The sequence below is a fragment of the Eucalyptus grandis genome, chromosome 6, assembly GCF_016545825.1.
Source record: "Eucalyptus grandis isolate ANBG69807.140 chromosome 6, ASM1654582v1, whole genome shotgun sequence".
NCBI lineage: Eukaryota > Viridiplantae > Streptophyta > Magnoliopsida > Myrtales > Myrtaceae > Eucalyptus > Eucalyptus grandis.
In genome coordinates, this window is record NC_052617.1 from 39,436,907 (window position 1) to 39,558,802 (window position 121,896).

At 40.2% G+C, this 121,896-nt stretch overlaps 10 protein-coding genes, 1 long non-coding RNA gene and 1 pseudogene across 11 annotated transcripts; 7 read left to right on the forward strand and 5 right to left on the reverse strand.

Moving 5' to 3' along the window:
• The first annotated feature begins 8,007 nt into the window (after positions 1–8,007).
• On the forward strand, positions 8,008–10,469 carry LOC120294470 (receptor-like protein 53). Its single transcript, XM_039314559.1, has 2 exons — positions 8,008–10,388; positions 10,436–10,469. Exons 1-2 carry the CDS (start codon positions 8,008–8,010, stop codon positions 10,467–10,469), a joined length of 2,415 nt encoding a protein of 804 aa, XP_039170493.1.
• Positions 10,470–12,340: 1,871 nt separating this feature from the next.
• On the reverse strand, positions 12,341–16,168 carry LOC104449663. The gene is made up of 4 exons (XR_005552113.1): positions 15,700–16,168; positions 13,613–13,864; positions 13,408–13,522; positions 12,341–12,960 (listed from the first exon to the last, which is right to left on the reverse strand). It is a non-coding gene; the product is annotated as an uncharacterized LOC104449663 (long non-coding RNA).
• Positions 16,169–22,815: 6,647 nt separating this feature from the next.
• LOC120294471 (receptor-like protein 49) lies at positions 22,816–25,566 on the forward strand. The gene has a single exon (XM_039314560.1). It carries the CDS (start codon positions 22,816–22,818, stop codon positions 25,564–25,566), a length of 2,751 nt encoding a protein of 916 aa, XP_039170494.1.
• Positions 25,567–42,425: 16,859 nt separating this feature from the next.
• LOC104449668 (putative glutamine amidotransferase GAT1_2.1) lies at positions 42,426–44,668 on the reverse strand. Its single transcript, XM_010063902.2, has 5 exons — positions 44,514–44,668; positions 43,999–44,318; positions 43,472–43,888; positions 43,102–43,308; positions 42,426–42,701 (listed from the first exon to the last, which is right to left on the reverse strand). Exons 1-5 carry the CDS (start codon positions 44,602–44,604, stop codon positions 42,450–42,452), a joined length of 1,287 nt encoding a protein of 428 aa, XP_010062204.1. The 5' UTR covers positions 44,605–44,668; the 3' UTR covers positions 42,426–42,449.
• Positions 44,669–63,910: 19,242 nt separating this feature from the next.
• LOC104449669 (non-specific lipid-transfer protein 2) lies at positions 63,911–64,547 on the reverse strand. Its single transcript, XM_010063903.3, is given in 2 exon segments — positions 63,911–64,288; positions 64,291–64,547. Coding segments are annotated over 2 exon segments (309 nt in total). The 5' UTR covers positions 64,457–64,547; the 3' UTR covers positions 63,911–64,145.
• Positions 64,548–75,326: 10,779 nt separating this feature from the next.
• On the reverse strand, positions 75,327–85,943 carry LOC104449671 (RAB11-binding protein RELCH homolog). Its single transcript, XM_039315704.1, is given in 21 exon segments — positions 75,327–75,901; positions 76,579–76,683; positions 76,835–76,970; positions 77,051–77,191; positions 77,270–77,375; positions 77,461–77,659; positions 78,445–78,577; positions 78,686–78,803; positions 78,894–78,990; positions 78,993–79,107; positions 79,197–79,349; positions 79,552–79,761; positions 79,866–79,940; positions 80,030–80,158; positions 80,251–80,325; positions 80,597–81,163; positions 81,250–81,420; positions 82,087–82,194; positions 83,735–83,898; positions 84,329–84,481; positions 85,318–85,943. Coding segments are annotated over 21 exon segments (3,537 nt in total). The 5' UTR covers positions 85,517–85,943; the 3' UTR covers positions 75,327–75,518.
• A 5,560-nt stretch (positions 85,944–91,503) lies between these two features.
• On the forward strand, positions 91,504–94,384 carry LOC104449673 (protein PLASTID MOVEMENT IMPAIRED 2). Its single transcript, XM_010063907.3, is given in 4 exon segments — positions 91,504–91,740; positions 91,874–92,054; positions 92,187–93,583; positions 93,585–94,384. Coding segments are annotated over 3 exon segments (1,923 nt in total). The 5' UTR covers positions 91,504–91,740; positions 91,874–91,925; the 3' UTR covers positions 93,982–94,384.
• A 1,202-nt stretch (positions 94,385–95,586) lies between these two features.
• On the reverse strand, positions 95,587–97,750 carry LOC108960370 (annotated as a pseudogene).
• A 2,828-nt stretch (positions 97,751–100,578) lies between these two features.
• On the forward strand, positions 100,579–101,142 carry LOC104451979 (agamous-like MADS-box protein AGL82). Its single transcript, XM_010066522.2, has one exon. It carries the CDS (start codon positions 100,579–100,581, stop codon positions 101,140–101,142), a length of 564 nt encoding a protein of 187 aa, XP_010064824.2.
• Positions 101,143–108,610: 7,468 nt separating this feature from the next.
• On the forward strand, positions 108,611–109,351 carry LOC104451981 (agamous-like MADS-box protein AGL103). The gene has a single exon (XM_010066523.3). The coding sequence runs from the start codon at positions 108,611–108,613 to the stop codon at positions 109,349–109,351; it is 741 nt and encodes a 246-aa protein (XP_010064825.3).
• Positions 109,352–113,111: 3,760 nt separating this feature from the next.
• LOC104449676 lies at positions 113,112–113,839 on the forward strand. The gene has a single exon (XM_018876434.2). The coding sequence runs from the start codon at positions 113,138–113,140 to the stop codon at positions 113,549–113,551; it is 414 nt and encodes a 137-aa protein (XP_018731979.1). The 5' UTR covers positions 113,112–113,137; the 3' UTR covers positions 113,552–113,839.
• A 3,113-nt stretch (positions 113,840–116,952) lies between these two features.
• On the forward strand, positions 116,953–120,082 carry LOC104449675 (zinc finger CCCH domain-containing protein 14). Its single transcript, XM_010063911.3, has 3 exons — positions 116,953–117,450; positions 117,857–118,620; positions 119,206–120,082. The coding sequence occupies exons 2-3, from the start codon at positions 117,871–117,873 to the stop codon at positions 119,509–119,511; spliced, it is 1,056 nt and encodes a 351-aa protein (XP_010062213.2). The 5' UTR covers positions 116,953–117,450; positions 117,857–117,870; the 3' UTR covers positions 119,512–120,082.
• The last annotated feature ends 1,814 nt before the right edge of the window (positions 120,083–121,896 follow it).

A 121,896-nucleotide genomic window follows, 5' to 3' on the forward strand; every position in this document is an offset into this window, starting at 1 on the left:
AGTGTCATTATCTTAATATCTAGTGCCTGATGCTACACGGGATGTGAAGAAACTTTAGGTGCCGATATTTTACTGGTAAAATTCATTTTGTCATGTTCCATATTTGATGATATAGCAAACTCTGAGAACTAGAAAAGCCCTCGAGTCCCCTTTTGTGCTGCCTATGATTCAACACTAAACCCCTATTACTAATTGTATTTGATGGAGTTTAATCTGTGCACTTGACAATCGTAGCTTGATCTTCTCATGTAATCTTGTTTCTTCAGCTGTGCCATGTCTTTTTGTTCCTATTTGATATATCCGGCAACACTGTTCATTATATCTAAGATTTTACTTTTCGTTTGTAGAATCCCAAGATGAAAAAGGCTGCTCCACCCTTTTTGTACTGTTGCAAATTTGGCAGTTGCAGGGAAAAGGAGGAGGTTATTATTCCATTCTTTCCATATATATATATATATATATATATATATATATATATATATATATATATATATTTTGGCAATCCAAGAAACCCGAAAGCCGACAACCGGCGTGTAGAACCTGGTGGCAACATGGGGAAACCACCTACCCCATGCCACCGGGTAAGTCACCAAGCAACTCAGTCAGCCCCCTTGCTTCGCAAGGGCTTCGAACTCCTCCCCTCTAGGCGAAAGGATCACAGGAGCCTACCCAACTGAGCCACCACGGCCAGTGGCCCATTCTTTCCATATTTATACACTGGAAAATGCATAAACATTCGCCTTTTTTGACTTCTCTCTTTGATATATAACATATGGCTACAATGGTGATATCTGAGAAAGTTGGTCCACAGATAGTATCAATTACCCTAAAGATTGAAATCTCATTGAATGTTATACATGTCTAGATTAATGAGAGCAAGTCTTGCCATGTAAAGATCTTGTTCTGAATCCTGTGTCGAAAACTTACCCTTAATGTTGAATCATTATGGTATTTGTCATTTTTCCTTACAAATTGGTCGTTAGGCCCGCTACTGAGCTTGGTCTTCCAGAACAATGTTTGAAACAATAAAATCTTCCGCTTGTGCATTGATAAGCAAAGGAATAGATGGCTTAATTTCCATACTTGATCGATAGACATCGTAAAACTCTCTTAACTCCGTTAATAAATGGTTGGCATGGGTTCCTGCTCATCAGTGCTCCTCGTTTCCCTGATTAAGAGACTTAGGGCTCATTTGATTTTAGAAAACAATTTCAATTTCCGTTTTTGTATATGAAAACATCAATGGTATGAAGATCAAAATCAAAAGTGTCCAAAATAATAGTGAAAGAGTCTTTTCCTTTGGATTCACTATCTCCGTGTTTCATTCGGAAAAGAGAAGACTGGAGATATCAACAATATATTTTCAGTTTGTAACCTTAACTTGGAAAGCAATTGCCTTATTACCTTATTCACTTGGAAAATAATTGTACCTCATTAGTGAGATAATCATTCTCGTGGAGTGATTAAACTCTTGAACAATTTAATCTGTTGTAAGGGCATTGTCTCATCATTATTTGCTCTGTTTGGCAATTGAAGAAAAAAATCTGTGGAGTTCCTATTGTTTCTGTTCATAATGCCTGTAACCTCTCAAAATATATCAGATGGCATTTGGAGAAGGAAGGTATTTGCCAGTGAAATCGTTGGCGGTGTTATTCCTAGTTGGTGAGACTCTGATTTGCGAGGCATCTTCCTCTTTTCTTAGGTTTTCTTGTTGTTGTTTCTCACTGGATTTATCCTAATACCATTTGGGAAGCTACCTGGAAGTGGACCACTTTTTTTGTTTTCATTTTTACTCTTTAATCGCTTTATGATGTTTTTAACTATCTGTTATTTGAATCTGTAGGAGGATGCCCGTCTTTGCATCAGCGAATTTTACACTAGACTATGCCAACAATTGCCCAATACCAATATTTCCATCACTGATCCCTACCAGCGGTTCTATGAAAATTAGCGACAGCACCAGTCTCAGTGCAATCGATCCAGGTGGAGTATGATGGGTGGGCAGGCTTTGGCCTTTTCGGTGCTGGATGCACTCCGGATGGATTGGCCTCTCGCAATTGCACCACCGGTAATTGCGAAGGAAGAGACTGTACTGCAGAGGACAGTCTGGTTGCAAGAATTTACATCATTTCCAGTGAAGGTTACATCGCTATATCCACAGAATGGGGGTATAATCTCGAACTTGAGATTATGAAAATGTGTGATGGCTGCGGCCCGTCTGCAAGCTGCAAAGCCCAGTTGCAGAGCAGCCCAAATTATCTGAGGGTATGAAACAGCTTAAGAGCTGTGGTTGGATGCAAGCCAGGCAGGAGGCTACATTTCTCTGAGAGTCAATGCACTATCCCCGGTGATTACAGTATTTCCACGGTGAGAATCAGTTGTCCTTTGAAGAATGGCATTATAAAGATTAGGTTATCGTGTCAACATTAAACACACAAACATAGATTGAATGAGGATTATGCAGCATGATTGCACTTTAAACAAAGGTTTCTGGAAATGTTACTTAACACAGTCGACGCCACGGCTCCTTGTTACTTGTTATCCTGGATTCTGCTCCATGCTTTTTAAATCGAACTTCTTGGCAAACCATCCAGGTTCCGAGAGAATTGAAACATCTGTGCGACTGCATAAAATGTTTTTAACAGTACAGAACTAAGGGAGAACATTAACGATTGTCCCACCACGGTACAATGCAGTTATAGAATCAGTCATTAGGGACGCAGCCCAGTGAGCAATAGTTTTGACTGTTGGAACTAAGATCCACTCGATTTAGAGACTCTATCATTTGGGGATAGTGCAAAATCACTCAGAAAAGTCGGCTACCTACCTTTTTTCTTCCAAGGTATTTGGCCAAATTAGAAAAATCTATATTCCAAAGACACCCGTGATAATTTTGTATAAGCGGATTGAGTTGAGCAATTAAAAAGATCTCATCATTAATCCTGCATATTATCATGAGAGTAACATCATGAACTACTCAAGATGCATACTTCGATAAAAATTTCGTTACACAAAATTAAACGATTACGAACTTTTTGAGAAAATTGTCTAAAAAGTCCTAAATTTATTATATTTTTGCTAGTTCAGTCATAAATCTTTTTACCTTTTGCTAGTTAAGTCCATTTGGCCAAAATTGGCCTAAAATTGTTGACGTTGATGGCAAGTGCTGACGAAGACATTTTTCAATAACTTTTTGAATTTTCATGATTTTTTTTTTTTTTTTTTTTCCTTTTCTTTGTTTCTTTTGGGTTTTTGGAGAGAGGTCTGGCGACCCTCTAGCCAAAAGCAAGGTCTGGCCGACCCTCGTTGGCTTTCTCTCCAAAAACTTAAAAAAAAAACAAAACAAAACAAAGACAAAGGAAAAATAATTAAAAAAATTAATAATTTTATTAAAAAATATTCACGTCGGCGCCAGGTTTGTACATAAAACAGTTAGCATCCATGTCGTGAATTAGAAAAACTCAATTGGCAAAAAATGAAAAAGTTAAAGATTTAATTAACAAAATTGAAAAGTTTATAATTGAATTGACAAAAGTACAATAAATTTTGAACTTATTAGACAATTATCCCCCAACCTTTTGAAAGATAGAAATACTAGGTCTACAATCACAAGAATCAACTTTATGCATACAAAACACGTGAAAAAGGATGCGATGCAGATGTCTAAACACTAACAATTATTTTTTTGTTTTCTGAGCCTGAATTTCATTTGAGACATATCAAGCATAAAACTAAATCAGTTGCGCTTACCTAATGGGCTTCGTGCGGAAGTCATCTTTGTGTAATAGGATCAGGTCCTTTTTAGCCACCTACCTGTATGTATATCAAAAGAAGTCATTTGTTGTAAGAGAACAACAAAATTTCATTTGAGAGACGCGGACGAGGCCAAGTAAAAACTATTAGAATGTCCAATCCAAAAAGCAAAGAATTTGACTAACGGAGTGGACGCATATCACAAGCCAACAGATTTTTGCCAGAGCGCAGTCTCGCGTTGCCAGAGCGCAGTCTCATGTTGCCGCTTCTGTTCATCAGAGTCACGTTGGTCGTGCCGGAAACTGCTGCTGCTTGCCCTTCCTCCTCCAACGGTGTTCTTCCATCCCTATCGAACTTCCTTTTGATTTGCTGCTTTCCACACGATCTCGCAACCAAGATTCCATCTGAGTGTCCCACTGGCCATTATCGACCTTGCCAACAGGAAGAAGGCCTTTAACCGGTTTGATGACGTTTGGCACCTCAATGCCCGTTTATTTGTCGAATGTCCCCACTTTTTACTTTATTTTATGTCTGCCGACAATCGTGAAAAAATAGTGAACGGTAGTTGACTACCCCCCTCCGGTACAATCAAGTAGCTTTAGCCTAGGAAAACTCTCTGGTTTTTAAAAACTGTTCCCACTCTGATCTATGGGCCATAAGGAAAACCTTGTGCTGCCCACTATAGAAGCTTTTCATGTGCTGGTGATGAGAAGTTTGAAGAAGAGGGTGAAGACAGTGTGGACGAGAAAGAGAGAGGGTTTTGCTTCGCATAGTGTCTAGAATCAGGAGTACTCATTAGACATGCTGGTTCTAGATACCGGGCGAAATACATATCTAACTAGCACGAAGTAGGCTTTAGATAGGGGTTTCCAGCGGTAATTCGATAACCTGACGCCCAGCCTGGATGCGTTCCTTATCTTAATGTACCGATGCTCGCATGCCATGTTCCCACTAATTGGAGAGAGTTTTTCTTGCCTCGCCCTTGAAAATATCCCCAAATTTTACATCTCAAAATTTAGACAAAGTAGTTTTAGGACATACTCAGGTCCATGGTCCAAGAGGCCTCTCATGTGCTGGTGATGAGAAGTTTGAACAGGAGGGTGAAGACATTGAGGACGAGAACGAGGGAGGGTTTTGCTCCCTTTTGACATTCTCGGCTTCTTCAAACTCCACAAAACCTTCTCTAAGATCCACGCCCTCCTCTCTTTTTCCACAAATATTCAAATCGATCTTCAGATTTTGGATTTGAGGCAAACCAAACCATAACCCAATTCAAGAAAATGGGCGAGGGTGAGCCTTGCCAGAGGGAGGCGAGATTGGCCATTGCCTATGGCTGGTTGTTGGTCATCGGCTCATCGCTGAGGTCCGGTGATCGGTGGAATAAGAAGAAAAGAAAAAAATCAAAAAATCAAAAAAAAAATAATTGCAAAAATTGTTTTCATCAAAGTCAGTGATGCCACGTGACATGGCCGGCATCCATATTGGCAATTTCCAGCTAAAATTAACTAGATAAATTCAATTGACAAATTCTCAAAAGGTTTAAAATTAAATTGGTAAAAAAAATTATGATTAAATTAACATAATTGTAATAGGCTTATAACTTTTTTGGTAACTATCCCCTCCTTTGTTTGACCAAGTGATCGATTTTAGAATGAAATTTACAGGGAAAGGGGGACTTTTAGCAAGAGAAGAAAACTGATTTCCACTTCTTCATCTTCATTTGTCACAATTCAGAAGGTAAATTTGCCCAAAATTAAAGGAATTAGGGTTTTCTGCAATTTGGGAATAGGGCTTGAGTTTAAAAGGGGAAGTTCAAAGAGGAAAAGAGAAGCGCTCCAGGCCGAGTGCTTCCAGTGAGGAAGCATGGTATTCAACACAAAGAAGGTTTTCGTGGCTCATATTAGGGTGCGATGGGCGCACATCAACAAACCTTGGGGGCTTCAATGGCTGCTCTTCTGCTTAGCTCGAGCGTCATGCTCCTTGGTTGCTTTGCATGTTAGGGTTGTTTTAATCAATAAAGCCAAAGCGACGTGGTTTATTATGTGTATGCCGATTATATTTTTCTATTGAGTCACGTTTGCCAATTTATAATAAATTAATACAATGTCAGATTTTCTCACGATATAAATTGTCGATGGTACTTAAGTGAACAATTTTTAATAAATATGGCATTTCAGGTGAGCAAAAAAAAAAAAAATTTCATGAGTCCCGAAAGTAATAGTACTTCCGCTATTTTTATCCTTTTTTTGATCGAAGGTCTAATTTACTTTAAAAGCCACTTAACGTTAGCTTGGAAGGTAGCCCAAAAAGAAAAACATTAAAAAAAAACTCCGATAGGTCAAGTCGTTGCCCCCAAGTCGTCCGTAATTTTCTCTGTCTAAGCAAACCCGCAATATTCATTTCTTTCTCTTCCGAGTACATTAATAAAATCACGTGCCCGCAAGATTTCACGCGTGAGTGACGTTACTTCTTAGAAAGGCGGAACTCTTAATGACTAGTCATCCAAGATTCCTTTGAAATAATGTTGGGTCCGTGAATGGCCCCACCATCTGGGACCAGATAATAATTTTTCCGACAACTAATCTCGCGGAGAAATTGACGCCCGATGGTTATGACTTTTTGAAACCTTATGGACGACGGACAATTGAAAAACTGAGGTCCCATCGAAACGCTATTTACAATTCATCGAACTTGCCTCGTCTTCCGAATCCTACGGACTAAGGAGCGTACTGATGAACTCGTTGAGCGGAGTTCTGTCGAAATTCATATGATTTAATTTGCAGCAGTCATGTCTTCCATCACCCGGGTCCTTCAGGCTTCAATTCATCGAGGCCAGGCCCAAGCTCCCGATGCCACGATCTAGGTTCATAGAAGTCGAGCTTAGGACCTTGGTGCATGTCCAGATCTTGGCACTTGAGACACAGGTCCTTGCTCCCATGCCCAAGCATGAAATATTTGATTTAAGAGTCAATGTTTACTTATACTTTAGAAATTTATTTATGTTTTTAGATTATTTTTCTAAATTTAAGTTTACGTTTTTTATTGATTCATTTTCTTAAGTGATTTAAATACTGAAAAATGAGGAAGACATTTTCTCTTGAATATATTTATGCGTCAAACAAAAGGAGCTATATCTAATCTACAACTCAATCAAGGATGTTGATCTACATCACCTTCACTCAGTGCGAAGATTGGGTGAAAAGTCACTATCGGCAGTGAGCGCCCGTCAAATTCTTCCATAGCTCGTCGGCCAACAGAAGTTTCTCTTATTGCCAACCAAGTCTTCGTCAACCTTTACCCCAAGTCAATATTAATTTCCTAGAGTAGGCCCAGTTTTGGCCCTCTAAAGTCAAGTCATGGTGTGTATTCAAACTTTTCCGGACCACTTTGCCCGACTCGGTCCCTTGCATTCGAAGAAGTCGCCCAAGTCTCCACTATTTGGTTTTAGCAAATGGAATAATTTTCGTCTTATTTGGTTTAATTATGCAATCGAAAAGAGAGCATAACACCTACAAGCATAATAACCACTATTGTCAACAAAACATGGTGAGGAAGTCATAAACCTGCATATTATGGGCATAATTGCAATCAAATGTGCAGTCAGAGAAGATAGGAATACCTGTTCCAAACATTAACGACTCATCATCAGTTTGTTATCAACTTTCACTGCCGGAAAGAAATTATATATCATGCTCCTGATAAAATACAGTGCTTGAATGAGACGATTGTGCACGTGTATTGCTACGAAATGCCGACGGCAGTCTTCGGTACATTGACTAGTCTTAATTGCGGTCAGTGTTTGGCGAAGCACCTTCCTTGGGGTCCACATTGAAGCGTATCCTCAAAGGATCCTTTTTTAAAATGAAGAGAAGATGCCATTGAACACTCCTATCTTTAGGATCAACGGGAGTGCTGAGCGTTTGACGCATGGAACATGATGTGGTCCATCTTTTACGCTGTGCACGTGCTCCCTGAAAATGTGAAAAGCACGGAAAAGAGGAACTCTGAAAGGGAAACTATAGCTAGCCAGATCAGTTCTAGATGTGAAGAGTATCATGCTCATGCATATTTCTTTATTGGAACAATTATCTGTCTAGAATCTCGGCAAGTCTCCGCCATAGAGTTTTCCGCGTAATATGATTAATAACTCCATATTATTCTGCTGTCTTTTTGCGAGGGCATATATACATAGGCTAACCCCTGAAGGGCGATCCTGCAACCGAAGGTTAATGCTTTTCCATCCCTAAGTTAGAAATGGAATGCTTGTCAAAATCTCTTCGAATTGTCCTGCTTCTGTTCTCATTCCTCATCGAAGTACAAGCAACGCGCACCGTGTTGTCCCCCTCTTCCTCTCCTCTCTCCCTAGAAAGGGCTCCGTGTCTCCCTGATCACAAGTCCGACTTGCTTCACTTCCGGCATGCTTTAATATCAGATGATTCCTCATCTGTTTTCTGCCAACTGGATATTGTTTGGCTCAATAGATCAAAGATGCTCTCCTGGATTGCTAACTCGGGTTGTTGCTTGTGGGACGGAGTGACATGTGATCCGATAACAGAGCATGTGACTCGCCTTGAACTCAGCTGCTTACCTCCGAACCTGACCTGCTACTCTTCCGCAGGGTCTTCAAACAGCAGCGAACCTTCTACCCTTGGTTTACTCAATCTTCCTTCACCCCAGGAAGCTGAAAGACCATCGAGGTCAAACGAGCTGCTTCAAAACCTGACCAAGTTGAGAGTCCTTGCTCTCGACGGGTTAAACCAGTCTGGCAGAAAACGTTTAAGTAATCTCCCTCCGTCCCTGGAAGTCCTCAACCTCTGTTTGTGTAAATTACATGGTGCTTTAGCAGAAAACGTTTTCCATTTGCCTAAGCTAACATGCCTCAATTTATTCGGCAACAAGGAGCTTTCGGGTTACTTACCTGAATCGACTTTGAAAAGCTCTTTGAAGATTTTGGACTTGTCCTCCTCAAGGTTCTCTGGAGAGGTACCAGAGTCCATTGGCGACCTGCATTCTCTGCAGATACTTTGGCTGAACCGGTGTAGCTTCACAGGCTCTATTCCATCATTGCACGGTAACCTAACATGGCTTACCCATCTGGAACCTTCGTATAATGAGTTTAGTGGGCAGGTTCCTCCAACTTTGTCAAATCTTGATCAGCTCAGTTTGCTCGATCTTTCCTTGAAAAATTTCATACGAATACCCGATGTCTTTGACAATAAGACACAACTTCTTCTGGATTTCTCACATAATCTCTTCAAGGGTCCTATTCCTCCAAGCACAAAGAATCTTTCGAATCTTGCCCTACTTGATATTTCCAACAATCTCATTGGCGGGTTTATACTGTCATCACCGTTCTCTCTTCCATCCTTGACAAGCCTGAACCTCAGTAACAATGGGCTCAGTGGTCACATCGGTGAGTTCTTTGCCGCATCCGCATTAGACCATGTTGACCTGAGTAGTAATCAGTTGCGTGGCCCAGTCCCGAGCTCTATTCTTCAGCTTAGGAACCTCACTTATCTGAGCATCTCAGCAAATAACCCGATTGGTGTTTTAGACCTACAAGTGCTCTCAAGACTCGAGAGTCTAACTAATCTCGATCTTTCGGACAACATTTTGTTACTGAGCAAAAGCGAAAACACTGAGCATGTCCTGCCGAGCCTCTTGTCCGTCAGTCTTTCTGGGTGCCTAGTTACGGAAATCCCTGCATTCTTGAGAAATTCAACCAGCATAGAATGGATAGATCTGTCTAGAAACAGAATGCACGGTGATATTCCATCATGGGTGTGGGATATTGGGGCCATGTCATTGTCTTATCTCAATCTCTCCCACAACTTTCTCGCTAGCTTTGAAAAAGTTCATCGGAGAAATTTTGTAATTCTTGACCTGCATTGGAATATGATCCAAGGGCCGGTTCCGCCTCCATCACTCCCACATTCAATTATCGTCTTCTCCCTAGCTAGCAATCAATTGACTGGCTTTATCCCTGGTTCTATTTGTGAAACGAAGGGTCTACAAGTTCTTAACCTCTCTCATAATAATTTCATAGCCACGATTTCACAAAGTCTAAAGAACGTCAGCAACAGCCTCTTAGTGTTGGATATGCAAGAGAATGGACTTTCTGGCACAATTTCCCTAACGTTCAATAAAGATGCAGCCCTGAGAAGTCTTCACCTTAATGGAAATCAATTTGAAGGCCCGTTGCCATGCTCTCTAATCAATCGCAAGCAACTCGAAGCGCTGGATCTCGGGAACAACAAGTTGAATTACACTTTCCCCGAGTTGATGGGGACACTTCCCAGCTTGCAAGTTTTGGTCTTGCAATCGAACGGACTTTGTGGCCCCATAGGCAGCCTGGGAACTGAATTTTCGTTCTCAAGGTTGCGCATTCTTGACCTTTCCGTCGATGATTTCATGGGTCCTTTGCCTGGTGCCTTCTTTGCAAACCTGAAAGCAATGATAACAACTGATCAGGAACGATCAAAGTGGCGACACATGGACCAAGGTTACTACAAGGATTCCATGATTGCAACAGCAAAAGGATGCGACATGCTGATTGCTAGAATCCTAGCAATCTTGATGACCACTGATCTATCAAGCAACAAGTTCCAGGGAAAATTCCCTGATGCGATTGGAGAGTTAAGATTACTCAAGGGGCTTAACCTCTCTCATAACAATGTTGAAGGCCACATCCCTTTGCCTCTCAGGAAACTTTCTGAACTTGAATGGTTGGATCTCTCCTCAAATGAACATATCAGGACGATACAAACCATGTTGACAAATCCCACATCTTTAGAGGTCCTAAATGTCTCTTCCAATCAACTAAGAGAATCTATTCCTCATGGGCACAGATTCAATACATTTCAAGCCGAAGCCTACCATGGAAACCTGGGATTGTGTGGGTTTCCGCTGTGCAAAGCTTGTACTGATTCCAGAGCGCTGCGGAAACTCGCAGTGTTTCCTGAAGGCAGGGTCCACTCATTCCTCATGGATTTTTTCGACCCAGGGGCTGTGGAAATAGGACTAGGATGTGGCATCTTGCTCAGACTAATCATGAGTATTTTGAAAATCCTTGTTTCTGTCTGGCAGACAAACAGGAATTTCAGACAGATTGCAACACTGAAAACAATTTCAAAGGATGTAACCGTTCGGGTACAATTCTAGATTGTCGTTATTTGAATATCTAGTGCCTGATCTCTTTTACACAGGATGTAATTTAGGTGCCGATTTTCCCCACTAGTAAAATTAGTTGTCATGTTCCATATTTGATGATATTGCAAACTCTGAGGACTAGAAAATACCCCAAGTCCCCTTTTGTGTTGCCTAGACTTCAACACTAAACCCTGTTACCGATTGGATTTGTTGGAGTTTAATCTGCACACTTAATAATCGTAGCTTGATCTTCTCATGTGATCTTGTTTCTTCGGAAGTTGTGCAATGTCTCTTTGTTCTTACTTGATATATTTGGCAACACTGTATATTATATCTAAGATTTTACTTTTCGTCTGTAGGATCCAAAGATGAACAAGGCTTCTCCACCCTTTTTGTATGGTCGCGAATTTGGCAGTGGCAAGAAAACGGAAAAGGTTATTTTTCTATGCTTTCCATATTTCTACACTGGAAAATGCATGAACATTCTCCTTTTTTGACTTCTCTTTGACATGTAACACATTGATATGTTATATGATATTTGTGAAAGCTGGTTGACAAATAGCATCAATTGCCCTAAAGATTGAACTCTCATTGAATGTTGTACATGTTGAGATTAGCGAGAGTAAGTCTTGCCATGTGAAGATCTTGTTGTGAATCCTGTATGAAAAACTTACCCTAAATGTTGAATCATTATGATCTTTGTACTTCTTCCAGAACGATGTTTGAAACAATATAATCTTCCCTTTGTGCATTGATAAACAAAGGATTAGATGGATCAATTTCTATAGTTGATCAATAGACATCGTAAGACTCTTAACTCCGCCGGATGGTAAATGGTTGGCATGGGTTCCTTATCAGGACACCTCGTTCCCCTGTGGAAGAAACTTACGGTATGTGAAAACATCAATGGTATATGAAAATCAAAATCGTAGGTCTCCAAAATAATAGTGAAAGAGTCTTTTCCTTGGGTATTCACTGTCTTCGGAAAGGAGAAGACTGGAGATATCAACAATATATTTTCAGTTTGTAACGTTAACTTGGAAAATAATTAACTTATTACCTTATTAAGTTGGAAAATAATTGTACCTCATTAGTGAGATAATCATTCTCGTGGAGTGATTAAACTCATGAACAATTTAATCTGTTGTAAGGGCATTGCCTCATCATTATCTGCTCTGTTTGGCAATTGAAGAAAAAAAATCTGTGTAGTTGCTATTGTTTCTGTTCATAATGCCTGTAACCTCTCAAAATATTTCAGATGGCATTTGGAGAAGGAAGGTCTTTGGCAGTGAAGTGCCTGGCGGTGTTATTCCTACATGGTGAGACTCTGATTTGCGAGGCATCTTCCTCTTTTCTCAGGTTTTTTTTGTTATTGTTTCTCACTGGATTGATCCCAATACCATTTGGGAAGCTACCTGGAATTGAACCACTTCTTTGGTTGTCATTTTTATTCTTTAATCGCTTTATGATGTTTTTAACTATCTGTTGTTTGAATCTGTAGGAAGGATGCCCGTTTTTGCTTCAGCGAGTTTTACATTAGTCTATTACAACAATTGCCCAATACCAATATTTCCATCACTGATCCCTACCGGCAGTTCTATGAAAATTGAAAATAGCACCAGCCTCAGTGCAATTGATCCAAGTAAAGTACAGAATTACACTCTGCCAGATGGGTGGGCAGGCTTTGGCTTTTTCAGTACTGGATGCACTTTGGATGGATTGGATGCTCTCAATTGCACTACCGGTAATTGCAAAAGGAGAGATTGTACTGCAGAGGACAGTCCGGTTGCAACAACTTACATCGTTTCCGATGATGGCAACATCACCATGTCCGCGGAAAGGGGGTACAATCTCGGACTTGAGATTATGCCGATGTGTGTTGGCTGCACGTCTGCAAGCTGCAAAGCCCAGTTGGAGAGCTGCCCAAATGATCTGAGGCTATTAAACAGCTCAGGAGCTGTGGTTGGATGCAAGCCAGGTAGGGGGCTATATTTCTCTGAGAATCAATGCGCCATCCCTGGTGATTACAGTATTTCCACGGCAAGAATCACCTGTCCCCTGAAGAATTGCATTACAAAGATTACGGTATCATGTCAACACTAAACATACAAACTAGGTTGAATGAGGATTATGTGTAGCATCATTACACTTCAAATAAAGGTTTCTGGAAATGCTACTTAGACAGTTGATGCCGGGGCTCCTTGTTACTTGTTATCCTGGATTCTGCTCTATCCCTTTTAACTCAAACTTCTTGGCGAACTGTCTAGGTTCCAAGAGAATTGCAAACAACATCGGTGTGTGCATAAAATGTTTTTAACAGTACAGATGAACTGAGGGAGAACATTAACGATTGTCCCACCACGGTACAGTGCAGTCATAGAATTAGTCATTAGGGACGCAGCCCAGTGAGCAATAGTTTTGACCATTGGAATTAAGATCCGCTCGATTTAGAGACTTTATCAGTTGGGGATAGTGCAAAATCACTCAGAAAAGTCAACTACTTACCTTTTTTTTTCCAAGGTATTTGGCCAAATTGGAAAAACCTATTTTCCAACGTCACCCGTGATAATTTTGAACAAGCGAATCGAGAGGAGCAATTGAAAGGATCTCATCGTTAATCCTGCATATTATTGTGAGAGTAACATCATGAATTACTCAAGATGCATAGTTCGATAAAAAAAAATTTACACATAATGAAACGATTACTAACCTTTTTGGAAGATAGAAATACCCGGTCTGCAGTTATAAGAATCAACTCGATGCATACAAACCACGTAAAAAGGGAGGTGATGCAGATGTCTAAACACTTGACAGTTATTGTTTTGCTTTCCGTTAGAGCCCGAATTTCATTTGAGATGTGTCTTCTTATCAAGCATAAAGCAAAATCAGTTGCGGTTATCTGATGGGCTTCGTGCTGAAGTCATTTTTGTATAAAAGGATCAGGTCCTTTTTAGCCACCAACCTGTATGATGTCAAAAGTGTGAGAGAACGACAAAATTTCATTTGAGAGACGAGGATGAGGCAAGTGAAAACTGTTAGAAAGTCCAACTCATGTCACGAGCTGATAGATTTTTGGTTGAGGAGTGGCCTGTGCAGCATCTTGTGAGACAAGAACATCAAGGGCGTGTTTGGTAATCAATTTATTCCTAGAAACAATTTTTGATCAGAAATGATTCTTTTTTATTCTGTTCCTGAGAACAATTTATAAGCAAAATAAAGCGTTTAGAATCGCACAAAATTTTTAATTCTGAAATAAAAAAAATAACAAAAATGCGTTTGGTAGCTGCATAAAATTTCTATTCAATTCTTTTTCAATTACCTTTTAGATGAGTGTAAATTTGATATTGAATTCTCATGGACCACACACCAATATAATTGTCTTCTTATAAGTGAAGAAATCATATTATATTTTATTATTTTCAATTTCAAAAGAATTCGAATTTAGAATTCTATTCCATTCTAAAATTCTATCAAATCATAGAAATTCTATTGATTAATTATATTTATACTAAGTAATAAAAATATTAACTAATCAATTTTTTATTAAATAGTAAATAATAAACTATAGTATGAACTATAAATATAAATACTAAATAATATATTAAAATACAAAATTAAATATGTATTCTATATATAGCAAAATTCAATTCCTACTTCAAATCATTTTTTAAATAATTTTATTTTTTTCCTTTCTTTCTTCCCTTCTTCTTCTTCTTCAAGGTGGCCGGTCGGCGGCCTTGAGATGACCGGCGACCTCACCGGAGCATCGCCAGCCCTCGGCGAGACCGTGCCTCGTCGGCCAAGCCTCACTGGCAGCTGGATGAGGCTTGGCCGAGCCTTGGCTGGGTGAGCAGCCTCGCCATCGGCGAGGTTCGCCTTCTTTGGGGCACCGCGAGGTCGAACCCCGCCAACGGCTGGGCAAGATTAATCTCGCTTGACCAGGCAAGGCTCGCCGGTGGTCAGGGGAGGCCTGGGCAAGGCCTGCCTCACCGATGGCTGGGCGAGCCTCCGGTGAGCTCGCTAGTCTTCGTTGGACCTCACCCTAGCCTGGTGAGCTCGCCGGCGACCAGCGGCGGAGGACGGCGGGGGCGGCGGCAATAGACAGCAATGGCGGTGACGACAGCACTTGAAGAACAAGGGAGAGGGAAGAAGAACAAGAAGAAAGAAGAGAAAAAAGAAAAAATAGGTTGACTTGATTCTAGAACTGTTCTTGGAAGCAAAAAATCAACTTTTTTTTTTTATTCTCGATTTTCTTCCAAATCTACTTTCAAGAACAAAAAAATTGAAATTTGTTCCCAGGAACAAAAATTTTACCAAACGCATTTCTGTTTCAAATCTACTCTCGAATATAAAAGAACAGAAATAAGCATTGTTTGGCAAGTTGCCAAACTGCCCCAAGCCAACCTTTCTCTAAAGATTGTTTTTAGGAAGACATATAGAACATTTCGGTACAACAATTGGTTTCGGCTTATCATAGCCTCATCAGGAGAGTGATATCAACTCCCAACCAATTTGTACACAAAAGGTCAACTTAGTCTTCAAAGATCCTGTAAAATGATATTCATCAAAGATATTGGGGGCTTGAGGACAAGCCCGATGGTAGCTCTTGCCAGTGCACATGCGGCCTGGCAATGACGTGGTGGACGTCGAGTTCAAATACGAAGCTGAGATTGTCCAAGATTGAGGGGTAAAACAAGAGTACAAACATACTAATGAGGGCAAGATTGGCAGGAAAAAATTCATTGAAGCTTGAAGTAGCATTTGATTTTCTAAAAACTCAAAAGTTGGGAGAGTTACCAAAAGGCTCATGAGACTGTATTACTAAGGCCCAAAGCTGCTCGAAATGTGTCGCCCCAAACGCAGCTTTTCAATCATTCAACCTCCACGAATCTTCTCACCACTCGGCGGCCAAAAGGTAATAATTCATCAGGGCAATCAATTAAATTTTCAATGCCCTCCGACTATTCGATCCCTCGCAATTTCTTTCTTTACTGTCGGGAATTTTGGATCGCGAGCCTTGCGTTGCTGGTGCTCGGTCTCGCGTTGCCGCTTTTGCTCATCAGAGCCGAGCTTGTGGTGCCGGAAACTGCTGCTGCTTGCCCTTCCTCCTCCAACGGTATTCTTCCATCCCTATCGAGCTTCCGTTTGATTTGCTGCTCTACACATGACATCGCAAGGGAAGAGAGACGTTAAAACGAAGATTTGAAAGAGGCGAGATTTGCCGGAGGAAGAGAGGCGTCAGGAAATGAGGAAGTAAGAGCCTGCTGCGTGCTGATCCGGTTTAATTTAGTCAAGTAAAAGAAAACGTAAAAAACGTTCGAAACTGAAACAAATCTGATTGATCGATTGGAACCCAACGCACGTTGCCCTTTTCCAATTGGCTAAGTGTTTGACGAAGACTTTGCGCCCGGTCGTTTCTAACTTTAGTACCGGTTCTTCGGGGAAAAAGAGATGGAAACTGCAAGTGAACTTCCTTACGTTTTCGTGGCAACTCTTCCACACATTGCATCTGCTCTTTCACATATGGCTGGGGGACCCTTAAAGATCCTTGTATTGCTCTTCCATGAAGTAGCCATGAACAAGTAATGCGACTTGTCTCATATTCTGAACACGATGTGCTAATCTACATACTAGTAAAGTAGGCGAGCGGTGTGCTTTGAAACACATTCATTTTTAAGAGACCAGCGAATGCTTTGCCATCTTTCCATCTTCTAGCTTAGCATTTGGACAAAAGTCATAATAAGATCCTTAGCGTTCGATTCTTCTAATGCCTGTAAAAACTACAGGACGAACCCTTGCTGAGGCTATCCAATGATATTAATTATGTTTGCTTTTTTGTAAAGTTACAGAAAATAATATAACCAAAAACCAAACAAATCCTTGCATTTCCTTCTCTAACCCCTTCCCCTTCCTCCCCCCACACCAGATTCAGACGGACTGCGATTGCTCGCGATGCTGCAAGTCACGCCTCTGCGCCGCTCCTGCCATCACACCCTATTCTGCACTCCCCATGTCTCTTGCTCCTGTGGTAAGGCACGAATTGTGGCCGGCGGCGAAGGCATGGCTCAGCTACAAGATCTCAATATTATTATCTCCTTACTCTATCAAAAACTGGAAAAAGAATTAAGGTTAATATTATGGAAAATTTCAAATCAGTACATATATGACCAATTTCTTCCAAATTAATTTTTTGACCACAAAAAATCCAAAAAATGTGCACTTATGGCAATTTTACTACAAATTGTGACAAATTTATCTTCATTTAATTTCTATTAAATTGGATTTAAAACTTTAAATGGGTATATCCATCGACCATCATGTGTCATTTAATTCAACAATTTGATAATAAAATTTAATGAAAATTAAGAGTAAATTATTGCAAATGTACTAGCTTAGGAAAAATTAGTTTATGATAAATTTATCGTGGATGTATCGGTTCGAGGTTTTTTTGTAATAATATCTTCCAAAAAATAAAATAAACAATGCAAGAGAAGAGAGACGTTAAAATGAAGATTTAAATGTGACGTTTGAGAGATTATAAGAGATGCTAAAAAGGAAATGGTTAATACCCTGAAAAACTCTAAATTAGTACAATTGTAACAAATTTACTCCAAATTAATTTTTTTATCACAAAAACTCCAAACTAATATATATGATAAATTTTCCCCAAATGACCACAAAAAATCATAAATTGGTATATATGTGACAAATTTACCATCAAACTCCGTTAAATTAGATTAATATCATAAAAAAAAAAATCACGGGAAAATTTCAATGAAGGGCTTGAAGTGGAACCGTTTTCTCAAAAAAATGGCTTAAAGTGGACATTGTATTAAATAAAGGCCCAAAGTGACCAATTTAGTCTCCAATAAGGGTTTCAACTTGAAAGCCAGGTCAAATATTATTTGTAGCTAGGGGTATTTTGGTCTAAAGACTTTTTTTTTCTTTTTCCTTTTTGTTTTTCTTTTCTTTCTTTTTTCATCTTGCTCACCTCCTTCTTGACAAATGCATCAGACTCCTGACGCACGAGCTTGCACAAGTGCAAAACAATTTGAACAATTTAGGAAAAGAAGAAAACAAAAAGATATTCGAGAAGTTATGCGGTTTGCAAAGCGCAAATTGCGTGCTTCGGTTCGCAACCTCCCCATCAGCAAACTTCAAATCACATGCTCTACATTATGCAATTTTGCATCCTCACCCAAGAACTCATCGATTTCAGCATGAGCCGATTTTTAAGTTATTCGCCACCACTCACCTTCTCCGATGACGATAATGAACTTGAGAATCAAGAAATATCCATAAGTCGGTTTTGTTTTTATTCAATTTGCTTGTAAAAACTTATTATGGCAATTAAAGTAACAGTTTCATGCTCTCCCCAACCAATGAAATTGCCTATGCCACGATAACTTTCACTCGTAGCTTCTCGGGAATGTTTTATTGGGTCCGGGTTGGATTATTCATAACATTCATAAACGCAGCTTGCATTGAGGTGAAATATGTGGCTTTTTGAGAGGGTCCAATTGTGTTGTGCGTGCTGGTTATTTTGCAAAGGCTGCTGAATCATTCTGACCTGTGATTGAAGATACTCGCCTTTGGTGGCGATTCGAATCAGACAGCACTCAATCTAAAAAACGAATGACTTTGGTCTACACATGTTCAAACAAATTTGCCTCTCTGACTTTGAAATATTATTTATAGAGATTTGAGAAAGAATAACAAGATGAAAAAAAGTGCAAAATCGCTCAGAAATTCCCAAAACCACGTATTTCACTGAACAAATCAATGCACATGAGTATCACAGAGATTCCTCAAAAACCTCTAATAAATTTGGCTTAGGCACTTCAATCGGGCTTCTCCTCGCTAAGATCGATCATAGCTTGCATGAGCACCGATTTGAATTCAAGCATCGATGACAACGAGGGCAGCAAGCTAATGGCTTACATCTCATCATGCTTCGTGCTTGACCATGACCACAAGATGTGGGGATCGAATCGAGTTGAGCGTCACATCTTGGTCCACTCGTGCTCGATCTAGGGCTTGGATTGACCTCCATCTTTCAACAAAGATATTGGAATTACTGTTGAGGGCAATGACAAATGAGGTTGAGGGTGTTGATGGCTAATTCGGCAAGGAAGATAGAGATGGACTTTGGAGAACGCGATCTAAAGAGTGAAAAAGGCGAAGGCACGATGATGATGAAGAAAAGAAAGAGAAGTAGAAATTAAATTAAGAAAAGAAGGAAAAAAAAAAAAAGTCTTTAGAAGAAAATACCCCTAGATGCAAATAAGATTTTGTTGGCTTTTAAGTTGAGGCATTTATTTGAAACTAAGTTGGTCACTTCAGATTATTATTTGAGACAATGTCCATTTTAAGTCTTTTTTGAGAAAATGGTTCCACTTTAGGCCCTTAATTGAAATTTTCCCAAAAATCACAAAATCAGTACAACTATAACAAATAGAGAGTAAAATGCTAAATCGGTATGTCAGTTAACTGTTATGTGTTATTCAACTTATTAACAAAGAGTAAATTTATCACAAGTATACTTATTTGAGGTAAATTTGTAAAATTATTCTAATTTGGGTTTTTTGTGCTTAAAAAAATTAATTTTGGATAATTTTTTTATAGAAGTATTACTTTGAGATTTTTTAGAATATCAATCTTTAAGTAATTGACCCGTAGAGTGCTAACCTGGATTTTTTTTTTTTTTTTTGAACTAAAGAGTGCTAACCTGGGTTGCAAGGTAACGAAATTTGTTGATGGGATTCGTAAATGCGTGAAAAATGATTGGCGCATTTAAAACGTCTGAAACGGCTTTTTCAGTCTAATGTATTTAGAACGTCGGAAACGTAAGCTTGGAAGTTAGCCCAAAAAGAAAACATCAAACAAAGACGACAATCGTCAAGTCGTTGCCCCAAGCCGTCCGTAATTTTCTCTGTCTAAGCAAGCCCGAAATATTCATTTCTCTCTCTTCCGAGTACATTAACGAGATCACGTGCCTGCACGATTTCTTGCGTGAGTGACGTTACTTCTTAGAAACGCGGAGCTCCCGACAACTTCTCGTCCAAGATTCCTTTGAAAATAATGTTGGATCTGTGAATGGACCCACCATACGGGACCAGATTATAATGTTTCCAACAACTTTCTCGTGGAGGAAAATTGCCACGCCTCAAAATTATGACTTTTTGAAATTTTTGAAAGCTGACCAAAAAGAAAAAAAAAGAAACGTTTGAAAGACTATGGTCCCATCAAAACGCTAACAGTCAATCGAACTTGCCTCGTGCTCCGAATCCTATGGACTAAGGATCGTACTGGTGAAGCCGTTGAGCGGCGTTCTGCCAAAATTCATATGATTTAATTTGCGATGCCGTCCTGTCTCACGTTACACAAGTGTCCTTTAGGCTTCAATTTATTGTGCCCAAGCTTCCAACGCCTCGGTTTGGGTCCACATAAGCCGAGCTTGGGACCTTGGCGCCAGTGCCCAGATCCTGACACCTAAGACAAATCAGACAAAGGTCCTTACTCTCATGCTCAAGCATAGAATTTTCAATCTAAGAACAAATATTTACTTATACTTTAAAAAAATGATTTTTAAAATGATTTTTGAATTTAAATTTAGACTTTTTATTAATTCATTTTTAAGCGATCTCAATATCAAAAAATGAGGAAGACGTTTTCTCTGAATTTTTTTGCGTGAAACAACGGGAGCTATGTCTAATCTACAACTCAATCAATGATGTTGATCCACACCGCCTTCAATTAGGGCGAAGATTCAGTGAGAAGTCACCATCAACGGTGAGCGCCCGTCAATTTCTTCTATTGCTAGTCGGCCAACAAAAGTTTCTTTTATTGCCAGCCAAGTCTTCGTCAATATTCACCCCAACTCAATATTAATTTCCTAGAGTGGGGCCCACTTTTGGCCCTCTAAAGTCAATTCATGGCCTGTAATAATACTTTTCAGGACCACCTCTAGGCGAGTTCCTCGCTTTCGAATAAGTCATCTGAGGCTGCGTTTTGATAACGTTTTTGTGTTAGGAAACAACTTTTGAATAGAAATAATTTTTTTGTTTCTGTTTCTAATAATAATTTTTGAATATAAGAACGAGTTTGATAATTGTAAGAAATTTCTACTCCAAAAATAAAAATTTATTTGGTAAACTCATATAATTTTATTCTTTCTTTTAGTATTTTAATATTTTTATTATATTTTTCTTTTCTTTTTTACCTTATTTCTCTTTGTGGCCGGTCATCGACCACAGTGGCAGCTAGCAATCGGCTGAGCAGCAATCGGCTGAGCGAGCTTCGACGAGCTTGCTGAAGCCTCGCCGGAGCCTTCGCGAGGGCGGCGAGCTCGCCGAGCCTCGTTAGGCCACTACAAGGCTCGGCCTCGCCAGATCCGGGTGAGGCCAAGCCTCGCTAGTGGCCTCGATGGCCAGGTGAGCCTCGTCTTTGCCTTCGTGAGGTCGAGCCTCGCCACCGAGGCCATCGGTGAGGCTCGACCTTGCCCTGGCTGGTGAGGTGAGCCTCGTAGCCACGGGCTCGGGGCTTGGTGTCTCCGGGCGACCTCATTGTGAAGTCGCTAACCCTTGTTTTGCCGATCGCCAGTGCCACCCATAGCTAAGGCCGGTGACCGACAAAAGGAAGAAGAAGAAGAAAGAAGGAGAAGAAAAAAGATGAGAGAGAAAATTTGTTTTTGGAATTGTTTCGGAAACAAGAAACAAGTTTTTCTACTTCTTATTATTTATGTTCCAAATCTATTCTCAAGAACAAAAAAATAAATTTTTTATTCCTAGAAACAAAAGTTTTACCAGTGTTTACATTCTTTTTTGTTCATCGAAACAAAATAATATAAATTTTTGTTTCAAGGAAAATAAAAAAAAAATAAACTTGTTCATCGAAACAAAATAATATAAATTTTTGTTTCAAGGAACATAAAAATAAAATAAAAATAAACAAACAGACCCAAGTCTCCACTATTTGGTTTTAGCAAATGGAATAATTTTCGTCTTATTTGATTTAATTTTGTATTTCTGGCGGGGGCCGAGGCGGAGCGGGGCGGGGGGAGGGGAGAGAGAGAGAGATGATAAAAGTGTTCTTAAGGAATAAGACCTCCAAGCATACTATTGTCAACAAAACGAGGCGAGGAAGTCATGAACCTGCTTATATTAAGCATAATTGCAATTAAATGTGCAGCCAGTAAAGTCAGAGATGATAGGCATACCTATTCCAAACATCAACCACTCATCAGCTTGGTATATCTCATGTTACTGATAAAATACATTGTTCGAATGAGACTAGTGCGCACGTATATTACTCCGAGATATTGACGGCAGTCTTCGGTACATTAACTAGTCTTAATTGCAGCCAATGTTTGGCGAAGTGCCTTCCTTGTGATCCCCATTGAAGCGTATCCTCAAGGATCCTTTTTGAAAATGAAGAGAAAGAAGATGCCATCACACAATCCTATCTTCATGATCAACACGCATGCTGAGCTTTCGACGCACGGAACATGATATAGTTCATCTTTACGCTGTGCGCCTGCTCGCTGAAAAAGTCAAAAGCCTTGAAAAGATGAACTCTGAAAGGGAAACTATAGCTGTACCAGGGTTCAGGCCTGCATTTACCTGATCAGTTCTAGACGTATTATTGGAACAATTATGTCTCTAGACTCGGAAAAGAGCTTATGGAAAGACTTGGCAAGTCTCCTCCGAACTTGGTCAGAAATTTCCACAAGGGCTTCCTCATGATATCACTGATAACTCCATATTATTCGCACATATACAAAGGCTAACTCCGAAAGGTGATCCTGCAACCGAAGGGTAATGCTTTTGCATCCCTAATTTAAAAATGCAATGCTTGTCAAGATCTCTTCAAACTGTCCTGTTTCTGTTCTCATTCCTTATCGAAGGACAACCAATGCGCACCGTGTTGTCCCTCCCTCCCTCTTCTCTCTCCCTAGAAAGAGCTCCATGTCGCCCTGATCAAAAGTCTGATTTGCTTCACTTCCTGAATGCTTTAGTATCAGATAATTCCACGTTGGTTTTCTGCCAACTGGATATTGGTTGGCTCAGGAGACCAAAGATGCTCTCCTGGAATGTTTCATCGGATTGTTGCTCGTGGGATGGAGTCATATGCGATCCGATGACAGGTCATGTGACTCACCTTCAACTTGGATGCTCACCTCCGAACCCGACCTGCTACTCTTCCGCAGGGTCTTCAAACAGCAGTGAACCTTCTACCCTTGGTTTACTCAATCTTCCTTCGCCCCAGGAAGCTGAAAGACCATCGAGGTCAAACAAGCTGCTTCAAAACCTGACCAAGTTGAGAGTCCTTTCTCTCGACGGGTTAAACCTGTCTGGCATTGATGTGACTCGCTTTATGAATCTCTCTCCATCTCTGGAAGTCTTCAGCCTCAGTCATTGTAAATTGCGGGGCACATTAACGGCAAATATTTTCCTTTTGCCAAAGCTGACATGTCTCAATTTATCAGGCAACAAGGTGCTTTCTGGTTACTTACCTGAATCAACTTGGAACAGCTCTTTGAAGGTTTTGGACTTGTCCTCTTCAGGCTTCTCTGGAGAATTACCAGAGTCCATTGGCAACCTGCATTCTCTGCAGATACTTTGGCTGAACCGGTGCAGCTTCACAGGCTCTATTCCATCATCACTTGGTAACCTAACACGGCTCACCCATCTGGAACTTTCGTATAATGAGTTTAGTGGGCAGGTTCCTCCAACTTTGTCAAACCTTGATCAGCTTAGTTTGCTCGATCTTTCCTCAAACAATTTCATAGGTCCAATACCCAATGTCTTTGACAATAAGACACAACTTCTCCTTCTAGATTTCTCTCATAATCTCTTCACGGGTCCTATTCCTCCAAGCACAAAGAATCTTTCAAATCTTGCCCGACTTGATATTTCCAACAATCTCATTGGCGGGTTTATACCATCATCATTGTTCTCTCTTCCATCCTTAACGAGCCTAGACCTCAGTAACAATGGGCTCAGTGGTCACATCGGTGAGTTCTTTGCTGCATCCGCATTAGAACATGTTGACCTGAGTGGTAATCAGTTGCGTGGCTCAGTCCCGAGCTCAATTTTTCAGCTTAGGAACCTCACTTATCTGAGCATCTCAGCAAATAACCTGACCGGTGTCTTAGACCTACAATTGCTCTCAAGACTTGAAAGTGTAACAAATCTCGATCTTTCAGACAACATTTTATCACTGAGCAATAGCGAAAACACTGAGCATGTCCTGCCGAACCTCTCGTCCGTCAGTCTTTCTGGGTGCCAAATTACAGAAATCCCTGCATTCTTGAGAAATTCAACCAGCATAGAATGGATAGATCTGTCTAGAAACAGAATCCACGGCGATATTCCATCATGGGTGTGGGATATTGGGGCCATGTCATTGTCTTATCTCAATCTCTCCCACAACTTTCTCACTAGCTTTGAACAAGTTCCTTGGAAAAATCTTATAATTCTTGACCTGCATTCAAATTTGATCCAAGGGCCAGTTCCACCTCCATCACTCCCACATTCAATTATTGTCTTCTCACTAGCTAGCAATCGATTGACTGGCTTTATCCCTGGTTCTATTTGTGAAATGAAGGGCCTACAAGTTCTTGACCTCTCTCATAACAATTTCACAGGCATGATTCCACAATGTCTAAAGAACGTAAGTAACAGCCTCTTAGTGTTGGATATGCAAGAGAATGGACTTTCTGGCACAATTTCCTTAACGTTCACTAAAGATGCAGCCCTGAGAAGTCTTCATCTTAATGGAAATCAATTTGAAGGCCCGTTGCCACGCTCTCTAATCAACTGCAAGCAACTTGAAATGCTGGATCTCGGGGGCAACAAGTTGAATGACACTTTCCCTGATTGGTTGGAGACACTTCCCAGCTTGCAAGTCTTGGTCTTGCGATCAAACAGACTTTGTGGCCCTATAAGCAGCCCCAGAACTGAATTTTCCTTTTCAAGGTTGCGCATTCTCGACCTTTCCTTCAATGATTTCACAGGTCCTTTGCCTAGTGCCTTCTTTGCAAACCTGAAAGCAATGATATCAAATGATCAGAATGGAGCAGAGCAGCGATACATGGACCAAGGTTACTACCAGGATTCCATGGTTGCAACGATGAGAGGACAGGACATGCCGATTGCTAGAATCCTAGTGATCTTGACGACCATTGATCTATCAAGCAACAAGTTCCAGGGAAAAATTCCTGATGTGATAGGAGAGTTAAGATTACTCAAGGGGCTTAACCTCTCTCACAACAGTCTTGAAGGCCAGATCCCTTTGCCTCTCGGGAACCTTTCCAAGCTTGAATGGTTGGATCTCTCTTCAAATGAACTTAGCGGGATGATACCAACCGAGTTGACAAATCTCACGTCTCTAGAGGTCCTAAATGTCTCTTCCAATCAATTAACAGGATCGATTCCTCAAGGACACCAATTCAACACGTTTCAAGCCGAATCCTATCATGGAAACCCAGGATTGTGCGGGTTTCCACTGTCCAAAGCTTGCACTAATTACAAGGCTCCGCGGAAACTCCCCCTGCCTCCTGAAGGCACGGTCCATTCATTCCGTGTGGATTTTCTTGAGCCAAGGGTTGTGGAAATAGGATTAGGATGCGGCATCTTGCTCGGATTATTCATGAGAATTTAGAAAAACCTTATCTCTATCCGGCAGGCAAACAGGAATTTCGGGAAGATTGCAAGGAAAGACATTTCTCCGATCAGGCCTTGAAACTGTACATCAGACGAAAGCTGTGGTTGCCGATTTGTGAATCCGTACAGCTGGAAACACATTCGACATAAATAGAAAAGGTACGATTATGTTCCTCCCTCAGTACCTCTATCTCTTCCCTCACCCCTTCAGCTAACATCCCCTCACCTTCACTGGCAGCTCTGCCTCCGTCGCCCTCTCCACCACCATCCACCGGACCTCCATCGGCGGCGCCTCCTCTAGATTGTCCCGAAGTGCTCACCACCGACTTTGCCGGAGATGTGGTTCATGGTGGTTTTAGCTTTCATGGCAGTCCAGCTCTGGTTACGCCGAGATCTCGACGTGCTCGACTCTGTTTCTTTCCTCCATAAATCTCGATTCATGGATCCGTGGCTCTGTCTCACTGTTTTCAAGTTCTGTAAATGCACTGTAAATAGCGAAAGTTCAAGGACTCACCTTCCCTGGATTGGCCTCTGGGTCTCCTCTCATAGAAGTTCCATGCATGTTTCATCAATCTCTCTCTCTCTCCCCCTCATTTGTTAAATGCATCAAATGTTTGACTCGCATCAAGAATCTGAACTGGGAATTTTTCACTTTCCTGTTTTGCTGTGAACCCTTTGCTGAATCTGAAGGGGCGAAGAGAAAGGCACGCCCAAAAAAAAAGAAAAAAAAGAAAAGAAAAGACCACATCAATTTCGGCCAGATGTGGTTCAGGTCGGGATTTGGGTCTCAGCAACACTTATCCAAAAGTTTCGGTTTGGTTCCGGTATCACATCAACAACTGGTGATAGCCCTGGGACACTTACGGGTGAATTGTTCAAATTTCGTCCAAATTCCACCTAAAAAAATTATCCATCGAAATAAATTTCATAATTTTTAAAATTTAGATTCTACTTTGCATGCCCTATAACTTGCATGCCCTATAACATAAAACCTATATCGTCACAGTTTCAAGTCAGTTCTAAGGTCCATTCACGTTCCACTTATACTTTTAATTAAAGTAAATGATTATAGAAAATTATCATCACTATTATCCATTGATCAGAATATATATTTAAATACACGAAAATTGTGAAATATTAACAAAATAAAAGTCCGCTTATGGATATTGTTTGCACTAATTATTTCAAATTATACATTCATCATTAAACGCTATGATATATTTCAAGATCATACGAAAATATACAATAAAAAAAACACAAAAACTTGTTGCAAGTTTTAAATTTCTGATTCCATCTAGAATTTATCTATTAGAATAGGTTCCCAAATTTTTGAAACCTAAAGCCTACTCAGCATATTTTGGAACTCGTAATCAACTAGATTTCTGCCAGGATAATGTCTCATGGTGTTGTGCAGTGCCTCTTTATTTGTCATGCCTGTTCTTCATAATTTTAGAATTGTCACTTGTGTTACAGTCTGGGATCCAAGAATTTCCATATATCTTGGAGAGCATGTCTCTAAGCTCATTAAATTTATTTCAAGCTCTCGTAATGTTGAAAATTTAATTATGAGCCCGCCTTCCCTTTCCGATTCAGCTTTGAGTTTCAAGAAAGATGGAAATTTTAGTCTCGATTCCGCCTCACCTCCTTAATCGTAAATTCTTCTCCGGCCAACTCATCAAGTTCATCTCTGGCGGACACCCATGCAACGGAGGTTAGTCCTAAAATGCAATGAAGAGCAACCTAAAATCTACATGCCATCTGAATGCCGATGATGTAAATGATATTTTAAGTTGGGGATCAGGGTTGATTTCTAATTTTTTAATGTAATATATGATGAAATCGGGTCATCAAAAATTACATATCAACAAATAAATAAATAAAATTTATGGATATTGAATAATTTACTTTAGATTAAAACATGTATTTATTTTTTACATCAACTATGATTACACTCCAATCCCTCGTTGCAATTCATGAATATGACCGATTAAGGACAATAATTGAAGCGAGTGTTATTTAGCAGAGTGCGTCATGAGCTTAATCTATGTATATATGTCAAGTAAAAACTTAAAAATCATCCTTTGACATAATTATGACCAGAATAATTAAGTTATCGGGGAGGAACTAAAGTGATATTAACGATTTATCAATGACGAGATACTTGAGTTTAGATTATTGTTTTAAAGTTAATTTTATATATGCAATTTTTAACGTCACAACGAGTCTCTCACATAATAATTTATTTAATAAGGAAACGCCCACGCGAGGAATTGGACACAAATCTCAAATTGCTTTTCTCTCATTCTTGATCACCCTTTTGATCGCATCAAATTATGTACTTGTGTTCACACAGACCTTTAAATGAAAATATGATGTCCCTAAAAAAATTTCGGACCACTTCAAGGTTTGCCTTGATAAAACCCAAATCCCAAGTCCTTTCATAGGTTTTGGGGCATTTCGGGAAGCTCTCCCATAACAAGGAATTTATTGGGTCGCCTAATTTGCCCTCACTAACTTTTGAGAATTAATATATTGCCCTAAATGCCCTCTCCAGGGACGGAAGCTTCTCCGACCTTGGCCGTCCGCAACCTTAACCCAACCACAACCACGGCGGCACGGCCCTATAGAGAAGGTCTAGGAGACACAGCCACGTCGACGGATGTGACCTCAGGGCTAGCAACCCCCGGCCACGCGACGTGTGGTCGCACGTGAGCTCGGCTTGAGCCAATCGCCGAGATGTGACAACCCCGGGTGACATTTGTCTTGCTTGAGGGCGCCTGACCAAGGTGTTGCCTCGCCGTCCCGTGCCCCAACCTAGAACGTGTTAAATTGCTAAAAGGAGGAGAGATGAGACTAAAACTTCATCTTACGTACAAAGCGAAAACAAGTCTTTTACAAAAGACAAAATACATAACGTAAAACACACCATAACTACCCATGTTCCCCATAAAGCACTTGCCCCACTAACACCTAAAAACTAGGATAACCAACACACATGACTCCACTAACTCTAATAACTAAAAAACCAAATCAGCAACATGTGAAAAAGGAAATAACTGTTATATTAACAATCCCTCCCTTAAACTGATGTTTGCTAACATTCAGTTTAAAGCCTTGACTTTTTTCACCGTGCAAACACCTAGTAACCTTCTAAGCTTCACAAATGACTCCATCTTGAGGGCCTTGGTGAATATATCAACAACTTGATCTTCACTCCTGCAGTAGATTAGATCAATTGTTCCATCATTACTAAGATCTCTCAAGAAATAAAACTTCACAACAATGTGCTTGCTTCTTCCATGTAACACTGGATTCTTGGAGAGTTTTATTGCTGAGTTATTGTCACAAAAATTTTAGTAGGTCCCTGTTGCTTGAATTGTAACTCCTCAAGAATTCTCCTTAGCCAAATAGCTTGACAAGCACTAGCTGTTGCAGCAACAAATTCAGCTTTTGTACTTGACAATGTGACAATTGGTTGCTTCTTGGATGACCATGAAATAGCACATGTTCCAAACATAAAAGCAGAACCCGAAGTGCTCCTCCTATCATCTTGATCTCTTGCATAGTCACTATCATGAAATCCCAACAAATCAGACTTTTCACCCTTCTTGTAAAATAGCCCAAAGTCTTTAGTTCCTTGCAAGTAACGAAGAATTCTCTTGGCAGCTAACAAATGCATTTGTGTAGGATTCTCCATATATCTACTGATTAAACTCACAGAATACATTATGTCTGGTCTTGTTGCAGTTAAATACATCAAACTGCCCACAATTTGTTTATAAAGTGTGCTGTCAACCTTCCTCCCTTCATGATCTTTGTATAACTTTAGGCCAAACTCAACTGGAGTGTTTACGGGATTACGAGTCCTTCATCTCGAAACCTGTCCAAAATTTCTCCCACATATTTCTTTTGAGAAATAAAGATCTCATCATCCGATTGTACCACTTCTATGCCAAGGAAGTAATGCATCATACCAAGATCAGACATTTCAAACTCATCCATCATAAATTTCTTGAATTCTTCAAACATGCCATCACAACTTCCGGTAAATATAAGATCGTCAACATACAAGCGGACAATAAGCATTTTCCCTTTATCTCCAATCTTGACAAAAGCGTATGCTCATAAGGACATTTTGAAAAACCAACTTTAAGAAAATAAGTTTCAATACGACTATACCAAGCCCGAGGGGCTTGTTTTAGCCCATAAAGAGCTTTCTTCAATCTATAAAATTTATGCTCATTTCCAATCTTGACATAACCAGGGGGTTGCTCAACAAATACCTGTTCCTCCAAGTACCCATGCAAGAATGCCGATTTGACATCTAGTTGGAAAATAGGCCAAGAATTTTGTGCCGCCAATGCAACCACCAATCTGATCGTGTCATGTCTCGCATGGCGGAGAAAAAACCTCTGTATAGTCGATCCCATATTGCTGCTTGTATCCCTTGGCTACCAAACGTGCTTTGTATTTGTCAACTTCACCATTTTTTTTCAGTTTTGTTTTAAAGACCCACTTCACACCAATGGTTTTTTGTCCATCCAGAAGATCGGATAACTCCCAAGTATCATTTCTTTCAATGGAATTAATTTCATCATCCATCGTCTTTCGCCATTTTTCTTCTTTGACAGCACTCTCAAAAGTTGTAGGGTTATAGTATGAAACTAAGGCAAAGTGAGTTATTGAATCTCCAATTCCAGTTACCTCATAATCTTCCATCCAAGCAGGCTTTCTTCTAACGCGGCGAAGAGATTGGGCTTCTTCTTCATTGACTTGATGCCCGTTGGTGAAATTCAGTAGCTGTAGAAGTTGTATTTGATGAATTTTGGGGCATATAAGGTGCTGAAATTTGCTCCTGTTCAGCATCATTGTCATAAAGAACTTGGGTAGGCTACTGCCTATTCCAATCCCAAGTGTTCTCTTCATCGAAAACAACATCCCTGCTAGTCACAATCTTCTTTGTTAGTGGATTAAATAATTTATATGCTTTGGATGCTTCACTTACACCAAGAAAAACACATTTTTCAGCCTTGTCATCAAGTTTCTTCCTTTTCACATCCGGGACATGGGCATATGCGATGCATCCAAAAATTCTGAAGTGATCTACAGCCGGTCTTCTCCCACTCCAAGCCTCTTCAAGTGTCATATTCTGAACAGCAAAAGTTGGACTTCTGTTCAAAACATGAATACTCCAATTTACGCTTCGGCGAAAGTCTTTGGAACTCTTCCTCTTGCCAATAAACTTCTTACCATGTTGAGAATTGTTCTATTTTTCCTCTCAGATACACCATTCTCTTGTGGTGTATATGCAGCAGATAAGCTCTTTTCGAATGCCATACTCTGCACAAAAACTTCAAATTCTTTTGAGCAATATTCACCGACACGATCTGTTCGAAGAGTCTTAATGGTCTTTCCTGCTTCATTTTCAACACGAGTTTTGAAGCTTTTAAATGTGGAGAAAGTTTCTGATTTTTCCTGTAAAAAATAAACCCAAGTTTTTCTGGAAAAATCATCAATGAAGGTAATTAAGTATCTTTTACCTCCATTAGAAGATGGATTTATGGGACCGCAAATGTCCGAATGCACCAGCTGCAAAACATCATTTGCTCTCCATGACTTTTCTTTTGAAAATTGAGAACGATGTTGTTTGCTAACAACACATTCTTCACAGACTTGGGAAGGAACAGTAATTTGAGGAAGACCCGTCACCATATTTTTCTGTTGGAGGGTCTTCAATCAACCAAAACTCAAATGACCATAGCGAAAATGCCAAAGCCATGAGGGATCTTTCTTTTCAGCCATCAAACAAGACTGAATATTTTCAATCTTTAATGGAAATAATCTATTTGAACTCATAGGAACAAGCGCAATAGCACCTCTAACAGAATCATAAATTTCATAGACACCCCTCTGAATGGTGATTACATAACCATTTTCTTGTAATTGGCCAGCACTCAACAGATTACTTTTCAAGTCAGGAACATACAACACATTAGAGATCGTTTCCACAAAACCATTCTTGGTTCTTATCTTAATATCTCATTTTCCCATCACTTTCACAATAGAATGATCCCCAAAACTCACAGTGGAATGAAAATCTTCATTTAGATGAGAAAAAGAAGACTTACTTCCACTCATGTGGTTACTGCAGCTTGTATCCACATACCAAATATCTGACTTGCGCTCCTTTTCATCTTGAACAGCCATCAACAACGTTTCTGCTTCTTTTTCTTCAACAAAGTTTGAACTCTCTGCATTTTCTTTATTATTAGGCAGCCTAGTATAACATTCAGATGCATAATGACCAAATTTATGACATCTAAAACACTCTACCTTGGCTTTGTAAGGATCCCGTCCTCTGCCTTTGCCTTGAAATTGGTCATTATTGGCTTTGAAATTCCTGCCAACATCTCTATTTCCTCGATCTCCCCTTCCTCTACCTCTACCTCTACCCCTTCCTCTGAAATTGTTGGAATGAGTATTGGTAGAAGCCTTCAATGCTTGCTCCTCTACTTTGTTGAACTTCTGTTCATCTTACGTTCATGGACCAATAAGGAGCTTTGCAATTCATCAAGAGAGAGCGCATCTATGTCTTTCGACTCTTCAATTGAGCAGACAATATAATTAAACTTTGATGTTAAGGAACGCAAAATCTTCTCCACAATGGTGACGTCGTCCATCTTCTCGCCATGGAATCGCATCTTGTTGCTGATCTCCATTGTTCTGGCACAATAACTAGTGACAGATTCTCCATCTTTCATCATTAATGTTTCAAAATCTTTTCTCAAGGCTTGAAGCTGTGCACGCTTCACTCTAACAGAGCCTTGATATTTCTTCTTCATAGAATCCCATATATCCTTGGAAGTTTCTTTGCAAAGAATAGTCTCCAAGATGGAACGATCGATAGCCTGAAAAAAATAATTTTTTGCCTTCAGGTCCTTCAACTTTCGAGCTTCCAATTCTGCTTTCTAGGGATCTGTCAAAGCCATGCCTGCTGGTGGCTCTTGAATTCCAAATTCGACAACCAACCAATACTCCTTTGATCGTAAAAAATTCTCCATCAGCATACTCCAATGGTCATAGTGACCATCAAAGCGTGGAATTGCTGGTTGAACAAAATTGTCAGTGGCCATTGGAAATATTGCTGCTGCAATTTTCTCACGAAAGTTTTTTTTTTTTTAAACTCTCTCACGTTTCTTTCAGGCTCTGATACCACTGTTAAATTGCTAAAAGGAGGAGAGATGAGACTGAAACTTCATCTTACGTACAAAGCGAAAACAAGTCTTTTACAAAAGACAAAATACATAACGTAAAACACACCATAACTACCCATGTTCCCCATAAAGCACTTGCCCCACTAACACCTAAAAACTAGGATAACCAACGACTCCACTAACTCTAATAACTAAAAAACCAAATCAGCAACATGTGAAAAATGAAATAACTGTTATATTAACAGAACGAAGTCGGGGCGCCTGGAGCAGCGTCCCCCTGGCGGAGTGGGGAACAAAACTCGGAGATTTTTCAAGGAGATCTTAGTCCTGTTCGATAGGCTCCTTTTCTTTTATCTTCAACAGCAGGGTTTTGAATGGACCGCGGGCGGCGCGGGAGCTCCATCATGCATTGCCGATTTTGTCCGTCAGAGTTGCGTTTGTGGTGCTGGAATCTGCTGCTGCTGCTGCTTGCTCTTCTCCTCCAACGGTGTTCTTCCATGCCCATCGAATCTCCGATAAATTTGCTGTTTTCCTCATCGGGAGAGAGATGTTAAAAGGAAGATTTTGGGATGAAGTTTGCGAGAGGAAGGGTGATGTCAGAAAGGAAATGAGGAAGTGATTGCCTGCTGAGTGCTGACGCGGGTTTCAGGGAAATTAATTTTTTGATCGAATCGTCAACGAAGAACCCGAGTAAAGATGAATCGAATCCAATGGAAGTCAGCTAAAAAAAACATTAAACGAAGACTTCTTTTCGTCGAATTTTATTTAATTGGCACCGAGTTAAAAAGCGTAGTACGACCAACGATTTATAAATTATTGTGGTTGAATTTATTTGATGGCTACCGAATAGAAAAACATTATCTGGCCAGATGAAAAAACATTACGGTTGGAATTAAATCAAAGCTGCGGTTGCTGATCTGTATCTGCACAGCAAATTAGATCAGGAAAGAAAGAAGCCTCTTTATGTATACATTTTCCATATTGGTCGAGTTATATTTTAGGGGTGTTGAAAGCCTTGAAATGTCACGTTTAGGAATTGATGTTGCTGCCGTTGTTCCAAACGCACAGGTGAAGTACCAAGATCGATGCATTAAGGAGACTAAATGATCTAACATTCATCTAGAGATATGCTAAGTTCAAGATACAGAGTCATAAAATTCAAATTTGCTCTTGCATCTTAAAGGTTTACAGTATGAGCATCTTAAAGGTTTGGAGTATTCAATTATAGAATTTTGCTGACTTAAAGCGTCGGCCAAATTGAAGCAGATTTAAGGAAAAGGACAAGTGCTGAATGTATAGAGATCTTTACCTGCTTAATTAGACAAAACGAGAGACTGACAGGATAGTCAACTCAAAGACTACATATTGGACTATGTTTACAGAAACTTTCGTATGTTCATCTCTCTCTTAGAGAAAAACCCCAACGGAAAAGCAAGCATTTCGCATCTTGATCTGGGACCATCAACGATCCTGCAAGTCCATAAAGCATCTCTTGTTGATCCCGAGCAATGACGACAATCATCATGCCAAAATCAACTTTGGTGCTACTCGCCGCGCTGGCTGTTCTCTGCAACTGTAAATTCAGTTTGTTCTTTGACGTCCTCAAATTCTCCTCCTTTTTCTTCTTTTTCTCGTTGATCGGATTCTGATTCTCCTCAAGTGTGTTCCTGTCAGGCGGAGACGCGGATTGTTGCCCACATGGAAGGGCATGAAAATGAACTTTCTACTCTATGTATTTGTGTTTTCTGGATATGCTTGTGGTGATTAGGTTTTGATGAAACTGCCTATGCCTCGACTTGTTCAATGATCTTCCCCTAATTTGGCAAACTTCTTTTTGAAACATGTGCGCAGATGGAGGAAAGACCATCGCTTTGGCTGATCCCGTGACAGCCACAGTCGACAATGCCTCTGATAGGGAGCTTTACCCTAGATTGATTTATGTTGATGGCAGTTCCGGTAGTCCAACCGTCGATTACCCTCCACTACCTCCAAAAAGCAACAAACAAATTCTCGTTGAACGTGCCATGCTTTTTCTTTTTTGCCACTGGATGTACATTTGACACGTTTGGGCATCTCATGAATTGTAGCACCGAGGATTGCGAAGAGGGAAGGTGCGCCTTGGCGGACCAGCCAGTTGCAACTTGCAACCATAATTGTTTACGACTCCGGTACTGTGAAAACATCTACAGAGAATGGCTACAACTGCACATTGGACCGGGTTTTCCTGTGTATTGGCTGTGATTGCCCGTCTTTTAGCTGCGTAATAGCCTTGAATATATGCCCGGAGAACTTGAGGGTGCATGACAGCTCGGGATCACTTGTTGCGTGCAAGCCTGGGAGGGGCTACCCTCTGGGCAGGGCTACCCGGCGCTCGGTTCTTATTCTGGTCCTCCATCAGCTAGCGCCGCCTGCCTGTTCAAGAATGTGATTGTGAAGATCACTGCCTGTTCGCCACAGTAGACCAATGAAAGGAGGTGAGTATCCTACATCTCAGCATGTGCAATGGATTGTGATCGCCTTGCTATTTCATGATTACTATGATGGTCAAAGATTGTGATATTTTTGTTCTTACGAGATTGCATATTTTCATGACTTTATCATAGTGACTAATTTGAGGTCTGCTAGGAAATGTGCTCAAAAGTAAGTTCACTGCTCGGAACCATTGTCATATTTTGGAGTCCGGGATACTTAGAGTGTCAAAACTTAGTATAAGGAGACACTTAAGTATCAAAAGTTATGAAAGTGATATTTAAATGCCAAAATAGAAGCAAAATAGATAAGTTAAATGTCAATAATGATAAAATCCAGCAAAAATACTAACATGGCGATTTTCCAGGTGGGCCGCTGCCCCAACTAAATTTTCATTTTCATGGTTGTGCATTCTCGGCCTTTCCTTCAATGATTTCACGGGTCCTTTGCCTAGCACCTTCTATGCAAACCTGAAAGCAATGATATAAAATGACCAGAATGGATCAAAGTGGCGATACATGGACCAAATTTACTACCGGGATTCCATGATTGCAATAGTGAGAGGACGGGACATGCTGATTGCCAGAATCCTAGCAATCTTGATGACCATTGATCTATCAAGCAACAAGTTCCACGTAAAAATTCCTGATATGATAGGAGAGTTAAGATTACTCAAGGGGCTTAACCTCTCTCATAACAATCTCGAAGGCAACATCCCTTTGCCTCTTGGTAAACTTTCCGAGCTTGAATGGTTGGATTTCTCTTCAAATGAACTTAGTGGATGATACCAACTAAGTTGACAAATCTCACATCTCTAGGGGTTCTAAATGTCTCTTACAATCAACTAACGGGATCAATTCCTCAGGGGCACCAATTCAACACATTTAGTAGAATCCTATCATGGAAACCTGGGATTGTGTGGATTTCCGGTGTCCGAAAGTTGTACTAATTCCAGGGAGTTGCGGGAACTCCCCGTGCTTCCTAAAGGCAAGGCCCACTCATTCCTCACGGATCTTCTCGAGCCAAAGGGCTGTGGAATTAGGATTAGGATGCGGCATTGTGCTTGGACTAATCATGAGTAATTTGAAAAACCTTATGTCTTTCTGGCGGACAGATAGGAATTTTAGAAAGATCGCAAGGAAAAACGTTTCTCCAATCAGGCTTTGAAACTGTTTACTAAATAAAAGATAGGTGAGCTTACTAATGTATCTGTACAGAATATTAGATTAGAAAAGCAAAGCCTCTTTATGTGGCCACTGTCCATATATGTGAAGTCATAGAAACAGGGTGGTTAGAAACTTCTCCACATCATGTTTAGGAGTTGATGTCGACGTCACTATCCCAAATGGACAGGTGAAGTCGCAAGATCGATCCGTCCAAGAGAGTAACTGATCTAATAACATCCATATAGAGATCTCTGAGTCTCAGTGGCTTAGGAACAAACCGATTTCAGACCAATTAAGACCCAGCACCTACGACAACCCCTTAGGAACAAACCGATTTCAGACCAATTAAGACCCAGCACCTACGACAACCCCCCAAAAAAAAAAAAAAAAAAAAAAATTCCAGTTGTGGCGTCTAACTACGTTTGGTTTCTAAGAGAAGGTTGCATTCAAATAAAATTAAGAAAAATGATTCTTTTTAAATTTTATAACTCACAATTGCAGAAAAGTGGTTTTCGAAATTCGAGCTATGTGAACGAAAAGAAGCCTACTGATTTCAAAGAAACAGTACAACAAAAATCGTACTTATAAGATGTCTTTATTTTCCCAAATGAAATATGTTTTCAAGCATCCAAAAAACTGAAAAACGGAATAATCTTCGCTTTTCATCTTCACAAAAGCATATCCCAAAATAATTGCAAGACAAGCAAAGTGACTAATGACTTATCACGACAATGCCTCCCTCTAACATCAGGATCACAACATTTCCTCTCATACTCACTCCAAAACCAATGAATCTAGCTGTGATGGAAGTAGATGGCGGTGAAATGAGCAGGGCCACGGCGGGAAGTCCTGCCTCACAAGCTAACATGAGCACCCAAGCTACCTTCCAAACTCAGCGAGCTGGTCCATGGAGTCGTCTATACTTGGCAACAATTTAAAGAGAAAAAAAAAATGTTAAGATTGGAGTCTGAAGTCGACTATTGATCACTAAAATTATAATGCATATAAATGGGTCAATTTGAGTTAAACTTTTCAATCCAACTAGATCAATCTATTTGATAGGCCTACCTAATGGTAAAGATACCCCTGCTACACATATTGGATCTGTTTGCGTCACATCATATCAAATCCTATTGAATCCGTCCTTGTTTTATCCTTCATCTTCTATTTCTCCCATTTCACTTGTTAAGTTTCCTAGCGATAATGATGCTGCTGCTTCACATATTGGATCCGTTTATTTGACGTCTACCCTCCAGCTTCAAAAGGTTCTCTGTGTTCCATTGTTTGGCTTCAACTTATTATCTATCAGTAGATTGACATCAACTCATCCCGTTTCTATTCTTTTTTTCTTTTTTTTTTATCAAGACACTAGTACTTTTCAAGACCATTCGCAGAAGAAGACGATTGGAGCAGCAAAGCAACACAAAGGGCGTCAACAATTTACCACCTGAAACCTCATTGATCTTGACTGCAACTTCTTAGGGTTGCAATATTTTGATTTATGGCATTGAAGTTTAGGTCATTTGTTCAATTGTTGGCTACTATCGCTATCTAGAAATATTGATGAAATTTCTAGCTCCTTTGATTGTCTTTGTATGCCTATCACGTTGTTAAACAAAACTCGTTTGCCATTTCAGTCTGGTTCCATTAATACGACTACCCCCTTTTCTTTTTGCTGGCCTGAAAACTTTTATTGAATTTAAAACTAGGCTAAACGCCAGACCAGCCCAACAAGCGGACATAGGTACAAGGAAGGTCCAAAAGAACTTGGGAAGGAGAGAAAGGCCAATTCCTCTACTTTGAAGTGCTCTTATGGGCTTTAGCTAACCAAGCTGCCATCACAATAGCCTCCCTACAACAATGGGCCAGCCTGATATTAGGAAAAGAAAGCAACAAAGCACGACACTCTTGGATAAAAGCCCGGGGCTCCGAAGAAACGTGATCTGTACTGTGAAGTTTTCTTATCAAATCAAAACAACCTGACTCAAAAGAGCAGCATTAAATGGTTAGTAGGGGACAGGAATTCTATTCGTATTCGAGAAGATAGATGGCTCTCACAAGGATTTATAAGCGGTCAAGCAAACCAAACAGAGCCTTTTCTAGTGTTTGAACTAATAAATGCAGAAACTAGAGAATGGAAACAACAGACAATCAACAGTTCTACGATGCAAATATTGCTAACAAAATATTAGCAATCCCTCTAAGCCAACAATCCAAGCTCATATGAACAGGCAACAGAACAGGGCAGTACTCTGTCAAAAGTGGATACAAGAGAGCCATTTTAACAACAAGCAGCACAAATCATAACTGACCCTCCTGTTCATTTCAGCCACCACGCACCTTATGGACTCAAATATGGAGTCTTGACGCGCCACCAAAGGTTCGAACTTTTCTCTGGAGTCTCTGTCAAAATGCCCTCCCTACGAGAGAGAACCTACATAAAAGGAAAATTATTCAAGATCCATTATGCCCGTTTTGCCACTCTAGTATCGAAACTACATAGCACCTTTTTTTCTTGCGTAAATGGACAAGGAAAATATGGGATGACTCGAGATTTGATGGGATCAGACCTAGAAACAGCATAAAGCGAACAGATTAGTGGATCTTCGAAGCTTTTAGAGGAGATCAGCTCTTACCTGCACGAGAGCTCACTGGTATGCTTCTGTGGAACATCTGGAAGGCGAGAAATATCTAGATTTTTCGAGCAAAATACCCCAGACCAGCAAATCTACTGATTTCGGCACAGGAACAACATATCTCTTTCAATCAAGTCGAAACAATAATTACGACAACTCACACGAGACAAACCGATCAATGGAGACCTCGGAAGGACGAGATCGAAGGCCGAACGTTGATGCGGCATGGTGTTCGGGCGAGTTTTGTGTTCTGTGGTTGGAGTAGTGCGTGATTCGTCTGGAAGAGCTGTCGAAGGCTTCGCTTCCACGGCTAGGGTTTCTTCGTCGCACGAAGCGGAAGCTGAGGCGATTTTACACGGGATCTTATATACCAGGAACTTCAATTGCGACATGTGGGAGACTTCGGAAGTCGAAGAGTTAAGTGGACAATTGAAAGCGACTGTTCAGCGGTGGTAGAAATGGTAGTGGGTCGGGCCGACCCTTCGTGGAACCTAAATGTAATTGTGCAGCGTTGCAGGAGTGCGCTAATTCAAAGCAACAACATCACGGTGATCCATTGCCCACGCGAAGCAAATGCAGCAGCAGATTGGCTTGCACGGAATCATCGAGTACATAATCTCCCTCTAAATTGGTTGAATTCGCCCCGCTTCCTCTATGGAATATTTTATGTGCAGATGTTTATCCATCTGTGTTATGTAAGACTTTTCCTTAACTATTAATAGCACATACTATTTTGACCAAAAAATAAATAAATTCTAAGGCTTCGTGACTTCCGGTACAGAAGTGTCCTAGGGTTTGGAGAAGAACAAGGGTTTCAATCTTAGCTGTAGAGGTAGTTGCTTGAACCAATCTTGCAAATCCGTCAAGATTGTCGCTTTTGAGTTAGTATATTGTGATATTTAATGTTGTTACGACACTCCTGGCATCAATGCACGATATTTTTCTGATAATTGTGGATGATTTTACCTAGTAATTTGGAGTTAGGGAAATCCTATATTTAATGAGTTAAAACAAAAGGGTTTTTAATCAAGTGCGCATCATTAATGCTCAAAAACCCTCTTTTAAAGAAAATATTTATGATAACAAGGAGACTTTTGAAAAATCAAATGTCTATCTTCTCGGCTAATGGGCGAGCAAATCTCTTCGATCCCCAGCGTGAGGCATCTTTTGTATGGCACGCTTGCTCTATCAATCAGGCTCCGTCTCTATCATTGAAAGTAGAGCCTTTAAAGTCATAACAATCATATAAGGAATGAGATTCTCGGCAAGATGAGGATCATGCCCTTGCTTTTCTCCGAGTTCCACTAGGAGACAAGAGTAGTCCATCCGTCCCTAAGGATGTGCTTGGGTCGATTCCTTAACACCTCTTCTATACTTCTAGATCACTCGAAATAGCCAAACCTTGATTGGTTTCTCTGGTCTCTATTGTTAGTTCCGAGTGATCTTACCACCCATTTTAGTTCCTATCTTCCTTAGATTCTATGAGGGAAAAAAAATCGACAATTGTGTGAGGGGCAACCCAATTGAAATTCTCTCAATTATCACTCGTACATTCCTTGCTTCATCGGAGTCTATGAGGAAAATTACTTTTCCCATGCAAACGTGCTATTTTAGTGCGGATGACACATACATAGAAACATAACAGGGGCAAATAAACAAGAAGACTTGAAAACAGCATCAGCCTTCATGGAAGATATATATAATCATGCAAACGAGAGAAATCGAGAACGAGATTGAGAGAGAGAAAATTGGTGAAGGGCAAAATTGTGTTTAGAGAAACCTCAAGCTTAACTTTGGCCAATTAAGCTATTTGTCCTACAATTGTAGAACTCTTTTATCATGGAGAGTAATGAGAAGATGGGTTTGCTGTATATCAAGTCCTTGTTGGTTTATGAAAATGTCTCACTATGCTTGTCGTTGTCACGGCATTCTTATGAACGATGTCTTTCGATTGGTAGGTTTACGGTCTGGTTTGAATTAGCAATTCTCGGCAGGTTTACAGTTTAGTTTGGTTTGTTTTATGTTGGCTTCTTCTATTTACATGAACGAGCATCGTCCAAGGTACTGGCATTCCTCAGCAAATATCTCTAACCATTGCATGATGGCCATTTTATTGGCCAAAAGCTTATTATGACATCTTCTCTTCACTTTTACTTATGCTCCGGTTATTTTTCAATAATAGTTTCCTAGTACAAAAAAAAGAAATATCAACTCATTGACACAATAATTTGTTATCTATCTATGAAATAAACATTTTTGGGAAAACAGGAACACTAATTTTGTTCCAAATGGAGGACGAAAAGGAAAAAAACAAGAATAAGAAAAGAAGGCATGAAATAATCTTAAATTAAAAGTAGGCCCCATATTTAATCTTGACAAATCTTGTTTTTTTTTTTTTGGTCGGTCCTATTTTACGCCTATTCTAACGCTCACTCTTAAACTTTTACCTAACAAATCTTGTTTGAGAGGAGCAAAGGCAATTCATCTCTATTAAAATTGAACAAAAAAATAGTAATAATAAGTGGATGGAAATAGCGAGAGCCTAACCAGTACACTTTTATTGCAAATGTACCATCATTTATAAGTTTAAAGAAGAAAAAGAAATAACAAAGTTAGAATTATGTGATGTGGAGTGGTATCCACCCAATAGACAAAGTATTTCTTATTGATTATAAGCTATTTCTTAGAAATGAAAAGGGAAAAGAAACAATAAAGAAAAGAAAAAGGCATAGGAAGCTGAGGTGACATGTCGACTACGCCGTGTAAGGCCCTTTGCGGCGCCCCACAACACTGTATAATATTAAATATGAGAGAAGCGACAAATTAAGTTTAACTACATCAATTTACGCAGCAATTCCGCATATGCATTTTAGCATCCATGCCACCATCACTCTTCTCTTTGCTCACGCTGGCAAACTTTAGTCAATGAAATTATTTCCATCGTGTAGTACAAGTTCCTAAATTATCACAGAGAATCACCGTTTTTCTTTTGAACGCAGCAGAAAGGTAAAACAAATTGAGTGTGTCGATTGATAGCAGCTCTTTCAAAAGGAATGAGCGGAGAGGCAACAATACATGTGGAGATATGACAATGAAAAGAGCCACAGTCAAGTTCCCCGTGAGCCCTTTTATGTCTACGGTCCACCTAATAACAGCTATCGACATCAGCCAACAAATAGTAGTCCTAGAGATACGAGTACTCTACAGAAATTGATATACAAAAACGTATGTGGCTGCTTGTGCCGTATTCATGGTCTTCTTCTCTACATTTCAAGATTACATGACCCTTGACAACAAAACAACAAACGGCTTGCTGCCACATAAGCTTTCGCGTACCATCTTTTTAAAATTTTTCAGTATCTTGAGTAAATCCAGAATGATGAACCTAATACCACCCTATGTGTTTAGGTCGTTCACGATGCCCTGAAGCTTTCTCTCCAGGACTTCTGAGCATATCTGCTCCATCATTCTGTAGAAGGATATCAGATCAGATAATTGTTCGACCGACATCTTCCCAATCACATTCCTTGCCATCTTCTCTCTTTCTTCGTTCAACTTGAGCCTCTCGATGTATGACCCAGCGTTCCTCACTGTCGCACCCATCTGCTTCAACCTCTTCTCTTGTTGCAAACTCAATGCCGTGTTCGACTGCAGAAACCAATGCCCAGTTAAGATTTCAAACTCAAGATTGAACAAACCTTACACGAAGAGTAAACTAGGAAAATTTTCTATTGAGGCCCATCCTGATTTAGCAAAATTCAATGAACACCCCGTACTTTTCAAGGTATCTTATGTACTAGCCAAAATTTGATTAACCTCTTAACTCTATCTAGACAATGGTCTGACTTTTCGATAAAGGGTCTACAAAAGAGGAATACAAACATCGGCTGATGTGAGGATATGTGCTGCAACCACACCGTCCAAATTTAACAGCCCCCAAAAAGACACAGTATAGCAATTGGATAGCTTAATAGTTACGCCAAAAATGATAGAATTCAGGTTCACAAAGGAGAGCTCAAAGAAGAACAAGAACGATAATTGTTTGTACCTCAAGAAATTCTGCACCCGCTTTAAGTTCGGACTCTTTGGATGGGTTCAGCCCTTGGCCGGTCGTATACAGATTCTTGGCCAGTGAAAAACTGCGGACGATCATCCTCCTCCTCTTCTCCATTTCTTGATCAAGTTTCAGTGGCCTTGGGACCGAAGTCGAGCTAATAAGCTTCTTCTGGTACGCAATCACAGCCTTCACAAACTCCTGCAACAATACAAAGTTCAGTGATGTGTCCACCCATACTAAAGAATCGGACTGCCCAACAAAAACCCATCCCATCACTTTCTAAACTGATTTCGTGAATAGCCATTATAATTGCTGACGTCATTCGTTAACGAATGTCGACAAAAAGGCAATCTTTAAGCACCTGATAGGCGAACGGGCAACCTGGGTAATCGAACTCGTCGGAGTCGGGCTTCCGCATCCGCTCAGGGTGAAACTGGAGGCCCATGATGAACTTGCCCTCTTCAGGATTATAAGCATCCGGATCGTAGAACCCTTCGATCAAGTCATCAGGGGCAAAGGCCATGGGAACAAACCTCTGAGCCAGTCTCTTGACCCCCTGGTGGTGATAACTATTCACCATTATCTCCATCGTCTTGTCCTCCAATGAGTCCTTAAACCACTCATGCAATGGAGTCTTCTCCAACACCCTGACCGCATGTCTATGCCCATCATAATCATTGTAATTTATGTGAGCCACTCTCTTCTCTTGGGCAAAATTCCTGCTGACCTCTCTCTCAATGTCTTGATAAAGCGTGCCTCCAGATGCAACATTCAAGACCTGTATCAAGAACAGAATTTGTTAGTTTAACAATAAAAAACACATCTAATTTTGAGTTTGAAATTATATGGATTTGGAACCGTTGAATAAAAAGACTGAATTTCTCGGACCTGCGAGCCTCTGCAGATCCCCAAGTAAGGGATGTTGCGCTCGAGGCACAGCTTCGCAAGGCGGAGCTCGATCGTGTCTTTCTCACGGTCGATGGCTGTGTCGCTCGCGTGGAGCCTCCGCACCTCCTCAAGCTCCTCGGGGGAGAGTGTGATGGTGGCATCCTCGGGCTCGTAGAGTGACGGGTCGATGTCCTCGCCCTCGCAGAGGAGGACGCCATGGATCGGCTCGAAGCTGTCGAGCAGCATGTGGACCCCGTTCACGCGGGGGACTATTACGGGGACGGCGCCATATCCCACTATGAGATCAAGGTGATATTCACCTGCAAGAAAAATTCACTCCCCTTTTTGAAACAATTCAAATCTCATCGGACTTCTTCTGATTTTCCTGACGATTCTCACCACTTCAGGATAAACCCTAATCTAGTTTTCTTATAACCAAAAAAAAAAAAAAACACACAAACACGAGCGTATCGCGTCTGCTCACTATACGGATCATATAGTCGAAACGTACGTACCGACGAAATCGACAAACTTGTTCTTGCGAACGGTGCGGCGCGAGACGATGAGGACGCGAGGGAGGATCCCGGAGAGATCAGAAGAAGCCATGGACGACGTCGATGTATGCGGGTGGTTTGATCCTGTCGAGTCTGGTCTTACAATGAAAGGGGTGTCTAGTCTTGCGCCTGCATTTATAGGAGGAAGAGGAGGGGTTACTGGATAAAAATTCTTATTTATTTAAGTAGACTTGAATTATTGTTATTGAGGAAAATTGGTGCATTATTTTCATAAATATTATCTTGTTAGGATTTTAAACGTAAAAACTGAGTGAGCTGTCAACCCATAGAAAGCACACGATCGCAACGTCTTTGCGCCGCGTCGGATCTCCCACTCCTGGGGCTATGGGTTCAAGGGTTTACTTTCTCTATTCTTCTTTAATCGCTAAAAAAGCTATTAAATAAGAATTCTACGACCTTATCGCCAGATATTAAAAATATGACGAAAGAGGAGTTTTCTTTCGCATTTTTCTTCGAAATTCTTGTAAAGCTAAAGAACAAAATCCGGAAAGAAAATCTCTGTCCATTATTCTGTTTTCCAGCTTCCGTCATTAATTGGTGGATAAGAACGAAGCCATGTCAAAACCTCATCACTTCAAACGAAGAAGCACTTAAATGCTCCAGCATTACAGCACGATTTTCCCCACCGTTACCGATTCCTACCAGTCAAGATGCAGACTCCAGCTAAGTATGACTCATCAGTGCTCTTTAGGATGGCAATTAGCCTTGATTCGATATGGTAAAACAGGCGTGAATACGTGTATAAGGGGAAAATGGCAAGAAGCCTTTCTAAACCATGGTGGTAAAAGGGTTCTTGCCTGTATTGCAACTTCATTTGTTGGTAGATGAGACACCGACCATAGGAATTAAGTGCATGGATCGGTTGATGATGTTGCAATATCAGTAATTAAGTTGCAACGTGGTGGGGTGGGGGAGTAACAAAGCTTATCTTGGGTAGGTGCCATCCAGGACGGGTCAAAGGTGAGGGGGAGCTGATCTGGTGATTGGGGGAGGGTGTGATGTGGAGCTTCTAGCGGCTGAGTTCTTGAACGTTTCCGCAATTTCCAGCAATATCTTCCCACTTCTGCGGTGGCATAATACTGGAATCATGCCCTTTGACGCTTCAATAATTTCTCTTTTTTTATGATTTATTGGACGGTTAATGCTTTTTGCGGACCGGACGATTAAGGTTTTAATATTGTAGATCTTTTCCCACGCGTAGCGTGAGAATTGACCACGATTAAAGCATTTAGAATTCGCAATTTAGTACTTTAAACATTCTAATCAACATGATTATCATCATACGTGTGATTGTTTTATTTCAAAGACTAAAGACGTGATTTAATGTTTAAATGCCAATAGACCAAATCCTAAACCTCTAAGTTTCGAGAGGCGTGAGTTTTCATTGTCTTGTAATTATGGTAACTGTTTGTTCAAACGGGTTACGATGTTTTAGCAGTTATTCAATTAATGTATAGTGAAGACATTATGTCAACAATTTGGATATAATGCATCGGAATTAAGAATTTAGAGAAGCTTCATTGAAACTTCCCTTGGTGCAAGGCGTGCTAGACATGTAGAGATTGACTTGGATCGGTCTTACTAGCACAAAGAAGATTCGGATGAGGTGCGGAAGGGGGTCGAAGTTCATGGATCATGAGGTGCTTTCAATATTTAATACGCAGACATGCCAAACTACAAGATTGTGGGTATGCATACGTGGCGAGACTACGTATAAAATACTTCACGGCTCCACCAAATTGGAGGAAATCATTAAAAATATCAATTTGTGGATTTTGGATAAAGGGATGCATTGATCAGTAAATCATCCGACAATACTCAGTAGTTCCTAAGATTGGTGGAGCAAATGAACCTTATCATTCAGGGGAGGTTGGGAAGGTCGAATCGGGGAAGAGAATTCAAAGTAACTGATTTAATTTCTTGTTAATTTCTCGGTTTCATAAAAAATGAATAATTTTAGAAATATATACATTTAAAATTAATCGCTTGCATTGCTCACAAAAATAAATAAACAAATATCAATAATTATTTTAAATAATACAATATAATCATTTATAAAAAAAATAATAATTTCTAAATCATTCATCTTTCGCAAGATAAATAGGGCTAATTAGGTTCCTTAGGACATCACTGGATAAAGCCGGTCTAGTCGGTGACCGCTCAAAGGGAACCCCATCTGGTGAAACACATGGCGAGCGGGAGATGCATGAAGACCCCGCGAGCAGCACGTGATCCGACGATGGCCATTCTAGTCCGGAAAGGTCACTTTTGCATGGGGCATGTGTTTTCCGAGGAAAATGTGTGATCGCCACGCGATGAGAAGGCGGGCGGGGAGTCAAAGCCAGGGTGATCGTCCACTCAACGAGAACACCAGCTCCTGAGCCTTGGTACATTACCTTTCCATGTTAGTTTATTGGGCAGTTCTCCCACGCCAATTAATAAATTGATTTAACATACCGATCCTAATACACTCATCATTATCTATGAAAACGCGGGGACTAAATTATGAAAAAAATTATCCTAATAATCGTAAACCTATTGTGTTTTTATTAATTCAGTCAAAGATCTTTCAATTTTGTCTATTGAATTCTCAATATTTTGACAATTTACCGAAATAGTTAAACCAACCCATTTGGCAAGAAATAGCTAACGTGGGTAGGCACCGATATAGATAATTTTTTTCCTAATATTTTATTAATTATTTTCTATTTTTATTAGCAAGGGGCGACTTGCCAGCCTTGGTAAAATTAAAAAATATAAAAGTAAATTGGCAAAAATATAATAATTTTGGGATGGGTATTTTCTCTTTTTTAAATTGTGCAAGCAAAGGGATCTTACAAAAGCAATTGTTTGAGGAACCTGGATTCCTCAGTCCTCTCTCGGGAAATCGAATTCTATCCAATCTGGTTTTTGTTTGCCCCTGAAAGTCATGCCAAGCACACGGCTTGTTTTTCCCATGATCTTCTAAATTAGCGAAGAATGGCCAAGGCTCAAGGGGTAGTTGGCCTCTCAATCGATTATCTCAATTAGGTTCAATTGCTCATAAACTAACGAGGTTAGGATTGAGACTACGATCCCCAATTTCGATACCTTTTCCAGGGCTCTTTTTATTGATTTTCTTAAAAAGGTAAGCATAGAGAACAACTGCTTCGAATGAAGTCTACATAGTGCTTTGCACTACCACTAATAGTTCCATTCCTCAACAATAAAGCAATTTCTCATACCAAAAGAAAAGAGATTGTTCTCGGGATGAGTGAGCCTATTTGACCTACCTACCTCATAGAAAAGGGGTTTGCCCCACTAGGATAAGACTAATTCTTTCTATGTTGTTGTTTAGGTGTGCAATTGCTATTGGTTTTGGGCTGACCCATCTGATCAAATTGCATACGAGGATGTGATCAAACTGATATCTTTCTCTCAGGCATTGGTAACACGTGAGAGTTTTAAATACAGTCAAGATTTACATTAAAACAACATAATCAACAAGACTTGCTTAAAAGAGATTCAATAGTTAAAATTGTATTATTGTAAAAAAATTAGAAAAAATTCCTAACAAGGACGCAAAGTAAAAATATTTTCTCAAAAAAGATCTCAAATTGAATTTTATTTCAAATAAGCGCTGAAATAGCTAAGTCGGTGTAAATAAGGACCCGAGATCGCCAGACAGCCCAATGGTCTTCGATCAACATTTTCCGGCGATTAAAATAAGGTCAATTTTGTCCGAAATTTACATTTGGGTAAAAAATGAAGAAAAGTAAAGCCTTAAAGGAAGAGCGACAAACCAGTTGATGAAGACCGCAGAAGAGCAAAAGAGAATGACACCCAAGAAGGCAAAGCTGAATCTTGAATCGGCGTCGCCCACTACCATCTCCATCGTCTCCTCCTCCTGCTCCTCCTCCTCCTCCTTCACCGCACTTATTTCTCTCTTTGCTCTCTCTCCAACTTCCATTGCCGCCGCCGCCCCGAACGGATTGACATGCCCTATGGATCTCAGCTACATGAACAAATTCCCTTCCAACTCTCTGACCTCAACACCTCCATTTCTTGCCTCCAACACTTGCAATCCACCCTCACTTCTCTCACTCTCTCCCCACCAATCTCGTTTCCCTGCTGCCTTGACCCTTCGCAGTTCGTCATCACGCCCAACACCTGTGCCCACATTCAACTAGGCAGGACTGGGTTAGTGAACTTAGCGAGTCAACTATTATTGATTCCGAGGGAGATCACTACCAATTATAGTAAAACTTAAACTGTTAGATGAAAATGTTATAAAAATTTGAATTTTGTGGAATATTTAATTGAGTATGTAAATAGGGTCTAGAAAAATTTGAACTATTGATCTATTGCTTTGAATACCAGTGAGATTTTGTGAAACAGCTATCAATTATTTTAAAATTTTAAGTTGTTAAATCAATGTGCGGTTTAATATGTTAATATTCCATCAGATTGCAAGCCCAACCTCACGGATTTCACCTATAGTGACTTGTGCGTGGCTGCTGGTTTCCAGGTCCACCTTCAGCGGATATCCATCGGTGGTAATAATTTCAATACTACAAATTGCTTTTCTCTAATTTGGGGATTTTCTTCATCTTTTACCTAATTGTAAATTCCAGACAAAATTGCTCCTATTTTAGTCGCCATTAAATGTTGACTAAACACCATTTGGCTGATCGGCGATCTTAAACTCTTATTTGAGACTGACTTGAATATTTTGGGGCCATTATTTGAAATAAAGTCTACTTTAAACCTTTTTAGAAAAAATATTCCCACTTCGGGTTTTAATTTGGAAAATTTCCCATATATATTGTCCATATCAATCGGCTCTGAGTTGGTTCCGATCAAGAGCCCATTTCATAAGCCATCAGAAGACACTCATTCACGGAAGGCCTTACCAAGTTTGCTGTTCAATCAGTCTACGACGCACCCATATAAACAAACAGAGAGAGAGAGAGAGAGAGAGAGAGAGAGAGTATATTTGGATGAAGTCATTTTATCGATAATACGGTGAACGGAGCTGATTATTATAGTTACTGAGGAGTTGCAATTTTTTTTATGTGATGACCCACCGAGACTCCGTCTGTCTTGCCCAAATTTTTTGTCGAAAAATATTTTCCTTATCTCCTGATGCTTGAATCGTTTAGAAAAATGAGTCAATCGAAAATATTTTCACAAATATTAAAATATTTATGCGTAAATTCAAAATAATGATTTCTTCTCGTAAAAATCACAATTCATTTTTCAAAATAAGAATATATATCAGCGCTTAGGCACTGGAATCCTAATGTCGGTGCCAAAGTGGTTAGTAGCCGAGCCCAAGTCCGTGAAAGCTGACACCGATTCCTAGAAGGTTGAATCAAGGTCCATAGAATTTCAGCCCAAGTCCCTCAAAACAAGGCTCAAAACTCTAGTACCGATTGTTGGACCAAGGTCCATAGAAGTTCAGCCCAAGTCCCTCAAAACAAGGCCCAAAACTCTAGTACCCATTGCCAAGTCCCAGCCGCAGTGGTTAGCTACATGGCTCTTGCGGCCGATCACCAATGCTAGGACCTAAGTCCATCAAGGTTGTATAGGGACCCTAGTGCCCGTGCTCGAGCACCAGCTCTTACGCCCGAATCCCTAGCACTCGGATGAGGGTCCATCAAAGCTGATCCCAGTAGCCATCCTCAGGTAATAGACTCACATGCCCAAGTCACGAGTGCCACGATTTTAATCCATTAAAGCGAAATCCAAGACCCCAGTGCTTGTAACCAATTCTCCAGCAATCGTCTCAAGCACTTGACTCTCATGCTCAAGTCATTGGCGAGTAGGCTAGGGTCCATACAGATTGGATGCGGATCTCTTTAGGCCCTTACTAAGACAATGGTGCATGTGCTTGAATCCCCAACAAACATGCTTGGGTGCCCAACTCCCCACCTAAGTCATTGGCGCCCAAGCCAAGTTCCACGACAACCAAGCTCAAGTCCACAAAAGAGGGCTCAGGTCCCTCGAGGCTAGGCAAGAACTCGGTGCCATGACCAATTTCCCCCGTGGTCAAGCCTATGTACGTGACTCCTTCATCCAATTCACTGGTGTCTGAGCATTGGACCAAGTCGTTGGCGCCCATGCTCAAGTTCTTAGTGGCTGGTCCCATAAACGTCAACTCGTACAACTAAGACTTGGGCGATTGGATATCCCTTACATCGCACAAATAGTGTGTGTATTTTTGGGAGAATAAAATCAATTTTTTTATTTCTAACAACGGAAAATAATTTTCAATTCATTTGTAGATTTCAGCTAAACACCAACGAAAAATATTATCACATTTCTACATGATTACTTCTTAAAAATATTGTTCATGATTGTTAAATTGTCCTCTAAACAAACGAAGCATTAGGCTCGATTCATTATTATTTGGGATAAAGTGCCTGTTTAGCATGTTGGTTCAAATTTGGGGATGGGTTGTAGTCAAGAGAAATGAAAATCATAATAGTGCCAACAAGTAACGGGGTGGAGTTAACCCCCCGGCATTTTGACAACTTCTGTTGCCTCACATAACAAACCTTCCCAAAGCGACAATGGCATCATTCTAGTCGCGGATTTCTAGTGTTGGCAAATGCTTATTAGACCCTAAAGTAAAGAGAAATATCAAACTAATAATAAAGGAAACCATATTGGAGAACAGACAAAACAAAAGTTCACCTCTGGAACTTATTATAGAGCACGACTAAAAAGGTCATGGCGACATTCCCAGCGGTCTTGCTTATTTATTTATTTCAACTTATTTAACTAGGTGCACGTAGGGTACGGAACGCCACAGACGCGCATGACCCTTTTGCCGTCATCGGAGGTGAGGTACTCTCGGAGGCTAGAATTCTTGATGTACCCGCAGAGGCATGGCCTCTGCTCCCGCATCTTGCTACAGCACAGGGCCGACGGAGGCGCGGACGATGTCATCGCGGGCACGCACGAGCTCAGCTGCGAGGCGCTGCACGTCACTGCTTCCGCTACATGGGCTCGATCTGCCGAGAGAAGCACGAGAACTGCCACGAGGGCTGCCGCGAGCAAGCGTGGAGATGGGGAGGGATTGGATGGCTTGGCCATGATCTCCAATGGGAAGCAAGTGAAAAGGAGACAGAAGAGGGAGGTGGGGGTGTGTGTTGTTTTGGCCAAGGCGAGTGATAGGAGAGATTATAGGGATGGCACTCAGAATTTATCATCGCATAAATTATTTTGAATAGAATAGGCTAATCACCTATTTAAAAAAACAATTGAGACCAATATTAATACCCTACATGCAATATGTCTTATGTTCTTCTATGTGCATGGAAGCCCCAATGATAACATCGGTGGAGGGAGAGAAGGAGGATAAAAGATAGCCAGTCTTTTGTTTTCAGAAAAAAAAAAAAATTGTGAGCAGTTCATATTAATGTAATTACAAGGAATGATATATCACAGGTACCAAAATAGTCCTAAACCTTTTATATTGGCACTAAGTAAATTCTAAAATTTTCAATTAGATCAATTCAGTCCTAAACATTTTCACATTTGTATTAATTCAATCATTTTGGCTAATTTAAGCCGAAAATTGCTGACGTGGCCACCGGCGGTCTTATGTGACACCATGTGGACAAATTTTATAATTTTTTTATTTTTTTCAGATTTTTTTTTTTCCTTTTCTTCTCTTTCCTTTTTTTCCTTTTTCCTTTCTTCTTACCCCTTGGTCAGCGAGTCGCCAGCCGACCATCGCCGGCCACAAGCTAGTCGAGGCGAGGGCCCCCACGACCTCACCGGCCATTGGCCAGGGCCACCACGCCCTTGCTGGCCATAGGTGAGGGCGTTAGCCCCCACCCAGATCCAAGCGAGGGCGCGGCGACCCTCACTTGTGGCTGACAAGGGTGCGGCGATCCTTGCCCAAATCCAGGTGAGGGCCACAACAGCCTCACCTAAGGCGTTGCGGCTCTCGCCCGCCACAAGCGTGGGCCTTCACACCCTCGCTTTGTGGCTAACAAGGGCGCGGAGGCCCTTGCCCTTGGCCGGCGAGGGCTGTCGCACCCTCGCCTGTGGTCGATGATGAGGGCATAACGGCCCTTGTTGGCAAGGGGCAAGGGTTTGGGCCCTCGCCTGTGGCCGGCGAGGGTGCGGTGGCCCTCACCAATGGCGAGCAAGGGCACGAGGGCCCTTGCCCTAACTAGCTATTGGCAGGCGATGGTAGACCGTGGCCAAGGGGTAAAGAGAAAGGAAAAAGAAAAAGAAAAGAAAAAATTCCAAAAATTATTTAAACATTATATAATTTGTTCACGTGGCGCCACATATGACCGCCGGTGGCCACGTCGGCAATTTCCAACTTATATTAGCTGAAAGGACTGAATTAGTACCAATGTGAAAATATTTATGACTAAATTGATTCAATTGAAAAGTTTATGACTGACTTGGTACCAATACAAAAGATTTAAGACTATTTTGATACTTTTTTCCATTTTTCTTTTACCTTGCAAATCTTACGCATAAGTTTTTATAATAACATAAATATAGTGTGTGTGAATTTTTATTATGTCTACGTTAATTGTAACATGTTGACGCGTGAAGATAAATTTTATTTAAGAATATAGTTAATTTTAAAAAATTTAGCCACGCAAATTGATCGATCAGCTAATATTGCTCATAGAGATGTATTTTTTTATTACAAGCGATCAGAAGAAAAAGGAAAAACTCATCATTATAGTACCTCAAATCTAAAGAAAAAGCGAAAACCCAATTTTCCACGGTCCCCCCCAAAAAAAAAAAGTTTCCACGCTCGGTGCTCCCTCAATTTTCCACGCACTCGGTGAAAACCCAATTTGCTACCATGACATGGATTGCCCATCAATTTCAATCGCTGGCAGCAACGTCGCATCACATGGAATTTTCAAGCCACCAGCCTTCATGGAATGTAGCAATCCACTTTGGTTCATTCAATTTCAACGGTTGGTCACACAATAGAACTTGATTGGCTTAGAATTTTGCAAGTACTTGGAAATTATTCTAACAACAGTCGCCCACCGATGGATGCCAATGTGGCTCATCACAAGTTTTCAGAGGGCTAGAAACATAAGTGAATTCTATATATATTGAGTCTATCACATATGTAAAAAAGAAAAAATTACCAAAAAAATTTCAAATCTATTGCATTTAAGACAATCCAATCATAAACCTTTTAGTTTGACTAATTCAGTTTCAAACATTTTGACGATTTACCAATATAATTCATCAGGTCAGATTTTGGCGAAAAATCACTAGCATGAACGTTGATCATTCTATGTAACACGACAATGGACTGTGGCTAGCTGTTGGTGAGGGTTGTAGTCCTAGCGCCTCACCTAATCTCGCCCATAGCTAGGCACGGCCTTCACAGTCAACCTTGTCCAGACCATCATAGCCTCTTGCTTAAATCTAGGTGAGGCTAGCCTCATCATGGCCTTATGCTGAAAAGGGTTGCCTTCGCCTTCAATTGGCGAGGCTAGCCTAGCCCATAAATTTCAATCGATGGCAGCAACGTCACATCACATAAAATTTTCAAGCCACCAGCCTTCATGGAATGTAGCAATCCACTTTGGTTCATTCAATTTCGACGGTTGGTCACACGATAGAACTTGATTGTCTTAGAATTTTGCAAGTACTTGGAAATTATTCTAACAATAGTCGCTCACCGATGGATGCCAATTTGGCTCATCACAAGTTTTCAGAGGGCTAGAAACATATGTAAATTCTATATATATTGAGTTTGTCACATATGTAAAAACGGAAAAATTACCAAAAAAAAAAAATCCAAATCTATTGCATTTAAGACAATTCAACGATAAACATTTTAGTTTGACTAATTCAGTTTCAAACATTTTAACGATTTACCAATATAATTCATCATGTCGATTTTGGCAAAAAATCTTTGGCATGAACGTTGATTATTCTATGTAGCACGACAATGACTGTGGCTAGCTATTGGTGAGGGTTGTAGTCCTAGCACCTCACCTGATCTCGCCCATAGCTAGGCACGGCCTTCACAGCCAACCTTGTCCAGACCATCATAGCCCTCTTGCTAAATCTGGGTGAGGCTAGCCTCACCATGGCCTTATGCAGAAAAGGGTTGCCTTCGCCTTCAATTGGCGAGGCTAGCCTAGCCCATAAATTTCAATCGATGGCAGCAACATCACATCACATGGAATTTTCAAGCCACCAGCCTTCATGGAATGTAGCAATCCACTTTGGTTCATTCAATTTCGACGGTTGGTCACACGATAGAACTTGATTGTCTTAGAATTTTGCAAGTACTTGGAAATTATTCTAACAATAGTTGCCCACCGATGGATGCCAATTTGGCTCATCATAAGTTTTCAGAGGGCTAGAAACATAAGTAAATTCTATATATATTGAGTATGTCACATATGTAAAAACGGAAAAATTACCAAAAAAATTCCAAATCTATTGCATTTAAGACAATTCAATCATAAACCATTTAGTTTGACTAATCCAGTTTCAAACATTTTGACGATTTACTAATATAATTCATCAGGTCAGATTTTGGTGAAAAATTATTGACATGAATGTTGATCATTCTATGTAGCACGACAATGACCGTGGCTAGCCGTTGGTGAGGGTTGTAGTCCTAGCACCTCACTTGATCTCGCCCATAGCTAGGCATGGCCTTCACAGCCAACCTTGTCTAGACCATCATAGCCCCCTTGCTTAAATCTGGGTGAGGCTAGCCTCACCATGGCCTTATGTAGAAAAGGGTTGCCTTCACCTTCAATTGGCGGGGCTAGCCTAGCCCATATCTTGGCAATGCCAGGCAAGGGCTATGACCCTCGCCCAACGGCCAGTGAGTTTTGGCAACCTTCACCGATCACAATAAACAAACAAATGAATAGAAAAAGGAAAAGAGATAAAATAAAAAAATTATTCATGTCAACAATTTCTAACTAAATTGGCTATGGACTACATTGACAATTTTTCAGAATATTTAGAACTAAATTAACTAAATTGAAAAGTTTATAACTAAATTGGTACAAGTACAATAGGCTTCAAGATTTTTTTAAAAATATTTATTCCCTGTGAAACTTCCCCATAATCGAATAAAAGAAGACTTAATGCATTGTTCATATAATGCAAACTCGCCGGACTAGTGAATTCAAGATTCTTTTTAGATTGATTCTCTCGTGAAACATCATTATGTATCGATATGCGTTTTGTTATGTATAGCAGTCAAACAGCTGACCCCTATAACTCTTTGACATGTCAATAAAAGACGAGTTCAATACTCCATGATGATGCATAGTTACTAGTAGCGAAATGGAATGCTATCATAAGATTTACTATACCAATCAATTATGATTTATGGGACTTGGATTTCCTCTAACAACAGTTCTTCTGTTCCAGTGCAAATGATTGCTTAATATGACCTCGTATATTAAATGTACATGTGAATCAACTCGTTTTTATTTAAGCCTATATACAAATTGTGGCATTTTTCTCCATCCATGATTATAGAAGACTTCCTCCGACCAGTTTTTTAATTGGTGGATTGCATATATGGACATAATTCGAGGTAACTCAACTCGCTTTATGAGATTTTTCTATTGCAGCCAGCAATTTCGGCTCGACTCTTGACTTCAAGTCAACTCGATTCAATCTTCCAAGTCGTAGAAGACCTGGCTTAACCCACTTATAACAACCTGTGGCATCCGTATGCATTTTTTTTCTCATTAAATATCATCATTAGTCGCTGACCTTACATTGGGCATGCCGGGTGTAGGAAGCAATTAAAGTTTGGTAATTATATTTTTTCGCACAAAAAGAAGCATAATTATTCGAAAGATAATTCGTCGAAGGGAACAAAAACATTCGAGCATGTTTATAATCTCAATGCTTAACTGCCTCAAAAACCCCCCACGCGATGTTTTATTTGCACCCTTAACTTGAGAAACTTCCAATTTTACCCCGAGTTTCAACTTCAATTTCTAGTTAACCCCGGCCTTTGTAACCAAGGGGCGTCAAATGTTAGATCTAGAGATACGTGCAAACTGGTAAGTTGACTTTTTCTTGATCTAAGCTCCTCGTGAGTAGAAACATTTGGGTAAATCTTCCCTCACTAAAATGACATTTAGGTAATTATTAACTTTAAATTATTTGGTTTGATATTATCGATTAAATATCGGAGGAAAATAAGTTATTTCCATAAATAAAGTTGGCATTAGATTATTGTCAATCTATATTTTTTTTGAACTAGTTCCGCTAACTTCATGAATCATGTAAAGTGCGAATCAAAATCTAAATAAATTGTCTAATATGTGTTTGCACTTGAGGTTGTGCATAATCAAACACATCATGTGCACCTAATTCACCCACAAAATTCATTCCTCTACTATTAACATGTGGTTTTCTAATACAGAGCAGTGATAAAATTTGTTCCTTTTTTTTTTTCATATATATAGTTATGGTATCAGATCGAGCCCAATCGTAATTAAGGATGACCAATTTTTTGCAAAACGGTAAAAAAGTTCAAGCAATAATTTTTTAATGATTAAATTTATTTCTCTATATCATTAACCAAATCGTGCCAACGTAGAATTTAGGATCCGGCGTGGTAATATTTTTCAAAAAATCCTAAATAAATTGAAGGTAGAGAATTCACTCTTAAGCTTTTTAATTGTACCGATTTAGTTTTAAACATTTTGATGATTTTCCAATGCTCATAAACTTTCACTTGAGATTTTAAATACATGTGGAATTACTTTAAAGCATTATAATAGACAAGATTTGCTGAAGGAAAATTTAATTGCCAAATCGTGCTCCCGTAAAATTTTTGGATTGCACTGCAGAACGCTGCCCTTAAGATCGGACTGCCTGATTTAATTTAAATTAGTATAAAAGCCAGTCCTCCAGGATATAGTAAAGCAAATATCAAAACTAATATTGAGGGATACCAAACTGTAGAACACTAAATGAGAGTTCACGTCTTCAACTTCATAGCGTACAAACTATATATGTCATGGCAAGATCATCTCTTCACAACATAATTATCACGGCGATCTTGCTTTTTTCAACGGATTTAACTGGTAACTAGTACAATACTCATTCTTATCTCCGTATTCTCTCGGCGTCAAACATGGGAGATTTCAGGTTCCGGACATTAGCACGTGGGGTACGGAACGCCGCAGACTCGCATGACCCGTTTGCCGTCGGCGGAGTTGAGGTACTTTCGGAGGTTAGGGTTCCTGATGTACCCACAGAGGCATGGCCTCTGCTCTCGCATCTTGCTGCAGCACAGGGCCGACGGCTGCGCGGAAGATGTCATCGCGGGCACGCATGAGCTCAGCTGCGAGGCGCTGCACGTCACCGCTTCCGCTACATGGGCTCAATCTGCCGAGAGAAGCACAAGCACTGCCATGAGAGCTGCCACAAGCAAGCGTGGAGATGGGGAGGGATTGGATGGCTTGGCCATGATCTTCGATGGGAAGCAAGTGAAAGGGAGACTGGAGAGGACAGTGATGGTGTATGTTTTGAGGCCAAGGCGAGGGACGGGAGATTTATAGAGATGACACTCGAATTTAAATATCTCATAAATTATTTTGAATTAAATAGGCTAATCATATATTTTAAGAAGAATGAAACAATTATTAAATACCCAACTTCAAGTGCATGGATGCATGCAACATGTTTTGTGTTCTACTATGTACATGTGATGAGTAGCGGATTTCGTGTACGCATTTTCGTGCGAGGAATTGATCGAGATCATCCATCCTCCATTTATAAAATTCGAAATGTCTTTTTGTCGGTGCCTAATCTTTAAGGCTATATATTGCCTAATGATGGCCAAAATTCCAGGGCATCTTCGGCATGGGAACCACAATACTAATATACGTGGAAGGAAAAAAAGATGGTCGGTCTTTTCATTTTCAGAAAAAATTTCGTCTTGACTAATTTAAACATAAGGAATGATATTACAGATATGATGAATCACAATAAAGATACTGTGCATAGAACCACTTTATTTTTCATTACCTTGCAAATATTGCACATAAGTTTTCAATAATAATACAAGTTTAGCGAAAAGGGTTGTCATACTGTCTTCATTAATTTCAAAATGCCGACACATAACTGAATTCTAAAAATGCAGTCAATTTTAAAGATTCCGGCTACACACACTTGTCAATCGGCCAATATTGCTCATAGAGATTATAACGAAAGGAGGAAAAAAAGAACAACTCATCGACTCGGTGCTTCAAATCTAAAAAGAAAGTGAAAACCCAATTTTCCACTAACTCAATTTTCCACACTCAATGCGAACCCAATTTTAGCCAGCTCCGAAAGAGAGAGAGAGAGAGGATTCATTTCCTCTATGAAATGGAATGCCCCTAAATTTCAGTCGATGGCAGCATCGTTATCATCGCATAGAATTTTCAAACCAGCAGCCTTCATATATTGTAGCAATCCACTTTAATTCATTCAATTTCAACGGCCGGTCACACGATAGAACTTGATTGTCTTAGCAACCCACTAGACTAAGGAATTTGGGATACTTCAAATTGACTCTCTCGTAAAACATCAACATGTCTATATAAATATATATCTGCAATGAAACAGGTTAACTCCGACAAATCTTGAGAAAGTCCATAAAAGACAAGTTCAATACCCCATCATAATGAAGTGCTACTGGTAGTGAAATCGAATGCTATCATAAGATTTATTGTACCAATCAAATATCAGTCCTAGGACTTCAATTTCCTCTAACAGCAGCTCTTTTCTACCAGTATATGTTATCACCTTACATGACCTTGTATCATATCATGCATATTTGAAATCAACTCGTTTTTAAGCTAAGCTTAAATGAAAAGGCCATTTTTCTTCTTCATCCATGATTAGAGGATATTTCTTCTGAGGAAAAAGTGCCAAAAAGTCCTAAACCTTTTGGCTTTGTGCCGATTTAGTTCTAAACATTTTTTGGTGCCGATTTAGTCCTAAACCTTTTACGTCATGCCAATTCAGTCATTTCCAGCCAATTTTGGCCAGATTTTGCTGGCGGACGCCGACCGGCTGATGTGGCCTAATCGGCGCTAACGTGTACAACTTTTAATAATATTTTAATATTTTTGAATATTTTTTTTTTTTTATTTTTATTTTTATTTTGTTCTTTTTATTTTCTTTTCTTTTTCTTCTCATCTTCTTCCTCCCGCCGGTTGCCGGAGCTCGGCGGGCGAGCCTCGCCAACTCGGCTCGAGGCCAGCTACCTTGGAGAACCCTAGGAATCACAAAACCCCCACCCCGACGGATTGCCGCCGTGGGAGAAACAGCAAAAATCCGGGGCGGAGCCACGCGACCGAAGACACCCCGAGCTCCCGTAAACCCTAGAGATGACGACGATGACGAGCAGAGGAGGGAGGAAATTTCTAGGGCGAGATTGGGATCGGAGAACGGAGCCGGGAGGAGTCTAGGCGGCCTCGCGCCAGCCGGCGGGGCTCACCCTCGCCGGCCATGGGCGAGGCTCACCCGCAGCCATTGGTGAGGTGGCCGGCGAGGTCGACCTCGCCGCCCATCACCTCGGCGACCGGCTGGAGGAAGAAGATGAGAAGAAAAAAAAAAAAAAAAAAAAGAAAAAATAAAATAAAAAATATTCAAAAATATTAAAATATTATTAAAAGTTGTACACGTCAAGACCGATCAGCCACGTCGGTTGGTCAGGCGTCCGATCAACAAAATCAGGCCAAAATTGACCGGAAATGACTAAATTGGTACAACGTAAAAATATTTAGGACTAAATCGGCACAAAGCCAAAAGGTTTAGGACTTTTATGACACTTTTCCCTTTCCTCCGATCAGTTTTCTAATTAGTTGGGTCATAAATATGGACGTTGATCCGATTTCTTTTTGGCTTTGGACGAAGTCAACTTAATTTACCCTTCCACTCAAGGGAAATGATGAAGGCGGTCTGACAACGCTTATGAAATTTTCCGAAGGCAGTCCGCAATTTCGGCTCGACTATTGACTTGGAGTCAACTCATTCTATCATCCCAGTCAAAAAAGACCAACCCAAACCCACTTATTTTTTTTCAAAAGAAAATTATTTTCGTTACTCGAAAGAATACATAAGAAGTGTGTAATCTTCATGATAAAATAAATCGAAACAGAAAAAATACTTAGAAGCAAACCTAAATTCAGAAAACAATAAGGATCGACGAAGCACCAATAAAGTTAAATGCATACTCATTCCACAAAAACGGATCTATTTAGCAAAATAATTGACTGCCGATCACTAGTATACACTGGAAATTCCTTCATCAATAACTATGACGTTGCCAATTGTTAATAAACACCTAGGCTCGGCTGTTTTTACATCATTGCCTTATAGAGACGTCAATGTTTCTATGATCATCATTGAAGCAAGAGACAAAAAAACCTGTACATGAACAGAGCAAGGGTATATCAACTTCCCAAGAGCATATTCATTAAACTCCCAAATTTAGATTGGGAATAGCACCCAAATCTATAACTAGATCAAGAAAGTTCGAATTCTCAAATCAAGAACTAGATGTAGAGAAAAGAGCTCCCAAATCTAAATCAAGAGAGAGAAAAAGTAAGGAAAGAACAATAAAATGCAAACAAAATCAACAAGAGAGGGAGAGGAGGGTGGGACTAGCTCAAACCCTTCTTCTTGGTTGAACGTTGAAGAAGACGATGGAGAGAAACGAGTGGAGAGAGAAGACTTTTGCTCCCACCCACTCATTGGCGAACTATGCTATTTCATTATCTATCATCATTAGTCCCCGACCTTACGTTGGGCATTCCAGGCGGAGAGAGACAGAGAGAGAGAGAGAGAGAGGACAGCAGCATCTCGCCAATGGAAGTTTGATGATTATATTTTTCGAGACTGTAAGAAGCATAATTATTCAAAAGACAATTCTTCAAAGGGAACAAAAACATTCAAGCATGCTTATAATCTCAATGCTTAATTGCTTCAAAAACCCTATACAATTCTTTACTTGCACCCTCAACTTGAAAAACTTTCAATTTTAACTTGAACTCGAATTTCATTTTCTAAATAACCCCTAGCTTTTATGACCAACAGGTGTCAAATGTCAAATCTAGATATATGAAAGGGAAAAAGTCATGAAAAACCTTGAACTTTGCTTAAAGTGACACATTTACCCCAAACTTTTTTGTGACGTGAAAACCCCAAACTTTCCAAACCGTGACACATTTACCCCATCAATGACATTTTTGTCTTTTATTCTATTTTTCCTTTTTCTTTTTTTTTTTTTTTCTTTTTTTCTTTTTCTTCCCTCCGCCGGCCATGGCGGAGGGAAGCCGGCGTCCGGTGACCTCGCCGGCGTCGGGCGAGGACAGCCCTTGCCGGATCTCGCGAGGGCAAGGACACCCTTGCCCGACGCGGGCGAGGGCCACCTAGCCCGACACCAGCGAGGGCAGCCCTCGCTGGACGCCGGCTTCCCTTCGCCGGCCAGCCGGCGGAGAGAAGAGAGAAGAAAAAAAAATTTAAAAATTTTTAAAAATGAAAAGACCAAAATGCCCTCTAATTTTGGGGTGAATGTGTCACATAATGAAAGTTCAGGATTTTTTGTGTCACAAAAAAAAAAAGTTTAGGTAAATGTGTCATGGATGGCAAAGTTTGGGGTTTTTCACGTCACAAAAAAAAGTTTGGGGTAAATGTGTCACTTTGGGCAAAGTTCAGGGTTTTTCGTGGCTTTTTCCCTATATGAAAACCGATAACTTGACCTTTTCTTGATCCAAGCTTCTAGTGAGTAGAACATTTAAGTGAATTGCACATGTGAGTGTGTCTCCTTTTCTGTGTGTCTTTGTGTTGGTGTATGTACACTAGACCTATCAAAATGGGTTATAAATCCATTTCTTAACTAATATATGATGAACCCACCCTTTCCACATAGGAAATAGGAGGTGGGGGGGTTCGAATCTCCAATTTCTTAGGGGAGTTGGGATAGGGATAATTTAGTTTTAGGTGTGAGTTTGGACTCATACGCTGTATAAGGAGGTAAAATAAAAATCTGAGAGTGAGAATTAGAATAGGAGTAAAGTTAAACCGACAAAAAAAAAAAAAAAAAAAAAACTCATATTGGACGGATTGATTGGTTATATGAGTTAGTTATATTCAATAAATGAATTATATAAATTTACAATGATAATACCCAAAATAATATAAGTATTAAATGGGTTCACAACTTATATAAACCCATCTGCCTCTTTGACTCTCTCTTGCCCTCATTCTATCTCAAGTTCACTCGTTTCACACTCTTACATCAATTTGGGCATAGATTTGATCCAACATGAAGTTGTCTTAGTAATATTGGTCAAGTCAGGTAATCAATTTGGATCGGACAATTTTCGACCCAACTCAACACACCTATTTGACGGATCTAGCGTACACATGCACATTTGCTATGCATGAAGAGAGATAGAGCCAGAAGAATTAATCAAATAAATGATATCAAATTTTGCGCTTTTTCCACCCTATTGACTCCCAACACTCTTACAATCTTGAATTGAACGCACTATCCATTGTGGAACCCACTATAATTTTAGGTTATTTATTACCTTTTCTCCATTTGTTCTTTGGCTTCAGTTTTACTGAAAAAGACAGAATTATCAACATCCCTCTCAAATAACTTCTTTGTTTTTTTTTTCTTTTTTACCCTAACGATTTCTTCCACGCCCAAATTTTTCAACAATTTCTTCATGTTCGCCTTTTTGTGAACTTATTCTTCATCGTCCATTTGCATTATAGTCTAATCAACTGCTCTAATCTAAGCAAGCACTAATCATTCATCGGAGTAGAGGGATGTTAGTTTTATTTGCGAAAATTTTGCTTCATATCCCTAGGTTCTCCTCAAAATTCTCCATGTCAATTGGCCAAGAATAGGGTAACAATCGAGAGTCCATTGGACAAGCCATTAAAATATTGAACCCCCTCAAAGAAGGCCTTACCAAATTGCTGTTCAGTCAGTCTACGAGAGAGAGAGAGAGAGAGGATATTTGCATTGACGATACGGTGAACAGAGCTAATTACCGTGGTTCAGGGGAATTGCTGAGGACTTGCAATCATTTATTTGTTCTCGATTCTTTATCATTTATAAACTCTGTTTCGGCAGGTTAATCGGTTCAATTTAGGGATGAATTGATCTATTAACAAAGAGAAAGCAAAATACTGGTAGTGCCAACATGTAATGGGTTGGAGTTAACCCTGGCGTGATAGCAACCTGTGTTGTCTCGAAAGCCAAACCTTCCCGAAGCGACGAGGGCATTAAACTCGTCGGGAGTTCTAATACCAGCATTCATATGAGGGCTTACCAGACCGTAAAGTAAAGAAAAAATTAAACTAATTTTAAAGCACACCAAATTGTAGAACACCAAATAAGGGTTTCACTTCATAGAGTACAACTATATAGATCATTGCAACATCATCTGATTGCAATCAGATTGCTCTCCGGCAATCTTGCTCGTCTCTTTATTTCAACTTATTTAACTAGTAAACCATACTCGTCCTTATCTTCGTATTCTCTCGGCATCGAACGTGGAGGTTCCCAGTTCCGGAGACTTAGCACGTCGGGTACGGGACGCCGCAGGTGCGCGCAACCCGCTTGGCGTTGGGTGAGGTGACATACTGCCGCAGATTCGGATTCCTGATGTACCCGCAGAGGCACGGCCTCTGCTCTCGCAGCTTGCTACAGCACAGCGCCGAGGAGGCGCGGACGACGTGATTGCGGAGACACACGAGCTCAGCTCCGTGGCGCTGCACGTCACCGCTTCCGCTACTTGGGCCTGATCTGGCGAGAGAAGCACAAGCACCGCCACGAGAGCGGCCGCAAGCAACCGTGGAGATGGGGAGGGATCGGATGGCTTGGCCATGATCTTCAGAGGGAAGCGAAGTGGAAAGGAGATTGAAATCAGGGGAGAGAGCGCGTGGGGACTGGAGAGGTTGGTGGGGGCGTATGTTGTGTGGCCAAGGCAAGAGATAGTGGATTTATAAGGACGGCACTTCAATTAAATGTCGCATAACTTATTTTGAAAAGAAATTACAATAGGCTAATAATACAATTATAGAGGCTTGGTTGCATCCTTGCGACGTGTTTTGGGCTCTAGTGCATTTTGTGTCAGGCATTCTAGTACACAAGGAATAGACCACCCCCACCTGTAGACGTTGAATTGTATCGCTGTCGGCTCTCTACCTTTTAAGGCTACATTTATTGCCTAATGAGCGCCTTGTTTCTCGGGGCATCTTCGACCATGGGAACCACAATAATAATATATAATATACATGGAGGAAAAAAAAGAAAAAAAAAGAGAGAGAACGAAAGATGGTCAGTGCTTTTATTATTAGAATTCCTTTCGTGAAAAGGATCACTTTCTTTGTTATTGCCTTGCAAACCTTACTCATAAGTTTCAGAATTGAGATTTTATTACATCTGTGTTAATTTCAATGTGCCGACCCGTGAAGTTGAATTTCATTTAGAGAACATGAATTAATTTTAAAGACTTCGTGTGCACACATGTATCAATCATCAGACATCATCTATGGAGCTTATTTTTCATTACGAGGGATTGATAGAAAAAGAAAAAAAATCATTAGCATAGTGCTTTAAATCTTAAAAAAAGTGAAAATTCAATTTTTTCACTAAACTTGATTTTGACTTAGACCATCGCATCAAATCTCCCTCAATGAAGGGAAAATATCCTTTCCTCTATCAAATGGAAAGCCACTAGAATTTAATAGATGGCAACATCATCATCGTTACTATTACATAGAATTTTCAAACCACCCTTCATCCGATTACTCCTGAAGGAGCATGGACCTCAGCAGGAGGATAACAAAGAAGATGATGGATGCTTCAAAGCGGCCAAAATAGATAGAGCAAGATAGGACTAGGCACATGCACGGTAGGCAAAACAACGCGGCAATCGACTTTAACTTCATTCGAGGTCAACTCTCAGCCACATGATAGAACATGGTTATCTTCGAATTCAACAGAATAGTTGGAAATTATTCTAACAGAAGCCGCCCGCGGGCGCAAGCCGGCTTGGTTCTCGCAAGTATTCGGAGAGCTAGAAACGAAGAACGGTTGCAAATGCGTTGAATACGTCCGCATGCCGGGAAACTTCCTCTTCACCAAATACAGGAAAAACTTGTTGGATTTTCCTATGATCTGCTCAACTGGAAGTCTACTTTGCTTTACTCTTCACGGCAAGAATGCCAATGTGAAGACGGTTAGATAAAGCTCGTGAAATTTCCCGAATGCCGCCAGAAATTTCGGTTTCTACTCTTGACTTGGAGTCAACCCATTCTATCTTCCAGTCATACACAGCTGTGCTAACCCACTCATTTGCAGCCACTTACATCGGTGTGCAAATCTGTCATTAGACATTATTGTCAATTAGGGGTGAGCATGGTCGAGTGAACATTTCTCACTCTAGATCCGAGAACCACCCACTAAAGACCAATTTTTTAAAATTAGAACCGAGAACCGCTCATTAATTTCATGGATTTACCTAGGAACCGGACCATCGGTCCAATCCGATTCATGGGTGAGTCTATAGAACTGGTTCCACCAAGCTCCACGCGTTAACACTATAATATGCAATAAAAAATTACATGACGGAATCACCTCATCAAATACACTTCCAATTAGAGCTAATAAACCAACTATAGTAGTATGTCAGAAAGTGTGTAAGCAAGAGAGCAAACTCACAAACTTGTTACAAGTGGGCATATTAGCATGTAGCCTAGGGATTTAGGATTTTTCATTTTTTAAATTAAAAATTAAATATATATTATATACCATCGGTCTTGTCCAAGTGGGCAGTTCCACACTTGCAACTAGGAACCAAGAATTGGACCGGTTCCTTAAGAATCACTGTTTCTTAGGCGGTCTAGGCAATTCCGGTTCCTTCGTACACCCTATTATTAGCCCTCGACCTTACATTGGGCATGCCATGTAGAGAGAGAGAGAGAGAGAGAGAGAGAGTAACGTCTTTCCAACTGAAAGCATGGTGGTAACGATTTTCAAGACGATAAGAGGCATATAGAAGAGATATATGTGCTGGAATTCTTAAAATTTATCAACAAAATGTTATTAAGTTATAAAATTTACAAATAATACAATCAAATCATAATACTTGTCAAATTGGTACACTCAAATTCTTTCATAAACTTCATTCATTTAGATTAATGAAAAATGTTACTGTCGCTTTTTTTAATATTTTCTATCCCAACATGGCGATGATGTGGATTAAATTCTGATTGTTTAAACCAAAATACTAATTAAATAAAATAAGATAAGTATTTTAAAAAAACACACACACACAAAAAGGGGGGGGACAAACCAAAGGCGTTGTCCTTGCCATTGTCGCCCTCGTCACCAACCGATGAGGGCCAATGAAAACCTGTCGAGCCCTGGTGACCCGTGTCCAAATTTGGATGAAGGTCATTAGCCCTGCCGAGGCCCTCGCGACCTCGTCACCAACCGATGAGGGCCAATGAAACCTGTCGAGCCCTGGTGACCCGTGTCCAAATTTGGATGAAGGTCATTAGCCCTGGCTGAGGCCCGGCGACCCCCACCAGCCCTTTTTGACGAGGGTGGGGGCGGCGAAAAGGGCCAGCCCTTCCCTTGCCTCCTTTTATTATATTTTCTAAAATATTTTTATTTAATTTAATTAAAATTTTGGCTAAAAATTATAATTTAATCCAAAATGGTGTCATTTTAGCCTTGTGTTCCATGTTTTGGTCACTTCATCGCCATATAGAAGAGAGTAACTATTAGAAAAGCCATGTCAACAATTTTCATTAATCTAAATAGACAGAGTTAACAAAATAACTCAATTGTACAAATTTAAAAAGTTTTAAGTCTTGAGTATACTTTTTTATATATTTTAAGAACTCGATTGCACTTTGTTAAAAGTTTTAAGACTTTCGGAGCACATATCTCTTATGAAAAGACCATTCTTCAAAGGGACCATTAAGCTTTTGAGCAGAGATATTTTTGGTAACTAATAATTTTTATATTATTTGGGTGATATTGTTGTTTAGACATAATAAATTATTTTAGTAAGAAATATTGAAATTAGATTATTGTCAAATCACAGTTTTTTTTTTTTTTTTGAAATAGCCCGCTAAATTCATGAATCATGTAGTGTACAAGTCGAAATCTAATTAAATGGCCTTACATTCATCCCTCAAATATTTACATGCGGTTTTATCATCTAAAGAAGGGATAAGGCTTCTTTTTTTCCATTTCATAGTTATGGTATCTGTAAATTCAGCCCAAGTTAAGGCTTCTTTTTTTCCATTTCATAGATGAAGCAATTTCTTTGGGGAAATGTGAGAGTTTTCAAGCTATAATTTTTTTATTAATTGAATATATTTCTTTCAATCATTTAATGACTCGCACCAAACGCAGGAGTTAGAAGGTACTCTCGTGTCAATATGATTATGATAATAGACAGGTGTAAAATTGTTAAGAGCCGCCCAAAAAAAAAACTATGGAAAGTAGAGGTGACAACATTTACTAGTGATGTGGTCGCTAAAGATAAAATAAAAATGCGCAAATCAACGTTTTGTCTGCCTTTCGACAAAAAAAAAAAAAAAACATTAAAGTTGTCATCGACCACAAAAAGAAAGCATTGAAGTTGATTGACTAGCCCAAATGAGAACTCCAGAATTTTTACCAGCGACTTTTAGCGCTCGAAAACGCGGAAACAATGGCAGTCAAAAAGAAAGTGGGAAATAAAGACCTGCTCTTTCTCATTTTTTTCTCTATGCTGGGATTGAATCGATTGAAGTCATCTACGCGTAAAAACTATCTGAAAACTGACCATTTCATCGAGGATGATCCTCCTGACTTTTGGACCTTCCCCGGAGCGTGTCTGTGAAGTTTCCTCTCATTAGATAATATTGTTAGACATTCTAAGATATTAGAGCTATTATTTAATATTTCATTACTTTCTAAAATAGTCAATTTCCTCATTAAATTACTTCATTTCCTATACTTATCGTTCGGATGTAAACACTCTTGACTCTAAGAAGTTATAAGTCGAGTCAATTGAGCAATGATATAGTTTTTATTGATTCTCTCTATCTCTCTTTAAGATCCTAGATTATTTACACATCTACCGAATATGCAGGGTAAAAATTTATAGGTTTTATGTGCAACACCCGATGAATGAATAAACGCCCAACAACCTCATTTTTCCTCAAAATAAAATGGTAAATCATCAAGCAGATCACAAAATTGAGGCAAAAATATGAATGCAGTCCCAAAAGATTAGTAACAACAAGCGGTCACATGATAAGAAGATGTCGTGCATGAAGACAGATCGCCATGTGCGAGGACCCATGAACGTATAAGTGATCCTACAATGACCATTTACCAATCACTTTGTGTGTGTCCTATGTTTTTCGAGTGAATGAATGATCATCATGTGATGAGAAGCCGTTCGATAAATCAAGTACTCATCCACTTAATTAACATATTTAATATTCAATGTGGTTCTACCATATCAATTAGTAGATCGAGTCCATATACCAATCTTTATTTACATAATAATATACATAAAGCATGTGGACCAAATTCTGCTACTCGAGGGATCCTACAAGAGCAATCGTTTGAGGAGCTCTGGATTCCCCAATATATCCTGAGAAACCGATAGCTATCAAACTTGATGTTTATTTGCTCCCGGAAATTCTTGCCAACCACATGGCTTATTTCTCCCGTGATTTTTAACAATAGCTGGGAAGGGCCAAAGCTCGAGAGCTAGTCAACGTCTCAATCAACTTTCTATAAAGTTCAATTACTTTAAACTGTCACGTGAAATTTTCAAATACATAAGGGATTACTTTAGAACAACGTGATAGGTGAGATTTGCTGAAGGAAATTTTAATAGACAAGTTGTACTCCCGTCAAAACTTTGAATTGCACTAGAGAACGCTGGTCTTAGGGATGGACTGTCGGATTTTTTTTTTTTAACAAAAAAGAAAGGAAGTCCATGAAGAGATAGGCTTAGCTCAAAATTGATCATATCAATTGGCCCAAAAATGGGTACAATTAAGGCGTATTTAATAACGTTTTTGCTCCATGAAATAATTTTTTTGAACGAAATAATTTTTTTTTTTATTCGGGGAATAATTTCTGAGTAAAAATGCACTTGGTAAGCGCAAAAAATTTCTACTTCAGAAATAGAAATGTGTTTTGTAAACTTGGATAATTTTTTTATTTCTTTTAATTTTTCAATATTTTATTATATTTTCCTTTTTTTTTCTTTCTTTTTTCTTTTTCTTTTTTTCCTTCTTTCTCTTTGTGGCGGGTCACCAGCCACGGCGGCAACCAATGACCGGGCGAGCGAGCTCCTAGCAAGCTCGCCGGAGCGTCACATGGCCACCGAGGCCATCGGCGAGAAGCCTTGCCGGCCCTTGTGGTGGCCTGGCGAGGCTCAGGCAAGGTCACCGACCCTCGCCCGACCCGGTGGCTAAGCGACCGGCCAAAAGGAAGAAGAAGAAGAAGAAGAAGAAAGAAAGAGAAGAAAAAATAGGAGAGAGAAAAATTATTTCTCGGAATTGTTCCGGGAACAAAAATTTTTATCAAATGTGTTTCTATTCTTTTTTTGTTCCTTAGAACAAAAGAACATAAATTTTTGTTTTGGGGAACGAAACAAAGTTTGCCAAACAAACCCTTAAAAGCCCTATTTGGCGATCAGGGTCACCGCAACCAGATCGAGCGGCCCCAACGACCTCTGCATGGAGGTCGCGGTGCGGCGGGTCACGCGACCTTCCGGCAAGGCGACCCGCCATGCTGCGACCTTTGTGCGGAGGTCGCCGAGGCCGCTCGATCTGGTTGCAGTGACCCTCACTAACCGCTTGCCCCTTGCCGGACCGCCTGCCCCTCGCAGGCAGTAACTAGCCAATTCTCTTTTTTCTTTTTTTTTCCTTTTTTTTAATAACAAAAGTCTTTTGCAAAGTTAATTTGTCCAAAGACTATTTTGCTCAAACATACTTCATAATAGACTTTCACAAATACGATTTACCAAACACTATTTGCATTTTCAAAAACCCCTTTAGCTCAAAGACCTTTACATTTTCTCAATGACTTTCCCCAAAAGTGAGTACTAAACTCATTCGCAGATAGGATTCGCCCCGGTGGCCACCCTTCTAACATAAAAGGGAGGTGAGGATTCAAAACCTTCTCGGGGGATGGGGTGGGGGCCAAAAGTGAGTTTCGGCTACCAAATCAGTGAGTGTAGAGTAGGGGGGCCCCAAAAAAAAACTCATTCGCGGAAGGCCTTACCAAATCGCTGTATGGGGGGGGTTGTAGAGATAGAGAGAGCCAATTATAATAGTTCAAAAGGCCAATTATAATAGTTCAAAAGAAGTGCAACTGAAGAACACTAAATAAGACGTCGTCTCTTCAACTTCATAGGACACAACTATATAGGTCATGGCAACATCATGTCGTTGAAACATGATTATTACAGCAATCTTGCTTGTTTCTTTATTTCAGCTTATTTAATCAGTAACTACTACATCTTCATTCTTATTTTCATATTCTCTCGGCATCGAGCATGGGAGCTTCTAGGTTCCGGACACTAGCACGTTGGGGACGCGACGCCGCAGGTAGAAGCAACCCGTTTGGCGTTGGGAGAGGTGAAGTACTGTTTGAGATTTGGATCCTTGATGTACCCGCAGAGGCATGGTCTCTGCTCTCGAAGCTTGCTACAGCACAGAGCCGATGGAGCTGCAGAGGATGTGATCGCGGGCAGGCACGGGCTCAGCTCCGTGGCGCTGCACGTCACTGCTTCCACTACTTGGGCTCGATCTGCCGAGAGAAACACGAGCACCGCCATGAGAGCGGCCGCAAGCAAGCGTGGAGAAGGGGAGCGATTGGATGGCTTGGCCATAACCTTCAATGGGAAGCAAGTGAAAAGGAGATAGAAATTAGTGGGAGAGTTGTGGAGACTGGAGAGGCAGGGGGGGTGTGTGTTTTGTGGAGCGATAGGAGAATTATAGAGATGGCACTTCAATTTCAATCAACAATTAGAGTTAACGGAAAAACTATCCAAAAAAAAAAAAAAAAAATTACACTATTCGACATGATGTATATACTATTTGGTACAGTTTGGCACTATTTGAAACTATCGCAGAAACGAAAGATGTAAGATAAGAGTATGCTAGAAGCAAGATCTTGTTTGTCAATATAAGAATCAAATAATTGGCCATTGTCGGCCACTAAGAGTTTGTAAGATTGTATTATTTGTTACTACTTGGCACTATTTGGCACTATAGCAGAAACGAAAGATGTAAAATAAGAGTGTGCTAGAAGCAAGATTTTCATCTGTCACTATAAGAGTCAAATAATTGGATATTGTCGGCTACTAAGAGTCTGTAAGATTGTTTTCAGTGTTTGCCCCTGTAAGGCAATGCCCATAAATGTTAAGGGGCGGAGTACACCCTCTCCAAAAGTAATATTATGTGGTTTGCTATGAATCCCTAAAACATCTCTCCTCTCTTCTTTTTTAACTGGTATAATTCTTTAAAATTAGGAATGTTCCTGTCAATTTTGATAGTATGCTCTGCACTTACCACAATATTAAACTTGTGCATTAACATTTTGCCACCCTAAAATTTTTAGTATTATGAGTAAAAAAATGAAAATGAATTTGGTGGCTGACAAGCAGTCTCTATTTGGAGGCCAAGGAAAAGTCGCGCATGTGGGCTAGCATAACCACTACAAATCCTATTTTCGTTTTCTCAGGATTGTATTCTCTTGTGAGTAGGCTATGTCCATAAGAGAATAAGTAAATCAGTTATGATGTGTGACATTCTTAGATTCATCACTGAGTTGGTAATAAGACTTGTATTGACATATTAGTTCTCTCAAGAGAATTGATTGTCCCAATCAATCTCTAGGTTCTACAAGCCATAATTGATATCTAGTAATATGTCATGACTACCCAAACAGTGTGAATGCTTTGAGAACGTAATGAACCTCTTAACTTTGGCTATAATGTAATTCAATCCCTCTATCTTAACGATCATGGAATATATGTCAAGTCACAAATTCAATCATTTGCAAAAACTTGATTAACTTGCATTTATACAAGACCTAAACAATTCATTCTCAGTTATAACCTCGGCCGAAGATTTCAATGCAGTGTTATAATTAGATCGTATAGGATATCATTATTGTACCCTACATGTATGAAAGAGACAGATATCATACTGCGCAAACGTGTAACTTCGTATATGAATTAACTTTGACCATTAGGTACAGAGACAGATCAATAAGCCGCTAATATGCAAACCTGTGAACCATAACTGTCCAACAAACAAGTTAATATTGTGTTTTAGGTCTAAGGATTATTTAAACAAGATCAAAGCATGAACTATTAAACATTGACCACGCCAAAAGTTTCCATGTCACTAATTGTTCTATACGTGTTACGTTTAATGAACTTGTCTGCTATGAGTACATGTGTTCTAACTCAAGCATCATAATATCTAATGACTCATGACTCGTCATTACCTTAAGCATCCAATACTTAATGATGAAACTAAGAACACATCAGTATCAACAGAATTATTAATATCCACTCAATGATCCATCAACTAAAAATGGTTTAAAGATTCAATCTAATTGTGAACCCATCATGCATATTCTTAACATTTCAAAAAAAGGTCCAGTCACAGCTGATCTAATGGAATCATATATATATATATATATCTTTGCCATTAATTAAATAATAAGATTGACAACACAATTGAAATCCCTAACATGTAATTATTACATGGTAATTTAGAGCTTACATCCAACAAAAACACTACACGAACAACTGTGCAATGGATCACTTTCTTTTTCGTTACCTTGCAACTCTTATGTATAAGTTTTCAATATTGATACTAGTCTAGCAAACGGGGATATTTTTATTACGCCTACATTAATTTCAACTTGTTGACACATGAAATTTGGTACTATTTAGACTAATTTTTAGCACACAGAGCAGTCGTTAATTTTTAAGATTTGGACTGCACACACTTATTAATCATCTCATTTAGCTAGTGGAGTTTATTTTTCATTAGAAGTGATAGTAAGAAAAAAAAGGAAAAAAAAAAATTAAAGGGTGAAAATTAAAAAAAAGAAAAGTTATAAACCTATTGCAATTGTACCAGCTCAATCCTAATTTTTTTAATTGTCATCTAGCCAATGTTTAGTATTATTAGTAAATAAATAAATAATTCAAAAATTATTGATATATTATTAAAAATTATCCATATCAGTATCGGATGTGCCACGTAGGACGGCCAGTATCCATATTAGCAATTTTTAGTCAAAATTGGTAAGATGAACTGAACTGGTATAAATGCAAAAAGTTTATTACGACTTAAATAGTAAAATAAAAAGGTTTATGACTGAATTGATACAATTATAATTAGTTTAGAATTTTTTGGTAATTTTCCTTAAATCTAATGTAGAGTGAAAACCGAATTTTCCACTCTCAGGGGGGACTTCATTTCCAATGAGGCGGTCGCATGAAACCTCCCTTCATTTCCTCGTCGAGATGGAACGCCATTACATTATAATTGATGGCAACATCATCATCATAGAATTTGCAAACCACCCTTCATTCGATTACTCCTGAAGGGGCATGGACCTCGGTAGGAGAATAACAAAGAAGAATACGGATGCATCAAAGGGGGCAAAATAGAGAGAGAGAGAGAGAGAGAGAGAGAGAGAGAGAGAGAGAGAGAGAGAGAGAGAGAGAGAGGAGGTGGAGGCGTAGCCATCAACTGTAGTTCATTCACTTTCGATTCTCAGACACCTGGTAGAAATTGGGTTGCCTTAGAATTCAACAGAAATACTTGGAAATTATTCTAACAGCAGTCGGCCACGGGGAGAATGCCAATTTGGTTCCTCGTAAGTACTCAGGGAGCCACATGAATCACGGAATAGGTGCGAACGCGTTGAATCCGTCGCATGCCGTGAAACTTCCCCCTTAATCAAATACAAGAAAAACCTATCGATTTGTTACTTTGATCTGCTCTGGACTGGAAGTCAACTTGCTTTACTCCTCCACCCAAGCATGCTAACGGTGAAGGCTGTCCAATTGAGATTTTGAGGAAAATTACTTGAAAAGTTAATCTATTGTATTTGTACCAGTTCAATCTTAATATTTCAATTTGGCTAATTTACTTCTAAGCCTATTGCATTTATACCAATTCAGTTCTAAACATTTCATTTGTGCCAATTTAATTCCAAACATTTTGATAATTTGTCGATTTAATTTTCTGGCCAATTTAGGTCAAAAATTACTGATATGACAATCTAATTATGCCAACTATCTTACGTGATATAATCAACATTGATATGGATAATTTTTAAAATTTTCTGAATTTTTTTATTATTTGTAACATTTTATTCTAAATGTGAGATTTTACAAGCGACAATTTTTTATCGATTAATTAGAAACTTTGCATCATTTCAGCGCCAACATCAGGAATTAGGGAGTATCCTCGTGTTAGTGTGGTTATGATAATTAATAAAACGACCTTATCAACTAGAAAAGGTGAGGTGACGGCATTTGCGAGTGATGTGGTCGTTAAAGCTACAAAATTGCAGAATCATCTTTAACGTTTACTATCTAGACTAAATGGGAAATCGACAATTTTTGCCAGCGACTTAGCACTTGGAAGAATGTGTAGGCAACAGCAGCCAATTATGACCGGGCTGGACAGAACTAAGGAAAAATAATCTGAAGTTTTATTCGAAAATAACCCCCGACAAGAAAGTGGGAAATAAAGACCTATTCTTTCTCATCTTTTCTCTATTCTCGATTCAATATTTATATCACCTCGTCGAAGTCAAAAGAATTGATTGAAAATCATTTACATGTAAAGAAATTTTTTAATTTTTTTTCAAAACTGGCCAATTCATAGAGGATGATCCTCCTCACTTTTGGACCTTCCCCGGAGCATGTCTGTGAAGTTTCCTCTCATTATACGCCTGAAGCGCGTGTCCTCCATCGGAGGCTGTGGGACCGGCTTCGGCGACTCTGCTTGCTCTACTGGTGCTACTGCTTCCACAGTTTCTTTCTTCCCAAGAAGTCCTCCCTCACCGAAAAAGCTAGTCATAGAGGAGGGAAGCCCGAGATGAGCACCCATCGCTTTGCTGATAGCCTCCAAAGTTCCACCCGATCTTTCCTTCAGTATAATTTCTAGAGCTTCCTTGTGAGCTGGATCAAGCGCATCCCAGTCTTTCAACAAGTTTTGTATGGCTGGAATGAGGAAATCCCGGACGCTAGCTGCAGAGAGATCTGCAGCAAACAAGATGCAGCAGATAAATCATGAGCCGATGCCAAACAAGCCAAGTATAATGAGCATACGAATGCATCATCCACTTATAAGTGAACGAACTTATAGCCGATAAACAAAACAATGGTTACTTCAGCAATTGATGCTGGTCCACTGAACATGTTTCTACTGATAAGCAATATGTAAACAGATAAAATAGGTTGGATGAACTTTCTGATATCCCATCTACCATCTTGCAACACACAATGAACAAATGAATGCCCAACAAACCATATTTTCCAGAAATAAATCGGTCAATGATCAAGCAGACTGCAAAATTGAGGCAAATAGATTAATGCAGTCCCAAAAGACTAGGAATAACGAGCGAGTGGTTGTCACATTAATACAGAATGTCCACTTCTTGGGGCAAAGTATGTGTTTGAACAACCATCCAAAAGAAATATTAACTCCTCCAATCTACACCACAGAGAAGATGGAGTGAATTTAGATACCCCTTGCATAGAAAGAGGCACTTCATTTGGATATTTATAAACCAGCATCTTCCGCACTATTGAGCTAGTGGCTCAAGGTAGTTCACAAACACAGATTAAAGATCCTATTCAGAGAGAGGAACGATCGCACTCTGAAAGAAGATAAAGCATTTACTTGAGATTGTTCTTCCAATTCTATAAGCACTAACCTGTAGTATCCAGAGCACGAATAGATTCACAAAAGGCATTGGCTCTTTCACGACGACGAAGCACATCACTGGCAGGAATTGGTATGTTGGTGAAGTGAAAATCTTGGATAAAAGATGTGTCTCTTGTTAAAGAATCAAAATATCAGATGCTGCAAGTTTCAAGTATAAGTCTAACTCCTAGCCAACAAACTTAAGACTGATAAAAGCAAAAGACCAAAAGAAAAACAAGAAAAGCACAGTAAATCTTATGAAAAGATTTGGAGGATATAATCCCTCAGCCGTTCTGTTGTATGAGGTACAGCTACCCCTAGTGCACGAACAACAGCAATTGTAGCTTCATGTGATCCATCTTCAAGAAAAGCATCCATTTGTACCCGTATCTTGTCGACAATCTGTTTGATATAATATGGTCAGTAAATAAAAGATAATTGTAATTTACAATTTTACATTCAACTTATTGGAGAAATTTTACCATGTCATTTTTAAAATGTTGGGCCACAGCTCCAAAAGCATCTATGCTTGCATACTTCACATTTAAATTCTGATCAGATCCAAGAGTCACCAGAGCAGGAAGAACATGAGTTGATGCGACTTTCGCATCAATGTAAGGAACCTATGACATGATTGAGACATATAAGTTTCAGATAGATCACTCGTTGCATGAAGAAATCCAAAGTATACACAGGCTTACAATGACTTTCAACAAGTTGGCTGCACTGATCTTCATATTTACATTTGAGCTAACAACCATTTCCCACAATATACCAAAGATCATGGCATGATGCTCTTCGGATGTACTGCAAATTTAAGGAGGAAGAAACTTCATTAGATTAAAAATAAGATATGGAGCGTACAAGCATGTGATGATTGAGAAAGACAGACCAAAGGAAGCGGACAGCATAGAAAATCTCAGTTTCTTGCTTTGTCTGACTCTCCATCCCTGTTTCTTGAACCAAGAGCCTCCTTAAGCACTCTGCCAACTGTTCTCTCTTGCTAGGAGCACCTAAAACACCAGCAAGGAGAAGTGGCAAGACACACATTGTGGCAATTCTCTCAGCAACGGCAGTTCTTGGTTTCAAACCTGTAACCGAGAAAAGAATTTCTGACTTTCAAATGCCAGAAGAAAGTGATAATTTAACATCACATGTTCATACATCACTAATTTAACAAATGCCACTATTCCACAAACCCCAGGCTTCTTCTAGTACCCTATCTAATTAGCAATAATGACACAAATGGTCCCTGAACTTTGATCCAATGTGCAATGTTGTCCTTGAACTTTAACTCAATGTGCAATGTAGTCCCTAAATTTTTAATTTGTTCGATGTGGTCCCTAGATTGTGCGTACTAAAAATCCATTAATTCAAGTTTGGGGACAACATTGAACATTTTCATACAATCTAGGTACTAAATAAAACATGTACTAAAAATCTAAGGATTACATTGAACAAATTAAAAGTTCAAGGACGATATTACACGTGCCAATTTCTAGGACCACATTGAATTAATTTAAAGTTTAGAGATCACACACATTGAGCCAAAGTTTAGAAACCATTTGTGTCATTTACCCTCTTATTTACTGATAGGGGCACTTATGGAACTTCATTTGCATTTTATAAAAGCATATCCAGTTGAAGTAGTTCTCAGTGAGGTGAATAAGAGAATAATACGAGAATATTTTACTCCTTTGCACCTTTCTTTGGAGCAAGCAATATCTCTCAAGTTTGTGAGAGCAAAAGTGAAAATTTATGGTCATCAACAGTCTTAACAAGGTAAGAATAGGTTTCAAAAGCAAGGTACCATTGTTGAAATTTGACTAATTTGCAAAGGGAATCATACTAGCTTTATTAACGTTTCTCTCATCACCTTTGATTTTTGTACGGGCAGTAGGTGGGAAGTACTTCAAATCAGCATCGTCCCCGACTGCCACCATAAATATGGGCAACATTATGTGCGTCAGGTAGTAATCTCCAAAATGTTCTGATACTGATAATAGGAACTGGATTGTTATGGCAGAGTCAGTAAATATAGACAAAACAAATGCCTGACATAAACAACAAAAATAAGAAGCTAGAGAATCAAAAGAAAACCAAGAGGAGAACTCCACCTTTGTGGTTCGATTTCTTAAATTGTCTTCTTTCTGAGGCAACAAGCACATCAGCTGTATTAGATCAGGAAAGCAGTCTGCATGCATCCATTCAAATGTAGGCCATTCTAATTTTCCCCTGAAGACAAGATTAAATTCAAACCAGGTATAGCAAGGAAAGGTCTTTACTAAGGTAAATTACGGTGCTGACAAGAAACAGAAAACTTACTCAGAATACATTTGTAATAAGGAGCTCGAAAATACAGTTCCTGTCGATTCTGAAGCAGAAGAAAATGGGCATGTCTCAATTGCTTTTTGATATACAAAGGAAGCATTTCTGAAAGCATCCTCAATAGAACATCAATATTCCACCGCTCACGTTCTCCTAAAACGTGAAGATGTGACTCCACAGAACCTTCAACTCCCGAAAGTGGTGGACAGCGCTGATGTACAGAGGAAGAAAATCATTGGAGAACCAAGTATGTAAATGCTAAACACAAACAAAAGAACAGAGAGAGTCAAACAACCCTACCTGCGCTGAGCTCAAGGTATGAGAGAGTAAAACTCTAAGGACATGGTCCAACTTCTTTCCCCAAGTCACAACTGCTGGAACTAGTTCCTTCAGAGTAGTTTCCACCACCACACCAGAGGGATCACAGACCAGTTGAAACATCAATTCCTCAACCTATCAAACAACAGAATGTTCAAACAAAAGAATCAGTATGCCTTGTCTTTCTATGCACTCCAGGGACAAGGCACTCTACAATTGGGGGACTCCCTCTCTTGACCACATGTCATCAACCTGTTCTAGAGCTTACATTGTAGCCAATTCTGGCAAGAAGTCAGATTTCGTCTCCATGATTGCCTCAAGGGATAGTGAGGCTGACCTTGAAATATTTGTCCGTGTTTGGAAAGAGTGGCAGCAGCAAAGTCAAGTTGTGCGCAGCAGCTTCACGAACAATGGTAGCAGAATCCTCCACCAATTGTTGAACAATTGACAAAATAAGAGAATCACGAATCTCAGGCCTCACAAAATCTCCAAGTTCACCACACGATTGAGCAACAAGCAGTCTACGCTCCTCATACATATGGTTTATCTGAAGACAAAAGGCCAAGGAGATCAGTATTCACGAAACTAGAAAAAGAGGACAGGACAAAGGAAGAACTGGACAGTCCTCAGCATATAGAATTCGATACTCACTTGTTCCCAACACTGAGGAAGCAATTCTGATTCCGTCCTCATCTCTCCTACATTCTTGGCAAGGGTAACACAAGCCTGAAAAAAAGAACCCAACAGATTAAGCACTATGATCAATCACAAAGTTTGGTACAATAAGCAAGTGGTGTTCTTAACAATCGACCTACATCCATTATGATTTGCCTCTGTTGTTCATCTGGACGTTTGATTAAATTAAATAAGGTATGTGTCAAGGAATCTCTTGTGCTGCTATCTGGATGCCGCTCAATTGCACACATGATCAGAGGAAGAAGCTCCTGAAATCAAACAAACCCCGTACGGTGTCAGGGCCAACCCCCTCATACGTAACATAACATGAGACATAATTTATAGTAATCAAAATGCCAACCTCTCGATGGTTGATCAGAACATAAGGGACTATCTTTGGTAGAGCATCTGCAAGGATTTGAATTGTTTCCAGACCCTGTGAGGCATGCAATTACTTCAGCTAAATTTGACTAAATCAAGAACAGCTTAAAACAAGAGCTCATTGTAAGGGTTTCTCCACCTCAGAAAGGACACAGGTGATCTCAATATTCCAATAAATCATGCGAGTTTTGTTTAAAGAAAAGGAGGGAACAAAAATGCAGCCACCCAGCCAATAAGCACTTCAGCTGCTGCAGTTGAGATGAGTATATATAAACATCACATGCTTGACCCTTTTAGGTGTTCTATCAGAAGAAATGTTAGCTTACCATCTCTTCTGCAACAGCTCCACCCTTTAAATCACCAGAGTTTGTGAGGTTCCCACTATCCTCATTTGGCACTTCACCATTTTGCTTAGCAACACCGTCACCATTACTAAAAGTGCAGTTCTCAGCTGAAGGTTTAATAGCCGAATCTTGCAAAACTTCCTGAGGTTTAGGAGCATCATCAACAAAGGCTTGAACAGCAGGTGAATGACTAACCAGCACATCCCCAATGCCTGGTTGACTGTTTAACAACTGAGGCAAGACATCTCTATCTTCGTGTATATCCACAACTTCTTCTCTCTCACTAAATTCTTCCTTAAAGTTGACTAAATCAACAAAATCAGGAGCAACTGAATCTTTGGCCTTCAAAGTCTCTAATTCCTGCTGAAGCAGTTCTATTTCTTCCTTGTATCTTTCCACTATTTGAGATTGGACATGGTCAATGTCAGCAGCTGCCAAGTTTCTTCCAGAGAGAGATCCTTCAATATGCATCTTCAGTGACGTAATTTCAGCCCTGCATTCATTTAGCTCCTCCCTTTGTCGCTCCAAGGACTGCTTCAAAACTTGTACCTGAGGATACATGTCTGAAATATTTGTCATCACAATATCAGCATTAAAAGAACAAACAAGAAGTTTTAAGACAAATGAAAAGATACCTGGGTCTCCCGATCTTTCAGATCTTTCTGCAAAGCTTCGACTGTTCGGGTCAATACACCTACTTGACCCTCTGCTGCATCTTTGTTTCTCAACAGAGCTTCTTTTGCGTTAATCAAATTCTCATTTGCTTGTCGTAAGGACTCATTTTCCCGAATCATGGCAATTTTCTCCTGCATGTAGGAAGGTTTGACTTGTTTTTTCAACACTTAAAACAAATAGGAAAAAAAATTGTATTCAAGCAACAATCAGTTTTCGAATACCCAATCCCAGGAAAACCACAGGTCTTCACAGGTACACGGGTTTCGACGCTCAAACTTTCTTGCTTAAACTAAATTTAGTCAAAAAAAAAAAATCCAAAAGTTGGCCCAGAAAGGCAAAGACACATCCAAAAACAAACTATGGATTAATGTCGAATAGCTCATAACAATTGAACAGCACTCACAGAGTCAGAGCCATGTGAAACAATAGGTGTGTGGTTATAAGGACATAGATTACAGTCAGTCTGTGTGCTTACAACAGAGGGAAAGGTAGTGACTGTAAACGAAGGATGGCATAGGTCACGCTGGAATGATGCAGATATAGTACTAGTCATCAAGAACAACTTGTTCCAGCAGAAAGGCTTAAGCTCGGTGAATAGAAGGGTAGTAAAAGAGTGCTAGAGTGACCTTAGCAAAAGTGAAAAAGGGAGGACGAGAATTTATTTTCCTTTTGTTATCTAAGTGCCCAAAGAATTTCTCAATGTCACCCAACACTGGGAAAAAGAGCTCATGCAAATCCCTACACCAACTTAAAAGAAAAGTGACTTTATTGGGAATCTTCTATATTGCTGCAAGTACCTCAGCTGCCTCTGTAGTGGATGAAAGATACTGATAGTAGTAATGTCTTAAAGCATCTGGCACATGTGCTGGTGTTTCCTGCCACTCGTCAAGGTTCTGGTCCGTGACCTGCAGAAGAAAATTGAGCCTTTGTTAGTGTTCTGAAAACTACATAAGGACAGATAAATGTGTTTCCATAGGATCTTATTCTCTGTAATGAGCCACATGGACGATTACTAGAGAAGATGAAAAATTATTTTGAAAATTTCAAAAATGTTAACTAAAGTAATGCAAAGAAAAAGGTTATCTTGATAGAAACTGATGTGCCTTTTTACCACTTTCAAAGGTTTTCTTAATACATTATCACTCTGAGTAAAACATTTTAGCCACTAGATTTCCCAATTGAAGAACCCATTCGGAAATAATGAAGTCTGGTTTATATGGCCTCCATTCAAGTGTCAACCAGGCCAATGTTACATATGTATGCAGCAATTAAGAACACTAGAACAGACCCACGCGACGCCATGGATGAACTTAATCTTCTATGCAACACACATTTTGGCTAACGGATATTCCAACATCATCATCTCATATGAATACTTATCAGATGGTGAATCAATATCTCATACTTACATTTCAAGTTTGTCTGTAGCAAAGAGAGAATTTAACTATCTCAAGACATCTGTTAATAGCATTGAAGTATTCTCATTTACAGTAATATTTGTTATCCATATCATATTAGGCAATATCAAAGCACAATGACTTACACTGATCTAATTACAACCAAAAATGAGTGATTATGAATAATATTAGATAAAAGATATGCTTGCATATAAAAATCTTCTATAAGTAGATAAAAGATAAAATGAACAGATTGTGTTAAAGGAAATTTATTTTCTATAAACAATTTGATCATAAATACTAATTTCTTAATTAGTTTCCTCTTGACTTGGTTTGATAGAATGAACTAATTTGATAACAAAAAATCAGTTCAAGAGAAAAATTAATTCTGCCTAAAGTAAGAGCCTTATCGACAGAAAAGAAACCCAAAAAAAAAAAAAAAAAATGACACTGGAGGCGACAGTGTTGGGAATTGAACCCTCAACCTGGCGCCAAACAAGCACATCAGTTCCCCGACCACTGGGCTCCATGCTTCCACCTTAAATTTGTGCACCAATCATATATATATAAAAACAAATGTGCAAGTCAGTGGGATTGGGCGGCCTATCAAAGATTGACACATGGCGTTCTGAGGTGAATGCTCAACGGCTTCTGTCTTGGTATACCACATTTATATATTTAAAGATACGGTAAACTTAGAATAGTTGGAAATGCTAGCTCCAATACATCTATCCCTTCTCATTGTTCGTTACAATATTCATATTATGTTCAGATAGCTTACTTCTTTTAAAACAACAAAAAACCATAAGTTTACGATAGAAACCGTGGTTGCCTACTCTACTGACTGCAAATATGATATCCAGGAATCATTGTTCAAATCTTCTAACAGAGTTTGTGAGAAAAGACAAAAAAGAAATGGAGATCTAAATCCAGTTTCAAGAATGAGAATCAAATCCGGAAGGAGTAGAACATCAACATGTAAAGGCTAAGGTCCTATTCATCAGAAGCAACAGATGCAAGATAATTGTATTCATGATGTCTTTCATACCTCCTCATAAAAAGTCATTGCAGTCAGCCTGTAGCCTGCCATAAGCAAATATTCTTTCACCGCACAGTTAAGATCACAACGTTCATTATCCTTTAAAGGGCCCAGGTCAGAAAATGAACTTTCCCTCTTTTCTCTCTGTATATCATGTCCTCCTTTTGTAGACTCTACATTAGGAACTGCAAATGTATCAAAGTTTAAAATAAATTATTGCCAAAGTTATAGGAAGCCCATGTATGTTCATGACTATCGTGATACAAGTGTTCCTGAAAGATTGGAATATTGGCATAGCAGTGATAATAAGTCCCATCATCATACAGCATTGTTGTAGCACCTAATTGGAGGACCATTTATGCATGAGGTTTGTACCAAAAGAAACAGTCAAAGCATAAAAATGAGGGGTAGCATGAAAAACTGTTTTGCATACTTCTACTCTGGAAAACAACTGTTTTTCTTTGTTGGCTTTTCTCCACAACTGAATGGTAGTTTTGCAAAGAAAATAGACACGGTATCATCAATGATTTAATAATTGACATGTGGGAAAATTATCCCTCCTCAACAAGCCAAGGTAAGACCTACAAAAGAAGTAGAGCCTACCACTTAATTCATTTGCAGAAATTTCTGATTTCTTCTGCAATTCTGTCTTCAACTTTGTGATATCCTCTTGCACCAAACGGAGCTCATATTCACAAAAGGCCATTTTTTCCTCCAATGCTTGCTTCTCTTCAAGCAAACTCTGAGGGTCTGCAACTGCTTGTGAAACAAACATACCATGATTCAATGTTTCAAAAGAAATCATATACTCAAAGTACATGTAGATCGATGTGAGATGCTAAAAGTCATCATGGACCACGACAAAAGTTCCCAGCACAATGTTAAAGGAATGCAAACTTCCAGATCCCAACTTCCCATTCTACAGAACAGCAGGACTGGAAACTTATGAGCAAAACTCCACTATATATAACACGAATACAAAAAAATGAGAAGAACTTCAACCATACATAGGCAATTGGGGACAAACAGAATATGATGTTAACCAGCAGCTTCTTAACTCAACCAGAAACTTATTCTCTCTCCAAGATACTTTAGAACGTAAGTGGAGTCTCCATTCAAATGGAAGATATGGAGTTAGGAAACAAACCAAAACTAATGAAGAAGCAGACCGTGGCAGCACTACGAGCCCTCTCCAATCGCCACAACCTATCATCCTCTAAAAATGTAACTTGACAGAACCTCTCTACCCCAAGGAAGTTCGCCATTTTTAACTACGTAGAAGATCATGCTATTGCCATGGCCAATATCCGAAGAAACCAATTACTAATTCTGTGCAGCTTCATATCCATTGACCGCCATAGTCCCCTGAACTGCCTCGATCGTTTACGAGAGTTAACAGACTCAAGAAGCTACATCAGCAGCCGAACAATCGAGATCCGAAACTTCGAAATGAACAAAATCAGGAAATAAAAGCTCCAATTCACCATTAAACAACAAGCTCCAATTCGCGTCCCCAAGCCTCATTATCCAAAAAAACATACATATACCCGCAGTAGCTACGCCAGCAATATCCGCGATCCCCGGGGACGTACCTCGGAGAGCGTTGAAACGAGAAATCTGATCGGGAGGGAAATGGGAGGGATCCGCGAAGAACTCCCGGAGGCGGATGGCGTGGGCGTCGCGGCCATCGTCGAGGAGCTCGTGGAGGAGCTCGAACGCCGTCAGCAGGTAGTTCTCCTCCAGCAGGAAGTTCACCACGCAATTGCACAGGGACGACCGCTCCACGTCCATGACCGGCGGCGCGCGCTCCCCACCCAAAGGGATCACACGGATCTCAGGCTCGGATCGCGCTCGGCGATCTCCGCATCCGAGACGGGAGCTTCAGGCCGAGAGCCGCTCCCCTTCCACCGGCGGCGACGGCGACGGTGACGATGTCGATGGAGACTCGGGATCCGAGGCGAGATCCGTCGCCATTAAAATGGAAGTTCCGAGCTGGGATTTTTAGATTTTTATACGTACTGGCGAGACGGAGGGACGTTCCCACGAGCCGCGCGAGTCGGGGCTCGGGGCGGGTGGTCCGGAGCTCAAAAGGAGCCGCTCTTTTCTGGACGCACGATGAGACCGGTGGCAGCACGGAGGGCGTGATGGACGAGATCTGATGGAGTTTGGGTGAACCTCGTGGCGGAAGAAAGCACGGCCGACGTGAGCTTTGGAACGCAAGTTGTCGCGAGTCAACTCCCTCCTTCCTTTTTCGCTTTTTCCCTCTTGGGACTCCATTCAAAGTAATAATTTTTACTGCTCCGAAAGTCTATTCATTTCACGAAAAATATTTTTTAATATTTTGATAATTTAAAAAATGAATTAACAGAAAAAAATTTCTTATTAGCAAAAAGATTTATATTTAAATTCACGAAAATAATTTCATTTTGAATAAATGAAAATTTTCTTTTCTCAAAATAGCCTCAAATATTAACATTTAAATTCGTTATGCTTAATATGAGAACCTAACATTCATTGTCAAGTCCTTGAATTTTTAACGAAATTTGCAAGAATTAACGATTCATTAATTAGGAAATAATCCATTATCAATACAGCTTTCCATATATTCTGACAACTCTTTATTTTTCCGAGACTTTTGCTTAACTAAATGCATTATTGATCAAATGAATTTTTTTTTCCATGCCAAGGCAAAATAACGTTAGACAATAATTATTTAGAACATCGAATGTGGACTTACATATTTACAGCCAAATCTAACAATAGATTAATCAAGAAGTCAAAGTTGAAACATGACCAAAATGGGATATCACCACAAGCAGTGACGGTGATCTAAAAAGGCAATATTTATTTCAAGTTTTCTATGCAGATAGATCCAAATCACTAAAACCACAATAATATCACAGTCATCTGTCGACTTATCCTAATCTGTATTTCATGATTGGTGCATAGAAATTATAGTGTCGCTTTCATGTTTTGCTTTGCTAGAATTGGTTTAGTGGCAAGGCAAAAGTCAAGACGTGACCTAATTTAGAGAGATCGAGGAAAATTCTAAATAAATGTACAAAGTACTCTCATTTTCTCAAATAAGAAACTGAAGCGAATATTATTTCGAATAAGAGTTTGAAGTGCCATTATTTTTTCAAATAATGGCTTAAAAATGCATTATTTCAAATAATGATCTAAAATGCATATATCAATTTCAAAGAACTTGAACTCATCAAATATTAAGGGCAATTTCATATTTTTCTAAAATTTTAATTTTTTTCTTTTTTATTTATTTTTCTATTTTTTTTCAAAAAAACTAAAAAAACTAAACTAGAAAAAGAAAATGCAGGCGAGAAGGCACCTGTGGTTGCTAATTGCCACCTCATCGCTCGATAAGCCAGCAAGCCTAGCTTGGTTGGCTAGCATCGCCGACCCTTCCCCAAGTGCTGGTAACCTCACCAACCTTCGTCGCCACCCTCGACGGCCTCCTATGTTTTCTCTTTTTCTTTTCCTTCTTTTTTTTTAATTTATTATATAATTTAATTTAATTTAAATTGTATTTGTGTCACACCCCGACCCTCTTCGGAAGTGCATCATCTCAAGTCGCTTAGGCCATTTGATTGCAATATCCCAAGAAACGTGGCCAACCCATTCATGTTATTGATTATGTATATACATAAGTGAAAAGTAGAAACAAATTACTCGACTATTCAAATAGGGATAGCATGAAAAAACACACTTATATATATATATATATATGCATCAATAACTCATCACATCATACAAGTTATTTACATCCAAACTTAAGCATACAAGCTTTAGCACCATCCACTATGCCACATTTTTTTTTGGTCGATCACTATGCCACATTAGAACAGCCCAAAAGTGCGGCCACTATTATCTCCAAAAGGGCTCTTGAGGTAAACCTAGCACCTCTATTAATATGAGGGTGGCTTCAAAAAAGTTATGCACCTCCATCACCCACTTACTCCCTATGAGTTGCATGCACTAGGGCTCCGGCTCAATGATCATGTCGAGGTCAACCTCTAGATCAAACATTGCCCCGTCAAGCACATCCAAGTCCATCACATCCCAACCGGTATTCCTTAGTCCTACACCCAAAGGATCGTCAAACCCGCGGATGGGGCCATACAAGCTATCCCCTACCCAAAAGTACCAAATTGAAAAGTGGCGGGGCGCTAAGTTCTAGAGCCACTCATAACGCTCATAACATGTATTGGTGCCTCTAATCAGATATTCAATAACCTCCCGGCTTTATTGAATGAAGACCCCAAACTTGGCGTGGCAGGAGGGCTCAAACATTCTTAGGGCTTGAAAACATTTCAACAAATAACAATAAGATAAAACTCAGTGAATAAGCTCCCTAATCCTCGCTTAGGAGATAATTCACCTTGGAATCAGCCTAAACATGCAAGTTATCTATCGATAGCAGATCAATAGCAAAGCCTTTGCTTTGGCTTAACTATTAACATGAATAGTTATCTCACTTCCTCAAGGCCATTACAATATAAGCACATAGGCAATTCTTACAACAAAGGACATACTTATGAGGCAGAAATAAGAATGTGCAATATCTCATAATCATGCACCAATGCCATGCAACAACCCAAACATAATCACATATCATTCTCATGCACATTTCACACATATATGTTCAGATTATTACAATTGTTCAAGCCCACGGTCAACCTGAAGGTCAGCGGTTTTTCGGCATAACCAGACATTGTCACGCCTCATTGGGCACAACATCATCCCGCATATGCATACACCTCAAGATAGCACTCCAATTGAGGAGTTTCGTTTTGAAATACATCCGTGAATGGCATCCCGTTAACGTGGGGGCACCCGAACTTAATCAAGCATTGTCTTGCATAATCATACGTATCATGACAGTTCCATTACCCCATATAATCATATGCATCAAGATATTTAGGTGATCACACGAGTATACCATCACTCAAACTCATTTCATATATTTCTTATTAATCGATGCAGAAGAGTGTAATGCTCATATAACATGCAATAGTATTAAACGCATGCACCCATATCGTGCTATCCTAATATGTGATCACATATTTATCGTGCATTTGTCAAAGTATCATGTTTTCCATTTCATAACATAATGCATCATAATAACAAATGATACTTCAATAACGTTATCCCTTTACTTAGTCTTACATTCATACCTATTGGCTACCATTATTAAATGCCATAACATCCTCTTTTTCTTGTTCCAAGGTTTACATGAGCAAATACCACATTCAAAGTTAGCATCCAATAATGCACCAATCAATTTAAAATCAAAGGCCTATAGAACACCCATTAAAATAAGATAAGTCATTGCATTTAAATATAAGTCCTTATGATAACCTATCACATGCCATCATAATCTATCCGATAACTTATCTCACCTTAATATAACTTATCATAATAACTTTATACATATCACATATCACAACATGATAACTTATTGCATAATCACTTATCATAACCTATCGAAAACCAACAATAACTTATCACGATAATCTATCGGAACCCTACAATAACTTATCATGATAACCTATCAGAATCCAATAATAACTTATCTCAATTACCTATTGAAACCCTACAATAACTTATTGTGATGATCTATTGAAAACCCATGATAACCTATAGCGATAACCTATTGAAAACTACAATATCCTATCTCTTAGACATACTTATCACATCACCCAAGACATCATTTAAACCTAATCTAGTCCTAATCTAAGTCCTAAGTGTAAGCACAACCCTAGACAAGGGTTAGAAAGCCAGTCACTCCCTATTCCAAGCTCGGTAAGCGATAGCGAAGGAGTAGCAAGGGATGGACAGCAGCCACGATAGCAACTGGTCACACTCCAAACAATTGATAAGGGGGCTGTGGTGGCATCACGATCGAGGTACGGTGGTAGCAAGACGGGCAAACGGCATTTTTTGGGTGTGTGGTGTCCAAGCCAAGAGCAAAAAAAGGGAGAGGCAGGCGGCGTTGAGGGATGGTCAGCCTCCACTTTACCTCCAAGACTCGACACAGTGACGAGGGTGGTGGGGCGGAAATGGAGTCTCAACGAAGGATGTGGACAGTAGCCGGTAAGATCTAGAAAGAAAAAGAGAGGAAATGGCTTGCAAAGATAGTGGAAATGGAGAAGTGGGTGTTCGGCTAGTGCAAGGAAAGGAGAAAATGGAAGCAAAGTGAGAAGAGAAAGAAGATGAAAGTGACATGAGGTAAGGGGGAGGAAGGGAAAAGAGAGATTGTGTGAGATCTTGCCAATTAATGCTTATACTCTCAATCCCATAAAATCCCCACAGCCATGCACATAATTAGATAGGAAAGCCTCTTGAAGAAGCAAAATCCGTTTAAGCTAGGCTTTAGGGGTGACCTCATCCCCCTTCTCCATCCAAGTGGCCACCCCCTCCCTTGGCCCTTTCTCATCTTGCCATTTTGTCCATAGTTTGAAGAGAGAATAAATGGAACTTTACAAGAAGATTTGATACTATTTATGCATACAGGTGCATATAATGCAAAATCTTATGAAAGGTCAAGTTGAGCTTGGAAGGCTCATGGCTCCTTGGCCCGACCCTCTCTTGGGCATGAGGCCCTTGGACCACCCATCCATGGGCATCGGGCCCATTGGGCCCACATGGGTCCTTGTCCGCGATCCGTTTCCACTTTTTCAATTTTTTGTATTCCACTTATGAAAAATTGAGTTTTTGCCCTAAAGTGGCATTCTCGAATCTTCATTGTTATCCCACTTCGAAAATTTGCTACTTTTGAAATCCCCTAATGAAAAATGGTATCGAATCGAGGGATGAAAACATCCTTGATCGGCTAGAATTTGTTGTCGATCAACGAGATTAGACCCTTATTTAAAATGACTATAGCTACTTTATACCCTTATTTGAGACTAATACGGATACTTCATGCCATTATTTAAAACAATATTCATTCAATGCCTTTATTTAATAAATGAGAACATTTCGGATCTTTTTTTGGAATTTTCCCGAGACATTATTACATGCTTTCAGAGCGTCCTTTGTCCAGCATCCGACCAATTACGAAGTACTAATGGATCGCGGATGCATGCGGTCGAGTGAGGAAAAGCGTGGCAGTTCTCTTGCCCCGTATGTCTCCGACGGGGCGGGGGCATTTGATTAATATGTTTTTGTACGTGGAGGCCCTTCTCTTCGAAAGGCGACATAAATTGCTACTTCTTTTTTAATTTACGTTGTTTGTACTGGTACTGATGCGAAGTGCGCTATCAGGTGATGTAATCCCGTCCTAGTCCCCAGCTACCAAGGGCTCTTGGGACATCCACGAAAAGTTTGGGACCAGGTACGGCTCCCAGAATGGGATTTTTTTTGTTAGAAGTCATAGATTCCAGAAAAAAAAAAATTGATAACGAAAAAAATTGCGAAAAGGGATGATTTTAAGCACTACGAATCTTTCTTTACCTCTCTTATGAACAATTAGACATCATTTATGCATGAGATGAATTATACGATTTCAATTTTCTATTCTAGAAAAAACTCTATTTCATGCATATATGAAGTATAAGGTTTCGCATGAGAATTCTATTAGCAATCAAATTACCAAAATATATTATGTCTAGCATACTACCCCTCTTACTAGTTTCAGGAAATGAGGATATCGTCGGGGCGAACGAGCGTCTTTCGTTAACCATATTTAATCAAAGAAAATTTGAATTTATCACCCAACTGCACATTAGCAGATGAGAAAATAAAAGTACTCAAAAAGAAAATTTGGAACAAGAAAATAGATGGCTGAGGATCCTCTGAATACTGTAGCCAATCATCAGAACTCGATGCCTCAGCTGCCGGTTTATCTTCTTCATTCGAATCCAATATGCCTCTCCTACGCACGCTGATGCGCCTGCTGGGTTGGCTTCTTGGACTCATCGCCCACCTCCAGAGGCTCAGCTCATCCTCTTTGCTCACTCAGACAACCTTCGCACTTACCTAAGCAACGGCACAAGGTAAATCTTGTCATTCGGACACCCTTTCTTTAAGTTAACAATCTGAAATAGCCGAAGCCCGAGTGTGTTTCTCACCATGATATTGCAGAGTGTCTGCAAGTTAGTCTTCTTCTGATTCAGTGCTCCCTTTCAGTCCCCAAGTTTGGAAATTTTGCCTTTGAATTTTGATTGCTGAAGAGATTGGCATGGAAAGGAGGGAGCTTGGTGGTGACAGGAACATTGGCTCTGTCAAAGCAGCCATTAATATGTATGGAGAGAGGATTCTTGAGAGCAGCGGCCCGGCTTTGAGGAATACCCAGAAGAATTACCCCGAGGTAACATTTTATTCATCACTTTTGGATTAATTTTTTAGTTTAGCCAGTGTTTTTAACCGTGATGGTTGATGCTTATTTAAGAATATGCAAGTGTTTCATTGTTTAATTCATTCGAATTCCAATCTCGTGAAGAATTCCTCTTCGAGAGCTAAAGAATTGCTTCTGGCCAAGAAGGACATTACCCGGTACCGCGAGAGGAGAAGGAATGCTCAGTCCACAAGAGCCGAGGCGGAAACCGAGCTCTCCGAAGCGATGAGCAAGGTCAAGAATCTGAAAGCCATGGCCGAGGCGTCAAATTCCAATGCCAAGTCGCAGCTGCGCGAATTCAATAAGAGAACAAGGCCGCAGGCGCTGCAGGGCGTTCGGATGAAGGAGAAGTCTCGGTATGAAGAAGTGATGAGAGAGCTCGAACACGTCAAGCAGGAACTGAGCAAGCTTAAGCTGAACGTGGCTTCTGTGCTGGACGAGAAATCGCGGGCAGAGAAAGAAGTGGAAGCGTCGAGCTCAAAAATGCGGTCTTACACAAGCTCGGCCGAAGCGCTGAGGAAGGAGATCGAGGAAGTTGGCGAGGAACAGGTGCTGGTCGAGTTGGCGCAAATTGAAGCTCTGAAGGAGCATGCGGCCATCGAAGCTCAGAGAGAGAAGGAATTGAGCGAATACTCAACCAAAGTGGAAGAAACGAGGCAAAAGATAAATTATTTGAGAGAAGTTGAGAATTCGAAGGAGCTAGAGGCTGAATTGGCTGTAACATTATCTGATGTCGATGTGCTACAGAATGAGCTGAAATTAGTGAGAGAAATGGACAAAAGGGTTCCGATGGATAATGGCTTCCAGCATCCAGAAGACGGAATCAAGAAAGGCGAGGAAGATGAAACCTTAGTCATGTTACGGGCGGTCACAGAGGAATTGGAGGAAGCGAAGAAAGAATTGGGGACTGTCAAGGAAGAGGGCTTTCAATTTATGTCCTCGATGGACATAATAAGGAATGAGTTGAAGTTTGTCACAAAAGAAAGAGCTCAGCTGAAGAAAGCAGAGGAGAAAACAGAATTGACTGTCCAAAGTCTCAATTCCAAGCTGCTGAGAGCGAAATCCAAGTTGGAAGCCGCGACAGCAGCCGAGGAGAAAGCTAAGTCGATCGCCTCCAATCTCTCACTCTCCCTCGAACAGTTAAGGACAGAAGCAGAGGCTGCAAAGAAAGAGGAGGAGTTAACTTTTGAAGAGACCAAAGCGATTAAGGAAGAGATTCAGAAAACTGATGGTGAGATAGATTTGACTGAGGAAAGACTACAAGCTGCTATGCAGGAGCTTGTAACAGTCAAAGCCTCAGAAGCGCAAGCACTTGAGAACCTCAGAACTTTAATTGAGAATACAATGAGAGAAAGAGCTGCTGTATCTCAGCAGAGCTCTTCGATCACTATTTCAAAATTCGAATACGAATATTTGACAGGCCGTGCCACTGGGGCTGAAGAACTCGCAGATAAAAAGGTTGCGGCGGCTCAGGCTTGGGTCGAAGCTTTGAAGGCAAGTGAGAGAGATCCTGATGAAGAGCGAGCTGAGACATAGAGAGGGGAGAGAGATGAGGGTGGAGGAAGAGCAACAGGTGTATCAGACGGAAAGGTCGCTCTCTGCGAAGAGAAGGGTCGAGGGAGAAATAACAACTTGGAGGCAAAAACGGGATAAGATCTCGAGAAGCAAGAATGCTCAACTGGCTTTGCCTAGGAAGTCCCCGAGAAAACTTACAGGGGACAATGATGATTTTTCTCCAGCCACAAGAGCAAAGTTCCGCAAGTCAAGTTCACCTGGAACCCATGTTACGGCTCGGTCAACCTCGATAACTCTCAAGAAGAGAAGGAAGGTGATGCCGAACCTATCTAAGCTATTCAGTGGAGGAGATATGAAGAAGAAGTCCAAGGAGCTCCGAGATTGAATGGCTGTCCAAACCGAAGCGCTCTTTCAGGAAGTTTTCAGGAGGTGTAGCTGTTTCCACATGGGGAGACAAGACCGGGATGGTCAATGTTTGCCAGGATTCGCAGGTGGGGAGCTCACACCAGCATCGTTCCTGTCGTGAGAGCTTCAAATATCAAAGGCTATTGAAAGAGTGCATTGGGAGGTTTGTTTTCTTCCTGTCCTTCATCGGTTTTTGACATTGTTGAGCTCCAGCTACGGCGACAATACACCATTGGCACATTTCTTTTGAGTTTTCTTCTCCCTTGACCTTGTTCCAGTTTCCATGAGCCGTGTCTGATCTAATCGAGCTATTATAAGAAGACCAAATGACTGCCGAGTCAACTTTGATTACTTATATACAAAAGAAACCTGTTATATCGTTCCTGTTTTTCTGTTTCTTTTCCCCTTTCAAAACAAGAAACTGTAGTTCTGTGTGCAATTCCTGCTCCCGGTAGCCAGGAAAAGAGATACTGATAAACCCAGTCCGTATATGAAAAGATTGAGAGGTGAAGTTATCAACTGGGTATGCTTGAAGGATGAATAGCAACAATCAGTGGTTAGCACAAATCTGCAATTTGACACGGAATATTTTCAGAACTGGATGGCTATTAGCAAAGAAATATGCATCCTTAAATCAAAATAAAGATGATGCCTGCTGAAACAAAGCGAGAAAGAGACCGACGCACCAAACACATGAGATGTTTATGCAACCAGATGGAGATTATGCATAGGATCAACCACAATAATGACTTTGCACAGCATCTCCCTATCCTTAATATGGAGGAGCTTGTGAATTTGAGTTGCCCGAGAACAATAAAAAGCTAGGCTATAATCATTTGGTACATTAAATTTCATCGGACAGAGCCTCTTTGAACGTATCATTGCCAAAAAATGACAGCGAACTTCAGACAATCCTGAACATGTAAAGCTAGAACAGAGTTTAGCAGAGATAGCTTTCCCCAGCTCAAATCACACAGTAGATCAGGATAGGCGCCCTTTTCTCTTTATTTTGTCCGCATGGTTGCCCAAGTAGACCTGGACGTGAGTATCACCATCCCCCTCTGCCACAGGTGACAAAAAGGGAAAACAGAAGAAAGTCCCTAAAAGTTCATGTGCATTACAAGCTCTCCGGGCGGCCACATCCATAGTCTTGCTGAAAAATCATCAAGATTAAGAGAACAAAAATAATGGAGACAAGGGCACAATTCTGAGATTATGCACATCAACCCATTTTCAGAATCTGTGAATAAAATACATTCTTCCATAGAACACCCTGCCGTCAACATTACCTGGTTAGTCCCATACTCAAATGGTACTGCCACTCATTAATGTTTGCATTTGCAGTAGATAGTCTTCAGTGAAGAAAGACTCCCATACTGTGCGTTAAGATGTTAAGCACCGATGAGATATCAGCCACTAGCAACCATCATGACATCTTTTACTATTATTACCAAATATTAACCAGCCATCTCAAATCTGATTTAGGGTTAAAAATCAAACCCAAATGCTGACTCAGACAATAATATCTTCAAACAAAACTTTCACTTGGCGGATGGATCAAACTATCGAGAGAGAAAACAATCCATGGTCACAACTGAATATATTGCTCTGTGAAACTGGAGTTTGATGCATGTTTCATACTCTAACAGGAACCATTATGCATAGCACCAAGAACAAATAAAGCAATAATTAGTAACTCGCAAAACTGTAGTATTTATTTCTGTTACAGTGAACACAAAAACACTGCTTCATACAAGGAGCACAGAAGAAAAGTCTGAGAAACATCAACGCTTCTAAGGAAACCTAAATCTTCTTTTGCTTGAAATGCCTCACCGTGGCATTTAGGTTTTACTCTGTTGCTTCATGCAATCTGTATTCAACTGGGACAATGCCTCTGTCAGCAATAAAGTATTCGCCTCGGTCATGGTTTGGTATTGAGAAGGCAATGTTGGAGGTAGTGGCTGGGATTTGTAGATTTGGAGCCGTGCAGGGTCCTCAACATACTCATCATCATAGAAACAAGTTTCTTCATGCACAACATCAACGGGCTGAGGATGTTTTCGGACTTGGTTCATTTGCACGAGATTTTGCTTATTTTCAGTAACGGGTACATGAGCGTGTGGTGCTGTCCCCTGCACGTTAGTGAAAACCTGCGAAGCCAATTCCTGCTTTCTCAGAGCTTCAGGGACTTCCTTATAAGCTACCTGAGGATTCACCATAGGACTAAAATCCAGAGCAGGCTGACTAGAGGTGATCGCCAGAGCATCATGCAATGGACCCTGCATCGGCAGATTCTGAGACTGGGCCACAGGCATGGGCACCACATAAGTGGGATAAGACTGATTTGGCGCATAATACAACGGCTGCGGCTGTAGTTGATAAACAGGATAGTACTGTGAAACAGGCACTACAAAAGCAGGGTTCTGGGACATGTAAGGTGAGGCCGTGGGAAAAACTGGACATGTTGCAACTGATCGAATTGAGAAGTCACTGGATAACCAGAAACTGGAACAGTTGTACATGGCTGAGTACCAGAACAAACGGTCCTACTTTTCGATTCGAGAGTGTTCGCAGAAGTCTGGGTCTGCAGCGATGCAATATGAACAACAGGGGCAGTATAGGGTCCAGTCGGCGGGTTCAAATTGGCACTCACAACACTGCTACCATCTCTGTAAATCATAGACCAGCAAGAAGGGAAATAAGGAAAAAAAAAAAAAAAAAGAACACAATCGCATCAATCGAATGGACCACATTGTCCTGTTGTGTCAAATAACCAACTGCTAACAACTCTTTTTCTAGTAAATCAAAGCACGGTTCGAACGAATTATCCTTTCAATGTGACATTTTGGGCATTAAATGCAATTTGCAGAAACAATATTGAACAAGTCATCAATTCAATCTCACGCTAATGCCGCTGCAATGTAATCGCATTGAATCATTGACAACGAGTACCTTGCCATTGAATCTTGGTGATGATTCTTAAATCCCGGATCGTCCACATGAGCCACGAGAGGAGGCAAATTCGACAGGGAAGCCGACGACGACGTGGACCCGAAAGACGAGCTCGTCTCGAGAACCACCGATTCGGCGCTGCCGCCCTGATCGAATTCGTCCTCCTTCCCCACAATCCTCGCGCCCTTGAGCGCGTCGATGAACCACGTCTCGGTCTTGGGGTGGCACAGCACGGAGGGCTGAGCCGACTCGGATCCGGCCTCGGGCCTCGTCAGGAAGAGGAACAGCCTGATGCGGGAGGGCCTGGACCTGGGGTCCGACGACGAAGCGAGGCGGTCGAGCTCGTCCACCATGACGGCGAGGTCGTCGTCGGTGCAGAGGGAGATGAGGGCGTCGAGGTCGGAGTCCGGGAGCTGGTACTTGAGGGAGAAGGGGGGCGCGACGGAGAGGGCGGCGGAGAGGTGGGAGGCGAGGGAGTGGAGGGAGGCGGCGGCGGCGGAGGCGCGGTCGACGGTGACGATGCGGGTCTCGCCGCCGTGGTAGAAGAGGGACTTGGAGTGGGGCCGGGGGCGACGCGGCCGCCGTAGCTGCACATGAGGCGGAGCTTCTGGGCGGAGGAGGGGCGGGGGCGGGGGGGGCCGCGGCGGCGGGGCTGCGGCGGCGGCTCCATCGCGCCGCGGCGGGCGGGGGCGGCGGAGGGATCTGAGGAGATTTGTAGATCAATCCTCAATGCGTCCGGCCTCGGTTGCTTGCCCAAGGGAAGAAAGCATATTTTGCGTCGAAGTTTGAGCTTGAAGGCTTCGCCTCGTATGAAGGAGATAAAATTAAATTAATAATATATAAGGTACGCGCTCTCTCCTCGGCGGTGGATTAGGATGAAACGGGGAGCGGAGACGCCGGCCGTCACGTGGGAGCCACGTGAAATTCTTTTTCCGATGACCTGAGATAATAAAAGAGGAAAATTAATAATAAGCCTTTTCTTTTCCAACCGTCGATGAACGAGAAAATTACTAAAAAGAAGAAAAAAAAAAACTCCAAAATTATTATATGGCTCTCAATTCAGTTTTAAACTTTCAATCTAACCATTGCAGACTTAAATTTTTAACAATTTTCTATAATCCATGATCTGGTCAATTTAGGCCATGAATTACTAACCTAGTGATCCAATCAAAGTAAGTCTATCTTATATGGAAAGGCCGACAATTTGACATAATTTTCTATACATTTTTTTATTTTTTGTTTTTATTTCTTCCTTTATCTTCTTGGATTTTTGGCTAATGGGGTCATCGGGCCCTCGACAATAATCAATGACCCTCATTGGCCACAGGCAAGGCCCAAACGGGCCCGCCAATTGAAATTGAGGAAGATGAAGGGGAAAAAATTAGATAATTTCTCAAAATAACATTGTTTTGAGTGCTACTAAAGACTTCAATTGTACCTAGATAGCCAAGATATAAATTAGTAATTTAATTTAAATTGGTCAGAAGAACTATATTGGAAAATCATCAAAGGATTTAAAATTACATTAGTCAAATTGGAAAGTTAATAATTGAATTGGCATCTATACAATAGATTTAGGACTTTTTAGATAATTTTCTCATTGATTAATTCAACTTGAATTTGGCAATGAGCTCATGCATGGCTTGAAATTTACATACCAAGGGCCCTAATCCATTAGTATTTCATTCACAATAATCTATTGAGCTTTGAGTGGAATTAATGACCAGTAGTTAATAATGATAAGTAATTTGTGAAAAATAACTTTTGTTTATTTTAATCTAACTCTTAATTCACTTTCAAACTTTTGTCTTGTCCCTTTACATAATGTGAAAATCAAACCCTATACTTCAATCTAAACATCCCCACCCCCGGCCACTTGAGAAGTTTGGGAGTCGAACTCATTATTAATCCAAAAGAATTTACAATTTATGTTTGCAAATCTATGACTACAAACTTTCGTAATCAATTTACAGTCACGATACCTCAATATATGTAGCTTCTAGGTGAAAATCTAAAATTACAAGATGCGCAAGAAAAATTTGCCAACAATTTTCAAGCATTATGCTAAAGACACAAATAATAACCATTTTATTTCAAAAATCAATTTGTAATGAGAAAATAATTTTCCTATTTTTTTCCCTTGACAAATTTTTGAACAAAAATATAGATTTGATAATGACATAAAATTTATGTTCTCGAAATGGAAATTTGTTTAATAACAACATGAAATTTTTCCCTCCTAGACGGTCGACGGGCGAATGATTGGCGGTGGCTTGTGGCGGATAGCCGATGGGCAATGGCAAACGGCAGGCGGCAATGGCCAGTGGGTGGGTAATTGATTAATAGTGAGGACAAGTGATCATAAAAGTTTTTATTTCTCATTTTCTTCCATAAATAGAAAAGTAAACAACTTTTACTTATGATATCTGTTTCAAACCTGTTTATGGAGTAAAAATTTGTTCCATAGATAGAAAATTAAAATTATGTTACCAAACGAATTTCTATTCTAAATTTATTCTCAATAATAGAAAAAAAAAAAACAAAAAATAGAATAGTTATCATACGTGCCCCAAAAGGTCAAAATATTATGACAAATGAAGTATATTTATGGAGATTAGCGATTTTATCAAAGAATATTATTAAAGATATTATTAGATAATATATATTATTTGATATGCGCTATTTTCTAGAATAGTTGATTTTCTTTTTTATGCATTTTGTTTATCCTTCACTAATAAAGTGTAATGTCAAGTCAATTAAGTAAAATTGTAGTCTTTATTGATTCTCTCTTCCTCTCTCTTGAAGATTTTGAATATTCACAGTGGTCGACAAAGAAAATAAATTGAATTCGGGTAATAGAACAATAGGTCCCAAGTTCAAATAGGTCTCTATCACTATGCAAATATTTATTTATATAAATACATAGTGTAATAATCCAAAAGGTAATTAGTATATCAAAATAGGAAATATATACCATTGACATACGACACCCACAGGGACAAGATCTTCAACCGATCCTACAAAAATTGGAGATGTATAGAAGTTTTGAGTTTGGCGTAAACAGTACATTTTCCACGTCCATCTCTCTCTCCGCACTTCGAACAGGTGAGACTCAGTGACTCACTCTACATTGATGCATTCGCTTAGATTTTCATGGGTTATAGTTTGAAACTTCGAGTTTGATGACTGCGGGATTTCCATCAGTCTGCTGATCTGCGTCCTGCATTCTCGTGTTACATATCTGAGTGGATGAGTTCGATCTTCATCGATAAATCTGTGTATGTATTATCTTGATTCCCTCTTAAATCGTCCTGAAATTTTAATTCAGTGAAAGATGGATGTTCGATCTCTTTTACTCTTCTATGCTACGGTTGGGTTCGCTTATGCTATCATTCAAGATTCGGTAGATTTTGATGGAAAAGATGACAGAGGAAGACAAGCGAAGCTAGGCGGAGACCGTTGAATGTTGATTTTTCCCTCGTTTTTTTGATGAAGATCATTCGATGGACAAACTTCCTCTCCTGTAACCAAATATAGTTCTTTCTCTGTTGCAGACAACGAAAAGGACTCTTAGCTGAGTCAGATCAAAATATTCAACGAAGAAATTCTGAGTATTCAAATCAACATGGCTCGCACTGAACTGAAACTTGAATTCATATCCAATTCAAGATCTCGCAAAATCACGTTCGAGAAAAGAAAGAAGGGACTGATGAAGAAGGCCGAGGCATTCAAAATACTCTTTGGCGTCGACACGTGTGTGATCATCTACCCAATGTGGAAGTCCGGCGATGGCCTGGTCCGGCCAAAGATCTGGCCGCCGGACAGTAAGGAGGTAGAGCGCATCATCCTCAGCTATCGAAGTGAGGCTGTGGATCACCGTGCCAAGCACGCAACTGGACTCCGTGAGTTCTTTACAAGCCAGAAGAAGAAGATTGACACGGAGCTCGCTGAGGCCCACAAGGCCAACTGGGAGGCCAAGTATCCGGTGTCGGATGAGTTCCTCAGAGATCTTTCAGAGCCTCAACTGAGGTCGCTCCAGAGCGCTGAGGGCAATAGACTCAAACAGACGAAGACGAGGCTTGCCACAATGATGGAGAAGAGAGTGGTCGAGACGGTGGCGCCAAGTTATGGGATTGTACCCCCACGGCGTAGTGGACCTCCATGCAAGCGATGCAGGCTTCATGCATGACGGGGTGGTCGAAGCGGGACCGCGTTTGGAGTTCCTGTATCTACAGTTGGATCAATCCATGAGTATCCCTCACCATTGACTTCCTTACCGCCTTCGTATTCAACGCAGTTCGGACCCCCAAGAGGCGACGATTCCTGGTGCGGCATTGTCAATGAAACTCGGAGCATGATGTATGGTCCCCTGCAGCAAATTTTTATCATGAGAATGTTCATCATGATCAGGCTCAATTCTTCAGTGACCCAACCTCTCCCTAAGCAATCCATTGCTACGAAAACCCGCTTGAAGGGCCAGAAGGAGTCATCCGTCGTTTAGTTCTCTTTCAACTGCTTATTTTTTACCTGTCCAATGAAGCTTCGAAATGATAAGTTTGGGCTTAACGGTGATTTTGCACTGCTTGTACAGAAAATTCTTAATAATGTTAGGTCTCTTCGTTTCGCAGAAAATGACTTTCAGAAAAATATTTTCCGGATTTTTCAATGTTCGTTTCGAAAAATAAACTAGTCAAGAAAAATGTTTTCCATCATTGAAAAAATAATCTTTAAAAGGAAAAAAAATGTTTTCCGTTTTTTGAGAAGTGGAAAACATTTTCCATAACTCCTTCCATCTTGTTTCTTTTTATCAATACATTTTCGTTTTATTTTTATGCTTTCTTTTTTTAAATCGAGTTTTTAATTTTTTTCCTTTTCTCTCTTTCCTTTTCATCTTCTTTTTGGTGGCGACCGGACCGCAAGCTAGCTCGAGCCTCAACCGAGCCGACAAGGCTCCGCCTAGCTTTGATCTAGTGAAGCCAAGCTCGGGCCTTGCCGGATCGGGCGAGGTGGAGCTCCCTCGGCCCGGGGCAAAGCTCGCGGCTTGTCGATCTAGCGAGCTGGGTGGGGCTTGGGCCTCGCCCAAGCTTGCCGGAGGTTCCGGGCTTTGGGTGAGCCGAGCTCGCGGATCTGGCGGCGAAGCTCGAGCTCCTGATCTAGGTGAGCCCAAGCTCCACCGCTAGATCCAGCGAGCTCACAGCTCGCCAAAGCTCGGCGAAACTTTGGCGAGCTTGGGCGAGATTGGCCGAGCCTTCAGCTCTCCGGATCTAGCGACCGGGTCTTGGTCGGCCGCCGGGCAGCTAGCCATCGTCAAGCATGTGGCGGCAGAGGAAGGGGAGGAAGAAGGAAGGAAAAAAAGGAAAAAATAATAAAAATTTTGATTTTTTAAAAATACAAATAATAAAAAATTCATTTTAAAAAAAAAATACAAAAAATAAAACTAATTTTTTGATCAAATAAAAATATTAAAATTTAATTTTTGATAATTTTTCCAAACAATTAAATTAGCTAACAAATGGCGAAAAATATTTTCCATTCAAAGTTTAGGTTTCTACTGAATACCGGAAAATAGAGTCATTTTCCTGAAAAATGACTTTCAGCAAAATGTTTTTCAAAAACATAATATTTTCCGCGAAACAAACAGACCCTTATTAGTATCATTATGATTCAGCTACTTGTGTTTCTGATGTTTAGTGGATCCATGAATTGGATTTAGTCACTCTGATGATGCTAGTAGGTTTCTTACATGTCTTGTAGAACCTGTTTTCTTACGTTTGATGTTAACTGGAAACAGCGTGCTGTTTTGTTGAATATGAATACGCATGCAACTAAAGATCGTTGTTCAGAGGGTAACTTGAAAACCCCTAAAGGCCGATGCAGTGAGGCATAACAATAGAGCCATCCCAAGAAACGCAACTGAAGATAGCAACGCAACACAATTTCACTAAGGATATCGAGTTAATAAAGAAACTGAAACCCCACGCACACCGAAAAGAAAGTACAGGAAGAGCTTATCTTTCTCTGTCTCTAAGCTTAAAACATATTGAAGATTTCACTTTAACTAAAAACACTTCTTCTTGCACCATTAGCGTTGGACGATGAAATCATATCATAATGAACTTTAGTATCTATTATTGTGCACGGAATTTACTAAGGTCGATTATCATTATTTGGAAAATAGTATGCATAGGAAGCAAGCAAATTATGAGTTACTAAACAAAAGGGAAGAATTTATGTAAAAAAAAAAAAAGGTTACATTATTACAATTGCAAATTCTACGGTATCGTTGATTGTTAACCTTTGTCTCACTTATTTTTTTAAGAGTTAATAGAATTAAAAAATTTCAAATTATACTCATTGCGTAACACAATTTGGGCGCGTTTGGTAACGTTTCTGTTCTTTTTTTGTTCCAAGGAACAAAAACAAAAAAAAGGTGTTTCTGTTCGGGAACAATTTTTGAACAAAAGAACGCGTTTGGTAACGTTTGTTCGGGAATAAAAATGAATAGAAACACGTTTGGTAAATTTTATTCTTTTTTTGTTTCTTTTAATTTTTTAAACATTTTTATTTTATTTTCATTTTTTCCTTTATTTTTCTTTTTTTTTTCTTTTTTCGGCGGTCACCAGCCTCCGGCGACCGGCCGAGGGCGCGGACCTCGCCCGGCCACGGCGAGGCTCGCCGGCCCTCGGCGAGGCCGAGCCTCGCCGTGGTTGGGCGAGGCTCGGCCTCGCCTTGGCTAGGCGAGGTCGCCAACCCTCGACGGCGTCGCCGGCCCTCGACGGCGTCGCCGGCCCTCGACGGCTGGTCGCCGGCTTTGGCCGAGGCCGGCGACCGGCAAAAGAAAAAAAGAAAAAAAAAAAAAGAAAGAAGAGAAGAAGAAGAGAGAGAAAAGAAACGTTTCTTCATTTTTGTTTTGAACAAGAAACAACAATTTGTTGTTTCTTTTTTTGTTCTTATTTTGTTCGGGAACAAAAAAACAAAAAAAAAAAACGCAACCAAATGCGTTTCTGTTCTTTTTGTTCGAGAACAAAATCCGTACAGAAGTGTTCGAAACGTTTCTTTGGAGCGTTTCCATGCATGCCCTTTGTGTCCCTAAAAACTTGGCCATCGAAGCAAAATTACCTCAAACGTTTTGTGTCCCAAAAAACTGAACTTATACTAGCATAACGAATATATGTTGAATGAAACTCAAATAGATGGTATATATGGCACACATATATAAGTTTGGATTTTTTAGTAATTTAACAAAAAGTTGAGGGTATTTATATCATGATGAGCAAATTTAGAATTTTTTTGTGACATGAGAAAATGGGATATTTGTATTAGAATGAGCATAATTTAAACTTTTTCTATGGCAATTTTTTTTTTTTTTAGTAAATGGTCTTCATCCAAACAACCAACTATCACCCATCGGTGGGCAACTGAGTTGGTTCGACTTTAGGCACTCGATCACAGAGTTCCCAGGGTTGAAACTCCACAATTGTTAACATATCTTAAGTGGGAGTCATGGTGGTGGGGTCTTATGCTAACTTTCCCCCAAGTATTGATACTTAGTCCAGGATATACTAGGCACTCTATGGGCCCTTGGCTGCCCAGCGTAAGCTCAGCGGGCTCAACGGATCCTGGGCATAAAAAAAAAAAAAAAAAAAACCAACTATCGCACCAAAAAAGATAAAAAGAACCAAAAAACAACCAACTGCGGGTGCGCATGTACGCCCCCGCAGGGCCGCACCCCGCCCCATCTTCGTGGGCATTACCCCATTAGTGCGACGTGGGTTCGCCCCCAATCACTTTTTTTTTGCCAACCCTTTAATCACCTTTGTTTGCGCCCAATTGTCTACTCTTTTTTTTTTTTCATCTTTTATATAATCAATATAAGGTTAATATCATGAAAATATTTGTGACAAATTTATACTTTATTATTTTTATTAATTAAATTAATATTGCAAACCATAAATTAATATACTCGTTAACTGCCATGTGTTATCAAACTTAATTATTTGAAAGCAAAATTTAACGAAAAATAATGGAAAATAAATTTATCACACGTGTATTAGATCGAGATTTTTGGAAGCCAAAAAATTAATTTTTTGTAAATTTATCATAAGTGTAATAATTTCGAATTTTTCGTACTATTAACCGATCAATGTATTCATATTATAATTTTTTTTCTGAAATAAGGATCAGCAAATCTGATCAAATTTCCGTGCAAATAAGTTGAGCAGTCTCTTCGCGATACTTGGATATTCGAAGTATTTGACATGAATAACTAAAGCAAGAATAGGACGTGCCCATAATGCTTAAATCATAAATTGTTTTTGAATTCGAATTTAATCGGAGATTATTGGAGAACAGAAAAATACAATGTTTGTTCCAGTTTATATGGGTTATCTTTTCGGCCTTACAAGTGTTTTTCATTATTGCAATTTCATTTTCTTTTTATAACAGTCAATTTTCCTTTGGTAATGTTAAAACTAATTATTATGTTCCTCTCATGCTTCAAGGGGAATAAGGGCTTTATTCTCGTAGATTATAGATAAGGAAAATGATATAAATAATCTCTAAATTTTGGCCGGATGTGTATTGTAGTCCCCGAATTTTAAATTTATTCAATGTGATCCATGACTTTAGCCTAATATACAATGTTATAACTTAATTTTTAATCTATTCAATACGATCCTTGAATTTTTGCTACATATTCAAACTATTCCTTAAACTATATGAAAATTAACGGAATGATAAATATTGAAATTTTTTCATATAATCTAGGGATTAATTTGAACATGTATCAAAAATTCAGGGACCGCATCTAACAAAATTAAAAATTCATGGATAGCATTGCATATTAAGCTAAAATATAGGATCACATTAAATAAATCGAAAGTTCAAATACCACAATGCATATTGAGTCAAAGTGTAAGGATCGCTTGAATTATTTTTCCTTATAAATATTAAGTAAGGTTGCTATGTATTTGGTTTTACCATGCTTATTGTCGATTTTTTTTTCAACTTTTTATTCTATCAAGATGTCTGCACATTGCACAAGCAAACCGTAGCTGCACATGAGGCAGAGCTTCACGGCGGAGGGTCGCGGCAGCGGCTCACACCATAGTGTGATGGCGGGTGGTGAGGGATCAGTGAAGATGTGAAGTTCAATCCTCAATATGTCTGGCTTCAGTTGCTTGCCAAAATAAAGATAAGTATATGCGTCAAAGTTGAACTTGAAGGCTTTGCTCCGTATGAAGGTAATAAGCTCTCTGCTCGTCGCCGGACTTGGATAATGGGAAGCGGAGACGCCGGCTATCCCGTGGGAGTCACGCGAAATTCTTTTTCAATGACATATATTTAAAAAAAAAAAAAAGGAAAATCAATAGTAAGCCTTTTCTTTTCCGCTATTGATGAATGTCAAAATTTCCCATAAAATCCTAAACTCATTATACAGTTCCCAAGTTCAATTTTAACTTTTCAATTTGGCCAATATAATCTTAACACTTTTGATTTTTTTTTAATATAATACATCCAGTCAATTTAGGTAAAAAATTGTTATCATGGCAGTCTAGTCAAAATTGACATTTCTACATGGGGTCTCGATGACCCTACCAATTGGAAATCTAGGAACGGGAAGGAAAAAACAGACAGAACAAATTCAAAAAAAAAAAAATTGCAAAACTTCTAAAACCGATGTCATTATGAGCTTCTTTTTTTTTTTGGGTCAGTATTATGAGCTCTTCAAAGACATCAAATTACCAATCATGCCACATAGAATGGCATCCATGTTAGTAATTTCCCATTTCAATTAGCCAAAATGACTACATTAAAAAATCATCAAAAGATATAAAACTATATTAGTGAAATTAGAAAGTTTAGAATTGAATTGATTGTCGTATAATAGACTTAGAATATTTAGACAATTTTTCTATTGATAAATTGGATTTGAATTTTTCGATTGTTCATGAATGGCCCGTAATTGTAAATATCAAGGGGCCTAATTTACGAGTATTTCATTCACTGCGTCATAATATTTCAATGATCTTTGAGTGAATTAATTACTAGTTGTCAATGATTAGTGATATTTAATACATGATAAGTAATTTGTCAAAACCATTAGCTTGGTCATATTTCTCACACTTTTTTACTGTTTAAAAGGAGTTTACAATTTACGTTTGCAAATCTATAATCATAAACTTCATAACCAAATTACAATCATAGTCAATATATGCAGCTTCCAGGTGAAAATCTCAAATTACAAGATGAGCAAGAAAAAATTGTTTAAAATTTTCAAGCATTATGCTAATTAAATAGGTCAGAATGTTGCAGTCCAATAAGAAATTAATTCGAAGCCTATTTTGTGTACTAACAACTTAAGTTTTCTAAACTTCATAAATCATATGGTATTAGAAAGTAAGTCCCGAGTTAAAATAGGTCTCTATTTGCTTCCCTAATTACATATTTCCATACTTTAAGCTCAGGCCAACTTTATCCTATGCGTAAGGGGGATGTTAAAATTTTTAGATATAAAATTCCACATTCATTTAACAACTTAACCTCAATAGTTAGTGGTGGTCTCACAAATCTCACACGGCATGTATAGGTGTGGACAACTAATGTCCAAATCTAATAAAAAAGAAAATTTATATATATATGATTATCAACTTATGTGGTCATATAAAAAAAATCTTGTATTTATGTAGTTGGTTATTTGAAGAAAATAAGGTTCTTGATCACAAAAAGAAAAGAAGATTGATCCGCCGCAAGAAAACGCCACTTGAAATAGGTCCGGTTGCCCGCGTATTCCTTCACGGCTTAATCTCCGTATCTTCCATCGCTATGCATATATTTTGTATATGCACATAGCGCAATAAACTTAACGGTAACATTACTATATCAAAACAGGAAATATTTCCCACTGGGATACAACCCCCGCAGGGGCAATATCTTCCACCGACCCTACGAAAATTTAAGATACATATGGAAGTTTTCAGTTTGGCGTAAACACTAAACAGTAGCTTCTTCAACGCCCGACTCTCTCTCCGCAAGCCGAACCAGGTGAGACTCACTCTCCATCGATGCGCCTTCGCTTAGATTTTCATGGGTTATAGCTTGAAACTTTTGAGTTTGATGCCTTGTGAGATTACCATCGGTCTGTTCTGCGTCCTGCATTCTGTTATTTACATATCTGGGTTGATGAGTTACGATCTTCATCGATAATTCTGTGTACGTAATGATCTAGCTACTGTGTTAAATTGTCCTGAGATTTTAAGTTACTTGGAGGCCTAGCGTTTGATTCAGTGAGAGGTGTATGTGCGATCTCTTTTGCTTTTCTATGCTTCCCTAGGGTTTGCTTTACTTTGATGGCCATCATTCAAGATTCGGTAGATTTTCATTAAAAATATGAAAGAGGAAGACGAGGGTCCTTAGGCGGAGACTCGTTTGTTTGAGCAAGATCATTCGATGGACAAACTTCCTCTCCTCTAACAGAATATGGTTCTCTCTCTTTGTTGCAGAGAAGGAAAAGGTCGTCTTGGCTTAGTCGGATCCATACATTCGAAGAAGAAATTCTAAGTATTCGAATCAACATGGGTCGCGCTAAATTGAAACTCGAACTCATATCCAATTCAAGATCTCGCAGAACCACATTCGAAAAAAGAAAGAAGGGACTGATGAAGAAGGCCGGGGAATTCAAAACCCTCTGCGGCGTCGACACTTGTGTTATCATCAATCCAATAGGGATTTCAAGTGACGGTCTTGTCAAGATGGAGACCTGGCCGCCAGACCGTAAGGAGGTAGAGCGCATAGTCCGCCGCTATCAAAGCGAGGCCACGGATCGCCGTGCCAGGCATGCCACCGGACTGCATGAGTTCTTCGCAAGCCGGAAGAAGAAGATTGACGCCGAGCTGGCCAAGGCCCACAGGGCCAATTGGGAGGCCAAGTATCCGGTCTCGGAGGAGATTTTCAAAGATCTCTCGGACCCTCAACTAAGGTCGCTCCTGAGTGCTGTGGACGATGGACTTGAACAGGCGAAGACGAGGCTTGCCACGATGAAGGAGAAGAGAAGGGTCGAGAAGGCGGCGCCAAGTGACTGTACCGTACCCAGCGACGGAGTGGACCTCCATGCAAGCAATGCAGGCTTCATGCAAGACGGGGTGGTCGAAGCCGGACTGCCTTTCAACTTCCTGTATCAACCAGACAGTTCAGTTGGATCAAACCATGATTACTCGTCGCCATTGATTTCCTTACCGCCTGAGGATTCAACGCAGTTCGGACCCTCGAGAGAAGACTATTCCTGGTGCAGCACTGTCAATGAAGCTCAGAGCATGATATGTGACCCCCGCAGCAATTTTTATCATCAGATTGTTCATCGGGGTCAGGCTCAATTCTTCAATGACCCAACCTATCCCTAAGCAATCCACCGCTACAGTGAGCCGCTTAAAGGGCCGGCAGGAGTCATTGGTTATTTTAGTTTTCTTGCAACTGTTTTTTATTTTTCCTGTCCAATAAAGCTTCAACACGATTAGATGGGGCTTAGCGGTGATTTGGCACTGCTTGTACAGAAAGTTCTTAATAATGCTAATATAGTTTTGATTCTGCTACGTGTGTTTCTGATGTTTAGTGGATCCATGAACTGGATTTAGTTACTCTGATGATGTTAGTAGGTTTCTTACATGTGTTGCAGAACTCACGTTTGATGTTAACTGGAAACAGCGTGCTGTTTTGTTGAATACGTATGCAACTAAAGACCGTTGTTCAGAGGGTCATTTAAAACCCCCTGAAGGCCTGATGCATTGAGACATAACAATAGAGCCATCCCAAGAAACGCAACTGAAATAGGATCAAAACACAATTTCACTGAGGATATCGAGTTAATAAAGAAACTCAAACCTCACAGCGACCGAAAACAAAGTACAGGAAGAGCAATCTTTCTCGTCTCTCAGGTTAAAACATGATGGAAGTTTCAGCTTGACTAAAATCGATCCGTTTTTAATTTCTCTCGCGCCATTAATGGCATATCATGAGATCATTTCAGGAGGAACTTTATCATCTAGTATCCATGCACAAAATTTACTGAGATCGATGATATCAATTAGAATTATTTTGAAAACAGGATGCACAGGAATCGAGCAAGTTATCTTGAACGTATCATGGATCTTTTCCATTCAAATTAGGATAGAGAGGCTTTGACGCCCCCGGTTTGCTCAAAGTGGCCAGGCCCTGCAATCCAAACCACCACCTGGGGGTTGCGTGCCCCCGAAGGTTCCTCTTCATGGGCCTTGATTCAACGTGGAGTGGCCTTTGATTACCTTTATTTGTACCCAAATTGATTACTCTTTCGACTTTTAAATTAATCAATGAAATCCTGTTACAAATTAAAATTTTCTTGAAATAAGGATCAGCAAATCTCATCAAATTTCTGTGGAAATAAGTTAAATGGTCTTTCCACGGCATTCCAAATACTTAATTTGATTGACTAAAGCAATAATGGAACATGCCCATTCGAATTTGATCTGATTTGATCCGACTTTATTGATGAGCGGAAGAATACAATGTATCTTCTAGCTTTGTGCTCTCTTTTCGGCCTAACAAGTGCTTTGCAATTTTACAGTTTCATTTCTTTTACATGATCAATCTCCTTTTTTTTTTTTTTTGAAACTAATCATTATGTTCTTCAAGCTCATAGTTTATAGATATAGAGTAAGGTCGCTATGTATATGGTTTTACCATGCTTTCTGTTATTTTTTATTTTCTTTGGGTTTCTAATACGTGTTGAAAGTTGAGATCAACATTTCCTTTAGGGCAAGGTGCGCCTTGTACTTTGGATCCATAAGCAAAGTAACTCCGTCACCGGCTAGCCTAGCCAAGTAGATAAGATCCGTTAATTTTTTATCCCCACCCCTTCTTTAGTTATCATGAATTTAAACTTGCTCTGCAGCAGTGATTCCCCTCACGAACATTTTTGAAATATTTGCAAAATGAGATAGAAAAAAATATTTTCGAACCAACGGAGAATCTAATTAGAAGAGTACATAAAACCGTAAAGTGACTCCTTCAAAGTTCAAAGTGACAAAAATGTCACATCTCAATCTCACACCTACCCACCACCACCCAAAAAAAAAAAAAAAAAACTCACAAGAAGAAAAAGTAAAGTCTCTGCTAAATAGCAAAAATAGGCAAAAATCACCCTAAGGACAAACACTAAACGAGTGCTTAGGCAGGCCTAGCTTACAAAATGCTAGTGGGCCCCTCGCCCAGCCACGAAAAAGCCTAAGCTCATTAGGCCCTTCTTGGCATTGCCAAACTTTTGGTCCCCGTCAAGTTGACGGCTCCTTGGGCCCGTCGGTCCATCCATTCCATCCATCTTCTAAATACATTTTAGCATGCTTTCAGATTTTATTTATTTCATGAAAATTAAATAATTTTAAAAATATTTTTCTTAAAAATAACTGCTTGCATTGCTCATGAGAATGAATAAACAAAATATCACATTCATCGTCCACGAAAATATTCAAACATAAATTATTATCAATAATGAAAAATGGTTTTTATTAACTGATTATTTTAAATGATAAATATTATTTTAGGAAAAAAATCTTTATAATTTTATTTTTACTAAATAAACTATCTTTAATTTAATTAGCACTCATCGTCGGTGAATTCTGTACCATATGCTTCCATCAATGGTCATTATTTGATGTCACATCACACGTGGCTCTCGTAGTAGCTTGAGCATGCATTAATTCGACAAACCTTCCATCGACCACCTAACCTCGGTTGCAAATAGGGGCGTTTCACGTGGCACAGTTCGAGATTGAGAATCTACGACTGACTGTAAACCCGACCAAAAATGAAGGTTTCCCACGAAGAGTTCGGTTTTGATTTGTCCAGCGCAGGCCCTCACCGGCCTAACATTTTCTAGTACCCAAGTACACATCAAGTTAAATAAATGATTTAAAAAAAAATTCTTTTCTTAAAAATAATCATTATAATACTCAAAATAATTAATCAACAAAAAAATTATCTATATATTTTTATGAAAAATGAAAACATTTTTTATCCATTCATTTTATAAACGACACCGATGATCATTTTTAGCAAAGTATTTTTTCAATTATTCATGTTCGTAAAAATAAATGCCTTCTTAAAGTCTTATTTTACTGTTACGAATGCAATTGAATGGACACGTGCCTTACAAAGGGAATTTCCACACGACCCTTTCTTTCCTGCGGTGCGGATTATTATACAGATGGCTGGCGGTTTTTAGTTTGATCTCCCGGTCAAATTACTGATCGTTGAATACGTTTCTAAGCCAAAGAAGAAAGCAGTTTGAAAATCGAACATTCAAGAGCGAATTGGAATTTCTTTCTCCAAATGAAATTAAAGCTCTTCTTATGGTCAATCACCGCATCCGTTGTAGTTGATGGTTGTGGGTCAATTATTTATACTTATGATCCGCCACCGAACCCCACGAGCTATAAATTACATACGATATAATCCTTTGTCTGGTTGCGGTGTGGTTTGGTTGCGGTTGGCTTTTTTCTTCAGACTTTTTCGTCCCTCCCGTCTCCATCTAAAAAAGTTTTTGTGGGCATAAGTTTCAATCCTCGCCTTTCTCAATTGTTCTCTAGGCCAACCCTCGTCCACACACTGATCCGCCCCCACCGAAAATAACATTTTTGGCAGGGTTATACCAAGGAGAAGACGAGACGATAAGATGGAAACCAGTATGGGTCAATTTCACGTGAAATTCGTCAAAATTCTTGTGCTCTTTTTAAATTAGAGGTGTAATCATATTCGCAACGTGAACTGATTCAATGATTGAGAATTTGATTAGTCTCGTTTTGACCATTCCGACATAATATATATTATATATTAACTCAATCTCTAGATTGTAAGAATAAATAATCCCATATTTACATCGTTTGGTCATATTTTGGTTCCCGTTTTCCCCTCATCCAAATAAGGATATGGTTTTTTTTTTTTCATGAATTTGAAGTTACTAACTTGAAAAAATGGAATTTTTTGTCTTGAAAATCAGAAAAACGAAAATAAAGAAATGCAACGAGCACGAGTCAAACCGGCTTTGTCGACTGGAACAGCCCTTATGTTGCTCGTGGTCAAATGGGACTTTCTCGCGATTTATATATCCACCACATTACCAAACTCTTGAATTACCAACTCTCTCTCTCTCTTCTATGGATCTTTTGGCAAAGCCATTCGACGGGAGCGTGAAGAGATACTGGAGGAGGAGGAAATACAGGCGGCTCGACGGTGACCGCAGCCGGCGCCTGCAGGTTGCTAGGCTCGGCGGCAACGCGGGCGGCCCTCGGAGGTCCTGGAAGATCAAGATCGCCCGGAAGCTGCGCTTAAGGACCATCTACTACTCCCCCTTCAAGATATTCGTGCGGCTGAGGGACACTTACATCAACATGATGGTCCGGTTGGCCGGCAAGGTTGGGTCCTTGAACACCGACAGCTTCTTTGGCGGGAAGCAAGTCCCGAATCCCCGGAAGCCTCGGATCGTGTACTCGAGCGAGGAGGTCGAGGCAAGGCTCGTGTACGAGATCTACAAGGCCTTGCAAGCTTCTCGCGAGCTTTCTAATGTCTAGGCCATGGAGAGGATGTGCTAAGCTTTCGCATCTCTCTCTCTCTCTCTCTCTCTCTCTCCTCTTTTCTCTCTGCAAGTAGATCATGTGCTCTTCTATGATTTGTGTAATGTTGCTATGGAGCTCATAGCGGTTTTTTTCCAGACGCTGGAGGTTGATGGGAAGATCTTGTAAGTGCAGTATATTTCTTCTGGTTTGTTCTCTAATTATAGGTCGACAGGTAACTTGGATGGACTTGTCAGCGGAGCGAAATCGTCTCCCTGCCTTAGCAAACAATATTTTTCTCCTGTACATCTACCAAAATTTAAGCTCAAATTCAACATTTGCGTTCCGAATTCAGTTCATGTGTCGTAACTCTGTTCGAAGGTAGCTGGGACGAATAGCATTCCCTTGGCCTAATAACCGTAGACCGGCGCCGAGCGAGAATCGAACATAGAGCCTCGCGTTTTTAGGCTAATTCGAACATTTCATGGGGTGAGCTGCTGGGATTATCTTTTTATCTCAGAATGATCTCTCCATAGACATGCCGATCCCTAATGGATGAATATGCAAAGTGTTGGAATATAAGATGCGAAAATGACATGATTTTGCAATTTACGTTAATACGAAATCACTGGAGAAATAAACGAGAAAAATAAAGACATCAGAAATTTATGTGGTTCGGTTCGAATATCCGTACTTACATTCACGAGGAGAGCCAACAACAAATAATCCACTATAATCGGAGAATCAGAGTTTACAATCGTTCATACGCTTAAGTGTTTTCACATCTAGATTTAACTCCAAATTCAAAGTATTTATAAATAAATAACTTGTGGTAGAAAATTACTGCGTGTTTAAACTCAAAACAAAACGCTTTACGTGTGCTAAAATCAAGAACTCCAGCATTCATCTTTGATCTGCGTACGTAAATTTCTTCGCGTTCCGTTGGAAAGCGGCTTCAAGGAAAACTTGCGGCTCCTTTCTTCCTCTGCTTTCGTAGGGTTTTTCTTTAAACCGCTTCACGCACGCCTAAAGAAGAAAAACGTGTGCCCAAAGGTGAAATAATTGACCTAGCCCACTAGCTCTCCTTTTTTTCAGCTCCACGTGCAGACTCCACCCTTTGATTTCCAAAGGATGCCGCGAGCATCTGGAAAACTCGGGACGAGTCGGGTCGAGAATGAAGGTTACTGCCTCAAATGCATCACTATTGGAATAGTACTAGTCCTGTTATTCGTGGGTATCAATGCCCACATCAAATTGACTTGTTCAGACTCTTGGTTTTGTTCAGTATCAGGTACCTTTTTTAGATGCTTTTACGCAAAACAAAGCTGACCATGAATAAAAGGCAAGACAGTCGGAGCTGGTGGTAAAGAGAATGGCCGCCCACAAACATAGACCATATGGCCAGAGCATTTTCTGTCCGCCAATTTAGAACAAACAACCGTGACTGATTTTTTTTTTTTTTTTTTTTTGGAGTTTCTTGCCGGATGTATTCCGATTGGGTGTCGAATCTTTCGGCAATGCCTTGTAAATTCGTCCCAAGGCAGGAAAATCTAGAGGCCGGGACATGCAAACACTAGGCAGAGCAAGTGCGGTTGGTGGCTTTTTCTTCTTGTCTGCAAAATCGTGCAATGCGCTTGTTACCATCGGGATTTTTCTTCGCCCATTTGAGGATGGGCTTATAAAGTGGGGACACGGGTATAGCTGCAGAAGGTTTGGCCACGCTTTTATAGGCGATGCCAAGGGTATCACAGATTTTTACACATTCATAATAGACGAAGGTACACGAGTCACGCGCACCTCTATAACATGCTCATACGGTGACAAAGCGCGCCACCACACATTGGCCAAAGCGGGCGCATTATTGGTGGTACAATAATTTATAAGTATACAGGTTCATAGGTCTGCAAAGTTACTCTCTGAAACATCACTTTCTGATGAGATGATGTCTTCTGCATTGCGTTACTCCTGAGAACGCAGTTTTCATTCTGTTACTTTAGCTGGTGAACTGCATACGACTAATGCTACTTGTGCATCATCAGTCATTGAGGGCAAAGTTCCACCGGCCAAAATTGTGAATTTACCGCGTCGCCATTGAAGTTTGAAACCATTTGCGTTATATCAGTGGACAGTTTCAGCCAAACTCATCGTACTCACGAGTCACATAAGTTGAGAAAACAAAGGAGATCTTTCATTATGTGATCAAGAAGAAATTGAACCAAGTTTTGCAAGTGGCATCTCAAACCTCCATTTTTATTTTATTTTTTTGGTTATCCATCTTACTGTAACTCTCCTCTCTCTCTTTCAAACTTGTAGTTTGTCCTTTTTTCATAAAAAGTAGGAGTTAAACCCTACACTTGAAATTAAAATGCCCCATCCTACCCAATTTCCATCACATTTTTGAAAGGATCAAAAACTTACATGTTTAAGTGGATTGAACATAGATTTTAACTTGGGTAACGAGACAACTCAAGTTCTATCATTCAAAGGCTAATTGAGGATACACTGCAAATCAGTTGACCGCACGAGCAAGTGCAACAGGCCATTTCGATTCAGTTTCAAATTGAGAATGATTGCGTTCTCCTCTATAGTGGACAATGGACCGTGGTAGACCCACTTCAACGGGCAGACCTAACGGAATCGGACCTGTGGTCTGCGTCCATCATCAAAAGATTGCATACAAATTTCAAGTCCACCTGGGCCTGAGATAGGCCCAATCGCATCGGACAAAGCTTTTCGATGCGAGGCCCTTACCCGACCCGCCCACTTACCCTTGGAGGCAATAATAGGCGATCAGCAATGCGAGGCTCATGATTGGATCTAGACAGAGCGAAGAACACTAGTGACTACTACCAGTAGCAAGACATATCCAATTATGTTGACATTGACAACAAAGGCCACCTCAAGGTAATCTCCCCCAAATCGCCCGAAATTGGCATTGACAGGTAGCATATGTGCAGTCCTCATCACAAATGCCAATATTGGTAGTTTGAACTCCTTCCTCTGGTCGTTGAAATTTCATCGAGGACCATCTCCTTTCTCGTAAGGCAGACAACAACTCGGCATCCCTAACGATCCGAAATCTTCATCCTCACTAATTAATTCAAAGGGCGAAAAATTCATGATTAGCGGTTGGCCAGAAGAAGAGCAGATTACGCCATCAAGGCCTTTTTGATGGAGGGGGATGGCTAGCAAGCAAGCAAGCAAAGCCCAGGGAGAAAAGAAGAAGGGGAAGGGGGGCCATAGGGAGTGTTAGTTAAAGCTGTAACAAAGAAGCAAACACAATTCGATGGTTGCGATGCACCCATTAACAATAATTAAATCTCCTTCCTCTTCCTCCTCCTCCAATGGACCTCCCCTCATCATAAGAAGACACCAACGAACCAAACTCCGCAACACGCACATTTCACATCACTTCCGTTCCACGCCAATGCTCGTCTGACCAAACTCCCCAATTCCTTCCTCTAACCAACCTTCACATGTCACCGATCGGTCCATATATAATCAGCCACTTCTCTCTCTATCTCTAGCCCAGCTGGCTTCAGCCTCAAGCAGTTGCCTTGCCTTCTCTCTCTCTCTCTAAAACGGTTTCGGTGGGATTCGGGGCGCTCGCTGTCCCTTTGGCGGGAAAAGAAAAGCAGGGGCTCGAATCCATCTTTTCCCCGGTGCCGACCTATCCACCCCCTCGGCTATCTCACCGGCCAACAGCGTCCCTCCACGTGGGGTCCGCGGTGGAGCTGATCTCGGCGTGAGCGTCTCTGATTTCCCGAGCACCGGCGCGCTCTCCCTGCGCTGGAGAGTACCCGATCCCTTCCGCCTCCTTCCCTCTCCCCGCGCGGCCTATAGACTATAAAGCAGCTCCTCCTGCGTCGGTTCCAGTTTCTCCCCGTCTCCTCCTCTCTCTTCGGGCGCCGAACCAGGTGAGAGACTCGCTCTCCATTCACGCTTCTCCCGCTTCGATTTTCCATGGATGATTATAGCTTGCAAAACCTCGAGCGTTTATCGCTCTCGATCTGATCTGCGTCCTGCATTGTCTCGAACCGATTAATCTGCGCGTGCCTCGATCGTAGCTTCTGTCTCGAATCGCCCTGTGATTTTCAAATCGTTTCCTGCGCTTCCTGTTGGGTTTTTCTTTACTTCAATGGCGATCGTTCACGATTCGGTAGATTCAGATGAGACAGATGACGGAGGGAGACGAATGTAGCTAGGCGGCGGAGACTGTTGAATGTCGGTTTTCCTCTCTATTTTTTTCCCGCGCGATCGTTCGGTGGACGAACTTCCTCTCTCGTAACTGAATAAGAGTTTTTCGCCCTCTCTCTGTTGCAGCAAGTTCGAGAGACATGGAAAAGGACGCCTCGCCTCAGTCGGATCCTACCATCACCACCTCCTCCACTTCGCCGGAGCAGCCGCCGCCGCCGCCCCCGCCGCAGCATGCGCCCCACTCGCCACCTCCGGCTCAGTCCTCGAGCTCTCCGCTGAACCAGCAGTTCGCGGCCAATTTCAGCGCGCTGTACCACTCCATTTTCCCGCCAAACTCGCCTCACTCGAGCTCCGCGCTGATCACGCCGTCTCTGTGCTCGTCCGCTTCCTCCGACAGCAACCAGAACGCGACCGCCAGGAGCACCATCGCCATAGAGCACCGCCTCAACCAGGCTCGCCTCGTCCTGGAGTACCAGCAGCTGCGCGATCACTACGATCTCTGCCGCGCTCACCTCAACGACCTGACGGAGGAGATCGACTCGCTGCGCCGAGAGAATGCGCGGCTCCGCTTGGCGAACTCCGAGCTCGTGAAGCTCCTTAACCTGCCCTCACAGGGCACTCTGCAGAGCTGCTTCCGCCGTCTCGGTCTCTCTGATACTAATGCTACAGGATCGGATTTCTCCAGCGAAGACGTCTGCAGTTACAGTCCGACGAGCGTCATGGATCAGAGCGGATATGAGACGAGTAATCCCGAGAGAGTTTGGCTACCGAAGAGCATATCGGTTCGGTCCAGTGGCTACCTCAAATTGAACCAGCCTGCTGCTAGCAACAGCCGCTCGAGTCGACCGGTGAGTCAACTCCGCTCGCCAAGAGCACAGGAGCCTCCGAAGGTCAGTGTGTTCTCTGGATTCCATTTATTCTTCGCAATGTCTATTGATCTTTGCAATTGCGCTTCCTTGTTCGATCGTCATATTTGATTTGTTACGTTATACGAATATTTTTTTATCATGATTACGCTGTGGTGCGTCTCTTAATTATATTCTCGTATCATTTTGCTGAGCGAGTTAGAATATTTCTTGTGATATCGGTCAAATTCAGTCTCTATCGATTGAACTGGCATCTCCTATTCATTTGCCTTTCGGTGATTGCTTAAATTTAATCACGATTTGGCCGTTGTTTGTGTCAGAGTAATCTCGGTTTTCTTCTTCTTTACGCTGATCGAATTAATTCGTTACGAATTGCGACGGGTTCTCTTCTACTCATGTGCAATGGTTGGATTGTCATTGTCATCGTATGACATGTTTGGAGTCAGAGCATCAACGCGTCCTCCATGTACATTTTTATATTCACGTTCTTTTTGGCCACCGTAGATTTCTGGTCCATTATGACTCTGATTTTCCCTTCTCGTTTACGATCTTGGTTGAAATTGTCATTGATCATGGCATTATCTCAGGAAGGAGAGTTCGTGTGTGCAGGTGCAACAGCGCGTGTACGTGCCGGGTGGGAAGAAAGAGCAGGAGGCATTGGAGTTCGAAGTGTACAGCCAGGGGATGTTCAAGACGGAGCTGTGCAACAAGTGGCAGGAGACTGGCGCGTGCCCGTACGGCGACCACTGCCAGTTCGCGCATGGCATCGCGGAGCTGCGTCCGGTGATCAGGCACCCACGTTACAAGACTGAGGTCTGCCGGATGGTCCTTGCCGGCGACATGTGTCCCTACGGCCACAGGTGCCACTTCCGCCACTCCCTCACCGAGCAGGAGATGATGCTGGCTTCGCGTTGATCCTGATGTCATTGCATTCATTAATTTCTCCATTGATTTGGTTATGTACATAAAAAGAAAAAAAAAAAACTCCCCAAAGAAATTGATCAAACCCACAAATAACAACTCAAAAAGGATAATAAAGATGGTACAAAGAGGTAAGTAAATCAAAACTAAATGCGGTTGTTAGTCGGTTTTTTTAGTGGAGGGAGGACCATATCCAGGTGGATATATAGATGAGATTAGCCTGATGAGATTTAAGGCGAAACTTTTCGATTGGATTTTGCTTATGCGTATATCAGCTATCGTGCTAAGACGTATTGGGGCCATTTCTGTTACTGTGATTTTGCATGTTGTTGACCTTATGGTTGGTTGGGGTACAGGGACCAACTTAACCAACCATACCAAAAGTCTGGGGGTTTTGTAATGATGACGCAATTTGTTACACACGGAGTACGTTACTTTCAGTTCAAGCTAGTTATCCCTTGTCCCTCTCTCCCCTCTCTAAAGTTGTTGCCATCAGTGAGATGTGTATTTGAGAATATTGTTGATTCGTTAGCAATATCGCGAAATGTGGAGCCACTATTTATCATTGGTTGGATTCTTTTTTTTTTTTTCTTTTTTTTTTCCTTTTAATCATTCTATGTACTCCGGATCCCGATCGACCGGGGCAAACAGACTTGAAAGCAAATTTTATGGTAATTCCATATGTCTAACGCAGAAAATGAAGACTCCTTTTATTCAGTTTCCTGAGTGGGAGCTTCCTTGTCATCAATCAAACATGTTAAAAGAGTCCAAAGCAAAAGGTTAATTGTTAGGTGAAAGCTTGATTCGATGTCTTAGTCAGAAGTAGTTTCCTAAGTGGGAAATTCAAACATGTTGAAAGAGTCGAAAGCAAAAGGTTTAATTGTTAGGTGAAATCTCGATTTTTTTTTGGTCGAAAGGTGAAAGCTTGATTTAATGTTTAACATTTGATGAATAAAAATAATAGTTTCTTGATATTTCTAATAAAACATATTTATTTTATATATACGGAATGGCTCGGATGCTTATCCTATACTTTTCCAAGAATTATATTCGGTACACTAAGGCTTTCTTCCTTTTCTTTTTTTCAGCCAGCTCACTAAGGTTAGTTTACAAACTTATTATATCATGCTATGATGTAAGTGATAGAAATGTACACATCCATTTAAAGAATTGAATCCTATTAATTAATAGTCTCTAAAAGTATGCGACATTGTTTCGTGACCATTGATTTTAATATATCTAACATTGTTCTCTTTTCATATGTATTGAAGTAGAGTGGGTATCACACCTGGTTACATCTTCAATTTAAGATTTGCCCATGGTTGGTGCCACATTTCTAAAATATTACCTTGAGTGTGTTACTGTATTATATGTATTTGGACCATTAGATCTAGGGGGGCGCATGTGTAGACCCACTAGATACAAAGGTCTCAATGGATGTAACTCCCTCATATTGAGTACATGCTCCAAAGCTCTAGCCTCTTGTGGAACAAATGCACTTTTTGGTGTTAGTTCGGTCCAACTTTGTGACATTATTAGAGAGTTGTTTAATCAAAAAAGTTGACGATATATTTTTTCGAAATGTGAATTGATAAGTAAATCGACAAAGGGTGAGAAAGATCTTTTGCTCTTCCTTGAATAAACAATGTAAATGAGGGGAAATCCAAATATACAAAAAGTAGAATTTCCCTGAAATTTTTCTTGAAAAGTTGTTGAATCAAAAAAAGATTGCCCACAAAGGATGCTCGATCGATAAGATATGCGCTTCCAAAGTTTAGCTATCTCAAATTTATTACAACTAGAAAGACGACAATGCATAATAGCTTGGCTCTTATTTTCTAGTAATTTCATGTTTGTCATGAGAATTCTCTCGAAAAGTAATGTGGAATAAAAAAGGGCACCAGATGTATAGGTAAACTCAAAATAAAGATGAAGAACTAGTCTTCTTTGATTGATTACCTGTTCTTTGTACAACTTATATTCTAAGTAAGTATACCTCCAATTGATAGTTAACACCAGTTACTAAGAAAACTACACATGCTGTACATGGCTCTTACGATTCGACATTACTTATCTACAAAAATTGAGCCCCGAAATCATTTACTTCACCATAGCCGCATTGCCTCCACTTTTTCCTTGGTCACCACCTCTAACAATTGCATCCAAGGTCCACTTTACTTCTGGACAATTACATTAGTCCCACTAACTAATGTTTGCTTCGCCTCCACTTTCTAAATAGTTATATCATGTCCACCACCTTTTACGAATACACTTTACCCTTTTCATCTATTCTTCTCTCTTTATCAATTTCTTTTCCCCATCGCTGGGCCACTTCATTTCTCTGTCGATTAGAGCCGGACTCTCTTGTCAACGGACTGC

Bases quoted from the DNA above. Each gene is read 5' to 3' on its own strand.
- LOC120294470 (XM_039314559.1), top strand. From the start codon at position 8,008: ATGGAATGCTTGTCAAAATCTCTTCGAATTGTCCTGCTTCTGTTCTCA. The intron at 10,389-10,435 runs GTTAAGATTACT...ACAATGTTGAAG, and splicing joins TTCCCTGATGCGATTGGAGA to GCCACATCCCTTTGCCTCTC.
- LOC120294471 (XM_039314560.1), top strand. From the start codon at position 22,816: ATGCGCACCGTGTTGTCCCTCCCTCCCTCTTCTCTCTCCCTAGAAAGA.
- LOC104449668 (XM_010063902.2), bottom strand. From the start codon at position 44,604: ATGGCTTCTTCTGATCTCTCCGGGATCCTCCCTCGCGTCCTCATCGTC. The intron at 43,309-43,471 runs GTGCTTAAAGAT...GTATTGTTGCAG, and splicing joins GTTGCCCGTTCGCCTATCAG to GAGTTTGTGAAGGCTGTGAT. The intron at 42,702-43,101 runs GTACAAACAATT...TGGTTTCTGCAG, and splicing joins CGGGTGCAGAATTTCTTGAG to TCGAACACGGCATTGAGTTT.
- LOC104451979 (XM_010066522.2), top strand. From the start codon at position 100,579: ATGGCTCGCACTGAACTGAAACTTGAATTCATATCCAATTCAAGATCT.
- LOC104451981 (XM_010066523.3), top strand. From the start codon at position 108,611: ATGAAGAAGGCCGGGGAATTCAAAACCCTCTGCGGCGTCGACACTTGT.
- LOC104449676 (XM_018876434.2), top strand. From the start codon at position 113,138: ATGGATCTTTTGGCAAAGCCATTCGACGGGAGCGTGAAGAGATACTGG.
- LOC104449675 (XM_010063911.3), top strand. From the start codon at position 117,871: ATGGAAAAGGACGCCTCGCCTCAGTCGGATCCTACCATCACCACCTCC. The intron at 118,621-119,205 runs GTCAGTGTGTTC...TCGTGTGTGCAG, and splicing joins GAGCACAGGAGCCTCCGAAG to GTGCAACAGCGCGTGTACGT.